Source organism: Piliocolobus tephrosceles, chromosome 6 (assembly GCF_002776525.5).
Source record: "Piliocolobus tephrosceles isolate RC106 chromosome 6, ASM277652v3, whole genome shotgun sequence".
Classification (NCBI taxonomy): domain Eukaryota; kingdom Metazoa; phylum Chordata; class Mammalia; order Primates; family Cercopithecidae; genus Piliocolobus; species Piliocolobus tephrosceles.
The window spans coordinates 76,588,603-76,732,781 of NC_045439.1; the positions used below are offsets into that span (position 1 = coordinate 76,588,603).

Sequence of the window (144,179 nt, forward strand, 5' to 3'; positions counted from 1 at the left end):
AAGAATGCATCTAGGCCCCTAATTCATGCTATATGCAGACTTTAACACAAAATGAATCAAATACTTAAATGTAAGAGTTAAAAAAAAACTCTAACAGAAAATATAGGTGACTAAGGGCTTCAAGAGGAGTGACTACAGGCACCCAGCACTCACCTCCTCCACAAAGAAGAACGAAAATAGCAACAGATAATCACACTTTGAATAGATCATCTAAAAGAGAACACTGGAATTCAACAGAGAAATGACAGGAAACATTTAAAGCAAGGAAGAAGAGAGAAGCAAGGCAGCCTCCTTGACCAGGACCAGCTGGGAGCCTGGAGAGGCTCCCCAAAGTGGGGAAAGGGTGAGAGATCCCCAGCAGTCCACATTCTCACAGCAGACTCCTGCAATCCTAGCCATTGGGGAGCCCATTGACCCTTGTGGGCCACCCTGAGACTAACATAGGAAGCTGCCTGGAGACCACACGACAGTATTGCTCCAGAGAGGAAGCTTATGCTCAGTCCCAAACATTTCCGAAGTCCTAAGCAGATACAGCATGTTGTTATATTGAGAGCCTAGCCCCACCAGCCTGCATCCTGCCTGGGGGCCCAACAGCACCTGCATCTCCAGATCCCTGGATCCCCATTAACATCACCAAGCACAGCCACCACCACAGCTGGCTGCTGCTGCCAAGGCTGAGGCTTAAACCATTGGCAACATCCCCACTGCTCCTGGCAGCAAAGCCATCATGCATTTTCATGAACCCTGAAGACAAACTCCTCTGCCCACAGCCACTAACACTGCAGGCTGCCAGCACGGTGGGGTGGGGGGGAGTGAAGCACAAGCAAAATGTATGCTCCTTAGCTGCCTGCACACAGCTGTTGCCCTTGAAAGCAACCCCACCCTCCCTAGTAGCAGGGCTGCTGACACCGACACCCCCGCCTGAACATTCACTTAGGACCTGGGGATCACCCTGTTTCTGCCTACTATAGTTAGTTCCTGCATGCACCACCAGGGGGCCTGAGGATAAGTCCACCCATCCCAGCTCTGCCACCCACCAATGCCCAAACATGCCAACCAGGGGACCACCCAGACCAGTCTACTAGTTTTGGCCCTTGAGCCTCCTAGGGGCCTGAGGTCAGGCTCACTAAGCCTGCCACTACCACTATAGCAGGAATCCACCAGCATGAGCCACCTATGGGCCTGGTGACCAACCTACCCAGCCCATCACAGCCACCACCAACTCCAGGAAGGACTGCTTGGGAGTCAGAAGGTTGTCTCAACACTACTACTATCATTGCCCACACCACAGTCACTCCTCAAGGGCCTGAAGAACTTGTCCACTATTTCCACAACCAGCACCTGAGTAAGCTGCCTGGAGGCCCAAGAATCAGCCAGCCTGGACCTGCTAACACCAGTGTCAGCATACGCTGCCCTGGGGCCTAAGGACAGGCACACTCTGCCTGCTGCTGCCACCACTGGGGCCCACAGACAGGACTACATGGTGTTCTTGTCCTCAGCAAAATTTCACCACAGATCCCACTAACAACTGCACCCTAAAACCAGTGAGGAAATCACAGACATCACCAGTGCTGTTTATAGCCAAAGAAATAATACAGAGACTACACTACTGCATGCACCCAGAATGAAAGCAAAAGTGCCCTACCCAATCAACACCATAGATACATCTTCAGGAAAAAGTCCTCTCCTATAAAAGCAAATACAAAATATTGGAAGAAGTGACTGTTACACCAGATGCATAGATATCAATGTAAGGACACAGAAACATGAAAAGCAAAGAAATACGACACCTCCAGGAAAAACAGTAATTCTCCAATAACATATTCCAATCAAAAAGAAATTTATGAGATCATAGAAAAAAATGAAAATATTGATGCTAAAGAAGTTCAGTAAGATACAACAAAACACAGAAAAACAGTACAAACAAATCAGAAAAACAATTCAGGAAATAAATGAGAAATTTACTAAAGAGATAGAAATCATTAAAAAGAAACAAATTCAGGCAAGGAGGCAGAGCAATATGGCTAAACAGAACCCTCCAGCAATCATCTCCCCTGCAAGAACTCCAAATTGAACAACAATCCACACAAGAAAGCACCTTCATAAGAACTGAAAATCAGGTGAGTGGTCACAGTACCTGGTTTGAACATTGTATCAAGGAAAGAAGCACTGAAGAAGATAGGAAAGACAGTCTTGAATTGCTGACATCACCCCATCCCTCCCCACAGCACTGGCCATGTGGCATGGAGAGAGAATATGTGCGCTTTGGGGAGAGGGACTGCAGTGATTGTGGGACTTTGCATTGAAACTCAGCACTGCCCTGTCACGTGGAAAGAAACACAGGGCAGAATTTGGCCAGCACCCATGAAGGAACATTTAGACCAGCCTTAGACAGAGGGGAATCATCCATTCCAATGGTTGGAACCTGAGTTCCAGCTAGCCTCCCCACCACAGGCTAAAGCACTCTAGGGTCCTAAATAAACATGAAAGTCAGTCTAGGCCACAAGGATTACAATTTCTGGGCAAGTCTTGGTACTGTTCTGGGCTCAGAACCAGTGGACTTGGGGTGCACACAACTCAGTGAGACACTAGATGGGGCAGCCAAAGAAATGCTTAAATCACCCTTTTCCCAATCCAAGACAGTGTAGCTTACAGGCCCAGGAGAGACTTCTTCCTTTTGCTTGAGGAAAGGAGAGAGGAGACTAAAGAGGACTGTCTTGCAACTTGGATACCAGCTAATCCACAGTAGAAGAGGTCACCAGGCAGTTGTGAGGCCTCCATTCCAGGCTCTACCTCCCAGATGACATTTCTAGACATACCCTGGGCCAGAAGAGAAACTGTTGCCTTGAAGCGAGGGACCCAGTCCTGGCAGGATTCATCACCTGCTGACTAAAGAGCTGCTGAGCCTTGAATAAACATCAGCAGTACTTGGATGAGACCCAGGGCTGTGCTGGCTTCAGATGTGACCCAGCATATTCCCAACTGTGGTGGCCACAGGGAGAGGCTCCTTCTGCTTGAGGAAAGGACAGGAAAGAGTAAAGGGGACTTTGTCATAGAGCTTAGGCATCAGCTCAGCCGCAGTGGCATACAACACTAAGCAGGCTCCTGGGGTTCCCAATTCCAGGGCTTGGCTTCTGGATGGCATTTCTGGACCCACCCTCAGCTAGAGGGGAGCCCACTGCCCTGAAGAGAGAGACTCAGACCTGGCAGCATTCACCAGAAGCTGACTGAAGAGCATGTGAGCCTTGAGTGAACATTGGTACTAGCCAGGCAGTACTCACAGTGGGCCTGGGGCAATGGTGACCATGAGGAGACACTCCTTCTGCATTAGAAAAGGAGAAAGAAGAGTGGAAAGGACTTTATCTTGTAGTTTGGATGCCAGCATAACTACAGTAGAATACAGTACCAAGTAGAATCCTAAGGTTCTGAACTCCAAGCTCTGGCTCCCAGATGGCATTTATGAACCTGCCCTGGGCCAGAGTTGGGAGTTCGCTGCCATGAACAGGATACAAGCCTGGCCGGATATACCACCTGCTGACTAAAGAACCCTTGGACCTTCAGTGATCATCAGCAGTAGCCAGGCAGTGGTCTCCGCAGGTTGGGCAAGACTCAGTGCTATGCTGGCTTTGGCTCTAACACAGTGCAGGCCCAGTGGTGGTGGCCACAGAGCTGTTTGTCACCCCTCAACCAGCTCCAGGTAGCCCAGCATGGAGAGAGAGGGAGATACCCTGTTTAGGGGAAAGTAAGGGCAGAGAAAAAGTGTCTCTGCCTGGTAATCCAGAGAATTACCCATGATCTTTCCCAAGATCACCAAGATGGTACCTCTATAAGTATCCAGGAATCACAGTGTTATCAGACCTGGGGTGCCCCATAACACAGGCAATAAAGACTTTCCCAGACAAACAAAAGCTGAGGGATTTAAACACCAGTGACCAAATATTTAGATTACAATATTCAACTCCTTTTGAATATTTAGGAAGCCTTCCAAAGAAGGATGGGTACAAACAAGCTCAGACAATGCAGACAATAATAAATACCTAACTCTTCAATGTCTAAACACTGATGAACATCCACAAGCACCAAGGCCATCCAGGAAAACATGAACTTACTAAACAAACTAAACAAGGCACCAGTGACCAATCCTGGAGTGACAGCGATATGTGATCTTTCAGACAAAGAATTCAAAACTCATGAGGAAACTCAATGAAATATAAGACAACACAGAGAAAGAATTCAGAATCCTATTAGATAAATTCAACGAAGAGATTGAAATAATTTTTAAAAATCAAGCTGAATTTCTGGAGCTGAAAAATTCAACTGACATATTGAAGACATACAGAGTATCTTAACAGAAGAACTGATCAAGCAGAAGAAAGAATTAGTGAGCTCAAAGATTGCCTATTTGAAAACACACAGTCAAAGGAGACAAAAGAAGAATGAAGCATGCCTACAAGATCTAAAAACAAAATAGCCTCAAAGGGGCAAATCTAAGGGTTATTGGCCTTATAGAGAAGATAGAAAAATTGGGGTAGAAAGTTTATTCAAAGGGATAATAACGGATAACTTTCTAAAACTAGAGAAAGATATCAATACTCAAGTACGAGAAGGATATGGAACACAAAACATCTTTAACCCAAATTAGACTACCACCAAAGCATTTAACAATCAGACTCCCAAAGGTCCAGGAAAAATAAAGGATCCTAAAAGCAGCAAGAGAAAGGAAACAAATAACATACAAAGGAGCTCCAGTACAACTAGCAGCAGACTTCTCAGTGGAAACCTTACAGGCCAGGAGAGAGTGGCATGACATATTTAAAGTGCTGAAGGAAAAAAAAAATTATCCTAGAGTAGTATATCAAGCAAAAGTGTCCTTCAAACAAAAAGGAGAAATAAAGACTTTCCCAAACAAACAGAAGCTGAGGGATTTAAACACCAGACCTGTCCTACAAGAAATGCTAAAGGGAGCTCTTCAATCTGAAAGAAAAGGATGTTCAGGCAGATCACGAGGTCAAGAGATCGAGACCATCCTGGCCAACATGGTGAAACGCTGTCTCTGTTAAAAATACAAAAATTAGCTGGGCGTGGTGGTGCATGCCTGTAGTCCCAGCTACTTGGGAGGCTGAGGCAGGAGAATCGCTTGAACCTGGGAGGTGGAGGTTGCAGCAAGCCAAGATCGTGCCACTGCACTCCAGCCTGGGCAACCAAGTAAGACTCCGTCTCAAAAAAAAAGAAATCATCTGAAGGCACAAAACTCTCACTGGTAATAGTAAGTAAACAGAGAAACACAGTGTTATAACTGAAATTGTGGTGTGTAAACTACTTACATCTTCAATAGAAAGACTAAAAGATGAACCTATCAAAAGTAATAACTATAACAATTTTTAAAGGCATAGACAGTGTGATAAGATATAAATATAAACAACAAAGAGTTAAAAAGTGGGGGAGGGAGGAAAAAGTTAAAATGTAGAGTTTTTATTAGTTTTCTCTGTGCTTGTTTGTAGTTTGTTTTTGCAATCAGTGTTAGGTTGTCATTAGTTTAAAATAATGAGTTTTAACATGTCATTTATAAACCTTATGGCAACTTCAAATCAGAAAACCTACAACAGATACACAAAAAATAAAAAGCAAGATACATACCACTAGAGAAAATCACCTTCACAAAAAGGAAGAAAGAAAAGAAAGAAAGAAAAAAAGACCACAAAACAACCAGAAAACAAATAATAAAATGGCAAGAGTAAATCCTTACTCATCAATACTACCATTGAATGTAAATGGACTAAACTCTCCAATCAAAAGACATACAATGGTTGAATGGATAAACAGGATCCAACTATCTGTTGCCTACAAGAAATACACTTCACCTATAAAGACACACAGACTGAAAATAAAGGGATGAAAAAAGATATTCCATGCCAATGGAAACCAAAAAAGAGTAGGAGTAGCTTACGCTTATATCAGACAAAATAGATTTTAAGACACAAACTATGAAAAGAGACAAAGAAAGTCATTATATGATAATAAAGAGGTCAATTCACCAGGCGTGGTGGCTCATGCCTGTAATTCCAGCACTTTGGGAGGCCAAAGTGGGCAGATCACCTGAGGCCAGGAGTTCAAGACCAGCCTGGCTAACATGGCAAAAACCCAATTCTACTAAAAATACAAAAATTAGTTGGGTGTGATGGCACATGCCTGTAATCCCAGCTACTTGGGAAGCTGAGGCATGAGAATCTCTTGAACCTGGGATGCAGAGGTTGCAATGAGCCAAGATTGTGTGATTGCATTCCAGCCTGGGCAACAGAGTGAGACTCTGTCTCAAAAAAAAAAAAAAAAAAAAGTGAATTCAGCAGAAATTCTGGAACTGAGGACTGAAGAATTCATTACATGAAATACAAAACAACATTCAGGCTGGGCACAGTGGCTCACGCCTGTAATCCCAGCACTTTGGGAGGCCAAAGCAGGTAGATCCCTGTCTCTATTAAAAATACAAAAATTAGCCAAGCATGCTGGTGGGTATTTGTAATCCTAGCTACTTGGAAGGCTGAGACAGGAGAATTGCTTGAACCTGGGAGGCAGAGGTTGCAGTGAGCTGAGATCATGCCACTGCACTCCAGCCAGAGCAACAGAGTGAGACTCCATCTCAAAAAAACAAAAATTATATTTAAAAGCTTCAACAATAGATTAAGTCAAGTGGAAGAAAACATCTCAGAACTTAAAGACAGGTCTTTTAAAATATCCCAGTCAGGCAAAATTGAAGAAAAAAATTAAAAAGAATGAAACAAGTCTACAAGATGTATCAGACACCATAAAGACCAAATATTTAATTTTCCAGTATCCCAGAAGGCAAAGAAAAAATGAAAGGTATAAAAACCTATTTACCTATTTAATGAAATAATATCTGAAAACTGCCTTAGTCTAGCAAGAGATTTAGACATCCAGGAAGCTCAATGACATGCAAATCCATATAATTTTAAAAAGCTGTTCTCCACAGCACATTATAGTCAAACTGTCAAAAGTCAAAGACAAAGACAGAATTCTAAAAACAGCAGGAAAAGAATGTTTTATCACTTCTAAAAGAACCCCCATAAGGCCAGGTGTGGTGGCTCACACCTGTAATCCCAGAACTTTGAGAGGCTGAGGCTGGTGGATCATGAGGTCAGGAGATCAAGACCATCCTGGCTAACATGGTGAAACCCTGTCTCTGCTAAAAATACAAAAACAAAACTAGCCAGGCGTGGTGGCGGGCGCCTGTAGTCCCAGCTACTTGGGAGGCTGAGGTGGGAGAATGGCGTGAACCCGACAGCGGAGCTTGCAGGGAGCCAAGATTGCGCCATTACACTCCAGCCTGGGCAACAGAGCAAGACTCCATCTCAAAAAAAAAAAAAAAAAAAACACCATAAGACTAAGCAGATTTCTCAGCAGAAACCTTACAGACCAGGAGAAAACGGGATGGTATATTCAAACCATTCAAACCAATGATACAAAAGTCAGTAGCATTTCTATATGCCAAGAGTGAACAGTCTAAAAAAGCAATCAGACCAGGTGCAGTGGCTCACACCTGTAATCCCAACACTTTGGGAGGTCGAGGCAGGAGGACCACTTGAGGTCAGGAGTTCAAGACCAGCCTGGCCAACATGGTGAAACCCCATCTCTACTAAAATACAGAAAATTAGCTGGGTGTGGTGGCTCGCGCCTGTAATCAATCCCAGCTACTTGGGAGGCTGAGGCAGGAGAACTGCTTGAACCAAGGAGGCAGAGGTTGCAGTGAGCTGAGATCACGCCACTGCACTCCAGCCTGGGTGACAGAGTGAGACTCTGTCTCAAAAAAAAAAGATTAATGATGAAAGGAAGAAAATAAAGGAAGGAGGGAGGACAGATTACCCTCACTTGTAGGTTCTATGCTGTTCCTGCAATCCCAGTGCTTGGGGCCATGTCTCCTTTGTTCTATAGTATTAGATCCCGGAAGAACTACAGAAAGGCTGGCATGATAACTAGTGCTTGCTCCCCACCTTTGGGCTCTGGGACTAGCGCCCACGCTCCCTGGACCAGACAGTGAAGCTGCATTTCAACCTCAAAACTGGCATCAGACCCAGCCTCAAATAGCTGGCTCTGAACTCCAGGGCTCCTGCCACCCTAGGCTTGCTCCCAGAACTCTGAAGAGGAGCTGGTGGTCTCATTATTCCACATTCTGCTCTGTTGGGAGCAATCACGGCACTTTGGCTGAGAAATGTTATATTCAGACGTTTCAAGTTGATGTGGCTGAAAATTTTAATTTGAAAAGGATATTTCACACATATTAATAATACTTCATAGTTTCAAACATGTTTACTTCAATAAATAATTATGTGTATATGTGGGTGTGGTGTGGTTGAGTGTGTTTGTGTCTGTCTCTATATATGCTGAATTTATCTACTTCTCATTCATTTTTGGTAATGATTATTCTTCTAATACAACACTACAAGAAATACCAGTGAATTATCAATGATTAACTTGTTGAAAATAGTTTTCCTCTGGCTTCATGATTACCTGCTTCAATAAAATAAAATAATCACAGCATTATTTAATTTCCTGACCCAACTACCAAATTAATCTAAAATAAAACAAGCTACTATAATCCCCCAGTTTTCTTTAGACTAGCTGGACTTTTGGCAGTCAGAATCACTTCAAATCTGGAAGAAACAACAACAACAAAAAAGCAAAATGTCTTTCTCTCCAGTAGAAAAAGAAGAACCCTCCCTGTGACAGGCTGTGACTTGTCAATCTGCTCGCAGACGTTATGACACCTCTTATTGGCAGAGCTCCCAAAGGGCCAGCTGCTGCTCACTAAAGCCGAGAGGTGTGGAAGAATGAAAGGGAAAATGAAATAAGAAAAAAGAGGATATTCACGGAAGATCATGAGATCCCAGTGCAAATCCTGATTCTACAGATAGATATCTGTATTAAATCATTTAAGTTCTCTGAGCTTCTGTTTTCTCATCAATAAAATAGGAAAATAATGCCTGTGCTACAGGGGCTTGAGGAGATTAAAATAAAACACATGACAGTGTTTAGAACAGCTTCTGACCCAGCTGCACTCAAAAAATATTTCCTTATTGTTGTGATGACAAATTATTTTTTCTTGTAGGCCTTTTAATTAGAAGTAGAGTGTCATTATAGATAATAGTAAATCATGTAGAAGGTGTGTTTGAACTGTACTTGTAGTCTGCAAGTTGGGAACCCCTTAATGTGAGGAAGGTTGACGTTACAAGCCAATTATATACTTTTTTTTTTTTCTTGAGACTGAGTTTCACTCTTGTTGCTCAGACTGGAGTGCAATGGCACAATCTCAGCTCACTGCATTCTCTGCCTCCCTAGGTTCAAGCGATTCTCCTGCCTCAGCCTCCCAAGTAGCTGGTATTACAGACACCCACCACCATGCCCAGTTAACTTTTGTATTTTTAGTAGAGACGGGTTTTCATCATGTTGGCCAGGCTGGTCTCGAACTGCTGACCTCAGGTGATCAGCCTCAGCCTCCCAAAGTGCTGGGATTCCAGGCATGAGTCATCGTGCCCAGCTTTATGTACTGCTTAAGACAGAAAAAATAGGTTTCACTTTGAGTGACAACTCAGATAAACTAGTAGTGGATGCCTGAAGCACTATGCTGGGAAGGATCCTAAAGCTGAGTTTTAAATCCAGAGCAAGGGAGATGTGATAGATGGCAACACCTACCATGATTGCAGAAGGGGAAGTGATGGCTCATGCCATTCCTGATATTCTACGCACAAAGGATACAACTTCAATGAGTTTTGTAGCCAGCCTCACAAGATAAATTCAGACAAGTAATAATAATTCTTAAACCAAGAAAAAACTTAAGAATCACTTCATTTACAAAAAAATTCAGCACTGCTGCCAGCACTCAGCACTCATGTGGGCCACAGCCCCAAGGACAGGCCTGTGACACCTTCTGCTGCTACCACTGGCACCCACATGTGCCACCCAGGGGCCCCACAGCCAGCCTGCTGCCACTACTGTTACCAGTGGTGCCATGCATGCCAGCCAAGGGCCAAAGGCCTATCTCCCAGCCCACCACTGCTATTCCCAGCACACATGGATGCCATCTGGAAGCTACAGAATGGGCCCATGCAGGGCCCCCACCTCCACCAGCACCCACATATGCTTCCCAGGGGCATGAAGACCAGTATGCCTGCCTGTCTCACCAATACCACCACTGGTGCCTGAACATGGCTCAGTTGGTGTCCCCATCCCCAGCGAAGCCTCACCACAGCCTCCACTAACAAGTTCAGCCTAAGTCATCAAGGAACTCACGGACACCAATGACATTGATTACAGAGAAATAAAATCATATGGAGACTACACTACTGTGCCCACTCAGAATTGAAGCCAAAATACCCAATCCAACCATCACTATAGATACAACTACAGGAAAAATCTTTCCCTACAAAAGCCAATCCATAAAATTAGAAGAAGTGACTATTGCACCAGATGCACAGATGTTAATGTAAGAACACAAGAACCATTTTTTAAAAAGCAAGGAAACATGACACATTCAAAAGACTGCAATAATTCTCCAGTAACAGATCAAAAAAAAAAAAATGTCTACGAAATACCCGAAAAAGAATTCAAAACAATGCTCTTAAGGAAACTCAGGGGATATAAGATAAATTGAAACCCTGAATAGACCAACAGCAAGCTCTGAAACTGAATCTGTTAAAAACAAAGACACAAACAAACAAAAAACCTACCAACCAAAAAAAGCCCTGGACCAGAAGGATTCACAGCCAAATTCTACCAGATATATAAAGAAGAAATGGTACCAATCATACTAAAAGTATTCTAAAAAATTGAGGAGGGACTCCTCCTTAACTCATTCTCTGAAGGCAGTATCAGCCTAATACCAAAATCTGGCAGAGAATGACAAAAAAAAAAAAAAAGAAAACTTCAGGCCAATATTCCTGAAAGCACAGAGGCAAAACTCCTCACAAAATACTAGCAAACTGAATCCAGCAACACATCAAAAAGTTAATTCACCACAATCAAGTAGCCTTTATTCCTGGGATACAAGGATGGTTCAATATAATGCAAATCAATAAATGTGATTCACCACATAAACAGAATTAAAAGTATAGACCATATGATCTTCTCAATAGATGCAGAAAAAGCTTTCTATAAAGTCCAACATCTCTTCATAATAAAAACCCTCAATAGACTAGGCATCAAAGGAACATATCTCAAAATTGTAAGAGCCATCTATGACAAAACCACAGCCAACACCATACTGAGTGAGCAAAAGCTGGAACAATTCCCCCTGAGAACTGGAATAAGACAAGGATGCCCATGTTCACCACTCCTATTCAACAGAGTACTAGAAGTCCTAGCCAGAGCAATCAGGCAAAACAAATAAAAGGTATCCAAATGGGAAAAGAAGTCAAACTATCTCTCTTTGCTAATGATACGATTCTATACTTAGAAAACTCTAAAAACTCCACCAAAAAGAAAACTTTAAAAAATGACTTTAGCAAGGTTATAGGATACAAAATCAATATACGAAAATTAGTGGCATTTCTATACACCAATAACGTCCAGGCTGAGAGTCAAATCAAGAACACAATCCCATTTACAATAGCCACAAAGAAAATGAAATACCTAGGAATACAGCTAACCAAGGAGGTTAAAGATCTCTACAAGGAGAAGTGAAAAAAACACTGCTGGAAGAAATCAGAGATGACACAGATAAATGGAAAAACATTCCATGCTCATGGATTGGAAGAATCAGTATCATTAAAATGGTCATACTGCCCAAAGTAATTTATAGATTCAATGCTATTCCTATCAAACTACCAATGTCATTCTTCACAGAATTAGAAAAACCTATTCTCAAATTCATATGGAGCTAAAAAAAGAGCCCAGATAACCAAAGCAATACTAAACAAAAAGAACTGAGCCAGAGGCATCACACTACCCAACTTCAAACCATACTATAAGGCCATGGTAACTAAACCAGCAAGGTACTGGTATAGAAACAGACATATAGACCAACAGAACAGAACAAATACTCAGTAATAAAGCCTAGCCTAAAAATAGCTAGCCATGTTATCCCAGAAGAAAACAATGAAATTGAACCTCTACCTTTTGCCATATACAAAAATTAACTCAAGAGAGATTAAATATTTAGATGTAAGACCTCAAACTATAAAAATCATAGAAGAAAACCTAGGAAACATCTCCTATAGAATGGGAGAAAATTTTCGCCAACTATGTATCTAACAAAGGTCTAATATCCAAAATCTATATGGAACTTAATGCCACAAGCAAAAAACAAATAGTCCCATTAAAAAGTAGGCAAAGGACATGAACAGACATCTCTCAAAAGAAGACATAAAAGCAGCCAAACACATATGGAAAAAATGCTCATCATCACTAATCATCAGAGAAATGCAAGTCAAAACCACAATGAGGTACCATCTCATACCAGTCAGAATGTCTATTATTAAAAAGTCAAGGGCCAGGCATGGTGGCTCATGCCTGTAATCCCAGCACTTTGGGAGGGCAAGGCGGGAGGATCACCTGAGGTCAGGAGTTTGAGACCAGCCTGGCCAACATGGCAAAACCCTGTCTCTACTAAAAAATACAAAAATTAGCCAGGTGTGGTGGCATGTGCCTGTAATCCCAGCTACTCAGGAGGCTGAGGCAGGAGAATCACTTGAACCAGGGAGGCAGAATTTGCAGTGAGTGGAGATTGCACCACTGCACTTCAGCCTGGGCGACAAAGGAAGACTCCGTCTCGGAAAAAAAAAAAAAAGTCAAAAACCAGGTGCTGGTGAGACGTGAAGAAAAGGAAACACTTATACATTGTTGGTGGGGCTATAAATTAGTTCAGCTACCGTGGAAAACATTTTGGAGATTTCTCAAAGAACTTAAAACATAGCTACCATTAAACCCAGTAATCCCATTTTACTGGGTGTTTACTCAAAGGAAAATAAATCATTATACCAAAAAGATGCACACTCATATATTCATCACCATGCTATTCACAATAGCAAAGACATGGAATTAAGCTAGGTGCCCATCAATGGTGGATTGGATAAAGGAAATGTGGTACATATACACTGTGAAATTCTATGAAGCCATAAAAAAAGAATGAAATCATGTCCTTTGCAACAACATGGATGGAGCTGAAGGCCATTATCCTAAGCAAATTAACACAAGAACAGAAAACCAAATACCACGTGTTCTCACTTATATATGGGAGCTAAACATCAGGTACTCATGGACAAAAAGATTGCAATGACAGACACTGAGGACTACCAAAAGAGGGAGAGTGTGAGAGGGGCGTGGGTTAAAATATTGGGTACTAGGCTCACTACCAGGGTACAATATATTCATGTAACAAGCCTGTACATGGTTTGTTTTATAATATTTTAGATACTCCTGTATCTAAAAGCTGAAATTAACAAAATAAATAAATAAAATGCCCAGGAACTTAACCAAGAAAGTGAAAGACCTCTACAAGGAAAACTACAAAACATCAATGAAAGAAATTCTTGAACACCAAAAGATATTCACTGAAAGATGAAAGAAATTACTTCTTTCATTGGTGTTTTGAACACAACAAATGGACACAAACAAATGGAAACACTTCCCTTGTTCATGGATCAGAAGAATTAATATTGTTAAAATGACCATACTACCCAAAGCAATTTACAGATTCAGTGTAATCCCTACCAAAATACCAATGACATTCTTCATAGAAATAGAAAAAACAATTCTAAAATGTATATGGAACTACAAAAGACACTGAATAGCAACAACAACAAAAAAATCCTGGACAAAAAGAACAAAGTTGGAGGCACCATACTACCAGATTTCAAAATATACTACAAAGCTATAATAACCAAAACAGCATGGTATTGGTATAAAAACAGACACATAGACCAATGGAACAGAATACAGAACTCAGAAATAAATCCACATATTTACAGCCAACTGATATTCAATAAAGGTGCCAACACACATTGAGTAAAGAACATCCTTTTCAATAAATGGTGCTGGAAAAACTGGATATCCATATGCAGAATAATGAAACTAGACTCCTATCTCTCAACACATACAAAAATCAACTCAAAATGGAAAAAAGACTTAAGCCTAAGACCCAAAACTATAAAACTACTAGAAGAAAACACAGAGGAAATGCTTCAGGATACTGATCTAGGCAAAGACTTTATGGCTAAGACTTCAAAAGTATATGCAACAAAAACAAAAATAGACAAATGTGAACTATATTAAATTGAAAAGTTTCTGCACAGCAAAGACACAATCAACACATAAAGACACAACCTGTTGATTGTGACAAAATATCTGCAAACTATTAATCTGACAAGGAGGAACTAATATCCAGAATATACAACGAAGTCAATTCAACTGTAAAAAAAAAAAAACAAAAAAAAAAAAACCCCACAAATAATCCCATTAAAAAGTGGGCAAAGGACATCAATAGACATTTCTCAAAAGAAGACATACTGATGGCCAACAGGTATATAATAAAATGATCAACATCACTAATCATCAGGGAAATGTATATCAAACCACAATGAGATCTCACCCCAGTTAGAATAGCTGTTATCAAAAAGAAAAAAACAAATGCTGGTAAGAATGTGGAGAAAGGGGAACTCATACACTGTTGGTGGGAATGCATATTAGTACAGCCATTATGGAAAATAGTATGGAAGTTTCTCAAAAAATTAAAAATAGAACTTTCATACATTCAGCAATCCTGTTACTGGGTATTTATTCAAAGGAAAGGAAATCAGTATATCAAAGGGATACCTGCACCCCCATGTTTATTGCAGCACTATTCACAATAGCTAAGATCTGGAATCAACCTAAATTTCCATCAACAGATGAATAGATTTTAAAATGAGCACAATGAAATACTATTTAGCCATAAAACCAATGAAATCCTGTCATTCATATCAGTATGAATGAGCCTAGAGGATATTATGTTAAGCAAAGTAAGTCAGGCACAGAAAGTTAAATACTTCATATTCTCACTTATAAGGGGGAGCTAAAACAAATTTTTGAGCTCATGGAAGTAGAGAGTAGAATTGTGGGTATTAAAGGTTGGGAAGGATAAAGGGGAGGGAAGGATGGGGAAAGGCTGGTTAATGGATACAAAATTATGGCTAGACAGAATAATTCATTCTAGTGTAGGGTGAATATGGCTAACAGTAACTTATTTGTATATTTTCAAAAAGCTAGAAGTGAGGATTTTGAATGTTCACAGCACAAAGAAATAATAAATGCTTGAGGTGATGGATTTGCTTTTTACAGCCTGGTTTGATTATTATAAATTGTATATATATATATCAAAATATCACTCTATATCCCATAAATATGTATAATTATTACATGTCAACTAAAAATAAAAGAGAAAAAATTATCAGAGGGAAAAGTACCTTCTGGAATCACAAATAAAAGTCAATGAAGGTTTTTAAATTAAAACAAACAAAAAATTGTTTAACAAAGAATATGCCAGTACTGATAATATCCATGTCATTATAGGGAAAAATCTTTAGAGATATCCTACTTTACTGGCTTATGCCTTGAAAATCTGAGGAAGAGATAGGGAAAGGAGACTACTGGATAGCCCAAGGGCTGACAACAATTTTCAACATTTATAAGTTTGATGTCACTGAAGGGAAACTTTTAAGAAACAGCAAACTTCCCCCAACAAAATAATTTTTTAAAAAAATGCAATTATACAAACAGACAAATTGGTAGTCCTAAGTCCACAGTATTCTCCCACAAAGAACATTCTCAAATACCACTCACAATTTTGGGGAAGAGTTCAGCTCGGACTGGCCTACCACAGTTTTTGCCTTGAGCTGTTCCAGCAAAAGCCTCTGCTCTGTGCACTGTGGCCTGTCCAGAAATATCTGTTGATGCAAGTCTTCAGGGGCCTCATTCTAATGAGAAGATTTAAGAATTTCTCTTCTTCTCTATTTAGCTTTCCTAACTCACCATTTAGCTGTCACAATAAGGGGTTCTTCCTTTTGATGATAATGGTACCCCTAATTGCAGCATCATTATATTTAATAACCTGACCAAACACAAAACAAACATATAGAAGAGTTATTTGTCTACAGAGAGTGAGACAGCTCTCTTCCTTCAAAATTCTGTATTGAATTTGATCAAGTTCCTCAGGAATTTCTAGAATAGGGTAGGAGTATCTCATGAAATTAAAACCTGGTACTACCTGGTTAAGGTACTACGTCTTATGGCCAAGAGTAATAAGGACTGGATTTATCTTCCTGCCTTAAACAACTAGGAAACCAGAGAGACTTATGAAATCATGATTTTCAGACATTGAAAAACAACTAGCACAGAACTCTAACCTCCCAGAGAGAAGGGAAACGAAAACAAGACAAGCCCTGTAATTGTCACAGCTTACTGACTAGATGCAGTTTCCAGGTCACAGCACAGGGAGGAGAAATCCTAGGAGTTAAGGGAGGTCAGGGTGGCCAGAATTTGGGATAGAAATAATTTATATTTCCACCAACCAGACTGCCCTCATGATACAAAGGCTATCTGGTAGAATCCTCAGAAGGGTGTTTCCTAGGGATAAGTTAACCCTAAAGACTGCTCTGGACCCAGCCTAATAAAATTTAAAGGAAGGTCTTTCTTTCCTTTTTTTTTTTTTTTTTTAACTTTTAGGTTTGGGGGTACATGTGCAGGTTTGTTATACAGGTAAACCTGTGCTATGGGGGTTTGTTGTACAGATTATTTCTTCACCCAGGTACTAAGCCTAGTACTCAAGTTATACTTTCTGCTCCTCTCCCTCCTCCCACCCTCCACCCTCAAGGAGCCCCCAGTGTCTACTCTTCCCTTCTTTCTGTTCATGAGTTCTCATTATTTAGTTCCCACTCATAAGTGTGAACATGCAGTATTTCGTTTTCTGTTTCTGCATTAGTTTGCTAAGGATAATGGCCTCCAGCTCCACCCATGTTCCAGCAAAAGACATGTGTTCATTCTTTTTTATGGCTGCATAGTATTCCATGGTGTATATCTACCATATTTTCTTTATCCAATCTGTCACTGATGAGCATTTAGGTTGATTCCATGTCTCTGCCATTATGACTAGTGCTGCAATTAATATTTGAGTGCATGTTAAAGGCATGTTAAAAGTATCCAAGTGATTCCAAGTAACTCGACTGTGTACAAGAACAAAATTCAACACTACATAAATGAATTCAATACAATTCAGCATGCGAAAAAAACATGCTGACATTCAAATGAATACAATACAATACAATTCAGCACACAATATAAAATTCACAATATCTGGCATCTAGTAAAAAACACTTTAGGCATGTCAAAAAACAGAGTAATATGATCAATAACTGGGAGAAACTGCAATCAACAGAAACAGACATAAAAATGACAGAGAGAACAGAATTCTCAAACAAGGACATTAAAACACCTATTAAAAATACATTCTGTAGGCTGGGTACGGTGGCTCACGCCTGTAATCCCAGCACTTTGGGAGCCCGAGGCAGGCGGTTCACGAGGTCAGGAGATCGAGACCATCCTGGCCTGTCTCTACTAAAAATACAAAATAATTAGCCAGGCGTGGTGGCGGGCGCCTGTAGTCCCAGATACTTGGGAAGCTGAGGCAGGAGAATGGTGTGAACCCAGGAGGTGGAGCTTGCAGTGAGCCAAGATCATGCCACTGCACTCCAGCCTGGGCAACAGAGCAGGACTCCGTCTCAAAAAAAAAAAAAAAAAATACACTCCATATGTTTAAGAAAGTAGAAGAAAACGTGAACATGATGAAGAGAGAAACTGAAGATATAAAAGACCCAAATGGAACCTCTAGAGATGAAAAATGTAATATCTGAGATTAAAAACACACCTAGATTAGATTAATCGCCAATTAAACAAAAATAAGTTGGATGTAGGAGGGAGGCAAGAAAGAAAACAAATAGATATCAAACTCCTCCAGAAGTGAAGGGAGTATCTTCCTTTTCAGAAATAATTCTCTCTGACCTGCCCTTAAAATTCAAGTATAGTATACAGATTTAAGGTTAGTTTAGTAGTAAGAAATAGAACAATCACTGATGTTTTTTCTAGATTTAATCTTTGAAGACTATAAACTGAGATCCTGATTGAAAGTCGGATCTGAGACAGCACTTTTCAACACAATATAATGCAAGTCACATATGCAACTTTAAATTTTATAGTGGTCACATCAAAAATAAAGAGAAATGGGTGAAACTAATTTTAATAATATATTTTATCTAATATATCCAAAATATAATTGTAATACCATTAATATAAAATTAACCCTTTACTTTTTGTGTACTAAGTCTTTGAAATCCACTTGTTCTATAGTTAGAGCACATCTCAATTCTGACTAGCCACATTTCAAGTGCTCAGTTCCGACATGTGGCTAGTGGCTAACATATTGAAAATTATGGGTCTAAGCAGATGCATTAGTCAGGGTAGTTCTAGCTGATGTAACAAACCCCCAAATCGCAGTGGCTTAACACAACAAAGACTTGTTTTTAATTCAGGTTACAGTCCAGGGATATCAAGAGGGAAAGGAACTGCTCCATTCAGAGACTCAGGTTTCTTCCAGCCAGTAGCTCCATTGTCTCCTTTTTGGAAACTTTATAACTGGATTCTCTCCATCCAGCAACCTCATAAGCAAAGAGTGAGGGCATGTAAAATGTTTTAGGCCCCATGCCTAGAAGTTTTGTATATCATTTCCACCAACATTCTATTGGAATATAACTGACTGGAACTCAATCACATGAAAATCCAACTCCAAAGGAGCTGGGAAACATAGAAGAGCATGTGGAAACAGTGACGCTACCGCAACTGTAGTGCCCAATGAAAGAGTGGGGAGGCTCTTCTGCAGATCAGAGCTGCCAACACAGTCAACGTTTTCCTGTCTGATTAGACAGAAGGCCAGTTGCCCTGCACAGAAAGCACTGGCCATGAAGAATGCTTCTGTTGAATACTAAGACCCCGTGGGTTATGCTGAAACTTTCTGAGTAAGTTACTGTTCTTCTATGGACTGATATTCTTCCATACTGTTCTAGAGAAATATATAAGAATCTGCTCCCCACTCTACAATAGTGACAAGGGTGATCTCCTTGAGCTAAAAAATTTTAGAAGAGGAAGCCATATAATTTGTGAAAATCACATATGCTCAGAGCAGCCCTGAGACTCTGAACTTCAGAAGTAAGGAGGATTTGAGAGATCTACTCCAGTCCTATCTCTCTCTTCACTTTACAGGGCAAAAAAAACTACAGCCCAGAGAGAAAAGATGACCTGTCCAAGGTTAGAACCAATTTGATCAGAATTATAATTTGATCTTCCTGCAACAAGTAATGTTGACTTTCTGATGTGCATCTCAGCTAATGCTACAACAATGCGGTCTATAAACCACCTGAAAAACTCAGTGGCTAATAGCAACAAGTATTGTTCTCATGATCATGAGTCTGCAGGTCAACTACAGTTTAGCTGATCCAAGCTGGGCTTGGTGGGCATGAAATAGGTCATGAAATCAATCTAATGGGTTGCAACTAGCTTTTCAAAAGAATGAAATAGATCAGAATAGAAGGTATCAAAGTGCATGGGACTATTAGCTAAGTGATTTTTTGTGCAATTTGAAATTTCAATTATATACATGATGCATAAACTAGGTCATGATATACAATGTATTTCTTACTGTGGGTCACAGTCAATATAGTTTGAAAGAAGTCTGGCCATACATAGTGGCTTGTAATCCCAGCACTTTGGGAGGCCAAGGTGGCTGGAATGCTTGAGCCCCAGAGTTCAAGACTAGCCTGGGCAACATAGCAAAACCTCATCTCTACAAAAAATACAAAAATTAGCCAGACATTAATGATGTGTGCCTGTAGTCTCAGCTACTTGGGAGGCTGAGGTGGAAAGATCACTTGACCCCAGGAGGCCAAGGCTGCAGTGAGCTGTGATGGATCCATTACAGTCTACCCTCAGCAACAAAGCAAGACTCTGTCTGAAAAGCATAAATAATTAAAGTCTTCAGAATTGGTCAGGCTAAATATAATCCCATATGTATGTGATAAAATTATCAAAGGTTCACATGATTGAGCCCGCTACAAACATTTTAATGAATCCTTTAATTCAAGTGGATCACTATTCTCTGACCACAAATTCCCAATCTTGCATCTCCCTCCCAAATCATGTTACCTTCTGTCACTCAATCCCTTCTGTTTTGAGCTCATGTCATTTAAAGTTGTTCTAGATGCTGGAGATGTATTAGTGGGTGGAGAAAATGTGTGAACTCATCAATATGACACATCTCAGGCTAAGGAGTATCTCACCAACACTCCTCATGTGCCATCAATATTGTATCTAATTTTGTTCCCACATCTGCTCAGTACACTATTCCTGTCAGGTCCTGTCTTTCCATATAGTTGATAAATGCAACAACAAAGATTTAATGAATCAAAAGAGCTTGATTTAAAAGGTACATCCTTGGCTGGGCACGGTGGCTCACACCCGCAATCCCAGCAATTTGGAAAGCTGAGGCGGGTGATCACCTAAGGTCAGGAGTTCGAGACCAGCCTGGCCAACATAGCGAAACCCCATTTCTACTAATAATGCAAAAATTAGCCGGGTATGGTGGCGGGCGCCTGTAATCCGTTACTTGGGAGGCTGAGGCAGGAGAATTGCTTGAACCCGGGAGGCAGAGGTTGCAATGAGCCCAGACTGCACCATTGCACTCCAGCCTGGGCGACAAGAGCAAAACTCTGTCTCCAAAAAAAAAAAAAAAAAAAAATGTACATCCTTAATGATTCCAATTATATGATGTTCTAGAACAAGTAAAACACACCTATAGTAGAAAAAACAACACACAACAGTAGCTGCCTTGCAGCAGGGTGATGATGGAGCATAGGGACTGACTGAGAAGGGATAAGAGGAGGTTACTGGGGTAATGGAAATGCTTCACAGCTTGATATGGTTGTGGTTTACAAAGGCATATCCACTTGATGAGGTTAAGCAGTTAAGATTTGTGCATTTCAATGTATGCGAATAAAAGACCTATAAAAATAATCTAGTGGGGGCAGGAAGTAAGGAGTATGATAAGAATGGCAGAATGCTGATAGTTGTTGAAGCTGGATAATGGTACATGGGTTCATTATGTCACTGTTTATTTTGTATGTATTTGAAATTTTTGTAATAAACAAGTTTACAAAATTATTGCAGTTCAGGTCTTTCCAATTGTGCCACTTTTATTCATGGTGGCAGCTATCACAGGACATATGAAAGATATTCAATGTTCTAATCATCTTCAACAAAATCTGAATCAATAAAAAGGCAACATTTGAGAAACCAATTAATTATAAATGATGTTTTATCTATAAAAACCTAGGAATTTCTAAGTTCCAAAATAGACATACTCTATGTCTGTAAATGAAGACTGGTCCAGTAACAGAGTACAAAATCATTTTATCTTTCCCATAATTCACAATAACTATTGACCCCTGTAAACCATTAATCATTCAACTAAAATAAGAAAATAAATTCGAATACCTTGGTAACTATCACTAACAGGACCAGCTTGTTCCAGTCACTGGTTTTGTCCTTCCCTTCATTAAATTATTTGGTAGAGATCAAATGCCTCCCCCTGAAAATGTACATGCCTTGCTCTGCTCCTTTCTACTTGTCATATAAGGAGTGGAGGAGATGTGCAATTAAAATATTTCTAAGCACTTTCACTGAAACACAATTAACCTCTGGGCTCTCGTCTCTCCATTTGGCACATAATCTGCCAGATCCTATCAAGGAAAAATTTCCTGAAGTCAGCCATTTAGTGGCATTGGCAATGTAATGTTTTGGGGAAGGAAAAGTACTCATCCACTTAGGAAAAGAGTTTAAAATAACTAACGGAAATTGATTCCCTCCCTTGGAAAAAGGCCCACAATCTGGCTGCAACTGCTTACAAGGACCCACTATTTTTTCAGCATTAAAGATGCTCCAGGAAGCTCATATACTCCACATCATCTGTACTTTCTGCACAACCAGGCCCATCTTCTCTGCATCCGCAATGTTTATAAGTTCTCAGGATTCTCTGGGATTCACCTTTTGGGAGTTTTCCTACCTTGGATCCATGTACCTATCATAAAAATTTTTGTGTGCGATGCATATGAAACACATTTCCTTTTAAGTAATTCCTTTCTGCTGCTTTATCCCAGAGGGCCTGTTCTTCCCCAACTTTCCTGATGTTATTGATCTTACTAACGTGTAGTTGTCCCTCCCTTTATCATAGTGCCTACTTTTTTGAAGAAATAAGTGATGCTGATTTAGCTAGTAAGTCTGCCTTATCATATTCATTAGCTCCCTATTTTTAACAGCCCCAATTAGATGTCTACTGCTTTTTGTCCTAGAACAAGTTTTTAGAACAATGAAACTTTATGAACTATTTAATACAGAAAAGTATCCCTTCTCCAAGTCATAATTTCTATCTGTAATAACATTGCATTTGCAGAGAGATCTCTTAAATGGCATGACATGTTCTTATAAGAGAGTATTCAGGCTGGAAGGGTCTCATGAAGATATCGTGTTTCCTCTCTCCCACCTGGTACAAACTGGCACAGGCTATTTTCACTGGAACCCCTTTCTGTTAACTTGAATATTTGAATTGGATCAGATCACATTTCTTTACTTCTGGGAGGGCCACAGAATTACTAATATAAATCCCTGGATATTATCTGGTCCCAGGTCACTTATTTTGAGTGGACAGGTCTCTTTAGTTATTCATTCAATAGACGAATGGCTGTTATTGAGTGCCTATTGTGTCAGGCAAAAGAGACACAAAAACTTACACATAAGAAAAAGAGAGGACACAAACTACTAATATCATAAATGAAAGAGGGGACATCACTATAGAGCCTATGAACATTAAGAAGATAATCATCCGGGCGCGGTGGCTCAAGCCTGTAATCCCAGCACTTTGGGAGGCTGAGACGGGCGGATCACGAGGTCAGGAGATCGAGACCATCCTGGTTAACACGGTGAAACCCCGTCTCTACTAAAAATACAAAAAATTAGCCGGGCGAGGTGGCAGGCGCCTGTGGTCCCAGCTACTTGGGAGGCTGAGGCAGGAGAATGGCATGAACCCAGGAGGCGGAGGTTGCAATGAGCTGAGATCCGGCCACTGCACTCCAGCCTGGGCGACAGAGCAAGACTCCGTCTCAAAAAAAAAAAAAAAAAAAAAAGATAATCAAGGAACACTATGAATAACTCTATGCCTGCAAATATGATAACCTAGATGAAGTGGACCATTCCTTGAAAGACACAATCTGCCAAAACTCACACACACAAAAAAACTATCTGAATAGGCTTATCTTTATGAAAGAGTTGAATCAATAATTAATAAACTTCCAAAACAGAAAGCACCAGGCCCAAGTGGGTTCACAGATGTTTCTACCAAAAGAAGAAATTATAGTAGCTCTCTTCCAGGAGATAACTACAGATGAAATACTTCTTAACTCATTCTATGAGGTCAGAATTACCTTAATGCCAAAACTAGACAAAGATATTACAAGGAAAAAAATATATAGACTAGTCTCTCATAAATATAGATGTATAAAACCTCAACAAAACATTAGCAAATTAAATCCAACAATATAAAATAAGAATTATACACCATAATCAAGTAGGACTTATCTCAGTTATACAAAGCTGGTTCAACATTCAAAATCAGGCCAGGCACAGTGGCTCATGTCTGTAATCCCAGCACTTTCAAAGGCCAAGGCAGGCATATCGCTTGGGGTCAGGAGTTCAAGAGCAGCCTGGCCAACATGGTAAAACCCCGTCTCTACTAAAAATACAAAAACAAATTAGCAGGGCCTGGTGGCATACACCTGTAGTCCCAGCTACTTGCAATGCTGAGACAGAATTGCTTGAACCTGTAAGGTGGAGGTTGCAGTGAGATGAGATTGTACCACTGCACTCCAGCCTAGATGACAGAGCGAGACTCTGTCTCAAAAAATAATAATAATAATAATAATAACAATTAATGGATGTAATCCATCATGTCAACAGGCTAAGGAAGAATAATCAAATGATCATACTGATACGGAAAAAAAAAGCTGACAGGTCAGACGCAGTGGCTCACACCTGTAATCTCAGCACTTTGGGAGGCCAAGACAGGTGGATCGAGGTCAGGAGTTCAAGACCAGCCTGACCAATATGGTGAAACCTCACCTATATTGAAAATACAAAAATTAGCTGGGCGTGGTGGAGTGTGCCTGAAATCCCAGCTACTCAGGAGGTTGAGGCAGAGAATCACTTGAACCTGGGAGGCAGAGGTTGCAGTGAACCAAGATGATGCCACTGCACTCCAGCCTGGGCGACAGAATGAGACTACGTCTCAAAAAATAAAAATAAAAAAGCAGCTGACAAAATCCAACACCCATTCGTGATTAAAATCTCACTAAATCAGGAATAGAGAGAACTTCCTCACCTTGATAAAGAATCTCTACAAAAATCCTACAGCTAGCATCATACTTAATGGTGAGAAACTAGAAGCTTTCCCACTAAGATCAGGAGGAAGAGAAGAGTATCTCCTCTCACCACTGCTTTTCAACATTATACTAGAAATCTTGGTGAATTTAGTAAGGCAACAAAGGAAATAAAAGGTATACTGATTCGACAGGAAGAAATAAAAGTATCTTTGATTAAAGATGTCTCTTCTACCCAATTTGATCTTTAGATTCAATGCAATCCCAATAAAAAACCCAGCAAGTTATTTTGTACATTATCTATACACTAAATTTAATCTGAAGAAGCAAAAGACCCAGAATAGCCAACGTAATATTGAAGGAGAACAAAGTTGGAAGACCGACACTACCTGACTTAGAGACTTACTATTAAGCTAGAATAACCATGGCAGTGTAACACTGGCAAAAGACAAAAATAGATGAGTGGAAGAGAACAGAGAGCCCAGAAATGGATCCACATAAATACAGTCAACTGATTTGACTGATATGGTTTGGATGCTTATCCCCTCCAAATCTCATGTTGAAATGTGATTCCCAATGTTGGAGGTGGGGCCTGGTGGGAAGTAATTCGATCATGGGGCAGATCCCACATGAATGGCTTAGCACCATCCCCTTGGTGATAAGTCAGTTCTTGCTCAGTTAGTTCACATGAGGTCTGTTTGTTTAAAAGAGTCTGGGACCTCCCTCCTCTCTCTCTTGCTCCCTTCCTCACCATGAGACACCACCTGCTCTCCCTTTGCCTTCCACCATGATTGTAAGCTTCCTGAGGCCTCACCAGAAGCAGATGCTAGCACTGTGCTTCCTGTACAGCCTGCAGAACCACAAGCCAATTAAACATCTTTTCTTTATAAATTACCCAGCCTCAGGTATTTCTTTAGAGTAACATAAAAACAGAGAAACACATTGACAAAGAAGCAGGCAATATAATGGAGAAAAGATGGTCTTTTCAAGAAATGGTGCTGGAACAACTGGATATCCACATGCAAAAAAAAAAAAAAAAAATGAATCTAGACACAGACCTTACACCTTGCACAAAAATTGACTCAAAATGGATCATATACCTAAAAGTAAAATACAAAACTGTAAAACTCCAAGAAGATAACACAGGAGAAAAATCTAGATAACCTTGGGTTTAGCAATGACTTTTAGACATAACATCAAGGCCTAATCCTTAAAAGAAACATTTAATAAGCTGAACTTCACTAAAATTAAAAATCTCTGCTCTGCAAAAGACACTATCAAGAGAGTGAAAAGATAAACCACAGACCAGAAGAAAATATTTGCAAAAGATACATCTGACAAGAGAATGTTACCAAAAACATAGAAAGAACTCAAACAATCAGAAAACTTGATTTAAAAATGGGCTAAAGCCCTTGACAGACATCTCACACACACACACACACACACACACACACAGAAACAGACGGATGGCAACAAAGCATATGAAAAAATGCTCAACACCATATGTCATCAGAGAAATGCAAATTAAAATGAGATATCACTATACACCTATTAGAATGGCCAAAATCCAAAACCCTGACACCACCGAATGCTGGCAAGGATGTGGAGCAAAAGGAATTCTCATTCTTTGCTGGCAGGAATGCAAAATAGTACAGCCACTTTGGAAGACAATTTGGCAGTTTCTCACAGAACTAAACATACTCTTAACATAGGATCCAGCAATCATGCTCCTTGGTATTTGCCCAAAGAAGTTGAAGACATGTCTACACAAAAATCTGTATACAATGTTTATAGCAGTTTTATTCAAAATTGCCACAACTTGGAAGCAACCACGTCTTTCAGTAAGTGAATGGATTAAAAAAGCTGTGGTATACACAATGAATTTTTCAATGCTAAAAAGCCACGAAAAGATATGGAGGAAACTTAAATGCATATTAACTAAGTGAGAACAATCTAAAACTTGTTCTCCTAACAATCTACTACTATATGATTCCAATGATATGATATTCTGGAAATGGCAGAACTATGGAGATAGTAAAAAACATCAGGGGTTACCAGGGGTTGGGGGCAGGAGGGCAGAAGGGATAAGCAGGCAGAGCACAGAGGATTTCTAGTACAGTGAACACGCTCTGTATGATACTACACTGGTGGATTCATGTCATTATACATTTGTCTAAACCCACAGAATGTACATCATGAGTGAACACTAATGTAAAACATTTGGTGATAACAATATGTCAAAGTAGGCTCACGAATTATAACAAATATAACACTTTGGTAGGGGATACTCATGATGGGGCAGTCTATCCACGTATGTGGCAGGATGGAGTATATGGGACACCTCTGTTCTTCTCAATTTTGCTTGAACCTGAAACTGCTCAAAAAAAGTCTTAAAAAATAGTCTATCAAAAAAACAAAAACTATACACACAGAGAGAGTTCCTAAGCACAAAAAGCTCAGTCTCCCATTATGTATACACTAAACCAGTAACTACCGTGCAATCATTAACCCTGGCCCATAGGACTGCAGGCCACCCCTCCCTTCAACAGCTCCCTTCTTTTCAATTACTATAGTGAGTGTGGTGCATTTAAACTTCCTTTTCTGACCTCAGTGCCCCAAAGATGGAGCTTCAAGTCTCAGGGTTTTTTTTTTTCTTCTTATACATTGTAGCCAACAAGAGACACAAATCAGTGAGATTTAAACTCCATTTCTGATCTAGCTTTGTGTTTTAGGATACATGAGGCAGAGATGACCAGCACACTCAGATTCTTTGGTCACTAAATTTCTAATTGATTTGCTGTGTTTCTGGCATCTTCAGACATCTATAAAGGAAGGGTATGATGGTCAGCCTAAGGTGAAAGCAGGGGATATGGACAGGCATCCTGATAATCAATCTATGCCGTAACGTCTGAAGCCCACAAAGTTCTCTCTGACCATCACACAGAAACAGAAATATCAATATCTTTACTTTTAACCAATTAGACAAGATTCTTTGGGGGGTGTAATGAATAAAACACTCTTTTCATCCCATTCCAATTGCTCCTGCTCTTTTTAGCTAATGTCTACCAAATTATTGTTTAAATAATATTACTTATTATTCAGCTACTTAGTTAATAAAGAACATATAGACCAAAAAAAGTACAGATCACTTTGTATTTATTACATTACTGAACTTTTTCAAATGACAGAATTCAACTCCAAAATAAAGTAATAAATGTCTATTAAATAATTATTCGCTTGCATTTTTCTCTCCTAAAATTTTTAACACAGCAAAACATCTTAAAGACATGTGAATAGATTCAGTGCACGCTCAGTGGCTCACAATCATGAGGCAAATACCACATTTATCTGTAAAAATACAAGATAAACAGACCAATATTTTAAAATATTGCTGACATAAAAGGAAAAAATAAAATACTACACTTTTACCACAATTATTTTGGTAGATGATAGAACGTTGTTTAAAATAATGCTCCTCTATAGGACACATGAGTGCTTGGCATACTTGGCACGTTAGCAGTTGGTAACTGCTCAGCTTCCATCTGCAGTTTCTCTAGCAGGACCCTTACTCAGGCCCACTTTCAAACCCTGAGCTCTGATCTGCCTGCCTCCACAGGGACTATTCTGGTACCCTTCCTCCTCCATCTACTCTTAAGGCTTTTCTGTCTTCCCTTCTATTCCCCCAGATTCACACTTGCTGCCATCTCCATTTTCAGCAAAGATGCCTGGCACAAAACTCACAAAGCTGAGCATCTCCTCCATAGCTCTTACCCCCAGATGTTGTCCCTTCACTGACTAAATTATGACTATTAGGTAAAGAGAATGAGCCTACCCACAAAAATAAATTAGGCCAGGCACAGTGGCTCACGCCTGTAATCCCAGCACTTTGGGAGGCTGAGGCGGGCAGATCACCTAAGGTCGGGAGTTCGAGACCAGCCTGACCAACATGGAGAAACCCCATCTCTACTAAAAATACAAAAAAATTAGCTGGGTGTGGTGGCACATGCCTGCAATCCCAGCTACGAGGGAGGCTGAGGCAGGAGAATCACTTGAACCTGGGAGGTGGAGGTTGCACTGAGCCGAGATTGCACCATTGCACTCCAGCCTGGCCAACAAGAGTGAAACTCCGTCTCAAAAACATCAAAACAAAACAAAAAACTCCCTACTTTATATCACATCTCCTGCAATGCAAAAATAAAGGCTGGTGTGATGCCTGATTTACAACTTAAAACATTCAATGAGTTTAGACAGAATATATACTGCTCTGAAGTTCCTTAAAATCTATTCTTCTATTATTGTTGTTTCTAAAATCATAAAAATATAAAAACTGTAAACATTCTACTAAACATTTCAATAGAAACCCTGTTACCCTACTTTTTATTTAGTGGGTCAGAAAGAACAAAAGTGACACCACGTTCCTTTGGGCAGACCCAAAATCATGCTCCCAGCCCTAAATCTACCATTACATGTCTCCCATCCATTAGGCAGCTCTGTATGCCAAGCATGTCTCTCACGACAACTGCAGCTACCACTCATGAATACACCCTGTAACCAAGCAGCAGATCTCCCTGGTAGCTGTCCATGTGCTCTCAGCATCTTACCTATTGCTCCACACTCGACCTAACCTCAGTAACTAGGCAAACATAGGGAAGTAAGGACACAAAAAATTGGAGCACCTTCTTTGTGACATGCTGCATTCCTTTGCAAAGTGAGAAGGCACTTCCTCTCTGTCAGAGTCACAGCAGAATTAGGTAAGGGGCGAGGGATGCTGCTGACAGAGGTAGGAATAAGGAGGGAGCTGATAAGGCTAGCTACCAGTGTCCACCGCACCCCTGGAGTCAGCACACTCCTTCATGACACTGCTGAGAGCCTGGGGATGAATCTGATCTATTCAAAAGGAGGAACCTATTATGCAAGAAATTCCAGTCACTTATTACTCTTGTAGCAAGGTTTCACTGTATGTTTTTAAAAGAATAAAAGTAACAAGATATTATATATTTTTTAATGAATAACTTAAAAATTGAGAAAGAAAATACTGCTTTTATTTTTAGGGAGGAATACTCTTGACACAAATGACTAATGAAATCCATTAGCTCTGGGGAATCCCCTTAGCTTCTTTATCAGCCATGATTAATGAGATAACCTAAAATCAGAATTCCTGACCTGGGTGATTAACAGTACCAATTAACCAGAGTATTAACTGAGTATTAAATGACTTAAAATAGTCTCCATGGTGAAGTGTCAGAAAAGGTGAAATAATATTTTCCACAGCACCATAAGATTTTATAAAATACTATTTCAGTTAATGTACAACCTCAAGATTTTGGTCCATCATTCATATATAGGCTTAATCTCTTTTACTGATAATAGTTCTGACAGAGGCCACACAGGCATAACTATAACATGAAAATGATACATTTTACTGAAAAACCTGTATGTTATACTTAGACAGTCTCTGCTTCAGCTATATCCATTGAGTACTAGTGGATTCAAAGGCCAGGAAAAGATAGGTTTGCCATTTATACTCTAATCACAAATTTTAATTTGCCAAAAGGATCTAAGTGGTAACCGACTAAAATATTTGTCATAACTAAAAAGCCATTTTTGTATCTGTTTGGTTTGTTACTGTGTGCTCTTATGGGTTTTGTTTCTATATGATATTTTGAAAATGGCTCTGAGTTTTCGAAATAAGAATAGAGTGATTTACTTTGAATTTTAAAATAAATGCAAGGGGAAAACAGACAAATTTTATAGCCAAATTATCTGGAATTATGTGTAACAGTTATCTATAATAAAAAATATACCACAGATTGGATCTCCTCAATATCCAGCATGCTCATGGATCTTATACAACTGTGTGTGCTATGCCAACTTAGTTCAACACTGATCTAAGCCAAACATAATCAAAAGTATTGACTTGCCTACCAAAAAACATAACTGCATTCCAAAGCCAAATATGAATTAAGTTTGAGATTATCAATTTCATGTCTCCCTTTCATTTAATGCAGAAAACTGAGACTTGGCTTTATTAAAAATTAGCTAGCACTAGAGTAAACGTGCTATAAAATTATTTATAACAAAATAAATATCTTCAGTCCCTCTACACACTAAGTGATATATAAATCATTAGCAGTTTATAACATTAGCTTAGGTCACTTTTTGAGGGACCTAAACATACTGTACAATCCTGAGTTAAAGGTTAGGGATACAGTTTTGGGGATCTTTCTTGACCAGGAATCAAAGAAAACATATAAACCACACTTGTAATAATCCCCATTTTCATTAGACGTACCATGAGTTCTTTTTACTTTGGTAAATAAGTTTATCTATGTAAACCATTGATCTTGATGGAGTAAAATTTAGCAGAGCTTCTGCTAGGATCCCTCCATCACCTTTTGACACTGATACAGTAAATAGTCAGGAAGAGTAGAGCAGGAAGATCTGAACCACAGGGCTAATACATCTGCATAAACTCGGCAATGTAGTAAGCAGGGGATGGATGGGAGCAGCTGACAGGCCAATAGCCCTTCATTGCCTACAACAAAACAAAAGTGAAAAATGATTTAATGCAAAAGGACTTAAACAGACATTTCTCCAAGAAGATACACAAATGGCTAACAAGCACATGAAAAGATACTCAGTATCACTAATCACCAAGGAAACTGCAAATTGAAACCACAATGAGATACTATGCTTCATACCCATTAGGATGGCTAATATTAAAGAAAAAAAACAGGTAATAACAAGTGTTGATGAAGATGTGGAGAAACTGGAACCCCAGTACAGTGCTAGTGGGAATATAAAATGATGCAGTTGCTGTGAAAATGCTATCGTGGTTTCTCAAAAAATTAAATCTAGGCCAGGCGCAGTAGTTCATGCCTGTAATCCTAGCACTTTGGGAGGCCGAGGCAGGCAGATTACTTAATTAAGCTCAGGAGTTCTAGACCTGGCTGGGCAATATGGTGAAACCCCATCTCTACTAAAAAATACAAAAAATTAGCTGAGCATGGTGCCACACACCAGTAATCCCAGCTACTCGGGAGGCTGAGGCATAAGAATAGCTTGCATGGAAGGTGGAGGTTGCAGTGAGCTCAGATCGCACCACTGCACTAAAGCATGGGCAACAAAGTGAGCCTCTGTCTCGAAAAAAAAAAATTAAATCTATAATTATCATATACATAACCTACTAATTCTACTTCTGGGTATATAACCAAATAAAGAACAGAAAGTAGGGACACAAACAGGTATTTGTATAACCCTGTTCATAGCAGCATTACTCACAATAGCCAAAAGGTGGAAGTAACCCAAGTATCCATTTACAGATGAATGGATAAACAAAATGTATCATATTAAAATTCGGACACATTCTACAACATGGATCAACCTTGAAGATATTATGCTCAGTGAAATAAGCCAGATACAAAAGGACAAGTATTGTATGATTCCACATTATATAAGGTACCTAACACAGTCAAGTTCATAGAGACAAGAGGTAAAACAGTAGTTGCCAAGAGGTGGAGAGGAAGGGGAAAGGCCGAGTTAGTGTTTAATAGGTATAGCATTCCAGCTGAGGAAGATAAAAAAGTTCTGAAGACAGATGATGGTGATAGTTGCACAACAGTGTAAATATACTTAATGCCATTTAACTACGTTTAAAAATTGTTAAAATGGTATATTTTATATATGTGTATTTTCCAATAAAAAATTATTTAATACAGTTTGAAAAGCACATTCATCGGAAAGACAGTCACAATAGGAAATGAAGCTCTAAGAAATCTGATACTTGTAAGAGTTGATTTGTGTTCCAATTATAAGAAAGCTCCTATAAACACAGCCTTTTCGTAACTCTACAAACCTATAATTTCGATAATATGGAGTCTTAGTTTCTGTTGCAGAGTCTTTAGTGCAGAAGGAAGTGCAGCTTGAGATTCTGACATTTTTACATTTTGTTTCACATCATTGGCGAAGGATAACCAGAGTTTCCCAAAGTCTTCACTTGAGATTTTTAACGGTCTGAAAATAATTATTAAAATTAGATATATGTCAAAAACAGTGAAATGATTCTAAATAAACAAATTTCAAATGCCTCATGAGAATAAAACATAATCATTGTAAATTTGGGTGCCGTAAGATTTATGTCTTTAAAGCAAATATGCTAAAAATGGTTAGTATCATCCTCCAACCTGATGAAAATACTGAAAGCAGGTATATTATTAAATTTAAAATATCATTTCAATAAATCACTCAGTTCTCTCTCTTTCTACTAGTCATTCCACTAAGATTTTACCAAGTAATTTCATAAACCATTCAAATATAATACAGAACTTTTCTTTTATGTCTACTTTGATTTTGGGGATAATGGGATACTCCATCAAAGCTATGAAAAAGAGCATGAATACAAAGATCTAGCGCCCTAAGTAAATTAGACCAAAAGAAATAACTTTAACAAATACATTTTTTAAATGGTTCAGGAGACTAAAGATCAAATAGTTAAAACTGGGTATCTCTGGGGATAGGATTACAAAGAACTTTTATATTCTACTTATATTTTTCTGTAGCATTTAAGTTTTATAATAAGTATCTATTGATTTGATAATCAAGAAAGATATCTTAAAAATACAGAGGATTTTATTAATACACACAGAACAATGGTCTGTGTTAAATATACTGTGATTCTTCTGATTACTAAGGTTCGCCACGGGAGACACCTCCACAATCACACAACATAAGTTTTTTGAAGGCTGGATTTTATCCTATCAGCACCACAGGCATACAGTATTCTAATAGACTGACAGTTATGTTATTACTAAAAGACTTTAAAGAATGGGCAAAGCTGGGCATGGTGGTCCTTGCCCCTAATCCCAGCACTTTGGGAGGCCAAGGCAGACAGATTGCTTGAGCCCAACAGTTTCAGACTAGCCTGAGCAACATGGCAAAACTCTGTCTCTACAAAAAACACAAAAATTAGCTGGCATGGTGGCACATTCCTGTAGTCCCAGCTACTCAGGAGCCTGAAGTGGGAGGATCACTTGAGCCTGGGAGGTCGAGGCTGCAGTGAACCATAGTGTGGCAGTGCACTCCAGCCTGGGTGACAGACCAAGACCCTGTCTCAAAAAAAAAAAAAAAAAAAAAGAATGATGAACAAAAGTTAGAGCATTGTATTGTAACAGAAGTGACATGTGGTGGTTAAAAATATATAGAGAGAGATTCATTGGTATTCTGCATTCTGGGTTCAGGCAGCCTTCATATTTTTAATGTTCAAAAACAGTACATTTATAAAACAAAATTAGAGCAGGTAAGATATTGTTTTCCATTATTTTGGTAACACTGCATGGTGCCTAGTACAATGGTAAAAACTGCATGTTTAATAAAAGTTTAATAACTATGTCGAGCAATTTTCTTACATTTCTCTAAAGCTTAACAAACAGATTTTATGAAATAATTGAATAAAATACAAATGAGAGAAACTTTTAAAAGCCATGCAGAATCTTTGGAATTATTTAGTTTAAATAATACTTTTTCTCACAAGTTTTTCCAGGTCACCAACCAACTCCAACCTAAATCAGGTCTCTCATTATAATCCCTCATTGTACCACTTATTTTCTCTTCATAGCACAATTCATAATTACATATGTATGTATGTAATTGCACCACGTCTCCTCCATAGACTAGAAATTCCTCTAAGGTAGGAACTGTGTGTAGTTTTTAACTGTTATATTCCCTAGCACCCAGCATAGTGCCTCCATCCACAGAAGAGGTCTAAAAAATAGTTGGTGAATGAACAACTTGAATTAATATTTCACAAAACATTTATTTACCTAATGAAATCTAATAGTGATAAGTTTACAGAAAATTCCAGCTGAGCAGAATGAGTATCCATCATATGATAACTAATAAAACCAGAAAGAATTCCTTCTGTAAAAGGTTCTTCTATCTGCACACTATATTGAAAGCTTTTGGTGCTTTCTGCTTCCATTATAGGCAAACAGCATCCAGGTTGCTCAGTGACCTGCAAATAAAAGTAACAAAAGTGTTGAAGAAGGAAGGGATCAATACAGACTATTATATGACTACCAATTTTCTATTGAAGTGGTACAAATCATACTAATGTGGGAAGTTAATAACAAACTACATTATGAAGATGACTGACAACTTCACTTGAGAAAAATTCACTAGAACAGATAATGAAATAGTAATTGTACACAGGTCAAAATTATGTTAACAAATGGCATTGCAGTTAAAACTCTGTAAATGTCCTGGCTGGCCCTAGGTTTTTAAAGATAGGAGAGTTTTAAAATAATTTTTAAAAGAATTTAAATACAAATACAGGTGTCATCTATTCTCATTCGCTACCCTCAAGTTAAAGCAACTGGGAAGGGTTTGGTCTGTTTTTTTTAAGTTCCACAGGTTATTTTTTTATTTTTTATTTTTTGAGATGGAGTCTCACTCTGTCACCCAGGCTGGAGTGCAATGGTGCAATCTTGGCTCACTGCAACCTCCACCTCCCAGGTTCAAGCGATTCTCCTGCCTCAGCCTCCTGAGTAGCTAGGATTACAGGTGCACACCACCACGCCCAGCTAATTTTTGTATTTTTAGTAGACATGGGGCTTCATCATGTTGGTCAGGCTGGTCTCAAACTCCTGACCTCGTGATCTGCCCACCTCAGCCTCCCAAAGTGCTGCGATTACAGGCGTCAGCCACCGCGCCCGGCCCCACAGGTGATTGTAAAGCACATCTAGTATCAGGAACTTTTGCTCTGGTCAGTGGCCCAGACAATATCCCATTCAACACATTCTAGCTCATAGAAGAAACTGGGCCAGTTTTGTGGAAGATAAATATACTAGTCAAATCTCATTATAACTCCACCAAGGACATCCATACAATAATGCAATTAAACATACTTCCAGCAATCACAGTGGCAATCTGTCAGAGCTAGGGAAGAAAGAGAACTGATGTCTGGGCACTTAGTATGTAAAAATAAATTGGTGACAGAAAGAAGTAAACAGTATACACATTTATTCTTCAATATCCTTACTCCTTAATCTTCCACTTTGCTAAATAACTTGAGAGTTTCATTTTAGTGTTTATGACAAAAGTGAACGAGACATTTAAAGAGCGCAGGAAAAGAGAACACAAAATACACACTGAAAATAAAACAATAATACCTTTAAATTTTACCTTGAAATTTTCTGCAGGAAAAATTTCTAAGTTAGCACTTTTCAATTCCAAACCACTCTTATTAGTGACTGACCAGACCATCAATAAACAATCATCTTTCCAAATTTTATAAGAAGACACTGATATGGTTTCATTATTACAGACTTCCATAGCATTTGAGTGTATGTATTCAGTAGTTTCTTCCAAAAAAGATGAAGCTAAAGAGCTTTCCTTGGCAACTGAGGCTGCAATAGATTGAGGAGGGTGAAAAATTTCCATGCTGTTATCAGCAAACAATGAAGGTGTAGACAGACTGCAATTTGAGAATTTCTCAACCAAGGGCAGTTCTGTGAGTGACTCAGAATCCAAAAGTTCTGAATTGAGAGAAAATGTCTTTAATTCTTTGTCTCCTCTATCGTGCAAAGCATTCAAGTAATAGTCATCTTCATATGCCACATTTGACAAAGAACTAAAGGAAGAACAGGTCATATTATGAGATGTTTCACCACTTTTAGCTTCCTTGATTTTTGATTTCCTCCTGAATTTGTGAGAGACAGTATCTGCTTTTCCCAGCTGCAAAAATAAAACATCATAATATAAAAAGAAATCATTCTACTAGTCATGAGTTTTAAACATTCATCTATAATTTCAACTCGGCAATATAACAATTTGCTGAGGTTCTAACTACAAAGAATAAATTTGCAAAGAATCAGAGATAAATAAAATGTTAAGCCCTAAAATTCTGACAGCTATATAACTTTGAACTATTAGCTAAATCTTGTTTCTCATAAAAAAACACATGGAATCAGAAAAAGAAATAAGGTCAAAAAGTCAGTCATGAACAAAAAACTTGTTAGATTTCAGAATACTAGAGTATAGAACTGAACAAATTTAAAAAACAGTGAGAAAACTAGCCATTTTTTGAGTTGCCATAGTTGTTCTGTATAAGCCTAAGTTACTCTTGAATGCAGGGATGACCCAACCTCTGTTTTAGTCATCTATAATAATCATGATTTTGTGGCCTGTGAGTTAGTAAGCAGGAAAGAAAAACTGATTTTACCTCAAGAATTAACTGGCAGCAGCTGACTGGAACACTCAGCAGGAAAGAATTCAATAACTGACTAATGATGTTTGCCACACATTCAGGAGACAGAATGGCAAACTTGTCATTGTTGGTCTAAACTTTCTGAAGAATGGTCTGTGAATCTATGTAAGAGGAGTGATGGTTCAAGTGTTCCCTTGCCTCACAAAGTTCTATTTAGAATCAGTGCAGCAGACTGGCACTACTCTCCATCTCCACCCACCGGGGTGCTTTGACACTACACAGCATCCTTTACATAATTCTAGTTGACCAGAATTCTAGTTCCCTTTTCATATCTTCTCTGTCACTCTCCTCAAGTCCCAACACCTTCTTCCAACTCTGAACAGATGATTTTTGTCTCTTACCTCCAAATTCAGAAGTCACCAAACAAGAACTAACATTTTATTAACACAAAAACAAGGGGGCACAAAAACTACTGTAGTTATTTTCAATAGTTACTAATAACTGTTAAATAGTAGTTATTTTCAGTAGTTATGGGACTCAAGTTAGATGTATATTAGAGGGCAGGCATGGTGGCTCACATCTGTAATCCCAGTACTTTGGGAGGCTGAGGCAGGTGGATCACTTGAGGCCAGGAGTTCGAGACCAGCTTGGCCAACATGGTGAAACCCCGTCTCTACCAAAAACAAAAAAAAATTAGCCAGGCGTGGTGGTGCATGCCTATAATCCCAGTTACTCGGGAGACTGAAGTGGGAGAATTGAACCTGGGAGGCAAAGGTTGCAGTGAGCTGAGATCGTGACACTGCACTCCAGCCTGGGCAATACAGCAAGATTGTGTCTTAAAAAAAAAGACGAAAAAAAAAAACACCAGATGTATATTAGACTGCTTGTTACTGTCCCCTGGGTCACCGATGCTCATTTTTTTTTTTTTTTTTTTTTTTTTTGGTCTATGTTTCATTTTGGATAGTTTCTATTACTTTGTTTTCAAGCTTAATGATCTTTTCTTCTGCACTGTCAATCTGCTAGTATTCAGAAGCTATACAGGCCAGAAGACACTGTAGCGACATCTTTGTTTAAATGCTTGAAGAAAAGAAATAGTTTAGCACAGCATACTCAGAAAAAAAATGTCTTAAAAATGAAGGTGAGGCTAGGCATGGTGGCTCACGCCTGTAATCCCAGCACTTTGGGAGGCCAAGGGAGGAGAATCACTTGAAGTCAGGAGTTTGAGACCAGCCTGGCCAACATGGTGAAGCCCTGTCTCTACTAAAAATACAAAAATTAGCTGGACTTGGTGGCACATGCCTGTAATCCCAGCTACTCGGGAGGCTGAGACAGGAGAATTGCTTGAACCTGAGAGGCAGAGGTTGCAGTGAGCCAAGATTATGCCACTGCACTCCAACCTGGGTAACAGAGTAAGACTGTCTCAAAAAAAAAAAAGGTGAAATAAGAAGCCAAAGGTGAAAAAAATAATAATAAACCTTGGCCTTTCTAAAGTGATGTAAAAAATTAATTCAAAATGGATCACAGACCTAAAAATAAAAGCTAGTTAAAATGAAATACATCAATACAGTCTTGATGTATATAACTGAGAATGCTAACGTAAGAAAAATCAGCAGGGAACAGGATTCCTGGAGAAAAACAGTCATCCAAAATGAGGCATGACACAGAAGGAGCACATTCAGTTAGTCCCAATCCTGTCTGCTTTGCCCCAGTATCAGAGGAAGGGTCAGGGCTGAGAAGTGAGAGGATACATGCTAATTTTATGTCATCATTAACTGTTCCTCCTTCTTTATGATGCATCTACATTACAACACAATTCCTCACAGAATTCAGGGTCTCATAAAACAGAGAAATACACTCCTTTTTCTACTCTTCAGTGACAGCTGAGTGAGAATGAGGGGGAAGTATAAGAGGTAAGCCGAAAAGGATTTAGCATCATTAATAGAAAAAACATCTTAATAACATTTCTGATTCCAAACTCGCCACAAAAAAATCTAATATCACCCTGAATGTTCTCCTGAGGAAAAAATCTACCTGAAAGCTATGCACTTGTTAAATAAGCAGCAATGAAGTTCACAAATCAGGGCTCCATGAGCCTGGGTGTAATCTGACTTTGGTGTGTTCCTCCTAGAGCATTCCACTGGTACCCTCTCATCACAGCCTACCAGGACAACTCAAAAACCCAAGATCAGTCACTTTACTGCTGATCTGCAAATGTCAACTCGGAAAATATTAAGAAACATTAATTATTAATATTTTTAGGCTGAATCTGTTTTTTCCTAAGAGAGAATATCAAGTCTGACAGAAACAGGATCTAGACTGGTGAGTCTAGAAAAGAAAGAGACAAAGATAAAGAGTACATAGTATGGTATACCATCTGGCCTGGTACTGACAGGAATGCAGGGGAAATTTCACCATGGGAGGAGGAGGTTGAAAGAGCTGGGATGTCACTCTAATGAAAATTTTGTACAAGGTGGGTTCATTAGCCACCAAAAGGAGGATACATTACATGGTATTCTCAGATGCTCAAAAACAGCACCTGTCCTTCACTCCAACTTGTCATTCTTTTACTATGAAAATAATTTCTCAGTATAAAAAATTTTAAAATCATAATCTTAGTATCTGAATATAATTATCATTTTTGTATAATTCTTTTCAGCCTTAGGTATAAACAAGGCATAAATAAAACTTTATACTCTGTACTTTTTGTTTAATACATCATTTAAGTATTTTTTCATTTTACAAAGCAATATTATTGATCATTCTTAGAGCTGAATAATGTTCTGGGAGAATACAATTTATGTAATACAATTTTGAGGAGTACTTTTTACAAAGATAGACCAACATTGTTGAATGATTATCATCATCCCCCTTCCCTTTGAGAACTGCCCCATCCACCCACAGGGGTGAGAGTGGCCGTGGTCATACCTGTAACTATTTGGAGCCTGACCCTTGTCCACTGACTGGGTTACAGAGAACACCTGACTCAAGTTGAGCCAACTGCATTTTCTCTTTCAAGAATATAAAAGGTACGTCATTAGTGGTTCTGGAGCTGGGACATGATGGTGAGTAAGAACTGGGGAAGCCACTTCTCACCATACAAATAAATAACAGCCAGGAGCTTTTATAGAGCCAGTTTTTTTGTACAAACAGACAACAACGATTCTTAGAGGAATAGAACGGATTACTTACCAGGTTGACTGTACTTTCTGATCCTAGCCCAACAAATAATGATGATGCCAGCAGCTGCTTTTCTTTCTCCTCTTTAGATTGGGTAAGAACTTGAGATTGATCCTTTTTTGTTATAGCTTGATCTACATTCTCCATTATACTCTCTTGAGGAATAGGCAGAGCTCCACTTTCATTACCAGTTTTGCTTTCCTTCTTGGGAAGATAGCCTTCTTTCCCCCACAATTTCTTTATACCTTCTAGCTTCAAGCTATTTGTCCTAAAGAGGTTGATAATAAAATCAAGCCAACTTAAATAACTGCTAATAGTTACTTTCTTGAGGCATTCTTTCAAAACATATCAATGTCCATGGCCTTTTAAAAACAACTGCCACATTATATTCTACACACCAGAAGTAAAACCTCGATCTCTAGATTTTATTTTAGTTATAGCCAACATCCCTCCACCCTCTAGTCAAAGGATTTGATTTAAGGCTGCAGAACTCTAGACTTAGTTAAAAATTTCACAGCATTTAATTTTCGCTTAATTGCTTAAGTCATACAAAAATAGAACTACTGTAAATCAGTTTCTTTCTTCCATTGACTTTTCAAAAATACCTTTAATTCTGATGGGTTAAAGATGAGAAATGATTCAAATTTCTTAGCAATATGAAGGAATTAAACCTATACAAATTCATTAAGTAAAATCCTGTTAAAAGCAAAAACATCATTCAAATGTACTCCTATGTATACATTTACATTGTATTTTTTCTTTAATTTTACAACCCAGGAGACAAAAATTCAAGTTGCCGTGAATACATGCTCCCCATAAATTTACTTTAATCCAAAAGGTTTTTCTCACTATGCATACTAGCGACATTTTCAACTATTAAGTGTACTTTTATCAAAATGCAATGAAGTTTTATCTATAAAAGAAAAAAGTAAGATTTTAGGAAAAAGCCTGAGGCTGACGAATTTTTACACCTAAGTTGAAAAGAATTAAAGTGTTATTTAGGAGCCAGGTGTCCTACCCAAAAAGCCTAAACAAGGCATCTAGGCAGTAAGTCCAGGGCCAAATTTAGAATCCTAATGTTGTCACAAAAGTTGCAGTCGTGAATCTGGAGTGACTAATAAGCGCAGGCTAAAATAGCCAAGGATCATCTCTATTATTCTCATATAAGAGCTATGTGTCCATTAATTAGTTTGATTGCGGTAATCATTTCACAAGGTATATCAAACCATCACATAGCACACCTTAAATACATACCACTGACCCTTGAAAAATGGAGACGGTTGGCGCACTGACTCCTTGCATTGTCAAAAATCCACGTGTAACTTTTGACTCCTCCAAAACTTAACTACTAATAGCCTATTGTTGACTAGAAGCCTTACTAATAACATAAACAGTCGATTAATACATAGACTAGTATCTATATATATTTTATGTATTCCTGACAATCTTATTGTTTCTCAATTTTTTGATATTCCTAGGGTACACGGTTTGTTGGAAAGTTTTCTCAAATTATCTCAAATCTGAAAAACTTTTTCCAGCATATTTACTGAAGAAATCTGTGTACTAAGTGGACCCACACAGTTTAACCCATATTGTTCAAGGGTCAGCTATACAATGTTTATTTAGCAATTATATCTCAATAACACCGGAGTTTAAAAAAAAAAAAAAACCATGTGTCCTTGGCACTTGACTCATTTAAGCATCTCTGTCATGGTCCAAAATGGCATTTAAAAAAAATCATTTTTACTACAAGATGAGCTGATCATGAAATGAACAAAAAGGAAGACTCAGAAATATTTCTACTAATTATTATTAGTATTGAAATTATTGGAATCATGATCAATGTGATTTTGAGCCCAAAACAAAGCAAAAGCAGGTAATTACACTTCATACTGAGTGAAGAATTAATGCTATTAAGAAGTAAGTAGCTAAAGGAAAAATTGAATGTTAATTAAAAATGCCCTAAAGGGAACTGGTTCATTCCTTCTCAATGATTTTTACTGCTGAGTATCCCTTTACAAATATCTTCATTTCCCCCTTTCTTCCTCCAGGTTCTAAAAGAGTTTTCTTAAAAAAAAAAAAAAAAAAGTTATACAATAAACCTCTTAGACAAAAATTGGTTGTAGTTGCCATAAGCAGATCCCAAGTGGTCATGGGAAGCACAAAAATAACCCCTAACATTTCTAGAATAGAATTCTCAAAAGAAGCACCTCTAGGGAATTTGTGAATATCCACAAGAGTATTATAGTATCTGTATACTCCCTTTAACCAAAATATTACCTTTATTCACAAAAAAAAAAGGAGAACAAGTCCCTAAATTTTACTAATAAATGATTTGAATAGTAGTTTAACAACAACAACAACAAAAGGCAGATGTGGAGGACAATGGGCTGCTCCATCCGGATCCCTCTTCAATGAAGGACTGTTGACCAGCTGTTGGGAGTGCTGTCAGCTCTCAGCCTCTTCAGGGATTGCCTGAGCTGCAGAGGGCTACTTCACCCAAGATCACGCCCCTTCCAAGGCAGCCTACATCCAGTGATGGATGAATGGAAGTATAAAGTCCTTGCCATCCATCTTGGTTCAACTCAGGACAACTCTGAAGGGTCTTTCCCGCTCCAGAGCTCCCCACAGTGTCAGCAGAGGTTGTCACTGGCAATGCGTTGCATCTTAACTTCTACCCAAACCTGCTTCTTTTTCCTTCCTTCTATAGATGTTGATCCCAATGAGACTCCTAATTATTCTGCATACTAAATGCCATCACAGAATGTGCTTCCCAGGGAACTCAATCCACAACTGGCAAAAAGGGGCAGGAGGTACAAAAGGAGCCTAAAAAGAGACTCAAACTATTTTAAAGATTTTTCTTATTTATTTCATCTGCATACATAGTTATGATCAACACAAATATTCTGTTACGCATACATACAGATCATCTAAAAAGTGGGAAAATATGGCCAGGTGCAGTAGCTCACACCTGTAATGCCAGCACTGATGCTGAGGCAGGCAGATCACTTGACCCCAGGAGTTCAAAACCAGCCTGGCCAACTTGGCGAAACCCTGCCTGTACTAAAAACATAAAAATTAGCCAGGCGTGGTGGCAGGCGTCTGTAATCCCAGCTACTTGGGAGGCTGAGGCATGAGAACCCAGGAGAACCCACCAGAACCCAGGAGGTGGAGGATGCAGTAAGCCAAGATCACACCACTGCACTCCAGTCTGGGTGACAGAACGAGACTTGTCTCAAATAATAATTAATAAATAAATAAATAAATAGGAAAATACATAAGAAAGCAACATAAGGTCATTTCATACACAAAATATGCTTCTTAATGATATGAAACACTAGAAAAAGAATATTTTTAAACATGAGTCATCTTTGCCCGGATTTTGACAATACTATCATATAATACATGGTTTTCTACAGTGTGTCCTTGTATTATTTTTATTCAGACCATTCAAATACAGATGTAAATTCGGACCAAGTAACTAAGCTTCAAAAGATTAGGGATGTACTTTAACTCAGCTCTAGGAATTCCCATTTGAGATAGGGTGCTCCAGGTAAGAAATTATAAATTAGGTTTGCTACTACCTTATTCTCAGGTTGCCAGGGACTGTAAAAGAGCAACTGTCTTCCCTCTACGATGATTCACCTTGCCAATTACTATGTTCCTCTTCTGAAATAATGCGTGAGCTGAGGTCCACTTTGGAAACAAATTTTAAATTCATCCCTCATCTTCCATTTCACAATAATACAGCATATATTATATAATTGCTTAGCAGTTTTGCCAAATGTCATTTCTCTGAGGGCAGGAGATGTATATGTACAGTATTTACAAGGCCTGCCACAGCCCCCAGATCCTAGTTCAGTACTATAGTAACAGATGCTGTCATCTGTTGTGCAGGTAAAAGTGTGTAAGTTTCTCCCTGGGTTTGAAGGGTTCCTGTCTCTTTCCCTTGTCCCTTTGGTCCCTGTTTGGGACACTTAATTGCTGTCACCTCCATCATCAAATGCCCACAAACAATATCTGCTCCCCATGTTTGGAATACCAAAATTAAATATCTGGGAAAGAAAATAAGGAGGTTAACAGAGCAGGAAAAAAAAAAAGGATAAGAAAAAGAATTTGAATTCATGCCATTTCATTCAACATATTCTACATTCCTCATGATCTATTATTAGTATCTTTCTTCCAATAAATACTTGTAACCATTTCACTGGACAACTGACAAATGTAACGATGAACACAAAATGACTGACTTCTTAATAAATACAGAAGAACTCAAAATTCAAATGTCATCCTTCAAAGTTGTCACTTTTGAGATTTTATCACATTTATTCCAACAATGTGGCCATTACTTAAAACATTTATTATTATTATTATTATTATTATTATTATTATTATTATTATTATACTTTAAGTTCTAGGGTACATGTGCATAATGTGCAGGTTTGTTACATATGTATACTTGTGCCATGTTGGTGTGCTGCACCCATCAACTCGTCAGCACCCATCAACTTGTCATTTACATCAGGTATAACTCCCAATGCAATGATGGTTTCCAGCTGCATGCATGTCCCTACAAAGGACACAAACTCATCCTTTTTTATGGCTGCATAGTATTCCATGGTGTATATGTGCCACATTTTCTTAATCCAGTCTGTCACTGATGGACATTTGGGTTGATTCCAAGTCTTTGCTTTTGTGAATAGTGCCACATTAAACATCCGTGTGCATGTGTCTTTATAGCAGCATGATTTATAATCCTTTGGGTATATACCCAGTAAGGGGATGGCTGGGTCATATGGTACTTCTAGTTCTAGATCCTTGAGGAATCACCATACTGTTTTCCATAATGGTTGAACTAGTTTACAATCCCACCAACAGTGTAAAAGTGTCCCTATTTCTCCACATCCTCTCCAACACCTGTTGTTTCCTGACTTTTGAATGACTGCCATTCTAACTGGTGTGAGATGGTATCTCATTGTAGTTTTGATTTGCATTTCTCTGATGGCCAGTGATGATGAGCATTTTTTCATGTGTCTGTTGGCTGTATAAATGTCTTCTTTTGAGAAATGTCTGTTCATATCCTTTGCCCACTTTTTGATGGGGTTGTTTGTTTTTTTCTTGTAAATTTGTTTGAGTTCTTTGTAGGTTCTGGATATTAGCCCTTTGTCAGATGAGTAGATTGCAAAAATTTTCTCCCATTCTGTAGGTTGCCTGTTCACTCTGATGGTAGTTTCTTTTGCTGTGCAGAAGCTCTTTAGTTTAATTAGATCCCATTTGTCAATTTTGGCTTTTGTTGCCGTTGCTTTTGGTGTTTCAGACATGAAGTCCTTGCCCATGCCTATGTCCTGAATGGTATTACCAAGGTTTTCTTCTAGGGTTTTTATGGCATTAGGTCTAACATTTAAGTCTCTAATCCATCTTGAATTAATTTTCATATAAGGAGTAAGGAAAAGATCCAGTTTCAGCTTTCTACTTATGGTTAGTCAATTTTCCTAGCACCATTTATTAAATAGGGAATCCTTTCCCCATTTCTTGTTTCTCTCAGGTTTGTCAAAGATCAGATGGCTATAGATGTGTGGTATTATTTCTGAGGACTCTGTTCTGTTCCATTGGTCTATATCTCTGTTTTGGTACCAGTACCATGCTGTTTTGGTTACTGTAGCCTTGTGGTATAGTTTGAAGTCAGGTAGCGTGATGCCTCCAGCTTTGTTCTTTTGACTTAGGATTGTCTTGGCAATGTGGGCTCTTTTTTGGTTCCATATGAACTTTAAAGCAGTTTTCTCCAATTCTGTGAAGAAACTCATTGGTAGCTTGATGGGGATGGCACTGAATCTATAAATTACCTTGGGCAGTATGGCCATTTTCACGATATTGATTCTTCCTATCCATGAGCATGGTATGTTCTTCCATTTGTTTGTGTCCTCTTTTATTTCACTGAGCAGTGGTTTGTAGTTCTCCTTGAAGAGGTCCTTTACATCCCTTGTAAGTTGGATTCCTAGGTATTTTATTCTCTTTGAAGCAATTGTGAATGGAAGTTCATTCATGATTTGGCTTTCTGTTTGTCTGTTACTGGTGTATAAGAATGCTTGTTATTTTTGCACATTGATTTTGTATCCTGAGACTTTGCTGAAGTTTCTTATCAGCTTAAGGAGATTTTGGGCTGAGATGATGGGGTTTTCTAAATATACAATCATGTCATCTGCAAACAGAGACAATTTGACTTCTTCTTTTCCTAACTGAATACCCTTTATTTCTTTCTCTTGCCTGATTGCCCTAGCCAGAACTTCCAACACTATGTTGAATAGGAATGGTGAGAGAGGGCATCCCTGTCTTGTGCCAGTTTTCAAAGGGAATTTTTCCAGTTTTTGCTCATTCAGTATGATATTGGCTGTGGGTTTGTCATAAATAGCTCTCATCATTTTGAGACATGTTCCATCAATACCGAATTTATTCAGCATTTTTAGCATGAAGGGCTGTTGAATTTTGTCAAAGGCCTTTTCTGCATAAAACATTTTTAACTCTATTAGATGCAGCTTCTTCCCAAACAAGAAAGCCATTTCCTTACTTTATTGTCACATCAGAATATTGACCAAAATTATTCAGATTGATCACGAATATTATTTGGTAAACTCACCTCTTGGGTAATGAAGACAATGGTGGTAATGACAATCCTTATTAATATCAGCAACTACCATTTATCAATCACTTGCTATGAACTGGGCTGTGCTATGTACTTTACATGTCATCTCATTTTATTCACTCAATTATGTTTCTAAAGGTAACTTAATTATGTTTCCGAAATCAAAATAAACCTTACAATGAAATTCAGCTCCAAATAAAACATTTAAACAAACGCATCATCAATTTTCAAGGTGGCTGGAAAGAAACTCTGCAAGCATTTTGAGCAAAGTATACAGCTTCCTCAGGTGACTACCGATGGTCTCTGACTTCTAATAGTTCAACTTAATGATTTTTTTGGCTTTACAATGGTGTGACAGCAATAGAGTTTAGTAGAAACCATACTTCAAATTTTGAACTTTTATCTTTTCCCAGGCTGGCAATGTGATAGGATATTCTCTTGCAATGCAGAGATAACAATGAGCTAATAAAATAATAAATAGGCTGGGCACGGTGGCTCATGCTTGTAATCCCAGCACTTTGAGAGGCCGAGGTGGGTGGATCACATGAGGCCAGTAGTTTGAGACAGGCCTAGCTAACATGGTGAAATCCCATCTCTACTAAAAACACAAAAAATTAGCTGGGCATGGTGGCGGGAGCCTGTAATCCCAGCTACTGGGGAGGCTGAGGCAGGAGAATCACCTGAGCCCAGAAGGCAGAGGTTGCAGTGAGCCAAGATCGTGCCATTGCACACCAGCCTAGGCAACAAGAGTGAAAATGTGTCTCAAAGTAGTAATAATAATAATAATATAACAAAATAATAAATAATAATGGGCCAATGATCAGCAGAACTGAGTTCTAGACATAGATCTGGTGTTTGGTAGATCTGACTTACAATATTTTCAACTTATAATGGGTTTATCAGAATGTAACTCCATCATAAGTTGAGGGGCATCTGTATATGCCTTCACTGGGTGACTGACTATATGGCTTCCTCAGGTGAAATCAATCACCTTATTTTATGTTCACCTCTATATCTGTCAATGTTCCAATGAGATGGTTACAAGATACATTTCTCAGAAGAATGAGGAATGTAGAATGATATGTTAAATATCAACCTGGATGTATAAATTCTAATATGCCTCTAAAAATATATATATATATATATATATATATATATAAAATATGTAGCAGTAACACATATTATTACTACGTATAAAGCTTGTGTACATTTTATGCTGTCTTGGAAGGTAGGTAAGCTCTTAAAGAACATACTGTACAATATAAATACCTTAAGAGCAATAAATAGAAACCACTGAAACAACAGCCCATACAGAATTTAGCTTTAAAAACCTTTCTAAATCATTATATTAAAACACATTGTCACAAGTGTGCCTCTCCCTTTGAAAATTATGTGAAAACCACTGAAACAATAGACTTCTTGAAAATTATCCTAAAATAAGCAAATAATGACCATGATGATACAAGGCAGGAGCAGAAGGTAAATGAAATGCTAAAAGACATTTAAACACTCCCATAACCTCCATTTTAATAAGAAATGAACTTACTCTTTCAGTCCTGTCTCAGCACTATTCCCAGATATATCTGAACCAAGAGAAATGCCAGCAGGAGACTGTCGTCCAGTGAAGCCAGATGAAGAAAAGGAGAGTCCATACGGTTCAAAATTGAGAACTAGAATTTTAAAACAGTAACAGAGGTTCATATTTAAAACAAAGGAAAAAACTGTGAAAGTTACCATTCACTACCAAAATAATTCAAGACTGGAATCTAATAGCAATTTTTAAACTCTAAGGGACTTTGAGAATGATCTAATCAAATACTTCCAGTAATAAATCAACTACCATTTGGTAAATGTCTACTGTAAGTATTCACACTACTAGGTGATTAAAGACAAACTATCCTTCATTTTTACCTTTTTACCTCCCTTAGAAGCTAAAAAAGACTCAATTAGGAAAGATAGCTGATAAACCAAGTCTACCGAAAACTTGCTGCTCCCATGCAAAAATGTTTAATGAGTTATAATGAAGAGGTGACCATGTTTTGCTGAACAAACTGCTCCTGGGTACATTCTTGTACCAAATGGACTGATGGAGTCCTCAATGTGAAATCTCCCTAAGGTTAACAGAGATTCTGATTCCTTTTAATCTGTATAACCTAATTAATTCAAAAGAGCCAAGAAAATTCATACTGTTACTGTGGTAGAGCAGACGCCAATATCCACTCTCCCTTTCTTTCTATGTAATAAACCTCTCAATTCCACCCAGAGACATTTACAGACACCTTTGCCATATGACTGAAGTCTAGCCTATGAAATTATGCACACATTTTGTTTGCAACTTCTGGAAGGAGTCCTCCTGGAATAAAAGACAATCTTTCTTCTCCCCCTTCCTCTTCTCTGCTGGCTGGACTGCAACATGATTGCTGGGGTGTAAGAAGCCATCTTGGATCATAAAGTGGAACACCAAAGATGCCAGAACAGCAAGAGAGGTGAAACTTGGGTTTTTTAATAATCATGAAGCCATCATCAACCCTACATTGCCTACTTCTGGATTCCTTTAATGGGAGAAAGCAATAACCATCTATCTTGTATGAGGTCCCACTTTGTTTTTTTATTTTTTAATAGGATAATTCACCAAGCCTAATCTTAACTGACAAATTTTGGACAGTCTAGATTATAGAAAAGGGCCCTTTTAAATCATAAAAAGTATCTTAGAAAATATTGTGTCAACTTCTGTAATTACTATTCTCATTTTACAAATGAGGAAACTGTGGAAAACAGTTTGTCTCAAATTACAAAAAATAAAAAATGACAAAGCCAGATATGAACTTAGACATTCTAGCGCCAGAGCTGTACTCTCACCTATTATATTATACAGTCTCCTCCAAAGGAAATATCACCTATTCCAAAGAATACTAAATAAATGCTTGTTAGTTACCTAAATAAATGATACAGAAGAAGAATCAATGTAAAAAAATAATAATGATGGGCTAATGATCAGGAGAACTGTGTTCTGGACATATCTTTGCTGTTAACGAGGTATGTGAACTAGATCTCCATTTCTTCATCTGTAAAGTGAATAATTCAAACTACGTCAACCGTTTCCAAATGCTGATCTGATAATGAGGCTCAGGCTTACTTCACTGAATCTCCCAAGGACCTTTTTATACATACAGCCAAGCTCAGAGAGATTCAGATATAGAAGGAATAGGAGTAGGGCTCAAAATAAGTCTCATTTTTTAAAAACTCTCTGTGATTCTGATTCATAATCATGTTTGGAAACCACTTATCTAAATCTCTTTAAGTCCTTTCCAGCTAAATCTCTTTAAGGTCCTTTCCAACTAAATCTCTTTAAGGTCCTCTCATTTTAAGTTGTTTAATCATCTAACTTAATCATAGTCTGTTTTATGTTGCTATAAGACAATGCAACAGAACGGGTGAATTATGATGAACTGAAATTTACTTGGCTTATAGTTCCAGAAACTGAAAAGTCCAAGAGCATGGCACTGGCATCTGGTGAGGGCCTTCATGCTGCATCATCCCATGGTGGAAGGAAAGCAGAGGGGCAAGACAGGGCAAGAGCAAGAGAGGGCCAAACTAGCCTAGTCTTTTTCTTTTCTTTTCTTTTCTTTTTGAGATGGAGTTTCGCTCTTTTTGCCCAGGCTGGAGTGCAATGGCGCGATCTCGGCTCACCACAACCTCCGCCTCCCGGGTTCAAGTGATTCTCCTGCCTCAGTCTCCTGAGTAGCTGGGATTACAGGCATGTGCCACCATGCCCAGCTAATTTTATATTTTTAGTAGAGACGGGGTTTCTCCATGTTGGTTAGGCTGGTCTTGAACTCCCGACCTCAGGAGATCCGCCCGCCTCAGGCTCCCAAAGTGCTGGGATTACAGGTGCTCACTGCATCTGGCCCAAACTCACTTTTTTAATGACTCACTCCCATGATAATGATATTAATTCATTCGTGAGGGCAGAGCCCTCGTGACCTATCACCTCTTATTAGGTCTCACCTCCCAACACTGTTTCACTGGGGATTGTTTCCAACACATGAACTTTGGAGTACACATTCAAACCACAGCATTCTGCTCCTGCCCCACCAATATCATGTCCTTATGATACAAAATATATTCATTCCATTACAATAGTCTCAAAAGCCTTAACTCATTCCAGTATTAACTCCAAAGTCCAGAGACATCTAAATCAGATATGGGTGAGACTAAAAGCAAATTTCTCTCCAGCTGTGGGTCTGTGAAATTAACAAGTTATATGCTTCCAAAATACAATAGTAGGGCAGGCATAAAGTAGATACTCCCATTCCAAAAGGGAGGAATAGGCCAGAAGAAAGGGGTAAGTGGTCTCAAATAACTCCAAAACCCAACAGAGGAATCAGCATTAAGTCTTAATGCTCCAGAATTATCATCTCGACTCCACGTCCCACCTTTTGGGAACACTGGCGCAGGAGTTGGACACTCAAGACCTTAGGCAGCCCCACACCTATGACAAAGTCCTATGACTTTGGGGCTCAGTCCACCCAGTAGCTCTCAGGGGATTGGAGTCTCACGTCTACAACTCTCCCAAGCTGATGCTGCAAACTAGTAGCATCAGTTCTGGGGTCTCAGGAGTGACCCCACTCCTAAGGGTCCACTAGGCACTGCCCTGGTGGGACTCTCTGTGACGGCTCTGATCCTGTCTTTCTGCTCAGCATTGCCCTAGCAGGGACTTCCTGTGATGGCTTCACACCCATGACAAGTCTCTGCCTAAGCCCCAGGGAGTCCACAACATCTTTTGAAATCGAGGTGGAGAACACCGTGAACCCATGGCTCTTGCACATTGGGCACCTACAGAATTAGCACCACATATGCCACCAAGGTTTATGGCTTGAATCTTCTGGAACAGCAGGTGAAGCCACACCTGGGCCCACATGAATGGCTGGAGCAACCACGGAATGCTGTACCAGAATGCTGGGAGCAGACTTGAGGAAGCTCTGGGCAGCAAGCCCATAAAGGGCACCTGGCCATCCCCTGAAAGCATTCTGCACTCCCAGAGCTTGAGCCTGTGAAGAGAAGGGCAACCTCTGAGATCTCTGAAATGCCTTTAGCGTTACTCTCCCAGTATCTTGATGATCATTTCTATCACTTGACCAGATCCTTGACCTGGTCTCCCAAACATATTTTCTCATTTTTTACATGGCCAGGCTGAAAATTTTCCATCTTTCTATTATGCTTCTGTTTAGTTATAAATTCCATCTTTAAATCATTTATTTCCTCTCATATCTTACTGCACGCAGTTAGAAGTAGCCATACAGCTCCTTCAATATTTTGCATAGAAATTTCTTCCACCAGATATCCTAGTTCATCGCTCTTAAATTCTGTCTTCCATAAACCCTCAGGCATGAAGAGACATAAATTCATCCAAGACTTTTGCCACTTTATAAGAAAGATGGCTTTACTCCAGTTTCCAATAAGATATATTCCTCTTTCCTGTCTCGGATCTCATAAACTTAATGAACCTAGAATTTAAGTACACTTAAGTAACTTAGAGATTAAGAGACAGTGGTGCCCATATTTCTAACAACATTCTGATCATGAACACTTAATCTCTAACTTTCAGATTTTCCCTACAGCTCTCCTCTTCTTCTCCTCAGCCCACATCAGAACTGCCCTTAATATTATGTTTACGGCAATCTAAAATTTTCCTAGCCTGCTCCTTTAAATTTTTCTGCTCTACTCATTACCCAGTTTCAAAGCCATTTCCACATTTTCAGATATCTTTAATAGCAACAGCCTCACTTCTCAGGACCAATTTTCTGTCATAATCCATTTTATGTTGCTATAACAGAATACCACAGAATGGGTAATTTATAATGAACAGAAATTTATGGCTGGGTGGTAATTCCAGCACTTTGGGAGGCCAAGGTGAGTGGATTATTTGAGGTCAGCAGTTCAAGCCCAGCCTGGCCAACACGGTGAAACCTGCCTCTACTAAAAATACAAAATTTAGCCAGGCATGGTGGTAGACACCTCTAATCCCAGCTACTCGGGAGGCTGAGGCAGGAGAATTGCTTGAACCTGCGATGCAGAGGTTGCAGTGAGTTGAGATCATGCCACTGCACTCCAGTTTGGGTGACAGAGTGAGACTCCGTCTCAAAAAAAAAAAGAAAAGAAAAGAAAAGAAAAAGAAATTTATTTGGCTCATTGTTCTTGAGGCTGGGCTATCTAACAGCATGGCATCAGCATTTGGCAAGAGCCTTCACGCTGCATCATGAAGAAGACAGAAAGGCAAGAGAGCATGAGAGCAAGAGAGGGCCAAACTCGCTTTTATAACAACGCAGTCTCATGATAATGACATTAATCAATTCATGAAGGCAGATTCCTCATGGCCTGATCACCTCTTTACAGTCCAACCTCTGAATACCATCCCAATGGCAATTAAATTTAAATATGGGTTTTGACAAACACATTCAAACCTTTGCACTTACCATCCAACAGTGGTATCTCTTTAATAGCATCTGTGACCGTGAGTCATCCAGCCACTGCATTAACACTTGCAGTAACAGTGAATACCTCAAGAAATGTTTTCTATGCACATTGAAGGTAAAGAGTTTAAACCAAAAAGCAGAAAGAAGCTCAAAATTAGAGGTACAAAGTTTGAAAGTAGAGAGGATAAAAAAGACATGGAAAGGAACAGTATTTGGAGAGCAAGCAGAAAAAAATATTAATTCCGAGTCAAAAGCATTAAGATTGTCATCTAAGGAAGGGATGGAAAGGCTCAAGGTTGAATATAAAGTTCAAACCACATTATTTTCATTCTTCAGTGAAAACTCCCCAAGACCCATACAGTGATGAATGCCTAAAAGGACTAAAGATGCTAAAGTGTTAACTACATGTGCAAGAGCTCATGCACATATGTGGAACAGAAGGAGAAAAATGGTATGCAGAAAGAGCCAAGAGAAGGAAGAAGACGGCTGACTTGCAACTTAGTGAATATGTAGAATTTAGCCAGATGAAGAATGAGGGCAATTCACCAGAAGAGAAAACATGAGCTGGAGGCAGAGAGTCCTTGGAGTTGGGAGCCACTGAAGTACTCTAGGTAAGACATAATAAAGTATAAACTATCCTGGGCATAAGTGAATAATTCAACATTTAACCTATTTGTATCCCTTACTATTAATACTTTAGAGGCCTCAATTATATGCACACTCATGTATCATACTTTGTACTACAATTCTTTTATACCTTGACAACTTGGGTATATTTCTCTAACCATTCTCAGCTATTATTAATAATTAAAAAAATTTTTTTAAACAATTAACTTTAATTATCTGATTATTGTTATTTTATTTTTTGAGAGACTAGCAACCTTAATGGCTTTCTAAAAGCCAATTAGTAAATACTGTTTCCCCTTATTATTTCTGGTTATCTAGTGCTGGAGTTATAACACATTTTATTAACATTTTAATAGAATAATCCACACTGATTCTGAAATGCTTTTTTTGATGGGAACTTGTAAGAAAGTTTGTTCCCCACCATCTCACCTATTTTTGCTAATTCTTAGTATCCCATGATATTTTCCTGAAGTTTATTCATTTTTCTAACTAAAAGATCAAAGTATCATTTATTAAAGTAACATTTAACTACTACTCTCCGCAAATAATTATAGAAATCTGAAATAAGATTAGTACCAGAACAGGCTGGTATGGTGGCTTGCGCCTGTAATCCCAGAATTTTGGGAGGTGGAAGAGGGCGGATCACTTAAGGTCAGGAATTTGAGATCAGCCTAGGCAACAGATGAAACGCCATCTCTACTAAAAATACAAAAATAGCTGGGTGTGGTGGCATGCACCAGTTGTCCCAGCTACTTAGTTGAGGCACTAGTTGAAGCACAAGTTGAGGCACAAGAATCACTGGAACCCAAGAGCAATTCCTTTTTCTTTTTGCAGCGAGCCAAAAGATTGCAACACTGCACTCCAGCCTAGGCAACAGAGAGAGACTCTGTCCAAAAAAAAAAAAAAAAAAAAAAGATTAGTACCACAACAGATTGATAATTAAAAGATTCAAGAATTAACTCTTTATGCATAAAATACCTACTTCCCCCTACTCTTTATTTTGTCTTATAGCCAATCCCAATTCTAAGATATATAATTTTATAATTTATTCTACAAGCATTTATTAAATACTTGCTATATCTTGTCTCATAACCAATTTCCTTTTCTTAACAGTCTACTGAAATTTCAATTTTGCTTTAAAGGATTTTTGAAGCATTGATTTGGGAGGAGAGAGGGTGAATCTAGTTTGAGAGTTTAATCCCGTTTATAATGATGGTTCTATGGGAAAAAATGTACTTGGCAAAGGACTGCATAAGCTTGGGGAATTCCAGGGCTCTTGTATTTGTGTCGGCAATTTAGCTTATTTTAAGAAAGAAAATAGGCAGTGCCAGGAGTCTCCCTACTCTATCCTCCCTTCCCTATCCAACCCTTGACTTCAGTAATGGCAACTGGTGGCCCCCAGATACCTGAAAATAAGGAAATATGACAACTGAATCATACTTCCCCCACTGTGGAAACCCAGGAGCTTTTCACTCTAGGCCCCTGGATGTCACAAGGCTTTTATATGCAGTATAGCCACAGGTTAGGCAATTATAATTCAAAAGTTTACTTTTGCCCCCAGTATATTCTATTAATATATAAAGTTAATGAGAGGAAACTAATTACACTTTGAAAGAGAGTTTAATTTTATAGTACATTAGTTATCACTGTGCTAAATAACATATAAAAAGCCTTAAAAGAAAGGGATTGCACGGAATACATGTGCTTTCCAATCCATGAACACAGGATGTGTTTTCATTTATTTGTGCCTTGTTTGATTTCTTTCATTAATGTTCAGTGGTTTTCATTAAACACAACTTTCTCACTTGCTTGAGTTTAGTATTAGGTATTTTGCTCCTTTTGGTGCTGTCATAAATTGGGCTGTCTTCCTAATATCCCTGTCAAATGGTTTGTTGTTAGTGCACAAAAATGCAAATAATTCTTGCATGTTGACTTTGCATCCTGCAACTTTCCAGAATTCACTTATTACTTCTAATAGTTTTTTAATGGAGTCTAATTTAGGGTTTTCTATAAAGAAAACCATATTATCTGCAAAGAGGAACAATTTTCCTTTCCAATCTAAATACCTCTCTTCTTTTTCTTAATTGCTCTGGCTAACATTTCCAGTACTGTGTTGACTACAAAAGAGACGAGTGGGCATCCTTGCTTTGCTCCTGATCTCAGGAAAAGCTTCTGGTTTTTCATCGTACCATGCTATGATGTTAGCTGTGGGTTTATCATATATGGCCTTTATTACATTGAAATATTGCCTGCTATTCTTAGTTTATCGAGTTTCTTTTTAATCATGAAAGGGTGTTCAATTTGTCAAACACTTTTTCTGCTTTTACTGAGAACTGTGTGGTTTTTATCCTTTATTCTGTTAACATGATATCGCATTAATTTATTTTCAGATGTTGAACCATCCTTGGATCCCTGGGATAAATCCCACTTGATCATGGTGTACTATCCTTTTCTTGAGTTCAGTTTCCTAGTATTTTGCCTATATTCATCAGGGATATTGGCCTGCAGTTTTCTTTTCTTTTTTTTTTTTTTTTTTTTTGTGGTGGCTCTGTCTGGCTTTGGTATCAGGGTAAGGCTGGTCTCATAAAATAAGTTTAGAAATATTCTCTCCTCTTTAAATTTTTGGAAGGGGTTGAAAAGAACTCTCTCTGTGTGTGTCTCTTTTGTAAATATGGGGTCAAGCTATGTTGTCCAGGCTGGTCTCAAACTCCTGGCTTCAAGCGATCCTCCCACCATGGCCCCCCACATTGCTGGGACTACAGGCATGAGCCACTGTGCCCAGCCCCAATGTTAATTCATTAAGTGTTTGGTAGAATTCACCAATGAAGAACCACAAAAGACCATGAATACCCAAATTAATCTTGAGAAAAAAGAGCAAAGCTGAAGGCATCACACTTACCGATTTCAAAATATATTACAAACCTATCATAATCAAAACAGCATAGTACTGGCATAAAGACAGACATAGACACAGAACAGAGAGCCCAGAAATAACACCAAGCGTGTATGGCCAACTAATTTTGAACAAGGACACCCAGAATACACAACAGAGAAAGGACAGTCTTCTCAACAAACATTGGGAAAACCAAATATTCACATGCAAAACAATAAAATGGAAACTTTATCTTACACCATACATAAAAATCAACTCAAAATGAATTAAGGACCTAACTCTAAGACCCAAAACTGTAAAACTCATAAGAAAGAAACATAAGGGAAAAGTTGCTTTTTTCTTTTTCTTTTTTTGAGATGAAGTTTCGCTCTTGCTACCCAGGCTGGAGTGCAATGGTACAATCTCAGTTCACCGCAACCTCCACCTCCTCGGTTCAAGCAATTCTCCTGACTCAGCCTCTCAGGTAGCTGGAATTACAGGCATGCACCACCACGCCTGGCTAATTTTGTATTTTCAGTAGAAATGGGGTTTCTCCATGTTGGTCTGGCTGGTCTTGAACTCCTGACCTCAGGTGATCCGCCCACCTCAGCCTCCCAAAGTGCTGGGATTACAGGCGTGAGCCACCGTGCCCAGCTGGGAAAGCTGCTTTATGACACTGGTCTTTACAATAATTTCATGGATATGACACCAAAAGTATAGGTAACAATAACAAAAACAAGCAAGTGGCAATACATCAAATAAAAAAACTTCTGCATAGCAAAGAAAACACTCAACAGAGTGAAAAGACAACCTATGGAATAGGAGAAAGTATTTGCAAACCACATTTCTGGTAAGGGTTAACCTCCAAAATACGTTAATCCTATGACTCAATAGTTTTTTTTTTTTTTTTTTTAAACTAATAACCTGATCACAAATAGGCCAATAACTTAAATAAATATTTCTGTAAAGAAGACATACACATGGCCAACAGGTATATGAAAAAATGTTCAATGTTACTATTAGCAAGAAAATACAAAACTGAAACCATAACAAGGCATCACCTTGTACCTGTCAGGATGGTGATTATCAAAGAAAAGAAAATATACCATGTGTCAGTAAGGATGTGAAGAAGTTAGAACTCTTACCCATTGTTGATGGGAATGTAAAATGGTGCAGCCACTGTGGAAAGCAGTACGGAGATTCCTCAAAAAAATAAAAATACAGGCAGTACACAGTGGTTCATGCCTATAATCCCAGTGCTTTGCAACGTCAAGGTAGGAGGATCACTTGAGCTCAGGAGTTTGAGACCAGCCTAGGCAACATTAGGGAGACTATGTCTCTACAAAAAATTAAAAATTAACCAGGCATGATGGCATGCACCTGGAATCCTAGACACCCAGGAAGCTGAGGCAGTAGGATCACTTGAGCCCAGGAGTTCAAGGCTACAGTGAACTACGATCGTTCTACTGCACTCCAGCGTAGGTGATAGAATGAGACACTGTCTCAAAAAAAATAGTAAAATAAAATAAAATAAAAAATTGGTCGGGCACAGTGGCTCATACCTGTAACCCCAGCGCTTTGGGAGGCCAAGACAGGTGGATCACTTGAAGTCAGGAGTTCGAGACCAGTCTGCCCAACATGGTGAAACCCCATCTTTATGAAAAATATAAAAATTAGCCGGGTGTGGTGGCTCATGCTTGTAGTCCTAGCTACCCAGGATGCTGAGGCAGGAGAATCGCTTGAACCCAGGAGGCAGAGGTTGCAGTGAGCTGAGACTGCACCACTGCACTCCAGCCTAGGTGACAGAGCAAGATTCTGTCTCTAAATAAATAAATAAATAACAATACAACTACTATATGCTCCAACAATCTCACTTCTGGGTGGGTATTTATCCCAAATAAAGCACTCCCATGTTCACTGCAGCACTATTCACAATAGCCAAGTTGTGAAAACAACATAAATGCTCATCAGTAGGTGAATGGATAAAGAAGATGTCATACACATATACAATGGAATTCTGCAATATACAACAACAGGGATGAAACTTAAGAATATTATGCTAAGTGAAATAAGTAAGGCACAGAAAAATATTGCATGGGTCTACTTTTATAAGGTACCTAAAAGTCAAATTCATAGAATTGAGGAATGGAATGGTGGCTGCCAGAGGCTAAGGGGAGAGAGAAATGGGGACTTACCAATCAATGGGCATGAAGTTTTAGTTAAACAAGATGAATAAGTGCTAGAGATCTGCTGTACAACATTGTATCTATAGTCAATCATAACATATTATACACTTAAAAATTCGCTAAGAGGAGAGACCTCAGTTAAGGTTTTTAACCACAATAAACTAAAATAATAAAAAGATTTAAAAAGATAAAAGGCAAAAAAGAGCAAATGCTTCTGGAGAAAGAGAACATCAAGTCTATTAATAATGTTCATAACTTTTTGGTCTCATTCTAGGATCAACAGTTTAGTTGTTGTCTTAACTCAATATGCCTAGCACACAGCCTGGAAAATAAGTACTCAACAAAATCACTAAAGGACAAATAGGAAAAAAAAAGAAAAGTCTTTCAGCACTGAATTTTTCAGTATTGACATTCTGAACTCATAAACAGATAATACATTTATTCACTGATCTCCCTTTATTCATATGCATACTTCCCTTCTACCATCCAAATAACTCAATGATTTCCCCTTTACCAAAATCATGACTGACGTATTTTCGTAACAGGCTGCATTTCTTAAGTACAAAGTTACTCTTTCCTTTATTAACTGTTTCTAACTTAAATCATCAGATATTTTGTTGAATGAAGAATTCTAATACACTTAAGAAATATTAGACTACTCACAGCCATGTAGCTGTGTCCTGTGTGAGAGAAACATCCCCACAGGGCTACCCTCAGAAGACATGCCCCCCATCTCCAAGGCCAGCCAAACAGCCTTGCACCCGCATCACGAGCCTAAGAAAGAGCCCCATAGGCTACTCTTGGCAGACATGTCCCCAGGCTGGCTAGGCAATGACATGCCCATGCTTCCTAGCCAGGGTAACAGCTCCATGGCCCCAACCTCAGTAAGCCAGAACCCAAGTTGGCTGACTCACTGTGTACATGCACATATCCATGACTTGAAAACAGCCTGGGAAGCCTGCCCTTGGCGAAGCCACACCACCATCACCACAAACTCAGCCTGGGCCACGGAGAAACTCACGAATAACCGCTAGAGCAGATTACAGCTAAAGAAACTACATGGCCAGGCACAGTGGCTCACACCTGTAATCCCAGCACTTTCGGAGGCTGAGGCGGGTGGATGACCTGAGGTCAGGAGTTTGAGACTAGCCTGACGAACATGGTGAAATCCCATCTCTACTAAAAATACAAAAATTAGCCAGGCGTGGTGGCGTGTGCCTGTAGTCCCAGCTACTTGGGAAGCTGAGATGGGAGAATTGCTTGAACCTGGGAGGCAGAGGTTGCAGTGAGCCAAGATCGTGCCACTGTACTCCAGCCTAGGTGACGGAGCGAGATTCTGTCTCAAAAGAAAAAAAAAAGAAAAAAGAAAGAAAAAAACTGCATGAAGACTACACTACATGTCCACCACCAAGGCCTTAGTACCCTACTGAACTTATACTCCAAAACCCATTTATACAAATAAGTCTTTCCCTTCAAACTCTACTACATAAACTTGAAATAGTCAACTTTTCCACCAGATTCATACAAATCAACATAGGAACAAATCAACCATGAAAAAAGAAACATGTCACCACCAAAGGAAAATAATAAATTTCTGGTAACAGACCCTCAATCATAAGGAAATATATGAAATTCCAGAAAAGGGATTCAAAAAACAATATTAAGGAAACTCAGTGAGATACAAGAGAATACGGACAGATAATTCAATGAAATCAGGAAACTTACACATTATTTGAACAAGAAATTCAACAAAGAGACAGATATTATAAAAAAGAACCAAACAGAAATCCTAGAGCTGAAGAATTCAATAAATGAAATAAAATATATATGCAAGAGTTTCAACAACACACTAGAAAGCAGAAGAAATAATTTCTGAAGTTGAAGACAGGTCTTTTGAAATAACAGAGGAAGACAAAAAGAAAAGAAAAAAGAATTTTAAAAAAATTAAGAAAGCCTATGGGATTTACGGGACACCATTAAGCAAATAAATGTTTGTATTATGGGCATTTCAGAAGGAGAAGAGAAGGGAAAATGTGAAGAAAATAATTAATGAAATAATAGCAGGAAACTTTCCAAGTCTTGGAAGAGAGAACATCCCAGTCCAGGAAGCTCAAAGAATCCCAAATAGATTCAATCCCAAGCAGGCCCTTTTTGAGGCACATTTTAGTCAAATTGTCAAAAGTCAAAGACAAAGAATTCTGAAAGCAGCAAGAGAAAAGCTTCAAGTCACATATAAGGGAATCCCCATTAGACTAACAGCTGGATTTCTCAGCAGAAACCTTAGAGGCCAGGAGAAAACAGGATGATATATTCAAAGTACTAAAAGAAAAAAGAAAAAGAAAAAACAGCATGAATATCGTACCCAGCAAAGCTATCTTTCAGAAATAAAGGGGAAATAAGATCTTTCACAGACAACCAAAATCAAGAAATTCATTACCAGTAGACCACCCCTTACATGAAAAGCTCAAGGGAGTCTAGAAGTGAAAAGACAGTAACTACTATTATGAAAACATTCAAAACTATGAAACTCACTGGTAGAACTGATACCCAAATAAGAAAAAGAAAGGAATCAAACTTTGTCACTGAAGAAAACCACCCAACTGCAAAAATAAACAATAAGAAAGCAAGTAAGGAACAAAGCATATGTAAAATACCCAGAAAACAATCAACAATATGATAGCAGCAAATCCTCACACATCAATAATAACCTTGAAAGTAAATGGATCAAATTCCCCCACTTAAAAGACATAGAATCACTGCCTGGGTTTTAAAAAAAACAAGACTCAACAACATACTGCCTACAAGAAACTCACCTTACTTCTAAAGACACACAGACTGAAAGTGGGGGGTTGGAAAAAGATATTCTAGACAAACAAAAACCAAAAGTGAGCAGAAGTCACTATACTAATAACAAACAAAACAGATTTTAAGTTAAAAGCTGTAAAAGGAGACAAAGAAAGATACTGTACAATAAAGGGATCAATTCATAAAAAGAATGTAACAATTAAAATATATATGTACCTGACACCAGAGCATCCAAATATATAAAGCAAATACCCCTGATTCAGTAATAGTTGGGGGCTTCAAAACACTGCACTCTCAGCATTGAACGAATTATCTAGCACTTCAATGTTTATTGCAGAGCACTATTCAGAGTAGCCAAGATACGGAATCAACCTAATATGGAATCAGCCTAGGTGTCCAACAACAGATGAATGGATAAAGAAAATGATGTGGTATATATACAAAGTGAAATACTATTCAGCCATAAAAACAAATGAAATCCTGTCATTCATGGCAACATGGATGAAACCGAAGGACATTATATTAAGTGAAATAAGTCAGGAACAGAAAGTTAAATACCACATGCTCCCTCTCATATGTGGAAACTAAAGAAAGTTGATCTCATAGAAGTAAAAATTAGAATACAGTATACTAGGCACTAGGAAGGGTAGGGGGAAAGGGAAGAATAGCGTAAAGGATAAAAAATTACAGCTAGATAGAAGAAATAAGTTCTAGTGTTCTACACCACTACAGAATTACTATAGTTTAACAATAAAGTATTACATAGTCTCAAAAACTAGAAGAAATATATTGAATGTTCCCAACACAAAGAAATGATACATGTTTGAGATGATGGATATGCTAATTACTATTATCTGAACACTATACATGGATTGAAACATCACTATATTCCCCATGAATATGTATATCTGTCAATTAAGAAAATAAAATTTCAAAATAAATAAATAAATATAAGACCGCTCAAAATAAAAACGAAAGTCACTAGTCCATAGTAACCAAGGTTGTTTTCTGAAACCTTTCCACAGATATGCTCAGACTAATATGTGTCAGCCTACCAGCACAGTGAACAACATGATACTCCTACCTTCGAGTTCTTTCATGTAGCCATAAAAAAGAATGAGATCATGTCTTTTGCAGGGACATGGATGGAGCTGGAGACCATCCTTAGCAAATTAATGCAGGAACAGAAACCCAAATATTGCATGTTCTCACTTAAAAGTGGGAGCTAAATGATGAAAACACATGGACACATAGAGGGAAACAACACACGCTGGGACCTTTCAGAGGGTGGAGGGTGAAAGCAGGGTGAGGATCAGGAAAACTAATGGGTACTAGGCTTAATACTTGGGTGATGAAATAAGCTGAACAATAAACCCCCATGATACAAGTTATGTAACAAACCTGCACTTGTACCCCTGAACTAAAAAGTTTAAATTAAAAAAAAAAAAGTTTACCATAAAGATCATTATGTTAATAAATATATTAATCCAAAAGGAAAAGTTCTTCAAAATTTCAGTATAATGGCCAGTTGCAGTGGCTCACACCTGTAATCCCAGCACTTTGGGAGGTCAACAATCACTTGAGGCCAGAAGTTTGAAACCAGCCTGACCAACAGGGTGAAACGCCATCTCTACTAAAAATACAAAAATTAGCTGGGTGTGGTGGCACCCACCTGTAATTCCAGCTACTTGGGAGGCTAAGGCACAAGAATCGCTTAAGCCTGGGAGGCAGAGGTTGCAGTGAGCCCAGATAGTGCCACTGCACTGCAGCCTGGGTGACGGAGCAAGACTTTCGTCTCAAAAAAATAAATAAATAAATTCCAGTATGACTACCATATCTTAGGTATTTGTGGATAGACAGCCTATGTCTTTAGGAATATCTCTTGGCTAACTTTTTTTTTCCTCTGGGTATCTGAAAACCTAGTCAGAGCAAACAAATCACAAGTGAATCATTAAAAGAGGAATAATAGAAAGTAATTATCTTTATTTATTTACTTACATGACTATAATATCAAAAATTACATCCCTACACTCTAGCTTAACACAAATCCATGAAAAATTACCTTTTTCCTGAGACAGCTTTTCCTCCTGGCGTTGATGGTGAGGTTTGTAAGGCGCTGCACCCTGACTGAGTCCTTCAGCCACAAAACCATCCAGAAAAGATAAAGAAGCATCTACCTATATTAAAATTAAGCAAAAATTAGGAATTAAATAAATTTATCCTATGTAGATTATACAGTCACATAAATAATTTTAGCCCATATATATTTTTAAAAACTCTAAATGAGAAATGAAAACTTCAATTCTAAAAATGCTACCACACCCAGGCACGGTGGCTCATAATTATAATTCCAGCACTTTGGGAGGCCAAAATGGGCCGATCACTTGAGGCCAGGAGTTTGAGACCAGCCTCGCCAACATGGCAAAACCCCATCTCTACTAAAAATACAAAAAAATTAGCTGGGCATGGTCACGTACCTGTAGTCCCAGCACAGCCACCACCCGGGAGGCTGCAGCAGAACTGCTTGAACCTGGAAGGCAGAGGTTGCAGTGAGCCGAGACTGTGCCACTGCACTCCAGCCTGGGCGACAGAACAAGACCCCATCTCAAAAAATGAATGAATGAATGAATGGATGGATGAATGAAAATGCTACCCAACTCTCTAGCTTTCTGAAACATCTATAATCAGATCACCTGCCTAGGAATCTAACAATATAAATCATTTGCACTTACTATTAATTTCACTGCAGTGGAGAATATATTTTTGAGCATCAAATATGTTACAGCATCCTACTAGGTTCTATAATTGAGACAAAGGAAGACACAGTTCCTAGTCTGAGCAGAACTGTAGCCCACCAGAAGAAACAGACATATACTATGAGGCATGGTAACTGTAGTGGTTTCCTGCTGCAGGGGCTAAAATCAAGGCTTTGGCAGGGCTGCTTCCTTCTGGATGTACCAGGGGAATCCGTTTCTTGTTTCTTCCAGCTTTCAGAGACTGCCAGCATTCCTTGACTTGTAGCCACATCATTCCAATCTCTGCTTTTGTTGTTTCTTTGCCTTCTCCTCTGCAACCTCTTGTTTCACTTTTATAAGGATCCTTGTGATTATATCATGCCTAGCTACATAATCTAGTATAACTGCCCCATCACAAAATATTTAATTTCATCACATCTACCAAGTTCCCTTTAATGTTTAAGGACAAGCACAAATTCCAGAGATTAAGACATGGACATCTCTGCAAGGGCCATTATTCAGCCTCCCACAGTGCCTTTGATTTAAACATCCTAATATAACTGAAAATTATTTTTCACAAATCTACGGAAAATTACCTAATTTCACCAGGAAAAGTCTTAGGAGAATAATTTTTAATGAATAAATAAGAGATGAAGAAAGAATGACAGGGAAAGGAGAAAAGAAGGAGATGAACAAAAACGATAAACAAGTGGAGAGAGCAGTGATGACCTCAGAAACCAAAGACTTGCCTCTCCTGATTTAAGCAAGTATATACAAATAGCTCGGATAATTTAGAATAGCAAATAATTCTCAAACATAAAAATGGCACCTCACTCTCTGAATCTGGAAAGGTTTCGCTTGAATAAGATTCTTAGGCTGCGCATGGTGGCTCACGCCTGTAATCCCAGCACTCTGGGAGGCTGAGGTGGGCGGATCACCTGAGGTCAGGAGTTCGAGATCAGCCTGACCAACATGATGAAACCCCGTCTCTACTAAAATACAAAAATGAGCCAGGCATGGTGGTGGGTTCCTGTAATCCCAGCTACTCGGGAGGCTGAGACAGGAGAATCACTTGAACCTGGGAGGAGGAAGCTGCAGTGAGCCGAGATCATGCCATTGCATTCCAGCCTGGGTGACAAGAGTGAAACTTCATCTCAAAAAAAAAAAAAGATTCTTGAGATGAGGCTATGTCAACATCATTATCTTTTATTGGAGGAAAAGGGAAGTGTAGTTACTCCCTAGTATAATACTATGTGTAGCATATTCATTCATCATTTCAATAAACATCTCTGGAATGCCCACCAAATACTAAAGCAAGGCCTCTGCCCTTGAGGAACTACTGAAAGAACTAATGAAGAAATGTTCAAAATGAATACAAGCCATGAAAATCTGAGTCAAAATTAGTGGAAATATTACCCTTTTTTCTCTTTCTCAACTAATTTGAATAATTCTAATCACCTTTGAAAGTTTTCTAGACCAGGCACAGTGGCTCACATCTGTAATCCCAGCATTTTGGGAGGCCAAGATGGGTGAATCACTAGGTCAGGAGTTCGAGACCAGCCTGGCCAATATGGTGCCACCCTGTCTCTGCTAAAATTACAGAAAAAATTAGCCAGGCATGGTGGTGCACACCTGCAGTCCCAGCTACTCGGGAGGCTGAGGCAGAAGAATCACCTGAACCCAGGAGGCAGAGGTTGCAGTCAGCTGAGATCGCGCCACTATACTCCAGCCTGGGTGGCAGAGCAAGACTCCATCTCAAAAAAAAAAAAAAAAAAAGAAAAGAAAGTTTTCTAATTTACACCTGAGGGAGATCATGATATGAAATAAAGAGAGTGAGTATTAAGTGAGAACTTTAGGTTAAAAGGGGTGGTGGCAAAAAGTAGGTGGGAAACTAAAAGGTGGGTGATCAGGCTCCAAAATGGTAAAGATTTTAACACATAGATAAGACAAAATAAAAGGGAAAACCACTTCTTTTGGATTCTCAAATAGAGGAGGAATAAAATGACACAGAATTTCAGAGGAGATTAAAAGGAGATAGCCAAACATGTGGAGGTTCCTGAAAAGTGGCATGGCCACGGGGAGTATAAAAGCTCTGAGAACCTTCCTCCATAGCTTGCCCTATGCATCTCCTTCCTCTGTATCCTCTGCAATATAGTTTATAATAAACCAGTATGCTAACACAAATCAAGGAGGAAGTGTGGAATAATGCTGAGATATTGCCCGATTCATGAATCACTACTAAAAATCAATTTGTGTGCACCCCACTGTTGCCACCACCGGCATGTGTGCATGCCACCTCTGGAGGCCCAAGGACTGGCACACCCAATCCTGCCACTGCCAGGACTCATAATACACTGCCCAGGGATCTAACAACCAGTATGCCCAGCCAACCACTGCTACCAGTGGTGCACAAGGATCAATTCACCTAATGTTCTATCCTCAACAAAGCCTTTCTACAGCCTCCACTAACAACCACAGCCTAAGCCATTCTATTAGTCTGTTCTTGCACTGCTATAAAGAAACACTTGAGAGTGGGTAATTTATTAAAAAAAAAAAAAAAAGAAAAGAAAAGGTTTCATTGGCTCACGGATCTGCAGGCTGTACAAGAAGCATGATACTGGCATTGTTCAGCTTCTTGTAAGGCCTCAGGAAGCTTTTACTTATGGAGGAGGGTAAAGCAAAAGCAAGCACATCACATGGTGAAAGCAGGAGCCAAAGGGAGAGTCCGGGGTGTGTGTGTGTGCGTGTGTGTGTGTGTGTGTGTGTGTGTGTGCGTGCGCACGCGCAGCACATGTGTGGTGGGGGGAGGTGCTATACTTTACAATAACCAGATCTCTCGAGAATTCACTCTCTATCAAGAGGATAGCACCAAGCCATGAGGTATCTGCCTTCATGACCCAAACAACTCCCACCAGGCCCTACCTCCAACACTGGGGATTACAATTCAACGTGAGATTTGGGCAGGAGATCCAAACCATATGACCACTGAGGAATTCACAGACATCACTGATTATGATTATAGTTGAAGAAATCATTTGGAAACTAGACTACTATGCCCATCCAGAATCAAAGCCCAAGCACCTTGTTAACCAACATCACAGACACATCTATAGGGAGAGGTCTTTCCCTACTAAAGGGAATCCATAAACTTAGAACCAACTGCTATAATGCCAGATACACATATGTCAATGTGAGGACACAAGAAAAATTAAGCAAAGAAACATAACACCTTCAAAGGAACACAGTAACTCTCCAGTGGCAGATCCCAAAAAAAGGAAATCTATAAAATGCTTGAAAAAAAAATCAAAATAATGATCTTAAGGAAACTCAAAAGATACAAGAGAACACAGAAAAACAAAACAAAAATAAATCAAGAAAACAATTCATGATCTGAATGAGAAATTCAACAAAGAGGTAGGCATCATAAATAAGAAACAAACAGAACTCCTAGCACTGAAGAATTCAATGAATGAAATAAAAAGTATAACCAAGAGGTTCAACAATAGACTAGATTGAGAAGGGAGGATCTCCAAATTTGAAGACATGTCTTTGAAATAAACCAGACAAAAATAAATAAATAAAACAGAATAAAGAAAGCATATGTGACATATGAGACAACATAAAGGAAACAAATATTTGGATTTTGAGAGTTTAAAGACAAAATGGGCGAAGGCACAGAAAACCTAATTGAAAAATAATAGCTAAAGACTTCCCAAGTCTTGCAAGAGATACAGACATCCATACGCAGGAAGCTCAAAAGAGCCTCAAAGAGATTCAACCTGGCCGGGTTGAATCCAGCACTGATTCTAAATAGGAAGAAGAGTGTCTCTTTTGGAGAACTACAGTGAAGATATTTATATCCTGTGACAGTCTCTTAATATAGAATAATTCAGGAATTTCTCTTATTTGTTGATTTTAAGACATACATATCTGGTGTACATATGATACTTTGATACATGCATAGAATGTGTAATACGTAAATCAGAGTATTTAGGATATCCATCACCTCTAACATTTATCATTTGTGTTGGGAACATTTCAAATTTTATCTTTATTTTGAAATATACAAATAATATACAATTATTACTAACTATAATCACCCCACTGTGCTATCAAACACTAGAACTTACTCCTCTTATCTAAGTATTTTACTAACCATTAACCAACCATTCTTCTTCCCTGTCCCCCGACCCTTCCGAGCTTTATTCTCTACCTCCATAAGATGCACATTTTTAACTTCCACCTATGCATAAAAACATGTAATATTTGACTTTCTGTGCCATGCTTATTTTACTTCATAGTGAAATAAGTCCCATCTATGTTGCTAGGATATTATTTAGCTGAATAATATTCCATTGTGTATACATACCACATTTTCTTTATCCATGTGTCCATTGGCAGACACTTAGGTTGATTCCATATTTTGGCTATTGTGAATAGTACGGCAGTGAACATGGGGGTGCAGGTATACCTTTGAAATAATGATTTACTTGCCATTGGATAAATACCCAGGGGTGGGGATTGCTGGGTTTTACGGTAGTTCAATTTTTGTTTTTTGAAAACTCTCCATACTGTTTTCTATAATGGCTATCTTAACTTACATTCCTACTAACAGTGCATGAGTTTCCTTTTTTCTGCATCCTTGGCAACATTTGTTATTTTTTGTCTCCTTGATAACAGGCATTGTAACTGAAATAAGATAATATCTCATGGTGGTTTTGATTTACATCTCCCTGATGATTTGTGATGTTTAGCATTTTTTTGTTTACCTGTTGGCCATGAAATGTCTGTTGATGACCTTTGTCCACCTTTAAATGGGATTTTTTTTTTCTTTTTTGGCTGTTGAATTGAGTTCCTTATATATTCTGGATATTAGTCCCTTGTTTGTAAATATTTTTTCCTAGTCTATAGATTGTTTCTTCACTCTATTGATTGTATCGTTTGCTGTGCATAAGCTTTTGACCTTAATACAGTCCAATTTGTCATTTTTGCCTTTTTTGCCTGTGCTTTTGAAGTCTTAGCCATAAATCTTTACCTCAACCAATGTCCTAAAGCATTTCCTGTAAGTTTTCTTCTAGTAGTTTTATAGTTTTGGATCTTACATTATTTAATTCATTGAGTTGATTTTTTTATATGGTGAGAGATAGGGATCTCATTTCATTATTCCGCATGCTGATATCAAGGCTTTTCAACACTATTTATTGAAGAGGCTGTCATTTCCCCAATATATATTCTTGGCACTTTGACTGAAAATCAGTTAGTCATAAATACACAAATTTTTTTCTGGGTTCTCTCTGTTCCATTGGTTTGTATGTCTTTTTTTCATACCAATACCATGTTGTTTTGGTTACTACAGCTTTGTAGTGTATTTTGAAATTGGGTAGTGTGATGCCTCCAGCTTTGTTCTTTTTGTTTAGTATTGTATTGGCTATTTAGAGTCTCGTGGTTCTCTACAAATTTTAGGGTTGTTTTTTCTATTTCTGAAGATTGTCATTGGTATTTTGATAGTACACTGAATCTGTAGATTGCTTGATTGCTTTGAGTAATATGGGCATTTTAACAATATTCATGTGATCCATGAGCATGGGATGTATTTCCATTTGTTTCTATCCTCTTTAGTTTCTTTTATCAGCATTTTGAGGTTTTCCTTGTACAGGTCTTCCACCTCCCTGGTTAAATTTATTCCAAGTATTGTTTTTTTTTTTTTTTTTTGTAGCTGTTGTAAATGGCATTACTTTTATTTTTTTTTTTCTAGCTAGTTTGTTATTGGTGTATAGAAATGCTACTGATTTTTGTATGTTGATTTTGTATCCTGAATCTTTACTGAATTCTTTTATCGGTTCTAAGAACTTTATGTTGGAGTCTTTAGGTTTTTCTATATCAAGATCATGTCATCTGCAAAAAGGGACAATTTGACTTCCTCTTTTCCAATTTAGATCCCTTTCTTTCTTTCTTTTGCCTGATTGCTCTGGCTAGGTCTTCCAGTACTATGTTGAATAGGAGTGATGAAAATGGGCAGCCTTGCCTTTTTCCAATTCTTAGAGGAAGTGCCTTCAGTTTTTCCTTATTCATTGTGATAAGGGCTTTGGGTTTGTCATATATGGGCTTTATGATGTTGAGTATGTTTTTTCTTTGCTTAATTTCCTGTGAGTTTTTATCATGATGGGATGTTGGATTCTACCAAATGAATTCTCTGCATCTACTGAGATGATCATATGGTTTTTGTCCTTCATTCTGTTGATATGAAGTATTACATTTATTGATTTGTGTATGCTGAACCATCCTTGCATTTCTGGGAAGATTCCACTTGATCATAGTGTATTATCTTTTTGATGTGTTATTGGATTCAGTTTTCCAGTATTTTGTTGAGAATTTTTGCTCCTATGTTCATCTGGGATATTGGCTTATAGTTTGTTGTTGTTGTTGTTGTTGTGTCCTTATCTGGTTTTGGTATCAGGGTAATGCTGGCCACATAAAACGAGTTAGGAAGAATGTCCTCCTCTTCAATTTTTTGGACTAGTTTAAGAAGAGGTGGTGCTAGTTCTTCTTTATAAATTTGCTAGAATTCATTTGTAAAGTCGTCTTGTAAGCTTTTCTCTGTTGGGAGACTTACTATTAGTGATTCAATATCACTATTCATTCAGGTTTTCTATTTCTTCTTTGTGCAATCTTGGTAGATGTGTCCAGGAATTTATTCGTTTCCATCAGGTTTTCCAGTTTGTTAGTGTACAGTTGTTTATAGTCATCTCTAATAATCATTTGTATTTCTGTGGTAGCCATTGCAATGGCTACTTTTTTGTTTCTGGTTTTACTTATTTGAATCTCCTCTCTTTCTTGATTAGTGTAGCCAGCAGTTTATCAATTTTGTTTATTGTTCAAAATAACCAACTTTTTGTCTCATTGATTTTTTTTTTTTTTGTATCTTTTTTAAGTTTCCATTTTTTAATTTCTGGTCTGATCTTTACTATTTATTTCCTTCTACTAATGTTGACTTTGGTTTCTTCTTCCTTTCTAGTTCCTTGAGGTGCATTATAAGGTTGTTTGAAATCCTTCTACTTTTGTGATATATGTGTTTATTGCTATAAACTTGCCTTTTAGCACTGTTTTTGCCATATTACATAGGTTTTGGTAAGTTGTGTTTGAATTTCCATTTTTATTAGATTCAAGAAATGTTTTTATTTCCTTAATTTCTTCACTGACCTAATCGTCCCTCAGAAATATGTTGTTTTGATTTTCATATATTTGTTCAGTTCCAAAGTACCTCTTATTATTGATTTCTAGTTTTATTACATGCAGCTTGAGAAAATACTTGCTATGATTTTAATTTTTTTAAATTGTTGAGACTTTTTTGTGGTCTAACATATGGTCTGTCCTGGAGAATGTTCCATGTGTTGAGAAGAATGTGTATTCTGCAGCTGTTGAATAAAATGTTCTGTAAATATCTGTTAGGTCCATTTGGTCTAGAATGCAAATTAAGTTTGACGCTTCTTTGTTGATTTTCTGTCTAGATGATGTGTCTTAATCTGAAAGTGATGTGTCAAGGCTTCCAGCTATGATTGTATGGGGTTCTACCTCTCTCTTAAGCTTCAATAATATTGGTTTTATATATATTTGCTTCAATGTTGGGTGCATATGTATTTACAAATGTTATATGTCCTTGGTGAATTGATCCCTTCATCATTACATAATGACATTTCTTGTCTCCTTTATATTTTTTTCCAAGTCCATTTTGTCTGATATAACATTAGCTACTCTTACATGCTTTTGGTTTCCGTTTGCATGGTTATTTTTATTCATCCCTTCATCTTTACCGGTGAGTGAGTTTCTTATAGGCAGCATATGGCTGGATCTTGTTTTGTTATCTATTCAGTCAGCCTATATATTTTAATTGGGGACTTTAAATTGTTTTCATTAAAGGTTGTTATGGATAGTTGAGGACTTACTCCTGTCATTTTATTGATTGTTTTATACATTTTTTCCTTTCTTCCTTTTTCACTGTTTACCTGTATGGATTTTGTGGGTGTGATGATAATATTTGATTCCTTTTTCTTTCTCAGTTGTGTATCTGCCTTACCAGTGAGTTTTATACTTTCATGTGTCTTCATGTTGGTAGTTATCTTTTCACTCCCAGATGTAAGACTCCCTCAAACATTTCTTTTAGGGTTGGTCTAGTGGGGATGAATTCCCTCGGTTTTTACCTGTCTGGGAAAGACTTTATTTCTTCTTTATGCTGTGTATAGTATACTTACTTGTCTAGCAGTTTCTGGGTTTTTTTCCCCAATGCTTTGAGCATATCTTCCCATTTTCTCCTTGCCTATAAAATAAGGTTTCTGCTAAGAAATCCACTATTAGTCTGATAGGGATACTCTTATATGTGTGACTTGATACTTCTCTCTTGCTGTTTTTAGATATCTCTCTTTGTAATATGACTGTTGTCAGTTTGACTATAATGTGCTTTGGTGAAGACCTTTTTAAGGCTGAATCTTTTTTTTTTTGAGATAGAGTTTCACTCTTGTTGCCCAGGCTGGAGTGCAATGGTGCAATCTCTGCTCACTGCAACCTTTGCCTCTCAGGTTCAAGGAATTCTCCTGCCTCAGTCTCCCGAGTAGCTGGGATTACAGGCATGCACCACCATGCCCAGCTGATTCTGCATTTTTAGCAGAGATGGGGTTTCTCCATGTTGGTCAGGCTAGTCTCAAACTCCTGATCTCAGGTGATCTGCCCACCTCAGCCTCCCAAAGTGCTGGGAGCTCTCAGATTCCCTGTCATACTAATGTGAGAAAGAACTTCAACATTCACCTTAAATGCTACAGAAACCACATTTTGATATATTCCTGACATGTCACAAATCCAAGAATTACTCTATATTTAATGACAACGCAATTTTTAAAAAGATGGAACACCAATGTCTTACCGCCAAGTCTTCACAACTCCTGTCAACTGGAAGCAAGCTCTTCATAAGTTCCACATTCTCATGCAAATGTTTTAATTCAAATGCATGTTGTCTCATACAAGTATCCAAAGATATGGTAAATTCATGGATTAATCTCTCAACTGTATCAGAAGAGTGTGCCTGAGGTGTCAATTTGGTCACAGCAGCAATTAACCAGGTTTTTGTTTCTGAAGACACAGAGTCATTCATAAGTAACTTGTAGAGCTTAGCTATAACTTCCGCTGGCGTTTCCTTATCTAAGAGGTAGGAATATTCCCCTAATACCTGTAAATAAAACAAAGTGATACTTATATAGAAATATCAAGTTATACAGTAGACTATACTCATATCTAAACAAAGTACCTACTGCTAGAGTGAATTTAAAGTAGATTAAACATCCTCTCATGGTGAAAAAATTATTAAAGATACAACTGTATATTTTAGGTTCAAAATTATACCAATAATTCAAAATGGTTTTCCCCACCATTGTCATTAACAATACATAAAGCAGCATACCTTTACAAGTTTCTGAACTTCTGAAGTTGGTTTTTGGTTTTTATAAGCACTATCACATCCTGTTACTATTTTCCAGTAAGCATTTAAATGATAGTTCTCATGTAATGATGGTTCTTATTGTAATGATTTAGTATGCCTATGGTCCCCAAGGATATACATTGAATATGTATCAGCTGATTCTGATGTAGATAGTTCACAGAAGAGACTTTAAGAAACACTTATTGGCCAGGCACGGTGGCTCACGCCTGTAATCCCAGCACTTTGGGAGGCCGAGGCGGGTGGATCACCTGAGGAGTTCGAAACCAGCCTGGCCAACATGGTGAAACCCTATCTCCAGTAAAAATAAAAAAATTAGCCAGATGTGGTGGCACACGCCTATAGTCTCAGCTACTCGGAAGGCTGAGGCAGGAAAATCGTTTGAACCTGGGAGGCAGAAGTTGCAATGAGCTGGGATCATACCACTGCACTCCAGCCTGGGCAACACAGCAAGACTCCATCTCAAAAAAAAAAAAAGAAAGAAAGAAATGCTTATCTGTATCACACATCTAACTTAGGTGACATACAATGCTGTAAGTAAAAGAACTGATAGGGACAGAAGGCAGAGAAATTCTAGGCAGAAAAGGGTGGGGTCCCTGGTGAAGCCCCACCCGCAAGCCAAAAAGCCTGAAACCATGGCCCAAAGTGAGAACTTATATCCATATCCCTATTTTCCCATTCAAATGTTGCCTTTTCCTAAACCACCCATGACCCTGCCCTGTCCTGCCCCACCCCAGCCTGTGTCTATAAAGACCCCAGACTCAGCCAGCATGGAGGAAGACGCAGCGGGATGTCAGAGAGAAGTGGCTTTACTTCAGAGGGACAGCTTGACAGCGTAACTTCAAAGAAGAATCCAGCCAGAGATGGCTGGACTTCTGGAGAACATTACCTTCACCTCTCCAGTCCCCCTGTCAGCTCCCCTTCCTGCTGAGATCCACTTTCACTGGCAACAAAATCCCCTGCATTTATCATCCTTCAATTCATTCACGTGACCTCATTTTTCCTAGACACCAGACAAGAGCTCAGGAGTGAGTGCAGATACAAAAGGGCCCACTGAGCTGTTAACACTTAAGCTGTCTGCTGATGGCAGAGCTAAAAGAGCAGTGTAACATGCTCACTGGGGCTTCAGAAGTCGCAGGTTCTCCCCACTAGATGCTGCCATGGGGCCCACACAGAGTTTTGCTCCTGCCAGAGCCCAAAAGCACTCACTCTGGCTCCCACACCCACTCACCTGCACGCTCACCCTCCCGCGAGGGGCTGAGAGCTGCAGGATGAGTAAGTGAAGCACCTGTCTCAAAGCCTACAGAGGGGTCAAGGGAAATTTCCTCTTTTAGAATCATTAATAAACTGATAATTCAGGAAGTATGAAATCTTTCTGATATGGTTTGGCTCTGTGCTCCCACCCAAATCTCACCTTGAATGGTAATAATCCCCCACATGTCAAGGGCAGGACCAGGTGGAAATAACTGAATCATGGGGGCAGTTTCCCCTGCTGTTTTTGTGATAGTAAATTCTCACGAGATCTGATGGTTTTATGAGGGGCTTCCCCCTTCACTCGGCCTCATTCTTTCTCCTGCCGCCCTGTAAAGAGGTGGCTTCTGCCATGATTTTAAGTTTCCTGAGGCCTCCCCAGCCATGTGGAACTGTGAGTCAACTAAACCTCTTTTCTTTACAAATTACCCAGTCTCGGATATTTCTTCATAGCAGTGTGAGAATGGACTATTACGCTTTCCTAAATGGTGTTTATGGAATAATTTCATGTCTTTGGTATAATATCGGTACCAGTAAGAAAAGAAGGAGGCTGGGTGATAGGCAAGGGAAAATGTATAGCTAGTAAGAAGGAAGAGAAGAGAAGGAAAAATAAATAGGACTAAATGAGTTCAATCCTTAAACAGTATGATTATTTTTAGGGTGGTTTTAGAAAAAATGGGAGGTAGCTCCAGAAGAACAGGTAAAAAAAAGTCCCAGTTCAAAAATCAATGGTAATGGATGTCTGCTTCTGGGAAGATGGAGAAGACATATTTATCCCTATTCTTCCTACTAAGTATACCTAAAAACCCTTGATATTATATATAAAACATACAGCAGATTATCTGTTGTTTCATTTACCCCAGACTAGATATGGAGAGCCAGAAACTTGGAAATGCAAATGGGCACAGACAAAAAGCCCCAAGAAGAGCCTGCCCTCAGGTCAATAAGCCAAGAGGACAGAAAACTTTCAGACAATAACCCTCCTACTCCAGCCAAATACCACACAGAAAAATCTGCAGCCCCACCCATACTAGCAAAGGCAGAGTGGAGAATCAAGACTTCTGCCCTCACCAGGCTAAAGAGGTACCCCAAACTCCCCAGCAGGGTGGGAACTGAGAAGGCTGAGTGAGGAGTCAGGACTTTCATCCCCACTGAGCTGTAGAGAGGCCTACTCCCCTGCAGTGTCAGTAGAGACTGGGCAGGGAGCCTGCTCTTCACCTCCACCGAGGAGAAATGCAGTGCCCCTGCCTTTCTCTGATGGGAGTGTGTCAGTGGAAACCTGATGGAGTCAGGATTTTCCCCACTGTTCAGCAAGCCACCCCCTCATAGTGTCAGTGTAGGCCACAGAACTGAAAAGGTCAAAGCCTTCCCTCAACAATTAATAGGACTAGACCAAGAATCAGCAAGAATATAGAAAAACTCAACAACACCATCACAACAGACTTTACAGAACACACCACACAGAAAAAGCAAAATAGATACTTTTCAAGCAACCACAGAACATATACCAAGATAGACTGTGCCTTGAGTAAAACAAACCTCAAATATGAAAGAACTGAAATCACACATAGTATTTTCTCTAATCACAATGAAATCAAACTAGAAATCAGTAACAGAAAGATAACAGAAAATTTTCTAAACACTCAGAAACTAAACAATACTTTTCTGAATAATCCATGACTCAAAGATAAGTCCCAAGGGGGAAAAAAAACCAAAAAACAAACAAACAAACAAAAAACACTGAACTATTGAATGAAAATTCAGTCAAGAGATTTTTCTTTAAGAAAACTGAATTTGTAATTTAATAACTCCCCTAAAAATCTACAAGTCCAAATGGTTTCACTGGAAAATTCTATCAACTTTTTAAAGGAAAATTAACAGCTACTTTATGCAAATTCCTCCAGAAAACAGGAGGGCACATTCCCAAGTCATGTTATGAAACTAGTATTTACTTTGATACCAAAATTGGAATACCACAAAAATGAAACCTACAGACCAATAGCCCTCACGACACTAGATAAAATTCTTAACAAAGTCTCAAGAAATCTACAAGAACACTCCTAGAACTATTAAGTTAGTTCAGCAAGACTGTAGATTACAAGCTCAAAATACAAAATCTATTGTATTTGTATATACAGTTGGCCCTCTGCATCTAAAGGGAATTGGTTTCAGGACTCCCTATGGATGCCTGAATCCGAAAATAGTACTGAACCCAACTGCCATCAATTGGAAAATGCTTCTGATCATGTCTTACACTCACAAATTTAATGCCTTTTCCATCTTAACTAAGATCTCACCATGCACTGTGACCATAACTTTTGTAGTGTAAGGTATGACAGCAAAACTAACAGGATTTTTTTTCCTTCTTCACAATTTCACAGAGACAATTTCCCTTCTTACTGTAGAATTTTACAACCTCAGCATATGTTTCTTTCCTCATTAAGTCAAGAACTTTCACCTTTTCACTTAAAGGAACCATTTTTATAGCTTCTCTTTGGCATATCCAAATTGCCAGCATCACAACTCTTGTGCTGTGGGACCATGATTAAGTAAATAAAGGTTACTACAATATAAGCACTGCAATAATGCCACAGTTCATCTGAAAACCTAGACAGCTACTAAGTGACTAACAGGCAGGTAGTGTATACAGCATGGAAACACTGAACAAAGAATGATTCAGGTCCTAGGTGGGGCAGAGCAGGATGAAGTGGGATGGCTCAAGAGCAGGATGAAGTGGGATGGATCATGCTACTCAGGACAACACATAATTTAAAACTTATAAATTGTTGATTTCTGGAATTTTCCATTTAATATTTTCAGACCATGACTGGCCACAGGTAACTAAAACTGCAGAAAGCAAAACAACAGATAAGGGGACCTACTGTACATGACCTGTACGCTGTAGAAAGAAAGAAAAGACAATCTAAATTAAGTGGAGTGACATGCCACATTCATGGACCAAAAAAACGAATGGCCACAAAAACCAATAATCAATTCAGGAAAGATCATCAACACTAAAGCCATTGAAGATAAATGAGGAAAAGATATTTGCACAGCCTGATAGAATCACCTCACAAATTAGTTATAAATTACAAAAAGGAAAAATACCTTTACAATGTAAAGATCTGGAGGTCACCTTCTTTTTTTTCTCCATTTGGTAGAGACTGGGTCTCACTTTGTTGCCCAAGCTGATCTCAAACTCTGGCTTCAAGCAATCCTCCCGCCTCCCAAAGTGCTGGGATCACAGGCATGAGCCACCGCGCCAGGCCACCATCTTAACCCAAACTTATAAACTTACAATCACCAATAAGTGGACAAACTGACATTATATATATCCTGATATGATACAGTAGGAAATACACAACATTGCCTATGCAGTATTCTCACTAAAAATGTTTAACCTGAACAAAAATAATCAGATATCCAGAATGTAGGACCTTCTATAAGTGAACAGCAGTCATCTAAAACAAAAAAATCAGTCATAAAAACCAAAAGAAAGTGGGGTTCATTACAAATTTAAAAAGGCTAAAGAGACATAAGTAAAGGCAATTTGTGATCCTCATTTTTTTTTTTTTTTTTTTTTGAGATGGAGTCTTGCTCTGTCGCCCAGGCTGGAGTGCAGTGGCGCAATCTCAGTTCGCTGCAACCTCCACCTCCTGAGTTCAAGCGATTCTCCTGCCTCAGCCTCTCAAGTAGCTGGGACTACAAGTGCATTCCACCATGCCTGGCTAATTTTTTGTATTTTTAGTAGAGACAGGGTGTTACCACGTTGGCCAGGATGGTCTCGATCTCCTGACCTTGTGATTTGCCCGCCTCAGCCTCCCAAAGTGCTGGGATTACAGGCATGAGTCACCGCACCTGGCCTCTTTACACTTCTTAGGTATGATAACAGTTTTATAGTTATGTCATTCATAGAAGATTCACGTTGAGGTTTTAGGGGTGAAGTGCCACAATGTCTGCAATTCAATTCTAAACAGCTCAGCAAAACAAACTGTATATAGGTAGACCTAGATATACCTATAGATGCAGATATAGTAAAACAAATGTAGTTAAAAATATTTAACTGGGCCGGGTGCAGTGGCTCACACCTGTAATCCCAGCACTTTGGGAAGCTGAGGCGGGTGGATCACCTGAGGTCGAGAGTTCGAGATCAGCCTGGCCAACATGGCAAAACCCCATCTCTGCTAAAAATACAAAAATTAGCCAGGAGTGGTGACGTGCGCCTGTAATCCCAGTGACTCAGGAGGCTGAGACAGGAGAATCGCTTGAACCCAGGGGGCAGAGGTTACAGTGAGCCGAGATCATGCCACTGTACTCCAGCCTGGCGACAGAACAAGACTCTGTTTCAAAAAAAAAATTTTTTTTAACTGAAAAAGCTAAATAAAAAGTATATTTTATTATCTCAGTCTTTGAACTTTTCTGCAGATGAGAAAAGAAAAAATTTAAGTAAAAATCTGGGGAAAATTTAAGCTAACACGCTGACATTTGGCAATTCTATAAAATAGTAAAATGTGCATACCATATCACTTCTCTAAATCTCCCCTAAAGAAACACTCACCTATGTGCACAAGAAAGAATACATAAAGGTGATGAGCTGTATGCAATTACATGTGATTATATTACATAAAATTGTGACCTTTGTCTTGAAAAAAAAAGATCTCCACTACTGGCTTTGATGAAGCAGGTGGCCCTGTTGGTAGGCCACATGGCAAGAAACTGAAAGCAGCTCTAGCAGCTAAGGACAGCTGACAGTTGACAGTATGAAAGTGAAACCCTCAGTCACAAAAACTCAGCCACAAGAAAATGAATTCTGACAACCACACAGAAGCTTGAAAGTGGATTATTTACCAGCCAAGCTTCAGATGATTGCAAGATGCCAACACCTCGACTGCAATTCTGTGAGACCCTAAGCAGAGAATCCAGCTAAGCCATGCATGGACTCCTGACCCACAGAAACTATGAGATAATGAATTTGTATTGTCTTAAGCCACTAAGTTTGTGGTAACATTGTTATGCAGCATAAGAAAACTAATATAGCACAGATAGCCTATCAATGATAGACTAGATAAAGAAAATGTAGTACATATACACCATGGAATACTATACAGCCATAAAAAAGAATAAGATCATGTCCTTTGCAGAGACATGGATGAAGCTGGGAACCCATTATTCTTAGTAAACTAACACAGGAACAGAAAACCACACCACATGTTCTCACTTATAAGTGGGAGCTGAACAATGAGAACACAGGACACAGGGAAAGGAGCAACACAAACCAGGGCCTATCAGGGAGGGTGGTGGGGGTGGAGAGCTTTAGGAAAAAGAGCTAATGTGTGCTAGGCTTAATACCTAGGTGATGTGTTGATAGATGCAGCAAACCACCATGGCACACGTTTACCTATGTAACAAACCTACACATCCTGCACATGTACCCTAGAACTTAAAAAATAAAATAAAAAAGAACAAAAAAAATTAATAATATAAGTATTCAGCACTGTGCCTGGTACCTAGAAAATGCCTCTTAAAGATGAACCTCTTTCTATTTGGTTAAAATAATTTACGGATTATAATTTTTTAAAAAACTAATATAGTAGAGATAAATGAGTATTCAAATATTCAAACACGGATGCACATAAAAAACACAACAAAACACTGTAAACACAAAGAGACAAGTAAAAGACCAGACAAGTGAGATGGCAGAGAGAAAAAACAGAGAATAGTTAAGTGATAGATGGTGGCCATTTGAAAAACTGCCAGCTGAAGGAGTTAGCTGAGTAGAGGTGAATAGTTTCTGAAGGAAATATGTTAACATTTGGTTTGTATAAAAAATGTTTTAAAAATATATGATTTAATGTACTTTGCTCACCCAACTCATAACTTGAAGAAATCTCTGTGGATAGAACACATTTTCCATATCTAGTAAAGTGAGGTAAGACTGAACTGCATAGAGTCTTAATTGCTGATCTTCTGTTTCATCATCAAAACCTACAAAGAAATTGATATACCATTTTAATTTCCACAAACTTATCTAAGGACTCTGTAATAAAAACATTTAACTTTAAAATGTTTACTTTACAGAATGTAATAGTCTACCAACCTTCTGCTAGTAGTCTCAGAAAGTTATTGGGAATATCAGGATGCATTACATCTCCTCCTACTGAAAACACAGCATTCATTGTCTGAATAAACCACGCATTATCAGGAGCATATGTGTCCACAGTGTTAAGAACAAGTACACTTCCAAATGCTACTTATTAAAATTATCCTTCTGTAGCAACCTTTAAAATAATAACCCCAATTCATCCTAGTATGGCATTGTTACCTTTAACCTCTGCCATAAATTGTTCCATACCCCAGTTTTATGTAAAATGGGTACTCAGTAAAAGCTTATTTAATAAACTTAATAAACTGAGTTTGTCACTTTAGCACCACACTTGCACAAAACAGTCCTCCAATAAATAAATGTGAAATAATTGAAAGAAACAAACCAGCTAACTAGATGCAAATAATGGAAAATTATAGTCTTCAAAAAAGAATATAATTCACTTCAAAGAAGCTAAATATTGTGGTATGTCTACTTGAACAAATCGTTTAGCATCTGTTCTTTTCTTTTCCTTTTTTTTTCTTTTTTTGAGACAGAGTCTTGCTCTGTCACCCAGGATGAAGTGCAGCGGTGCGATCTTGGCTCACTGTGACCTCCGCCTCCTGGGTTCAAACAATTCTCCTGCCTCAGCCTCCCGAGTAGCTGGGACTACAGGTGCATGCCACCACACCAGCTAATTTTTTTTGTATGTTAGTAGAGACAGGGTTTCACTGTGTTGCCCAGGCTGGTCGTGAACTCCTGAGCTCAGGCAATCCTCCTGCACCTACCTCCCAAAGTGCTGGGATTACAGGTGCTCAGCCTCTTTTCTAATCTTTTCCTCATCAGTTCTAAAGTTCTATCATTCTACTGGCCAGAGTTATAGTACTGACTAGGACAAAACTAGACTTAAGCAATTTCCAATATAATTTCATTAACAGTATTCACTCACTGTTTTTTATAATTAAACAGTAACTTTTTTTCACTTTTTTTTTTTTTTTTTTTTTTTTTGAGATGGAGTTTTGCTCTTGTTGCCCAGGTTGGAGTGCAATGGTGCAATCTCGGCTCACTGCAACCCAGGTTCAAGTGATTCTTCTGCCTCAACCTCCCTAATAGCTGGGATTATAGGCATGCACCACCACGCCCAGCTGATTTTGTATTTTTAGTAGAGATGGGGCTTCTCCATGTCAGTCAGGCTGGTCTTAAACTCCCAATCTCAGGTGATCTGCCCACCTCGACCTCCCAAAGTGCTGGGGTTACAGGCGTGAGCCACCACGCCCGGCCTAAACAGTAATGTTTTTTAATGAATGGAATATCCTTATGACCTGTAAAGTTCTTCTGACTTTCAAGAAACAAACACGAAGAAGAGTAACATGTTAATAGAGTTCCCAACTACTTAATTGGGACAATTTCCAGCATAAAACAATAAAAGATAAGCTTTAACATCCTGACCACTCCCACACACCCTCCGCTTTCCCCAAAACACAAGAACTTTTACTCAGAAAAGAAATCAAGATAGAAGTAGAGACGAGGCAGGAATGAAAAAGGAATAAAGAGGATAAAGGTTCCTCTATCTTCCTGCTCAAAATACTGACAACATGAATAAAAGAAATCAGCAAAGAAAAAAAAAAAAAGCCATCTCCTAAGAGGTCTACACAAATCCCTTTTTCTGACAAGAGGCTTGAAAATCAGGAATAAAAAGTATTGCTAGGTCTCTGAACTCAACTTCAAGTGACCATATCTATACCGATCATCTTAAAGTCACTGTGTTACTATTTTAAGACTCATGGTCCAAATAAAAGGATATTTCTCAGCCAGCTCTGCTATTTTGCCGACCAAATTGACAATGACATACTCTTCTTTGCTCTGATGTAAATATTCAAGCATTTTCTGGACAATAACTGTTACATTCTGTGCATTAGTAATTCTGTAAAGAAGTTCCAGAGTCTATTTAAAGAAGAGAAATTAAAAACATTATAAAACTATGCATAACACCAATGAGTACAGTAACATAAAGGTTGATCATACAGTTGATTCTTCTACTTTTATGGAGATCTACTGGGTAGCCAGTTAACAGGTAAGAAATGCAAATTTCAATGAAAAGCTTAAGAAAGGTAAAACTATTGTCAAAAAATGACTTATGAGCAATTCCAATGTCTATAAGCTTTCCTTTGAGATAATCACAATCTGGCATCTTTACATGACAGAACACTTAGAGACTTAAAAGTTCAAATACAACAGATATATATTTTCTAAAAACATAACAGCCCTTAAATATACATTACCTACACCTATGGGTGTGTATATATGCAAGTGTATGTATGTGTGTATAAATCTAGTCTTGGAAACTATTTCCCATGCTACAGAAGAAAGCTGACTATTTCCCAAACAACAGAAGACAGGCAAACAGCTTTTGTTTGGATGGACAAAGGCTGGTGGCTCAAATGCTCCAAAGCCTAGCAAAGCCTAGTTCAAAATCTTAGTCATCAAGGAAGAACTGCTTTATAGCTACTTTTTTTTTTTTTTTTTGAGACAAGGTCTTGCTCTGTCACCCAGGCTGGAGTGTAGTGGTACAATCTCAGCTCAATGCAACCTCCACCTCCTGGGCTCAAGCAATCCTCCCACCTCAGCCTTCCAAATATGTGTGACTACAGGCACGTGCCACCATGCCCAGCTAAGTTTTTCGTATTTTGTAGAGATGGGGTTCGACCATGTTGCCCAGGCTGGTCTTGAACTCCTGGGCTCAAGTGATCCTCCCACCTTGGCCTCCCAAAGTGTTGGGATTACAGGCATGAGCCACTGTGCCTGGCCTGTAGCTTTCCTTCTTTTCTTTTCTTTTTTTTTTTTTTTTCTTGAGATGGAGTCTCGCTCTGTAGCCCAGGCTGGAGTACAGTGGCACAATCTCAGCTTGCCACCAAGACTGGCTAATTTTTGCATTTTTAGTAGAGATGGGGTTTCACCATGTTGGCCAGCCTGGTCTCGAACTCCTGACCTCAGGTGATCCGCCCACCTTGGCCTCCCAAAGTGCTGGGATTACAGGTGTGCCACAGTGTCCAGCTGCTATAGCTGCTTTCTAAGTGCTGAGGAATATACCTCTTGCTGCTTCAAATAAGATGAAGGAAGACCAATACCAGAGTAAGTTCCCATTTGGATGGCTTTCCACAGCTCTAGATTAAGGTTTTGAAAATATAACTCTCAGAAATCAGTAAGTCCAAAGGCAATACTGAGAAAGCATCATTTATTGGTGTTTTAGGATCAGCAATATTAGCTGCAAGATAATTTCCACATATTTGTCAAACTTGCTCAGTATATTTAGGGTTCTAATTTTTCAATCCTTATAGCCAGGACTTCAAGCACAAAGGATAACATATTTTCAAAGATTTTTTTTCAATGTGAAAGAAAGTTTTATTATCTTAACACGACCCAAATTATATTATTTATAAAAGTTATATAAATGCAGGCTGATTGTTTTGTAAAAGTCAAAAAGCTAAATATAAGTAAAGCACTAGAAATACATTCAGTTATAAAAAGTTGACATCATTCTTCTAAATGTTATGTGGAATCATAGGAAGAAACATCATTGTAATCATTATTCAAAGTAATATATTGAAGATAACATAAGAGATGTTTGGTCTTAAATGTCAATTTGAATGTGCAGTGTCTACAACAATAGATCAGAGAGAAAGTAAGTATGTCTGTAGTTAAAATAGGAAAAAATGAGTTAGTTGCAAATACTGTATTCTTCAATGAAAGAAGAATGCAGATTAAGGATAAAACAGACAGTCTTATCAACTAGGCCGCCTTTAATGGTCATTTTTCAGGGCAGCTAAAAGGAGCAACAGTAAAGCCGTACACATATAACTAAAATGTGTGCAATTAATCTAGTCCCAGCTCTTTTATTTGTAGAGTTCTCAAATCAAAAGTAACAAATAATTATACATCAGGATTGTTAGGAATACCAATTATTTTACAACTGCCCCTACATGCTTCTTCTTCTCTGACACAATTGGCACAGATCCAGGCTTGCTGTGTTTAATACGATTAACTTCCTTTCTCTGACGAGCTTCTTTCGTGATGCACTGTTCCTGAATCTGGCTGTAGATAGATTTTGGTAGATGTCGATGACGAGCTATACGTTTTATATGAGGATGATGCTGAAATTTCTCCTTCCATTTCTAGTTATAATCCTTGGCTGCTTTTTCTCGTGATGTAAGCATACCGAATTTTTCAGAAGCATTAGCTTTCCACAGGCAAATGTTCATTTCATCAGATCCACACATAATATACTTGCTATCAGAAGTCCATTTTACACAGATAACACATTGCATTCGCTTTGTGTGATATACCTTCCTGCTTCGACTTTTGTCTGTAGGAAAGATTCAAATAGCTTTATTGAAACTAGCAGACAAAAACTCTTTCCCAGTGGGAGAGTACTCCACGTCAAGCACTGCAGATATATGATCCATATGGAATATTAAAGGAGTGCCCAGTGCACATATATCAAAAGTATGTAAGTTATAATCTTCATTTGCTGCTGTAAAAATGAAAGCCTCCATAGGGTTCCAACAGATTGTATTTGTTCTCATATCTAAGATAACTTTTCAAAGGAGCAGCTTGCCTCATATCGTACAGTACTATATTCCTGTCAGATGCACAACTTCCCAAGTCTCAATTGGGTTAAATTTAACACTACTTACACTGTCAAATCCCCAGGTCATTGAAGATATAGAATTAGTTCTTTGTTCATCCTAAACGTCTACTTGCTGTCCACATGTGGCAAAAACAGCTTCTTTCCAGTGATGCTCAATCCCAGTATACACTGTCTTTCCTAATGTTGTATGTAATGGCTCTTCCTCATCTCCATAGCCTGGTCCATTCTTTTTCCACTGTTTCACAGTTTTATCATCACCAATGGTGAAAAAAGAAGTCCCACAAAAGCGAGTACATATTCCTTATACAAAGCCTTCAAGTGCTTGTATTGTACAGATACATTTCTGATGAGTCAGGTTCCAAATTCTAACCTCTCCATCACACGCCCCAGAAAGGACAGTAGCCAGGTTCTTTGGATGCTTTGCCAAGGCAACTGACTCCATCTTGGTGATCATCCAGCAAAGCAAGGAATGGTTTTGCAAATACTCACTCCATTTTGGTAGCATTTAAAGCTCTTACATATTCTTGTGGGACCTCAAAAGGATGTAAGGTAGGATCATAGTTTCTTGGAACTCTCTGGAAGTCCAACTTGGTTTCACGGACATAATTGTCCACATTCTGGCTCGGTATCATCTTCATCTTGGTTGCTCTTCCGGCGGGACTCCATGAGCTCTTTGCTAGGAGTTCTGCCCACTGCTCGACTTTTTTTTTAAACTGTTTCAGTTAATGTGTAACGCCACTTAAATCTAAAAATACATAGGCCACCCCATCAACAGCTTTCAACTTATGGAGCTGCTTCAGACATGCTCCCTGTGGACTCCAAATTATGTTATATAGCTTTAGATAACATACATCAAATTTATCTCCTATTCTAAGACCATGAAATATAGCATTTCCAGAACTGCATGGGGTTTGGTGTTACAAACTGTATTGCCAGAGGTCTTTTCTGTTCAGATTTGGTAGCTCCTTCTCACCTTCTCTCTTCCTGTATATAAGAGAGGTAATAAAACCCGGTAAAAGGGAATCCTACCCCAAGCTACAGATCACCAAACATCCAAGGACCAAAGTTCTCGCGGTATCATTTGATAGAGGTTAGAAGTGACAACAGCACTGAGAAGACAGTACTTTAGTGCCTTCTTTGGGCACCAAGGATACTCAGTATCTCCTCAAAGAATTCAAATCACTCATCTCACTGCAGGTAAGGGATCAAACAGATCAACCTTCATAATTTTAAAAGTCACCTATTTTCCCTGTGACTCTCATTTTTAAGTGCAAGTATAATTATTAAATACAATAATATTACAAACCCCCTATCTGTGGTTTTGCTTCCCATGGTTTCAGTTACCCACAAACAGAGTCCAAAAAATATTAAATGGAAAATTCCAGAAATCAATAATTCATACATTTTAAATTGCATGCCTTTCTAAGCAGCATGATAAAATCTTGCACCATCCTACTCCATCTGGGACATGAATCATCCCTTTGTACCCACACTGTATATGCTACCAGTCCATTAGTTATTAAGTAGCCATCTTGGTTATCAGATTGAAAATATATAAATATATATATGGTTCAATACTATCTGTGGTTTCAGGTATCCACTGGGGGTATTAGAACATATTTCCATAAATAAGTGGGGACTACCATATAGCAATAAGGAAAAAACTGTACCTAAGTCAACTTTGTTCAACTTAGTACTCAACTATACAAAGGAAATGCATGCTCTGTATCTGTTAAAGTAGAAGGACTGTATAACTATTTGTTACAGTCTCTTGGAGCCTTCTTATTTTTCTAGGATGTCTACACACAGAAATTAGTACATCTGCAAACTGCCCAGACCCAAGGCATGTAACAATTTTCAGACTACTAAAAATATGAAATAAATGAATATATATATGAAGGCAAATTTTTTTAAATGTGTTTCAAAAACCCCTTTTAAAATTTAAAATTTGTAATCTTCAAAAATCATAGTTGTTTAATGCAATAGTGTTCTCTCAATAAACTCTCCTATTCTTAGCTCACTGCTTTTAAGATATTTAGATATTTTGTAAATTCTCTTTAAGAATGTAATCATATCCTTTGCAGCAACATGGATGCAGCTGGAAGCCATTATCCTAAGTGAATTAATGCAAAAACAGAAAATCAACTATCACTTGTTCTCACTTATAAGTGGGAGCTAAACAATGGGTACACATGGACATAACGATGAAACAACAGACACTCGGGACTCCAAAAGCAGACAGGGAGGGCAGAAGGGGAAAGGAATGAGTTGAAAAACTACCTACTCAGTACTATGTTCACTATTTGGGTGATGGGTTCAATAGCCGCCCAAATCTCAGCATTACACAAATGTCCATGTAATAAACCCACACATGTATTTCCTAAATCTAAAATTTTTTTAAAAATTTTAAATCTTTGCTATTTTTATAAATAGAAAGAAAATTTTTTACTCTTAACTAGGTCCTATATACCATTTTAAATGACGATATTGAATGATTTCTTCCGTAAGAATCAAAACAAATATTTACATAGACACCCAAGAAGACACTGAAGCAAATTTACAAAAAGAAAAAGTTGGAAAGAAGTATATTATTATAATAAGTGATACATATGATTATATATATAATATACAATATACATATATAAGTAACATATAGTATATGCTATATATATGTTATATATAATATACAGACATATATGATGATGATATTATTATTAAGCCTTTCCTTCCAAGAAGTTCAAATCATTTTATGAATATCTTCATTAATTCTTTCAATATTTCTATCTGTTTGGTAGGGAATTAGTTAATGTTATAGATATAAAAGAGAATAATGAGAAACCACTAATTAACATCAACTGCATCTTAAATTGTACAATAACAGGAGTATATTTTAAATTGTACTAATAGGAAAACCTGGGACCAGAATTCAGGTCTCCTATTGGTACGATGCTCAGACCGAAATTATATTAATGAACCCACACAGATGACTGGACCTAATTCCTTCAACTAATAATTTAAAGACATTCCTGTGGACACTGACATAGTACTTTTTAGAAAAGTTACTTAAACGTTAGTAAAAATAATTAAATAAGCCGGGGGGAAGTGGCTCACACCTGTAATCCCAGCACTTTGGGAGGCCGACGCAGGCAGATCACTTGAGGTCAGGATTTCAGGACCGGCCTGGCCAACATGGTGAAACCCCGTTTCTACTAAAAACACAAAAATTAGCCACATGTGGTGGCACACACCTATAATCCCAGCTACTCAGGAGGCTGAGGCACAAGAATCACCTGAACCCGGGAAGCGGAGGTTACAGTGAGCTGAGATTGTGCCACTGCATTACAGCCTGGGTGACAAAGTGAGATTCTGTCTCAAAACAGAAAACAAAAAAAGAATTGAATACATCCAAAAGTTAAAATATACACACGAGCATACATACACACTGCCCACCACTTTAATCTCTCTACAGAATACCAACAAAATGTTTAAAAATTTTAACACTTCACATATACTATTCAAAATACCAGTTTACCTCTCTTTTAATAATGGGATCAGGATGATCTAAACATTCAATTATTGTCATCTGGTGTTGAAGAGCCAGAGTAGGATCCTGTTGAATAACATAGGTAAGAGCCTTCAGTCCTAGAAACAAAGACACATTATACAAAGTGAATTGAAACAAATACACAGCAAATTTCAAAAGCTATCTCTGTAATATCTGTCAAAAGAACCAATAATCTTACCTAAATATTTTAGATTTATTTTAGGTGACAGAACAAATTTTCCAATGCACTTGGCAGCCTTCTCAAGTAATTCCGATTTAGGATAAATAGAATAAACTGTATGCACGCATTCAAACAAAATAGCTAGAGAAAGAAAAATAAAAATGGCAGAAATGGTAAGTATCATGGTAAGGTATAACAAAAGAATGTATTTCTCTAGAACTTGTAATGAAACTAATTGGAAAGTCCATTTTAGTCAGAGATCTTATTTATGGACTTTTCACAGAAACAAACACTACTGTTTTCAGGCTTACACAGTTATTAGGATTAGGTTACCACAACATAATTTTTTTAAAATTATATTTACTGGTAATAATTATGCATTTATTAACATAAAAAGTATTTACTGAACACCTCCTATGTGCCAGGCATGGCTTCAGTACTATGAATATAGCAGTGAACAAAACAGATGGAAGAAAAGACCCTGCCCTCAAGGAGCTCACATTTTAATGGCAACATGAATAATATATTCATTATTCCTATATAAAAAGATATTTCCCACACTCCTTTAATGCTTTAAAATGGTTTATTCTCAAACAGTTTTGAGGCCGGGCGCGGTGGCTCAAGCCTGTTATCCCAGCACTTTGGGAGGCCGAGACGGGTGGATCACGAGGTCAGGAGATCGAGACCATCCTGGCTAACACGGTGAAACCCCGTCTCTACTAAAACAACACAAAAAACTAGCCGGGCGCGGTGGCAGGCGCCTGTAGTCGCAGCTACTCAGGAGGCTGAGGCAGGAGAATGGCGTGAATCCCGGGAGGCGGAGCTTGCAGTGAGTGGATATCGCGCCACTGCACTCCAGCACTCCAGCCTGGGTGACAGCGTGAGACTCCGTCTCAAAAAAAAAAAACAGTTTTGACCACTTACATGTCAAAATTGTGTATAGGATGATCCAATATTTATTTCAAAGATACAGTCACTACTCATACATCTTCAAACTATTCTTTAAAATAACCTCAAAGCATATAAAATAATGTACTGGACATCTTGACAGCATTCAAATTTGATTTTCTGATACAGTCGAAAGTCTCATCACTATGACAGATGATCAAAGTGAATGATCAAAATGGACACTAAACTTTTTTTCAAATTATTTGAAAAAGCATGAGACAAGCAGTTGGAGCTTTGCCATGGTAAAGAAAAATCACTGAGAGGCCATTAAGTCCTATATGTTCCACGGAATCACAGTAACAGAAGTGTGACACAGTGAAGGTACAGAATCAACACTTAAAAACTGTTCTAGTACAAGCTGAAGCATATCAAGTGTCCTAATACAATCACTCCTTCTCTATTTCTAAAAGCTTAAAACATAACCAGACATTCTCTTTATGTACAAAATATATTCTGAATATTCAGCTAGCTATGTTTTACACTATGTTGCCTATCAATTAATGCACAAATAAGTTTTGTGAAAAAAACCTCTATAAACCTCTTCCTTTTTCTCAAATTTACATGGAAAGAAAAGACAAAAAAAAATTTAAAACCTCTTCCATAACAGAGACAGAAAAAAATAAGAAATCAGAAATATTAATTTTTCTTTAGGAAAAGAACTGCCTTTAAAGGAAAAACTACAGAGTAAGTTAGCTGAACCTGAAGAGACTTTGTATATTCAGATGCTATGCTTTAAAATGTCTTTACTCTGTGCTGTGAAAAAAGTTGTCTTTGTGATTCATGAACTAGACAAACTGAACAAAGAGGAACTTAGTCAATTGACTAATAAGATAAGGCAGGAATGGAGAAATTGCCACTAAATCCAGCCTTCAGCCTATTTTTAAATTGCCACTAAATCCAGCTTTCATCCTATTTTTATAGGCCTGTAAACTAAAGAATGATTTTTACATTTTTAAAAGGCTGTAAAAAACAAAATAAAAAACAAAGGAGAATATGCAACAGAAACCTCCATGACCTGCAAAGCCTAAAATATTTACTATCTGGCCCTCTTTTCAGAAAAAGTTTGCTGAATTGTGAACTACCATGACAGTCCTAAGATTTCAAATGATGATATTCCATTTTCCATCATAACTGACACATTTTTCATTATGGTTTCCTACCAATAAGAACTCTCTTGGGATTAAATTGTTTTAATTCCAAGCCTGCCATTACCCATCCAAAATTTAAACATTTATATTTAGATGCTCATAAAGTTTCTGGGATGCCAATATGGGAAAAAAATAATAGTTCAAAAAGTGCACTTATTATTAGTCTCCTTAGGCGTAATTGAGCTGAAAATTAACTTAATGGATTTTAAAATTATTTTCTCACCCAGATCTAAGTCATTTTATTCTCCAACTCTACAAATATCTGTTCATAAGTTCATAATTGAAAGAGCAGTCTCCTCTCTGTGGTGGTGAAGTAAAATACAACTGAGAATTTCTTTTTTTTTTTTTTTGAGATGTAGTCTGCAACCTCCACCCCTCCAGGTTCAAGTGATTCTCCTGCCTTGGCCTCCCAAGTAGCTGGCAGTACAAGTGTGCACCAACATGCCCAGCTAATTTTTGTATTTTTAGTAGAGACAGGGTTCCACCATGTTGGCCAGGCTGGTTTTGAACTCCTGACCTCAAGTGATCTGCTCAACTCAGCCTCCCAATGTGCTGGGATTACAGGCATGAGCCACCGCGTCCAGCCACAACTGAGGGTTTCTATACCTAAAAATACAACATGAAACTTGGTTACTCTTCAGTACTCTTGGTTACTCTCTTGGTACTAATTAAAATACTACAAAGTATATATTACTAAATTAAAAATTAATAATGTTCTACCATTCATGACACTGCATTTTCATCATAGATATTTTGGGTTGGATTATGTATGCTCAAATAAAATGTGAAGTTCTTCTGACACCATATCCCTCAGAATAGTTTACTCTCACCTTAATTAAGTTAAATAAGTATCTAAAGACATTATTCTGGCAGGAGAGAGGGGTTATCACCCAATGGGAATGGAATCCAGGCTCTCTACTCTGTCTCCTTTGATACCTGGGGATGGAAAGGCTCCTGGTTATTGTTGGAGGAAGTATCAACCGATTCTGCCCTGCCTGGGAGAGAGAGGGGTACCTCATTACTGCTCCCCTTGTGGCCTCCAGTGATACTATGAGGGAGTGGCCTCATTACTGCTGATCAGGGATGGAAGTTCTGACTGTCCACCAGGCTTTCTCTAACACCCACACCTCCGAACCCTGGCCACAAAGAGGGAAAAAGTACCTCATTACTCCCTACTCCCAGATGGGAAAAATCCAGACTTCCCAAGTCACCTCCACTGACAGTGTAAGGAAGGGGCCTTCCTTATCACCTGGCATCAGTGAAATTCCAGCTTCCTCTTGGGCTTCTGTCACCACTCTAGTGGGGGGTCGGGGAGGGTGTGTTGGGGCACCTCATTATACCTGGTGAGGATGGACATCTTGGTTTTTCACTCAGTCTTTGCTGGAGGGGATGGCTCCACAGTTTTCTCCTGTGCTTGGATGGAATAGAGGGGTTATCGTCTAAAAGTTTTCTACTGTGCTAATTTCCCTTTTCTTCTTGGTCCTTTGGTGAGAGAGGGCAGGCTTTTCTTGGGGTGTTTTTGTCTGTGTCTGTTGGTATTTCCAGACTGCTGGCTCTTCAGTACCCAGTCTGGGGTACCTGAGGCAAAAAGAAAACCCAGGGTACGCACCACCCTGTCTGTTTCTTTCCTTGTGTCCTGAGGTCTCTAACCAGCCTGACTTGTTCTCAAGTCTTAGGTTTCTTATACACATTATCCAAGGGTTTTAGGTGAAGTTAGTGAGAAAAAAAAAAAAATGGAAAAGTACTTCTATCTACATACTTTTGATGGTCTTTGTCCCCTGTACTCCATTTTATATAATTCTCTCAATTTATTAATTTACTAAAAATGACATTCTCATGTTATCAGTACCCTACCCAAAACCTTCCATACCTCCAGATTTACAAATCTGGCTATTGTGAGAGGTCCTCCACAATACGGCCTTTCCACTACTCCCCACCATACATCTTCCTTTCTGACTGGTGAGACATTGTGTCTGAAACTATTTTTGAATAGCCCCATGTCTATACCTTCTCTCAAGTTCCCTCCACCTAAAAGCCCCTTCAACCTCCCTTCTGCCTAGCTAAATCTTATCTACCTTTCAGGGTCCTATCAGGTCAATAAATCCCTATCTGTGCCCTCAGGTCCTTAATGATCTCTACTTCCCAGGAACTCCTACAATACTTATTTCCCTGAACTATCCCTTCACATTCTGCCTTACACTGTTATTAAGCTTTCAAGAACAAGTTATCTTTCCACTATATTGTAAATTTCTTAAAGACAAAGGTTACATAGTATACTTCTTCATATCCTATACACCACTTTATACAATGCCTAGCACATAGCAGATATTCAATAAATGTCTTTAATGTAATTTATTTCTTGATTAGACACTAAATTGTAATACAGCTTCCATAAAAATAAGATATAGAAAGTATTAATACTGAAACCCACTTAGATAACTGATAAAGTAAATAACTTTTTCTTCCTTTAATTCAATTAAAGCAAATTACTTATTAACACAGTGCCAGCTACTGAGATATGCTGGTTAATAAGAGAGACACAGTCCCTGCCCTTATAAACTTTACAATTAAAATTAATATTCTTAAGGGGTAAAATATCTATATCAGGATTGCTAGTGAATACTCTACCACTGATATAATCAATATAAGTTGTAAGCTCTATCAATACAGACACAGGGAAAAGCATAACAATGAAAAGCTAAACAAAGGAAATGAAACAACAGGAACTATAAGGTTGCTATAGCAAGATGAAACACTGGATCAAGAGCCCGCAAAGAAACAAACTGTTGGTGTTGGTTCAAGCAATCTTTTTTTTTTTTTTTTTTTTTTTGAGATGGAGTATCACTCTGTAGCACAGGCTAGAGTGCAACGGCACGATCTCGGCTTACTGTAACCTCCGCCTCTTGGTCCCGGTTCAAGCAATTCTCCTGCCTCAGCCTCCTGAGTAGCTGGGATTACAGGAACGCGCCACCATGCCCAGCTAATGTTTGTATTTTTAGTAGAGATGGGGTTTCACCATATTGGCCAGGCTGGTCGTAAACTCCTGACCTCGTGATCTGCCCACCTCAGCCTCCCAAAGTGCCGGGATTACAGGCGTGAGCCACCATGCCTGGCCAAGCAATCTCAATAAAACGGTCGTACTGGAAAATACTAAAAAATATTTCCTCAGGTATACAGTATTCTCCAAATCAAAATGAACAGGTAACTTTACAGTGGTTATCCCCAGTAAAAGGGAACTGGGTAGTGGGTGATAAGGGTGGAAAGGACACTTACTGTTCATTGTACACCCTTTTGTACCTTTTGAATTTTGACCCATGTGCATATATTGCCTATTCAAAAAAATAAAAAAATTAAAGCTGAAATGTAATTTAAAAAAAAAAAGCTTTCTGCAAGGAAAAAAAAAAAAGAAGATTTTTAACTGAATTTTAAGCAGAATTTCTTGAAAGACTTTCAAACCCTTATGCTGGACACTGGTTATATCACAAACAAAACATTTTAACTTACTTTAACTTACTAGAAAAATTCTGACACTTTTCTAGATCTTCTCTCAGAAAATCACCTGCTTCAATAAGGGTCATCCATATCTGTGGCCCCTTATTCTCACTGCATAGCAGGAACCTATATAATATCTACTGTTTACTACACTATATACACATAAGGACAAGGCCTGTGTCTACCTTATTCTTCCCTTTACCTCCCACACTTAACATGGAGAAATACATAAGTCATCAACTCTTTCCTCAATCCACACCTAGTTTAAAACACAATCAAGTTTTTGTTTCACAGGCACGCTATAAATGCTGGTTGAACAAATTAATAAAGCATCCTTATTACCTTAATTATCATTCATACATGCAAAACATAAATCTATCCTTCAAAGTTTACCACCCCAATTCACTACCATATGCATTATTTTTCTTGTATTAATCTCATACACACAATCCTTTTTCCTTATTTGTACTGCATCTTTGTCAAGCAGCTTTTATTTCCATTAAACCAGTTCCATTTCTGTCCTCTGGTCTAACCTACGCTTCTACAACCATTGTTCTTAAAGGTCCACAGGTTACCCTTATCTCAAAGAAAAAGTAATGCTCTTCATCTCCTACTTCATGATATTTTACCAGATTAAGAAATGACTTCTCATTTGAGTTATATCTCTCAGTGCCTCTTCTACTGCTGTCCTCCAGAGCATGCAAAATTCAAACTGTTCTACCTTTTAAATAGCTCCAAATATCTCAATTTCCTCACTGAGCTTTCTCAGGCTGATCAAAAAGAATAGCTTCTCCCTCTGGCTGTTAAAATTGGAAGTTTTCTTGGCTACTTTCTCAGTTTTCTACCCCCTTCCCCCAACTTACTCTTATCTCCTATTACTAATTTTTAAATTGTATGTAACAATTTATTGTCTCTTCACAAAATAGTAAACTATTATTCTACATCTATATATTCCTGTCTATATCCTATTTATCCTTCAGATGTCTTCTTAAATATTACTTTCTCAGGACAACCTTCTTTATTCTTCCCCTCACCTAAGACTAGCTGCCATATTCTCCCACCACGCCCTGCAATTCTCTTTTGTAACATTAACAACACCTATCCCTATCCATCCATCTAGTTTATAAGCCCCATGATAATGTTTTATTCACTGCTGTATTCTAAGTACCTTGCATAAGTCCTGACAACAGAAATTTAATAAAATATCTGACTAGCTGATTGATTTATTTAAGAACTGTCTTCGAATACTGTAAATTTTTACCAAATATGGAACAAATCTATGGAGTTATCTTCACAGTCAATTAGATAATTGAAAAAAAATCAATTAAAAAAATGGATACTTGATATGTGTTTTCAATAGAGACAATTACAATAATAAACTTACGTCAACATTTAGAACATGCCATGAGTTCAAATTACTCTTATCTATCAGTAGTTAAATGCTTACCTTGAAAAAATAATAATCCACAGAACTATCTTAAAAATAAATGTATAAAGTTCTATCGGGATTTATAGCATTCTAACACAGATTTAACTGTAATACTAAAAAACATTATTAGTCATTAGAGTAACATTTACATATATTACCTACCATATGTGACATTGTGATTTAACTCGGCTCTTCGTAAGGATTCATCAAGAACATCATACATTAATTCACTTGTCCTGTTTAAAAGATATTTTATTTGCAGTAGAATTACAGTATTCTAACCCAATAAAACACAGTTTTTCAAACTTCTCTTTAAAACTGAGGATCTACAGAAGAGAAGTGAAAGAAATTCATTTTATGATGAAGTTATGGAAATTTCACTTCTTAAAAGGTTTTTCAGGAGCTGAACTTCCTACTTTATCAAAGTTGACTAGTTAACCAATGAGATATATATGCCAACCAACTCTTTCCTCACTATGCCTAGTTTACAAACCAAGTTTTTATTTGGTTGAACAGAGTATATTTTATAATTTTCTTTCAACAGAGTGTTTCTAAATTACTACGGTAACACTTCATATATTCATATTATTTCAGATAGTATATTAACTGTACTTTAACCAAACACTGTTAAAAAATTTTCAAATACTAGTCTTTCCTTGAGCAGCAACTAGGTTCTTCAGAAAGAAAATTTTTACTTACATTTACATTAAATATAAAAAAAGATATTTTGTGGAATGAATAGGTTTGGACCATTCATATGTCTTTATGGTCACTGATTACAGTAACAATAACTGATGAGGAAGATACTGTGCAAAAAAAAAAAAGTGCGCTAGTGTCCTAGCACTCTGCCTCCACGCTTGTTAGAGAAATGTCCTCTCCAAGAGGCCAATGTGAAAAACTATAGCTTCTCAGCTGGTATTTTGTATGTTTTACGAATTCAAAAAGCACTAATAGGAAAAAAAAACACCAGCAACATAGGATACATACAGTGGTCTTGCAGAGAAACAGTGCCATAAAATAAACGAAAATATCAAATAATTTGGGACTATATAAATTAATTACATCTTTCAGAAAATGTCTTTTTTTCCAAATATACAGCTAGAAAGTTCAATGCTAAGTGCACGTACTTTCATCCTGTCTTGACTGAAGTATAAATATCCAATAATTAGGAATCCAGAACCACATTCTAAAATCCTTCGTTTTACTATATAAGCATTTCTTCCTCAGAAGATAACCATACAGCAGACATTACCAATCCTTCCCTGCCCCCAAAAAAAATTTGGTAATATTATACCTAGATTATAGTCTAGTTCCTCAATTTTAAAAGCCAATGTCTGGCATGAGTCTTAACCACATGAAATAAAGAAACATTTGTGAACAAGATCAAGATAAATCTTAATAATCTAAGAAGCACAAAGCTACAAAACACAAGAAAATATTCAAATAGATATAAAAGACCACAAATACAACAGATTTTTCCAGTAAATGGGTTTTTTCAATTAAATATTTTAGAAACAGTTATAACTTAAATTTTTACTTTGCCACATTGAGCTAATAATGTCTGACAAAACGTAAGATTTATGTTAAAACAAAATCTCATTAGAGTTGATACAGAAAAGGAGAAAACATTCTAATGTTCCATAACATTATAAGAAAGTTCCACTCTATTCATGACTGAGCCTAATTACTAGTCACCTGAGGGCAGTGAAGGTAAGGACTAGCTTACTTATCTTTGTATAAATTATTATACAAATTTATCCATGAAGGCAAGAAAAAGGAAGATAGTGAGTTAATGAATTTAATAAATTCACTAAATTCCTCCCAAGTTACTTCCTGATAACAGTGGATGGCAGTAAGTCTTTTTAGACCAATAAGATCTGATACATTCATATAAAATTCATGATTTTAAAACATAATTCCAGTGACTCCAACTAGAGCTCCACATTAGCATAGGTTGGCATGATACAAAATAAAATATAATTAAGACAATCATTTCTAATGTGTGTGTATGCTCCATCACCTTACATTTTCACTGCAGGTTTCAATCAGGAGTTGAGATTCATAAACACAGAAAAAAGTAACACTGTAATACCAAGAGTGATATAGCCCAATTAATGCTAGTCAGAAGCTCACAGGCAAATGGATTCTGACATTAAGTTGATTTCTAGGAGCAAAAGCCTGGAGAATGGTCCCCTTATAAAGCTAGGCTAAAGAATTACAATACAAAGGTACCCTACTATATAAAAGGGAACAATATTCATAAAATCAGAACACTGATTATTAGCAAATACTTTCTTAAAACAGAAACATATCAGGAACTCTAGCCAAGGTCCTTGCTCTCAAGGGAACTCAAGGGACTTGCTCTCAAGCAAGTTGGAAATAGTTTTTTTAAATAAAAATAATAGGTATGTGCACATGCAAATGCATACACACATGCACACACACAGAGAATCAGAATGATAGAACAAATGAAAATAAATTGATGAATCTAGGTGCAGGATATAAGGGAGATCCCTGTACTGTCCTTGGAAATTTGAAAGTGTCTAAGTTTGAAAAAGTATGGCAAAATTGAGGCCGGGGAGGTGGCTCACACCTGTAATCCCAGCACTTTGGGAGGCTGAGGAGGGCAGATCATCTGAGGTCAGGAGCTCGAGACCAGCCTGGCCAACATGGTGACGCCCATTTCTACTAAAAATACAAAAATCAGCCGGGCATGGTGGCATGCGCCTGTAATCCCAGCTACTTGGGAAACTGAGATGGGAAAATCTCTTGAATCCAGGAGAAGGAAGTTGCAGTGAGCCAAGGTCACACCACTACACTCCGGCCTGGGCAACAGAGCAAGACATAGTCTCAAAAACAAAAAAAAAAAAGGCAAAATTGAAAGTATATATATATATATAGTTGGAAAGATACACATGAAAAGTTTAAGTTATTCGCTAAAAGAATAATTCGGATAAATGAATTAAAAAGGTGAAGGAAGCACTCACACCCAGCTAGAGTAAGGGTTGGCAAACTACAGCCCGCAGGCCTAATCTGGCCAGATGCCTGGTTTTGTATGGCTTCAAGCTAAGAAGAGATTTTACATTTTGAAATAGTTGGAAAAAAAAATTAAAAGAATAATACTTCATGATGTGCTGATCTGAGATTCAAGTTTTAATGTCCATAAAAAGGTTTTTTTTTTGGAATACAGCCTTCTTCATTCATTTATTTTCTATCTGTAGCTGCTTTCATGCTATAATAGCAGAGTCGAATAGATGCAAAAAACAACATATGGCCCACAAAGCCTAAAATATTTATTTATTTATTTATTTATTATTATTTTGAGACAGAGTGTCACTCTGTCGCCCAGGCTGGAATGCAGTGGCACGATCTCAGTTCACTGCAACGTCCACCTCCTGGGTTCAAGTGATTCTCCTGCCTCAGCCTCCTGAGTAGCTAGGACTACAGGCGTGTGCCACTATGTCCAACTACTTTTTGTATTTTTAGTAGAGACAGGGTTTCACCATGTTGGTCAGGCTGGTCTCAAACTCCTGACCTTGTGATCCGCCCGCCTCAGCCTCCCAAAGTGCTGGGATTATAGGCATGAGCCACCACGCCTGGCCGCCTAAAATATTTATCTGGCCCTTTGCAGAGAAAGTTTCCCAACCCCTGAACAAGAACAATTACAAAAGCTTCACAGAGGAGATGGCGCTTCATGGGTACCTTTCATGATAGGTAAAGTTAGGATAAAGAGAGAGCCAGGATTATCCCAGCAACCTGAAAGCATTTATGTGGTTCTTACAATGGCCTATTTTATCACTATTAAGCCAATTAAACATTGGAAGAATCTGGTTTATCATTAAACCTCTAGGTTACTAAAGTCTAAGCTTATCATCTGGTATGGGGTCATTAAGCAAACTTACTGGGAATAGTTTACCTTTGATCATCTTTTCCTAGAAGTCCTAGTATTCTCAAGAGCTGAATTTGTAACCATGGTGCTGGGACACTGTGGTAATTGAAATCTACTGGGAGTTTTCCTCCAACTACTTGCTTCAAAATGGTTACAAAACTCCCAGTCAAGTCTTTATATCCAGACGAATTCTCCTACATCCCCCCCAAAAAAAACTTTCTGTTAATAATAACATCTTATTAAACAGAAATAGACCTGGTTGAAATGTCATATAGAACCTAACTTAATACATGCTTAAGTTTATATTCACATTTAATGAAACCATGCCCTAATATGTGTAATATCTTCCATGATAAAATTCTTCTGGCTAACCAACCCAAAGCTGAATCATCCCAGAAAAGCTTCCACCACTCCCTACTTTTTCCCACATACAGTTTAATCACATTTCAAAATTCTTATAGTTACATCTTAGGTAGAATCCTTAACAGCCAATACCAGCAATTACAACAAAAAGTGAAAAGAACTGGCATACAGCAAAAGGACAGTAATACCTCTGCTTTGGATGAAAATCAAGGCCTGTTTGCAATCTCTGAACTCTGTTTCCAAAAGACTTCACATGTAAATGAGTTAAATTCATTCTGGGGCCAAGCACAGTGGCTCACACCTGTAATCCCAGCACTTCTGGAGGACGAGATCGGTGGATCACCTGAGGTTGGGAGTTTGAAACCAGCCTGACCAACATGGAGAAATCCTCTCTACTAAAAATACGAAATTAGCCAGGCGTGGTGGTGCATGCCTGTAATCCCAACTACTCGGGAGGCTGAGGCAGGAGAACTGCTTGAACCCCAGAGCTGGAGGTTGCGGTAAACCAAGATGATGCCACTGCACTCCAGCCTAGGCAACAAGAGCAAAACTCCACCCAAAAAAAAAAATTTGTTCTGGGTAGAAGAGCACAGCCAAGACTACTTAAACATTAAAAGTCCCCAAAATCGGCTGGACACAGTGGCTCACACCTGGAATCCCAGCACTCTAGGAGGCCGAGGCCGGCAGATCACCTGAGGTCGGGAGTTCGAGACCAGCCTGACCAACATGGTGAAACCCTGACTCTCCCAAAAATACAAAATTAGCTGGGCGTGGTGGCACATGCCTGCAATCCCAGCTACTCGGGAGGCTGAGGCAGGAGAATTGCTTGAACCCGGGAGGTGGAGGTTGTGGTAAGCTGAGATCGTGCCATTGCACTCCAGCCTGGGCAACAAAAGCGAAACTCCATCTCAAAAAAAAAAAAAAAAAGTCCCCAAAATCAGTGTGCCTGCCAATTAAAAATTAATTAGCCACACAGTACCTAAAAATACTTGTTTCTGAAGGAGTGTGCCTTGATTATCTATCTGAGTAATCTCTTGGACTGGGGAAATTAGATCCACACTCCTTAAAAGGAACATTAGATTCTTTATTCTAATTTGTATTATGTATCAAGGGAAAATTTTTGGAAGGGAAATAAAGCTCTTTCAAATTTTAGTAAATATTAGGGAAAAAATAAAATTTAATATTGAACATCTATTTAAACTGTACTATTTGAGAACACAATACATAAGAAACAATATAACTTTAAATGAGTTCAATAGCATATTTTATTTTGTTATAGTAGGTGCCATGAAATCTCTTACAAGTATGTATATTTGAACACAAATGGTTTCAGGCAATATACTAAGGATGAATTAGTATAAACCCATCATCGCCATTTAGAAAACTGTTTTAGCATAACATTCAATCCTCTTTCCTCATATGACACGGTATCAATATATGGCGTCAACACTACAATCTATAGCTTGCACAACCCCCACTGGTTCCCCTCATTTCTATAAAATGGTATGCATCCCATGAAGCTATATAAAAGAGAATTACTGCTTGAAAAACACAAATCTGAAAACTTAAGACAACTTCCATTGCTACCATTTTTCCACACCTGTTTAGTAACATTAAAAATTTTTAGGCATTAAAAAAAAAAATTCCGTAATGTGCCTACAACTCACACTCTCAACAACTTGCAAAATTACTAAATCAAAGGTCAATAATAAAATTATAAAACATTAACTAAGCATTTTACCAAAATATCTGTTTCTTTTTAATCCCGTAATTGTATTTTTCTAATGTTAACTACTCAGTGCTTGCTAAAATTTCCAACTTACCTTAATCATTCTAAGATATATATGCAAGGAGGCAGCCATGACCCCAACATCTCTGTCACAAAGTGCTTTCCGAAACTTAATATGAATATGTTGTACTTGATTAGGAGCAATGAGATGGAATTTGTATAATGCCAGAACAGCTTTTCTTCGTATAATCTCCCTGAAGACAAAAAATGAAATTTAAACAAGACAATCTGAATTTTCGAGTATTTACTTTGAAAGATTATGGGCCAGATGATTTCAAAATACTGGCTCATTACCTTAATTTACAAAGAAAGAGATATTTATACATTGGTTATTAATTTTTTTTTTTTTTTGAGAATCTGAGCATAATTTTATTTTTTCTTCATGTATTCTATTTTTTCCAAAGAAATTATGCATTTAATTTAATAATATCTCAGCACCATTCATATAGGTTATTAATTTATTTATTCTAGTATACCAAATTATAAAAAGTAGTTACCTCTAGGAAGTGAGGTCTCAAAACTTTAACTGCCCATGTTATATATTTATATAGTTAGAGAATTTTTTTTGTAACAAGCATATATTACTTTGAGATTAAAAAAACAAGAAAAACAAAGTTCTTAATTCTCTAATTCCATTTTTAAAAGACATATCTCTAAAAATTGAAAAAAAAAGTCAACAGTAAGTTTAAGTAATAGGTAATTTCAGCTAGTAATATTAAAGTCTTTTTATTAATATGAAAAATCTTTGGCCTGTAATCCCAGCACTTTGGGAGGCTGAGGTAGGTGGATCACTTGAGGCCAGGAGTTCAAAACCAGCCTGGTCAACATGGCGAAACCCTGTCTCTACTAAAAATACAAAAATTAGCCAGGTGTGGTGGTGCACACCTATAGTCCCAGTTACTTGGGTGGCTGAGGTACAAGAATCGCTTGAACCTAGGAGGCAGAAGTTGCAGTGAGCCAAGGTTGTGCCATTGCACTCCAACCTGGGTGACAGAGTGAGATTCTGTCTCAAAAAAAAAAAAAAGAAAAAAGAAAAAAGGAAAGAAAAGAAAAAAAACTCATTAACATTCTTACTCTAAAATAGTAGCTTTCTTTGCTTCTTTTTTTTAATATATCTATCACTGGATAGCAGACTCCAAATACTTCGGAGGACAGAGGGGAGGAATACAAACACACACATGGAATAAAAAGATGTTACTCCTCTCCTTGCCCAGTTCATCTGTTTCAAAACCTCATGATAATAAAAAAGAAAAATATATACTAGTCTTGCACTTCAACTGTAGCAGATAACGTCTAGCACACAGAAACAAAAATAAAGAAATGCCATCCTATGTTCATGATGTAGTTTCCAAGGAAGCTTCTTCCTTGTTTTTCTCTCTCTTGTCTGTATCTACATATCTCTTATTTGCAGACTATGCTGGCAGTGCTCAGAACAGCAGCAAACATCACAAAAGTGAAGTATTTACTTTTAGGGTTCCTTAACAGATATTTCTGTCATAGAATCTCAAGACTGAGATTATTCAATGCAATCCTTTGTGTTCCACTCAAGAACACCTTTTATAAGATTCTTAATAAGTGGTCATACAAATTCTATTAATAAACAACTCTTATCTTCCTAGGCAAGCTACGCCATAATGGAAAACTCTTTTCACAAAAAAAAAAGAAAGAAAGAAAAGCAGATTAACAACAGATTTACTGTTAGTATTAATACTGTGGTGAATGCAAGCCACATCGCAGTGTATTGCCATTGCATGATAACTGATATTAATTCTAGGAGAGAATAGCTAAATGAGGTGAGGAAAAAAAAAAAAAACTCTGAATAGGCCCAGGAATTCATAGGCTTGGCCTCAAGTGGTGGTACTAACATAAGACGAGAGACCTAGATTCAGGCTCTGGGGGTGGTATGATGAAATACAGCCAGGGATTCAAAAGTTGAATTCAAGTCTTGTTTCACATATTCTTTGTGACATCTACTGGCTTACCTATAGCTCTGCCCCATATTCTTCAGCTCTTTACTCCAGCGCATGGGGCTGAGTATGGCCGTAACTGCAGAAGCACAGTTTCACAAAGTCTAAATTCTAGCCCTCTAGCCAGGACTTGAAATTAGACTAAATACAAAGCAATAAAGAAAAAATTGAAAAGGGCCATTTCAATTCTCAGAAAGATTTCATACAACTGGTCAGTAAGTAAGGTCACCACAAAAGTGGTGGTGAGGAAAAGTTAAGCAAAAACATGCTGCTGGTATAATCAGATCACCTTATAAATCTTTAAAAAGCGAGTATTTCCAATAATTAATTGTCCATAATCATCCTCTGTTCTAAACACAGATATGACATACAATATATAAAAAGTCTGAAAGACCTATGAAGTTATTCTGTAATTCTTGGTAAAAGCTATCATTGTAGCTGGAAGATTCATGATCCAATATTTCTTAAAGAATACAAGCTGGCCAGGCGTGGTGGCTCATGCCTGTAATCCCAGCACTTTGGGAGGCCAAGGCAGGTGGATCACGAGGTTAGGAGTTCGAGACCAGCTTGGCCAATATGGTGAAACCCCGTCTCTACTAAAACTACAAAAATTAGCCGGGCATAGGGGCAGGCACCTGTAGTTCCAACTACTCAGGAGGCTAAGGCAGAAGAATCGCTTGAACCCAGGAGGCAGAGGTTGCAGTGAGCCAAGATTGTGCCACTGCACTTTAGCCTGGGCAACAAAGCGAGGCTCCATCTCAAAAAAAAAAAAAAAAAAGAACAAGCTATAAGACAACATTTTGCAATCTTAGAACATTAAAAATACTGATTTAAAGTATATAAAATAAATGTTGTATGAGTAACAAAAAAATCTTTATCAAGAATATATAACTGACATACCATAATCACAATGATTGCAAACCTTTTCCAACTTTAAAAATTATGAGCCAGGCACAGTGACTCACACCTGTAATCTCAGCACTTTGGGAGGTCAAGGCGGGTGGATCACGAGGTCAGGACTTCAAGACCAGCCTGGCCAAGATGGTGAAACCCTGTCTCCACTAAAAATACAAAAAATTAGCTGGGCATGGTGGCGTGTTCCTGTAATTCCAGCTACTTGGGAGGCTGAGGCAGAGAACTGCTTGAACCTGTGAGGTGGAGGTTGCAGTGAGCCAAGATCACTCCACTGCACTACAGCCTGGGCAACAGATGAGACTCCATATCAAAAAAAAATAATTAATTAATTAATTAAAATTATGACATAAAGAGCTTGGTCAAAAACAAAATACTAATAATTCAAATACAGTGAACAAGTAAGTTCAGTCTGATAAGGAGACTATTAAGGAAACTTACAAGAGAAGATTAGGAAAATACTACAAAGTAAATTAAGTTTGTATACATTCTGCTGTAAAACAGGATTAAAATGCTGTGGTTTTGATATAAAAAGCATCTTCCTGGGCCGGGTGTGGTGGCTTCCAGTACTTTGGGAGGCCAAGGCAGGTGGATCACCTGAGGTCAGGAGTTCGAGCCTGGCCAACACAGCAAAACCCAGCCTCTATTAAAAAAAAAAAAAAAAAAAAATTAGCCGGGTGTGGTGGCAGGCGCCTGTAATCCCAGCTACTTGGGAGGCTGAGGCAGAAGAATTGCTTGAACCCAGGAGGCAGAGGTTGCAGTGAGCCGAGATCGTGCCATTGTACTCCAGCCTAGGCGACGGAGTGAGACTGTCTCAAAAAAAAAAAAAACAAAAAGCATCTTCCCACTACACTGAAGCTTTGCATTCACTACACTTGCACAATTTCCATATGTCTTTCATTATTTTACTTTATCCCCAAAACAACTTTGGGAGAACTAAGGAGCTTCCACTAACCCCATATAGCCAAGGAAAAACAAGACCACTGCTCATTAGTGGTAGAATTGGGAGGAAAGCCAAGGATTCCTGGACACTAGGCCTCACTGTCTCTTAGTTTAACTTTAGAAAGCTGTCTAACATTTCCCTAATTTATAAAAATAAAGATGATCCTACTGAAGATTTCTGTATTATTCCTAGCAGTCAAAGAATAATCTCTATCCTGGTAGCATTGAAGTTATAGTAAATTTTCTAGCATAAACTTCTGTTTTGAAATACATGACACAGACACCTATCCCTAAAGAATTTACTTACTTAGAATGTTGAAGTTTATCTTCTATTAATGGAAGAACAGCTGGAATCATTTCTCGGGGGAAAATCTGGCTAACAACAGTCAGTGCCATACACACTTCTACTAGGTTAGTGCTCTGCAGATCCTGGTACAACATTAAGGAAAGAAAACATTCAGTGTAAATACTGAAACTAGGAATGGCAAATTCAACACTGTAATGGTCCTACATACTTAGTAATTTTGTGCTATTTATAATTAACTTGTACATCCAAATTATGGCATATTTTATTGGAATGCTCCTATTTGTTTCATTTGCCTTAATAGAGTCAGTAGATAAATAAAGCCAAAGAGCAACTGATACAAGAGGAAACTGTATCTCTGTTCTGAATCTAGCCAAAGTAGTCTCCTTTATTACAGCCTTTAAAACTTTTCTAAACCAATAATAAAACAATTTTATGAGTTTTTCTTATTAATCAATAATAACATGAATGTAAGTTTAAAAGGAAGTGATTTTGGAATATTCACAATAAAATGCACACATTCATATGTACTTATCTATCCATATGGTTTATAAACCATTCTAATAGAACCTAAAAATATGTTTTTTTAAGTTTGGAAAAAATTTAAGCTACTAGTAACCTTAATACAGTATATGAAAGTTCAGAAAATACTGCTCTCTCTCTCACGTATCAAAAAATTGACACAGGATAAAAAGCTCAACAATTCAATTACATCTCATTATCATTCTGATTTGGAAGTTAAACAGAAAATATTGTGAGTGTGGATTGTTTTTATTATCTCTACATTTCAGTTACTTGATTATATTCTATTCTTTTTTAAATGACTTTTTAAACTTTAAAGACTTCGATTATTCAGTTTATATCTATAGCCCTTTAGAACAGATCCTAGAAAAAAAGATAACAGCACGGAAAATATACCTAAACTAACAGCTTAGAGACCTGGACTTTAGTTCTAACTCTGTGTTTTACAATGAAATTGTAACAAGAAGAGCAGCAGCTACTACTTCACGTGTATTTCATTTAATCCTCACAACTCTGTAAGTTCTATTATTTAACTCCATTTTATAGATGCAGAAACTGATCTAAAAGATTCTTCTAAGGCCATTCCGCAAGCCCACTTTTTTCTAATATCATCTAATTGAATATGATCGAGGAGAAATGTCAGGTGTTGACAAGAATTATGACTTCATATTAACCAACATACAATACCTTTACAACTGTATTCACAAGGAGAAGCAATAATTCATGACTTTCATGTAGAAATAAGGAAACAGCCAAATAACCTATAAAAATTGAGGGAAAAGTCTCATTACTACCTACCAAAAATAGACTTTTCACAAGAAGTTAAAGCAGTCCAGTAAGTATCAAAGATACCAGTAACAAGTAAACATAAAAACAAATTGCAAAATATAAGGTTAAAAACCTTCAGTAAGGAAGATTTCAGGTATTCTTCACCCTGAAGTCTTCCAGAATTATGTATTTCATAGGATATTCCAGAAATGGAATAGACACTATGTGTATCAACTTAAAATCTTATAAATGGCACTGAGAAGACATGCCTTCTATTTTTTGTGCAAATCTTTACATTATCAATCAAAGCATTCTCTATTTTAGAAATGCTATTTTATAGCCAAACATATAATTCAAAAACTAATCACTACAGTAAAAAAAAACAACAAAAACCCAAAAAACCCTAATCACTACAGTTAATACTGAGTTACTAGCTCTTTGTATTGAGTGAGCTAGCCACCTAATGTCCTAATGTCAACCTGCATGATGCAAATCATATATTAAATATATTAAGCCACATACAATACCTTATTTTCTCAATTGAAGGAATAACAATCGGCCAGGCGTGGTGGCTAAAGCCTGTAATCCCAGCACTTTGGGAGGCCGAGACGGGCGGATCACGAGGTCAGGAGATCAAGACCATCCTGGCTAACACGGTGAAACCCCGTCTCTACTAAAAAACACAAAAAACTAGCCAAGCGAGTGGTGGGTGCCTGTAGTCCCAGCTACTCGGAGGCTGAGGCAGGAGAATGACGTGAACCCGGGAGGTGGAGCTTGCAGTGAGCCAAGATAGCGCCACTGTACTCCAGCCTGGGTGACAGAGCAAGACTCCATCTCAAAAAAAAAAAAAAAAAAGAGACCCAAAAAAGGGCAATTTCCTAAAGTCCACACCTATCACATGGTGGAGCCAGGACTCAAACCCAGACAGTTCAAGTCAGTCCATATTTTAAATCCCCGTATTTTACTGCCTCTCCACATATCTTAAGACCTGATTCCCTGACTCCATGCTCATTGTTTTTCATTCTTCTCAATTCTTTCAGCCCTTTCATCAGGGATTCTAATGTTAATTATACCCATCATTACCCAGCATCCATGCTGTCTGTGTCTACTACAGAACAGGAGAAAACAGAAACTTCCTATTCTCACAATCAAGAGGTAGCAGCATGACCAATTCCAACACCTTCACTAGAGGTCAGAGAAGCAGAGCTATTACTTCCACAATCACAAGAGTTGAAACAAATCTGACCCAGGCCAAGAAAGCGATTAGGAAAATCCCAGAAAGCATTTGTTTTGTTTTCTGAGACGGAGTCTCACTCAGGCTGGAAGGCAGTGGCATGATCAAAACTCACTGCAGCCTCTACCTTCCAAACTCAAGCAATCCTTCATCTCAGCCTCCTAAGTAGCTGGGACCACAGGCGTGCACTATCACACAGAGCTTTTTTCTTTTTTTTTAAGTAGAGACAGGGTCTCACTGTTACCCAGGCTGGTCTCAAACTCCCAGACTCAAGTGATTCCTCCCACCTTTGCCTCCCAAAGTGCTGGGATTACAGGAGTGAGCCACCACACCCAGGCCCCCAGGAAGCATTTAAAGTGGAGATTGTCTTATCAGATTGCTGATAAATCACCTGTTTAGCTAAAGTATCACCCACTCCCAAGTCACCAATATCAAGGCCAACAAACGAATCCAAAGACCATCTCAATTAAACCTTAATTCTTTTTTTTTTTTTTTTTTTTTAGACAGAGTCTGGCTCTGTCGCCCAGGCTGGAGTGCAGTGGCGCGATCTCGGCTCACTGCAAGCCCCGCCTCCCGGGTTCACGCCATTCTCCTGCCTCAGCCTCCCGAGTAGCTGGGACTACAGGTGCCCGCCACAACACCTGGCTAATTTTTTGTATTTTTAGTAGAGATGGGATTTCACCATGTTAGCCAGGATGGTCTCGATCTCCTGACCTTTCAGTTGGGATGACAACTGAAAATAGTGAATACGACTGGAAGAGCTTACATTCCATATTTGTATAATGTTTAAAAAAAAAACCAAAGTTTTAAGAAAAGCAAATTACTAATAAAAACTAATTTAAAAGCTCAAAAAAAAAAAATACCTGCCTTTAGGGATCTTAAAATTAGTTCAGGAGCTAAGACATTAATATATGAAAAGATAACAACAAAGGTAACAGATGGTAGGATCCACCTGAGTGATCACAGGAGAAATAAAATTTGATTTGGAATATGGAAAGAGAGAAACAATGCTAGACGACATTCTACTTGAAGGAAAGAATATAAAAAGTTTAAAAGATCGAAGAGTGTTTTGGGCGGAGTGGGGTTCCACAAGTGGAATATTGTGTGCATTCAGTCTCAGAATGTTTACCAAGACATCTGTCACCTCCACCCCATCATCTGATAGCACAGAGCAATATAATTTATGAATAATGCTAGTCCTTAACGACATGACATTATCAACTTCTCTGAATAAAGAACATGTTCTACCCTTTACTATTCTAAAATGCTTCCTTCCTGAGATTCTGATATAAAGCTGAACATTTATGAACAGAGTATTTAATTGCTTAAAAGAATTCTTCCTAATAGCCCTAAAGGTTAACTATAGAAATTTTTTTAAAAGACACTGCTAATCCTCATAGCTAACATTTCAGAAGCTAAGAACAAGATATTTAAAATTACTTTAGTAAATTTCAGTTTTATTCTATAAAGAAACATTTCTGACCATTAAACTAATAAGATTAAACAGACTTCTTAATATCAGCTCTATTGCCCAGGCGCAGTGGCTCACGCCTGTAATCCCAGCACTTTCGGAGGCCAAGGCGGGCGGATCACTTGAGCCCAGGAGTTCAAGACCAGCCTAGGCAACATGGTGAAACCCCATCTCTACAAAAACAAAACACAAAAATTAGCCAAGCATGGTGGCACACAGCTTAGTTCCAGCTACTCAGGAAGCTGAGGTAGGAGGATCACTTGAACCTGGAGACAGAGGTTGCAGTGAGCAGAGATCCCGCCAGTACACTCTAGCCTGGGCAACACAGAGAGAATCTGTCTCAAAAAAAAAAAAAAAAAAAATCAGCTCTTTATAGACATATAATTTATATACAAAAAAAGTCAGCTTTATACACATATAATTCATATACAAAAAGTATTTAAGTGTATGGTTCAATGAGTTCTGACATATATAGTCATCTAACTGCCATCACAAGACCAAGTAATTTTTAGTCTTCTCTTTAATTCCAAAATGCTACGAATCAGGAAAACTGATTTCCTATAAATGGTTTTGAGTTTCTGAAGTGTGATCTTTTAAAGTTTTAGAAATTATAATACAGGATTCTAAAAACATACTATATACCTGCCATCATTCATTTTGCATAATAGTTGGAACTTCAAGGACAACATGAAAGTATGAAAGTCTTAAATACATACATACCTACTCTTTTTTCTAAGAGGTTTCCTTGTTGGGCTAACTTGATTGCATGAATATAGCCAAAGGAAGCATCATATCCAAGCATTTCGCAATATATAAGTCTCACCATACATTCCTTCATCATTTTCTGAAAAGTAAAATATCCAGTAGCCGTATAAATAAATAGAATATTTAGATGGTTTTACTATGTTCTCATAATTTAACAGGAGAATCCTTTAATCCTGGCACTGAAGAAATAACATATATATTACAAATTAATCACCCAATATCAGACTTTATAAATAAAAATTGTTCCCAATCTTACCAATAGTATTACTTTTAGTAAAATTATTTCACTATTTTGTTAGTGGCACTACTATAAAATAAATCAATTGTAGCTATTTCTATGTGCCCCTAGTGAAAAATTTGGTTATAATGTGATACATGGGGTCATCACACAAGATTTCATCATGGTCATCTTACTTGGCTTCTAAAATACAGCACATAATTTTAGTAGACTTTGTCAAACGAAAATATTCATAAAATTCCCACAAGTTGGTAATAATTTCTGTAACAAAAATATTTTTCACATTGGAAAACCAAATTGCACCTAGATTTTCCTCAGAATTATTGTGCTAAGTACAATATGGAATAGTTTGCTTTATAGGCACTCTTTTTTAAAAACTCACAATTATAAACTGAGGGGCATGATTTCATTAATGGCATAGCTATTGTAATAATATTTAGTTTTCTAATGGGGTCTTTTAATATCTTCAATGCAAGCCAAAAATTGTTAAGAGATGCTAAAAAATTTGTTTTATCACTAAGATATTTGCATTATCAATATTTATGGAAAATTTTAATGAGAAATAAAATACATAAATAAAATGTGTTTCAAAATAACAAAAATCTCATAGACTTTTTTTTTTTGAAACAGAGTCTCGCTCTGTTGCCCAGGCTGGAGTACAGTGGCGAGATCTTGGCTCACTGCAGCCTCCACCTCCCGGGTTCAAGTGATTCTCATGCCTCAGCCTCTCGAGTAGCCAGGACCACAGGTGCATTCCACCACGCCCAGCTAATTTTTGTATATTTAGTAGAGATGGGGTTCCACCATGTTGGCCAGGCTGGTCTCAAACTCCTGACCTCAAATGATCCACCCACCTAGGCCCCACAAATTGCTGAGATTACAGGTGTGAGCCACCATACCTGGCGACACAGACTATTTTAATATGTCAAAATTAATTAGGGTTAGCATATTACAGGATTATTAAATCACAAAATGCTTAGGAAACAGTAAAATTGAATATTTGAAAGCAATGATAATAATGTTTAATATAAATATAAAGAGTTTAAAGAGAAACCATAGGAAAATCTTAAGGGAATGAGATTTAATTCAGGTCACTTGTGGTTAAAGCAGAAAAGTTAACTCATTAACACATTAATTAAGACTACAAAATACTAGCAGGGTGCTGTGACTCACTCCTGTAATCCCAGCACTTTGGGAAGCCGAGGAGGGCAGATCACCTGAGGTCAGGAGTTCAAGACCAGCCCGGTCAACATGGTGAAACCCCATCTCTACTAAAAAAATACAAAAATTAGCCAGACATGATGGCCCGCGCCTGTAATCCCAGCTACTCGGGAGGCTGAGGCAGGAGAATCGCTTGAACCCGAGAGGCAGAGGTTGCAGTGAGCCAAGATCACGCCATTGCACTCCAGCCTGGGCAATGGAGCAAGACTCCATCCTCCCACCCCGTCCCCCCCACAGCAGAAAAAGGCTACAGATTACTGAGAAAACAAACAAAAGATAAACAAAAAATAATGGAAGTCCCTCTTCAGACTTCTACATTAATTAGGAGTGAAAGTGTTCATTTAAGCCATTAAGTTTCAACCCTAGATTTGTAACATTTTATCTCAGAGTTTTTCAAAAGTCATTACCAACTTTGTCTAAGTGAGATTATATCTCATGCATTTATTTTTAGAGATGGAAGTGCATTCCCCAATGCAGGAATTCTCTTTACAATTTCTCTGACAGCAAACCTTTACATGAACAGCTCTAGGACAGACTACTCCGTAAGATATACACAGTGTTGGATGGTCATTGTGTTGTAAAATCTTCCTTTCAAACTCTGCCTTCCTAATTTCTACCTATTTAACTTAGTTCTGCCCAACTTCAGGTTTCTGCTTGGGAACAAGGAAAACTATGTACTGATGCCAATCATAAAAAATGGAAATCTAACAAAAACGATTTCTGTTTAACAATTCTATCTAGTACTATAAAGCATAATTATTTTATCCATAGCCACACAGACACACATACATGTATACACACAAACATACATATATATATATACACACACGGATATATCAGATTATGTTTTGAGTCTTATTTGCCACAAACTATTATTATGACCAAAAAAGAAAACATATTCATTCTCTCAGACTTTACAAGTGCTTTTCAAATTCACGATCATGTGCCTATGCAAAATGGTCACCCTGATATTTTTACTGGCAGGGAGGGAAAACATTCCCACAGTAGCTTGTATACTGAAGACACTCACCAAATATTTGCTGAAGAAATGTTGCTTGGAACAAAATTTCATTTTAAAAAAATCAGGCCAGGCACGGTGGCTCACGCCTGTAATCCTAGTACTTTGATTTGGGAGGCCGAGGTAGGTGGATTACTTGAGGTCAGGAGTTTGAGACCAGCCTGGTCAACATGGTGAAAACCCCAACTCTACTAAAAATACAAAAATTAGCCACGCATGGTGGCGGGCACCTGTAGTCCCAGTTACTCAGGAGCCTGAGGCAGGAGAATCGGTTGAATCCAGGAGGCAGAGGTTGCAGTGAGCCGAGATAGTGCCACGCCACTGCACTCCGGCCTGGGCAACAGAGCGAGACTTCGTCTCAAAAAAAAAAAAAAAAAGAAAGAAAGAAAAAAAATCAAACTGGGTTTTAATCTAGCTATGCTGGGACAGCCCCACAGTGGCCTGCATAATAATGAATGACCATTCATTAAACAGTTGCTGAATATTGTTTGAAAGATCAAATTATGTAGAACAAAGTTTAAAAACAACTAGGTCTTACACAATAAAATTAGATATACCTACAATATATCAATGCAGGTCTGAAAATATCATGTTGATATCCCAACCTTTTCCAAATGCGTAACATTCAAAACATCAGATCAGCACTAGGGTCCCAAGAGTGTCTCCACATTTATGTAATCATCATCGCATTAGCCCTGACTTCACATAGGCAAATCTTGTTCTGGTGCAAACCAGTCAACAATAAAAGGCTTAAGTTAACATCTAAGTTGCTACCGTCTATAATTCATTTTGACTATGATAAATCAAACTTTAGCAACCAGTCATCAGTTAGATGCCACTATTGAGTCCATAGTAGACTAGATTTCAAATTCAAATGTGTTCGCACTGACTATGCAAACCTACCAATGTTGTAGTAGGAGCAGAAACAGTTGCTTTCAGACTACTCAGTTCCTGCTGGATTAATTTTTCTTCTTCCTGAGAAAATGAAAATATTTAAATGCTTAATTAACTGTCTTTTAAAACCGTAACAGCATTTATCTAAAGGAAAAAATATAATTTACAATACTTTTAATTTAAAAGAAACATTATTTTAAAGGAGAGTTATAAACATTATGTACTTATGATCTATCTAAAGGCCTGTCTCCAAACCTCAGAACCATCCCTGGAGAGAATAAATATTTTCAGGCTACCCCATCCTTCCTCTTTTCTTTACTCAGTTACTTCCCCTTAATGGTAGAAGAGCTGAAAATGGTTTTTTAAAAACTAAAGGTGGAGGCCAGGAGCAGCAGCTCATGCCTGTAATCCCAGCACTTTGGGAGGCCAAGGCGGGTGAATCACTTGAGGTTAGGAGCTTGAGACCAGCCTGGCCAACATGGCGAAACCCTGTCCCTACTAAAAATACAAACATTAGCTGGACATCCTGTAATCCCAGATACACAGGAGGCTGAGACAGGGGCAGGAGAATCGCTTGAACCCAGGAGGTGAATGTTGCAGTGAGCCAAGATCATACCACTGAACTCCAGCCTGGGCAACAGAGCAAGACTCTATCTCAAAAAAAAAAAAAAAAAATTAAACGTGGAGAGAGAGTAGAAATTCTCCATGTATTGGTCCAAGAAAAGAGTCTCATCTCACATCTTCCCCTTAGAAGTAAAAAGTCTTCATGGAATTAAGAAATAGGGTAAGAAAGCAGAAACAGAAATAGGTCTTTTCCCCTTAAACTACATTCTTCTTCCCTGTCTTTTCCTCATTCCCCAAATCCTTTCCATCACTTCCTATCTCAGACATATACCAATGTGGTCACTTCTATTGTCTGCATTGTATGTTATCTCCCTAAGCACTTAAAAAATTGGCCCAATTTTTTTTGGCTAAAATCATGCTACCTTTAAATTACACAATGAATTACATGTTCATCAGATGGCTATTCAAAAGCCACTAGTGAAGCACTGACACACATGGATGCCTATCTACAGTTTCAAACTACTATTTAAGATCAAAAATAACTTTTTAAAAAATTTTATTGAGCATCCCTTAAAAATTAACAAAGGACAAAAACCTTAAAAAAAACAACATTAAGGCCACAAATGGCCAGGCGTGGTGGCTCACGCCTGTAATCCCAGCACTTTGGGAGGCCAAGGCAGGTGGATCACCTGAGGTCAGGACTTCAAGACCAGCCTGGCCAACATGGCGAAACCCTATCTCTACAAAAAATATAAAAATTAGCCGGGTGTGGTGATGCGTGCCTGTAATCCCAGCGACTAGGGAGGGTGAGGCAGGAGAATCACTTGAACCCAGAAGGCAGAGGTTGCAGTGAGCCAAGATTGCAGCACTGCATTCCAGCCTGGGCGATAGAGCAAGACTCCATCTCAAAAACAAAACTAAACAAAGCCCACAAATAATGATTCTGGAATGTGAAGCAGGTTCTCTCCGCATAGCATCAACTTATTTGAGCTGCCAAAAAACAATTTTTTTAAACCTTCTTTTCTGTCTTTCCTTCTCTTTTAGCATTTATATTGCATTATAGTCATGCTTACACTTGTCTTAAGCCCAAAACGAATGACCAATTCCTTGGGAAAAGGGAATGTGTTTAATTCTATTTTCCTGTGTCTAACACATAACCTTGTTCCCATAAACATCTGTTGAACAAATAACGACATTAACACGTGCTCTTTTTAAGATATAAACTTCTTGTAGCTGTGAATCGGTATACTACACAATCCGTGCAACCATCAAGCACCTGTGGGGGCCCAGCACAGTGGCTCATGCCTGTAATCCCAGCACTTTGGAAGGCCAAAGGGGACGAATCACTTGAGGTCAGGAGTTCCAGACCAGCCAGCCCAACATGGTCAAACATGGTTCCAGACCATACAGCCCAACCCTGTCTCTACTAAAACTACAAAAATTAGCCGGGTGTGGTGGCGTACACTTGTAATCCCAGCTACTTGGGAGGCTGAGGCAGGAGAATCGCTTGAACCTGGGAGGCAGAGACTCCAGTGGGCCGAGATCGCACCATTGCACTCCAGCCTGGGTGACAGAGCAAGACTCCGTCTCAAAAAAAAAATTTTAAGGCCGGGCGCAGTGGCTCACACATGTAATCCCAGCACTTTGGGACGCCGAGGCGGGTGGATCACGAGACCATCCTGGCTAACACGGTGAAACCCCATCTTTACTTAAAAAATACAAAAAAAAATTAGCCGGGCGAGGTGGCGGACGTCTGTAGTCCCAGCTACTCGGGAGGCTGAGGCAGGAGAATGGCGTAAACCCGGGAGGCGGAGCTTGCAGTGAGCCAAGATGGTGCCACTGCACTTCAGCCTGGGCAACAGAGCGAGACCTATCTCAAAAAAAAAAAAAAAATTAAAAAATTGTAAAACCTTAAGGCTCCAGCGAGCCGAGATGGCACCATTGCACTCCAGCCTGGGCGACAAAGCGCGACTCCGTCATTAAAAATTAAAAATTTTTAAAAGCTTAAGAATTTTTATAACTGCTCATTTTCAAAGCCCATTTGAGGCAGAAACTTAGCAAATTTTACATTTTAAGAGAACTATGCTTTTTCTTTGCCCAACACGTTGTTCTAACCCAAGAACCTCAAGCTCCTCAACGATATTCAACATGAGGCTCACAGGATCTGTTCAGGTATGCGACATCTGAACTGTTGTTCAGTTGAAGGACGGGGCGGGGGAGGGAGAGAAGGAAACTGAGTAGGGAAAAAAACTTTGTGGAAGGTAAACAACGTCTGACACCTCCACCGCACTGGGTATTTTCACACGCTTGACATCTCACCCAATCCTCAAAAAAACTATGAATTATGTATCAGTACTTTTCCACGCCAACGTTGAGAAAACACATGGAAGGTCAGAGGTTACAGAGATATGCCCCAGATTAAAGAGTCAGTGTCAGAACCAACTGTGGAAACTCGGCCTCCCTTGCTGTCAGTCCCAGCAGGAAATTGAAGCTTCCAGGCAGACGAAAGGACCAACCGACACAGCAGCCCCTGAGCCCCGCCGGAGGGCTAACCCCGGAGGCCTTGGAGTCTCGCCGCCCGGCCAGGGCCTCCTGGCGCGGGGGCCTCACTCCGATGTCCCTGAGCTCCCGGGCCGGCGGGCACCTACGTGCTTGGAGGTGAGGGCGGTGATGCCACGGACAAGGCTGCCTAGCCTCGAGGAGAAGGACGCCTTGGCGGCCGCGGGCCCACCACCTAGCTGGTTCTGCAGAAAGAGTCCCGGCAGCGCCGTCAACGTCTTCTCCACTATGTCGCTCATCGCCGCCGCAGCCCGCGATGACGCCGCCGCCCGCGATCCGGTAGCCGCCCGGCTTCATGCCCGGCCGCTGCTGCCTGCCCGGCCTCCGTAGGCACTTCCTGTTTTTTGAATAAGAAATCTTTATTGGCGTCCCGCGTGAACCAGTTCAGTGTCGTTCTCGCCAGAGGCCACCAGAGTGCGCAAGAGACCGCGGGGGTGGAAAAAGCCGCTTGCCTGAGATTGCGCGCGGAAGTGGACCTCCTTTCTCGCAACGGGGTAGCGGCTCCGGGATCCCCCAGAACTGTGAGTTCTCCTGAGGAAGCCGCCAGGGGGCTCGCCCTGTTAGGCATTGTCTCCCAGGGTCTCCCTTTCCCACTGGCCGCCTGCGCGTAGCCCGAGACCGCGTCAGGAGGTGCGTCTCTCTGGGCGCGCCTTTTTCGGGAAGTCCCCGCCCGGTCCGCCGCCTCTCAGTGTCCCCGGACCGCGCATCACCCGCCCACTTCCCACAGGCGGTTTCACGGTGGTCCACGGCGCCGCACGCGGCTCCGGCCCTGGCGACTCGGGATACCCAAGGAGTTGCGTGATAGCGGGGCTGTCCTGAGGATTCGGCGTGCCAGGTTTAGAGCCTGTCGCGTGCCAGGGACTGGCGGCCACTGTCGCTTCCCGTCCGCCCCTCTTCTCCTGGTATTTGGGGGGTGGACGCGAAAAAGAAGTCGTTGGCGGCCACCCTTGCCGACTCCTCCTCAGCAGGTCACAGTTGAAAGGTCACCTTCCTGGAGCCCACTCCCCTGTCCCGGCGGACAAGGACAGGTCTCCACGTCCCACCCTCTCACAGCGCTCGGTTCTGTTCCGCTTCAGAACAGGTCGCAGTTGCCACTACGTAAACAGCTCCCCATAGAGAGTATTTTATTCATACCGATTGCTCCAGCTTTTATCTAGAACAGAATCTGGTACAGTGGCTCTCGAAATGTGGTCTGGTGACCCCTGGGTCCTTGATACTCTTCTAGGGAATTCACGAAGTCAGTATTGATAATGTTTCTTACATGTTATTTGCCGTTTTCACCCTCATTCTGTTGGAAGTGTACAGAGTTTTCAAGAGGCTAGATGACGATTGACTAGCTGGTAAAATGTATGCTGGAGTATCCTGGTGTTTTCTAGAATTTTCTAAGGTAGTAGGTTTCGGGCATAAATATGTGCGTTTTCAGAAATTAATGCAGTTTGCCCTCAATACTCCTAGTGTATTTCTAGGAGGTAGGTTAGATAGGTGGTCATAGCCTCCTTTCAAGGGGAACAAACTTGCTAAATAAATAGAACAAACCAGCCCATAGTGTACAAACCACATCCCAGGCTCCTGGTTAGAAAATTTTGCAGCAAAGAGGTAGAAGAGCAAAAGGGAGAATCCCCAAATTCTCACAAGTGCAGAAACCCATCAGTGTCCTTGGGTTGAATTATACTCATTGTAATAGTTAAAAAAAAAAAAAAAACCCTCTGGGTGAAGATTTAAGATACTAAGACATGCAGTGTATATACTAGCATATACAACCACAGCGCACATGGCCCCAGAAAACTAGAGAACATGCTTAATAGCAACACCTGTTCTCCCCCCTTCATGAATGATCCTGTCAGACTTCTATAAAGGGAGTTTCACCAGTGTCAGTGCATGCTTTCTCACCTTTGAGCAGCCGGCTCTGATCAGCTGTCAGGGTGTACTTTCGCTTTGCAATAAACGCTTTTGCTTGCTTTTACTTTGGACTTTAAATTATTTTGCATTACGAAGTCCAGAACCTCAACCGGCCCACCAGCTACAGCTACACTTACAAGCTATCTTCAGTTATACCTGCTCTAATCTCTGTAACCTCCTTGTCACCTAATAAATGAGTTTTTTTGAAATCCTGAAGTTGTTCTAATATCTATATGGAAACATAAGAAAAAAGTTCAGTTTGTTGGCTTGTCTCGCAAGAATATTTTTTAACATATTGAGAACGTTTTAAAATATTTGAACTTTATCTAAAAGGGACACTCATTTAATTTTTTTTTTTTTTTTTTTTTTTAGAGTCTCGCTCTATCACCCAGACTGGAGTGCAGTGGCACAATCTGGGTTCACTGCAGCCTCCTCCTCCTGGGTTCAAGCAATTCTCCTGCCTCAGCCTCCCGAGTAGCTGGGATTACAGGTGCCAGCCACCATGCCTGGCTAATTTTTGTATTTTTAGTAGAGACGGAGTTTCATCATTCTGGCAAGGCTGGTCTTGAACTCCTGACCTCAGGTGATCCGCCCACCTTAGCCTCCCAAAGTGCTGGGATTACAGGCGCAAGCCACTGCGCCCAGCCGGAAAGGGATACTCTTTTAGAATTTAATTATTTTATTTTATTTTATTTTTGAGACGGTGTCTCGCTCTATTGCCCAGGGTGGAGTGCAGTGGTGTGATCTCGGCTCACTGCAACCTCTACCTCCCAGGTTCAAGCAAATTCTCCTGCCTCAGCCTCCCGAGTAGCTGAGATTACAGATATGTGCCACCACGCCTGGCTAATTTTTTGTATTTTTAGTAGTGGTGGGGTTTCACCATGTTGGCCAGAATGGCCTCGATCTCCTGACCTCATGATCTGCCCGCCTCGGCCACCCAAAGTGCTGGGATTACAGGCGTGAGCCACCACGCCCAGCCTAGAATTTAATTTTTTGTCTTCCGGTCACAGTGGTTTATGCCTATAATTCTAGCACTTTGGGAGGCCAAGGCGGGCAGATTGTCAGAGCTCAGGAGTTCCAGACCAACCTGGCCAACATGGTGAAACCTCGTCTCTACTAAAAATGCAAAATATTTAGATGGGCACGGTGGCTCACGCCTATAATCCCAGCACTTTGGGAGGCCACAGTGGGTGGATCACAGGGTCAGGAGTTCAAGACCAGCCTGGCCAACCCATGTCTCTACTAAAAAAGTACAGAAATTAGCCGGGCATGGTGGCGCACACCTGTAATCCCAGCTGCTCAGGAGGCTGAGGCAGGAGACTTGCTTGAACCTGGGAAGCAGAGGTTGCAGTGAGCTGAGATTCCACCACTGCACTCCAGCCTGAGTGACAGAACAAGACTCCATCTCAAAAAAAAAAATACAGAAAATTCAGCTGGCGCATCTGTAGTCCCAACTACTTGGGAGGCTGAGGCAGGGGAATTGCTTGAACCTAGGAGGCGAAGGTTGTAGTGAGCCATGATCACACCACTGTACTCCGGCCTGGGTGACAGAGCAAGACTCTGTCTCCAAAAAAAAAAAAAAAAAGGAATGTAATATTTTATCTTAAAATTAAATTTTGTTTTATGTGTAGTTTTTTAATTTTAGGCTCTTCCATTGGCTTAAAAAGGGGAGACTAGAAGATTCGCTTTCTAACGTTCCCATATGTGAAGATGCTGAAAAAGATGATGCTGACATCAGTATCAGAATTCGCTGAGTCAGGGAAAGGGAGAAATCTGGTTGAAACTATAAATAACAAAGGAAAGTATGACAAAAGCTTCTTTCTTTCCCTTGGCATTAGAGATGTTAATCACTTGCCTTATTTTATCTCATTCAATAGAACATTTTCAAATACTACTGTGGTGCCAATCAAGTTGACACATCGTTTTCAGACCAGTCAGAATTTAAAAGAAAGGGAATTGAATATTTTCAACATAGACATGATGTGCTTTATAAAAGCCAAAGCTTTTGTATTACCATTTTCAAAGTAGAAATGAAAAACCTACTGAAGCATCTTACACATGAACTTATTATATTTCATTCGTTGGAGCAGGACATGCAATAGCTAAAAGACTAATGAATGCCTGCTAGATGATAATCAGTAAAAGAAATCATGGGAGTGCTACTTACCAAAGATGCAGTGACTCACCAAATTAGACATTTAGTTGCAGGCCAGGTGAGGTGGCTCATGCCTGTAATCCCTGTATTTTGGGAGGCCAAGGCAGGCGGATAACTTGAGATCAGGAGTTTGAGACCAACCCGGCCACCATGGTGAAACCCTGTCTCTACTAAAAATACAGAACAATTAGCTGGGCCTGGTGGTGCATGCCTGTAATCCCAGCTATTCGGGAGGCTGAGGCTGGAGAATCACTTGAACCCGGGAGGCAGAGGTTACAGTGAGCTGAGATGGTGCCATGGCACTTCAGCCTGGACAACACAGCAAGACTCTCATAAAAAAGAAAAATTTAGTTGCAAACATAAAAATTGAGTTAATGTCTCGTCTGCAGAATTATAATTCCTTTAAAATGGACACAATTACTCATGTAGTTGGTCTTGTTACTTTGCTTATATCCATACAGTGTCAGCACCAACTAATTCTTGAAGATCTTCTTTTACATAAATCTTGACAAGAAACACAAGTGGTGCTGAAATAATGTATTGACCAACTGATTTGAATCTCATAGTTTATCCTGGAACAATACACTCACATTTTTTTAAAGTCAGTTTTACTTAAGAATATCCTTGATGATGCAGTAAGAATTCTTAATTTTATTAAATCTAGATCTTTAAGTGCACTTTTTTAAAAATTTTTTTTGTGACAAAATGGGGAGTACTCATAAAGTACAACCTCATAAAGTGTAAACTCTTAAATCCTGAGCCTTTTTTTTTTTTGGCCAGGCGTGGTGGCTCAGGCCTGTAATCCCAGCACTTTGGGAGGCTAAGGTGGGCGGATCACCTGAGGTCAGAGGTTCAAAACCAGCCTGGCCAACGTGGTGAAACCCCGTCTCTACTGAAAATACAAAATTAGCTGGGCGTGGTGGCTCACGCCTGTAATCCCAGCACTTTGGGAGGCCGAGGCAGGCGGATCACGAGGTCAGGAGATCGAGACCATCCTGGCGAACATGGTGAAACCCTGTCTCTACTAAAAATACAAAAAAATTAGCCGGGCGTGGTGTTGGGCGCCTGTAGTCCTAGCTTCTCGGGAGGCTGAGGCAGGAGACTGGCGTGAACCCGGGAGGCGGCGGAGCTTGCAATGAGCGGAAATCGCGCCACTGCACTCCAGCCTGGGCGACAGAGCGAGACTCTGTCTCAAAAAAAAAAAAAAAAAGAAAGTGATAAACAGTAGTTTTCTTGAAAATGAACAGTGAGTCTTTCAGTTGTAGGGAAAGAAAAAAATATTTTTCCTCTTACCTTTCTAACTTCTTGGCTGGGGCCCCTGTGAAAAAAACAAGTTTGTTAAAATGTATGGAACATATAACATAGCAATACCTAGAAATGAGTAATTCAAAGAAGAAGGACAGCAGGGGGACAAACTAGTATATTCTCTATAAGACTGTCACCACCAGCCACTTCACAAGTTTTTTTTCTGGCTCACTTTTTTTATTTTCTTTCTGTCTCAATTGGAAATATACAGAAAGAAAGTTTTCTTTCTGTGTCACTTGGAAATATATAGAGGTACAGGAAAAGGTAAGACATGTTTTTCTTCCATGTGTTTCCTCAGCTTTTAGAAAACTTTTATTTTGCATAAACATTACATTTAGGCCGGGCGCAGTGGCTCAAGCCTGTAATCCCAGCACTTTGGGAGGCCGAGGCGGGCGGATCACGAGGTCAGGAGATCGAGACCATCCTGGCTAACACAGTGAAACCCCGTCTCTACTAAAAAAATACAAAAAAAACTAGCCGGGCGAGGTGGCGGGCGCCTGTAGTCCCAGCTACTCGGGAGGCTGAGGCAGGAGAATGGCGTAAACCCAGGAGGCGGAGCTTGCAATGAGCTGAGATCCAGCCACTGCACTCCAGCCTGGGCGACAGAGCAAGACTCCGTCTCAAAAAAAAAAAAAATTACATTTACTTTATTCAAAATTCAATATGTACAAAAGCTTACACTGAGAAAAGTATTCCTCTCTTCCTTTCCTCAGCCTCCTACTTTCCTCCTTGAAAGCAACCACCATGGTCCATTTCTTCAGCAATATTTTCTACAGAAACATTAGCTTTCATTTCGAAAGTCATTTATGCCATCCCATGCCCACAGAGAATTCAGCCCACTTCTTTTTAGAATGTATCTCTAGAGAATCATTCCGTCTTTTAACATTTTACTGAAAATCTCTGCCCACCTGTTAGAGTATTGCAAACAGACAACAGTTGTTCATGCTCACTTACCCCAAGAGTTATCATCCCTGCTCCAGCAGTGCACCTGGGAATCACCTGAAAGGAAAGTTCTAGGATATACACACACATCCAATGGCCCCAGTTCTCCCCTTCTATACTCTCTCCTAGGCTCTCATCCTATTTTCAACCCCCTCAACTACTAAACTGCATTTAACATTCTTTATCCCCAGGCTCTTTGGGTTTGACATTTGGCAATGTTTTTCCAGCAAAGACCTTGACAGCCCTCATCAATAGTTCTGATTTTCCACTCTCACTGTTGCCTTAGTTTACCCCAATAACATCCCCCATTGCTTCATTTCCCCTGCAAACATCTTACTTTAGTACCTCATCTCTCTCCTGAATTATTATAAAAATCTAATTTGTCATTGCCATCACTATCCTCTCCTCTTTTCAGCCAGCCATCTGATTTCTAACTCAGAAATCTTTTATTATTCGCAGTTCAAAATAGTTTGGTAGGCAAAATGGAAGCTCCTTGCCTGGGCATCTGTAGATACTTGTAACTCTTCCATTGCCTGCCTCTCTACCCTCTTCTCATACTACTCTTTTTTTTTTTTTTTTTTTTTTTTTTTTTGAGATGGAGCTGCATTCTTGTTGCCCCAGGCTGGAGTACAATGGTACAATCTTGGCTCACTGCACCCTCCTCCTACTGGGTTCAAGCGATTCTCCTGCCTCAGCCTCCCAAGTAGCTAGGATTACAGGAACTCGCCAGGATGCCCAGCTAATTTTTTTTATGTTTAGTAGAGACAGGGTTTCACCATGTTGGCTATGCTTGTCTTCAGGTGATCCACCTGCCTCGGCCTCCCAAAGTGCTGGGATTATAGACGTGAGCCACCACACCTAGCCCAGTCCTGGAGTTTTTAGTCCCATGGAGAAAACCGGTACTAAATAAATATTGTAGCCCAATAAGCTTTCAGGGACAAACTTATAAACAAGTTGATTGACTCATGGCAATGACAGAGACCACTTACCAGAGGAACTGTGGAGGATCTGACTAGACAAAGGAAAAGATGGAATTATTATAAGATTGTGGGGGAAGAGTAGAGTTTAGGTGAAATTTAAATGAAGCAGTGTTTTGACAAGGTCAAAGCAAAGCAGAGCTGTGTGTAAATGAGTCAACATAAGGCCTGGACTGCTGAGCGGGGCCCAGCAGACCTGCATTAAAAAAATTATTCAAGGGAATTCTTTAGGCTAATAGGAAATAACACCAGATGGTAACTCAAATTATACAAAGAAATACACAACACGGGAAATATTAAACATATGAGTAAATATAAAAGACTGTACCCATATATTTTCTCTTCTAAGAACTTTGAAACAGAATATTATGTGAACTAATAATTACAAAACAATAAATGGCTTTGTCACATATATAGATGTAATGTGTATGACAATAGTAAGACAAAGAAGAAAGTGTAAGTGGAACTATATTGGAGCAAAGTTTCTATATTTAACTACAGTTATTAATCTGAAATAGATTTTGATAAATCAAGATGTATATTGTAATTCTTAGAGTGACCACTTAGAAAATAACTTAAAAAATAATAAAAAATTAACACAGAAGTTAAAATGGGATATAAAAAATATCTATTAAACATAAAAAACAGTAAAGGAAGAACAGAGGAACAAAAAAGACAAGTGGCATATAGAGAACAAATAGCAAAATGGCAGACATGAATTCAATCTTATTGATAAATTGTATTAAATCTGAATGGGGGTTGGGCACAGTAGCTCATGCCTGTAAATCCAGTGCTTTGAGAGGCCAAGACAGGAGGATCACTTTTGGCCAGGAGTTCAAGACCATCCAAGGAAAAATAGCAAGAGCCCGCCTGTCTCTACAAAAATAAAATAAAACATTATCCAGGCATGGAGATGTGTACCTGTAGTCCTAGCTACTTGGGAGGCTGAGGCAGGAGGATTCCTTGAGTCCAGGATGTCAAGGCTGCAGTGAGCTACGATTGTGCCCCTGCACTCCACTCTAGGTGACAATGTGAGACCCTGTCTCTAAAATTTAAACAAAAAAAAATCTGAATGGGTTATTTCCCTCATTCTGTTAATGTGGTACATTACATTGGTTGATTGTCATTTGTTGAACCATCCTTGCATTCCAGAAATAAATCCCACTTAGTCATGGTGTATAACCCTTTTAATGAATTCTATTTGCTAGCAGTATTTTGAGGATTTTCTTAAATCAATCAATATTCATCAGGGATATTGGTCTGTGATTTTCTTTTCTTGTAGTGTCTTTGTCTGATTTTAGTATCAGGGTAATGTTAGCCTCTTAAAATGAGTTTGGAAGTGTTCCTTCTTCTTCACTTTTTGGAGGAGTTTGAGGAGGTTTGAGAGTTTGGTGTTCATTCTTAACTTTTTTTTTTTTTTTTTCTTCAGAGACCAGGTCTCACTACATTGCCCAGGATGGTCTTGAACTCCTGGACTCAAGCAAGCCTCTTGCCTCAGCCTCCTGAAGAGCTGGGATTACAGGCATGAGTCACTGTGCCCAGCCTTCATTCTTCTTTAAATATTTGGTAGAATTCATCAGTGAAGCCATCTCATCCTGGGCTTTTCTTTGTTGACAGATTTTTGATTACTGATTCATTCTCATTCTAACTATAGGTCTGTTCAGATTTTCTTTTACTTTATGATTCAGTCTTGATAAATTGTATTTTTCTAGGAATTTATCCATTTATTCTAGGTTATCCAGTTTGTTAGTGTACAGTTGTTCATAGTATTCTCTTATCCTATTTATTTCTGTGGCTTTGGTTGTAATGTTCTGATTTTGGTTATTTGAGTATTTCTTTTTTTCTTAATTTAGCTACAGGTTGTCAATGCAGTTACTCTTTGAAAAACAAATTTGGTTTCATTGATCTCTCTATTGTGTTTCTATTCTATATTGCACTTATCTCTGCACAAATCTTTAGTTTGCTCTTCTTCTTCTAGTTCCCTAATGTGTACAGTTAGGTTGAAAACTATTCTACCTTTTTTTTTTTTTTTTTGAGACAGAGTCTTGCTGTGTCACCCAGTCTAGAGTGCAGTGACATGATCTCGGCTCACTGCAACCTCCGCCTCCCAAGTTCAAGTGATTTTCCTGCCTCAACCTCCTGAGTAGCTGGGATTACAGGTGCTCACCACTGTGCCTGGCTAACTTTTGTAATTTTTAGTAGAGACGGAGTTTTGCCATCTTGGCCACGCTAGTCTCAAACTCCTGACCTTGTGATCCACTTGCCTCAGCCTCCCAAAATGCTAGGATTACAGGCATGAGCCACACCACCCGGCCTTTTTTTTTTTTTTTTTTTTTTCTTCATTGCCCAGGCTGGAGTGCTGTAGCGCGATCTCGACTTACTGAAACTTCTCCACTTACCAGGTTCAAGCGATTCTTGTGCCTCAGCCACTCGAGCAGCTGGGATTACAGGTGTGCACCACCAATCCTGGCTAACTTTTGTATTTTTGGTAGACATGAGGGTTTCACCCTGTTGGCCAGGCTGGTCTCAAACTCCTGACCTCAAGTGATCTGCCCACCTTGGCCTCCCAAAGTGCTGAGATTACAGGCTTGAGCCACTGCACCTGGCCTATTCCACTTTTTTAATGAATGTGTTTACAGCTATTAATTTCTCTCAGCACTGTTTTGCTGCATCTCATATGTTTTGGTATGCTGTGTCTTATTTTCATAAAGCTTAAGGTATTTTCCAGATTCCCCTTGTATTCCTTCCTATTATTGTTTAGAAGTGTGTGGTTTAATTTCTACATATTTGTGAGTTTTCCAGTTTTCCTTCTATTATTGATTTCTAGTTTCATTCTGTTGTGATCAGAAAATATATTTTGTATTTCAGTCTTTTTAAATGTATTAGTGTTTGTGTTGTGGCCTAACATACAGCCCATCCTGGAAAATGTTCCATGTACACTTGAGAAGAATGTGTGTTCTGCTGCTATTGGGCAGAGTGTGCCTATGTCTGTTAAGTATAATTGATTTATAGTATTGTACAAGTCCTCTTTTACCTGTTAATCTTCTCTCTGGTTTCTAACCATTTTTGAAAGTGTGTATTGAAATCTCCAGCTATTCTTGAATCACTATTTTTCCCTTCAGTTCTGTTTTGGTTTTTAGGGTTTTTGGGGTTTTTTTGTTTTTGTTTTTGTTTTTTTGAGATGGAGTCTCACTGTGTCACCCAGGCTGGAGTGCAGTGTCGTGATCTCAGCTCACTGCAAGCTCCACCTCCCAGGTTCACGCCATTCTCCTGCCCCGGAGGGGCAGTGAGCAGAGATCACCCCACTGCACTCCAGCCTGGGTAACGAGCAAGAATCCATCTCAAAAAAAAAGAAAAAAAAGGCCGGGCGCCGTGGCTCACACCTGTAATCCCAGCACTTTGGGAGGCTGAGGTGGGCGGATCACGAGGTCAGGAGATCGAGACCATCCTAGCTACACGGTGAAACCCTGTCTCTACTGAAAATACAAAAAATTAGCCGGGCGTGGTGGCAGGCACCTGTAGTTCCAGCTACTCGGGAGGCTGAGGCAGGAGAATGGCGTGAACCCGGGAGGTGGAGCTTGCAGTGAGCCGAGATTGTGTCACTGCACTCCAGCCTGGGTGACAGCAAGACTTCGTCTCCAAAAAAAATAAGAAAGAGTTTCATATTAAAAAAGAAAACACAGGAAAAAATCTTTATGACCTTGTGCTAGGCAGAGTTCTTAAATATGACATCAAAAGCACAGTTCACAAAAATAGCTAATTGGATTTTATCAAAATTAAAACTTTTGTGTTTAAAAGACATCCATAATAAATTGAAAAGATGTAGACCAAAATATTTATAACTCATAAATGTGATAAAGGGCTCATATCCAAAATATACAAAGAACTCATAACTTAGTGAATAAGAAGACTAATAATCTAATTTTAAAATGAAGTAAACATTTGAATAGACATTTCACCAAAGAGGATATATAAATGGCTAATAATCACTTGAAAAAAATGTGCAACGTCATTAGTCATGAGGGAAGTGCAAGTCAAAACCACAATAAGATAGCATTAACACACCCACTAAGCTAAAACAAAAAGTCAGACAATACCCAGTGATGGAGGGGTTGTGGGAAAACCTTCATATGTTGCTGGTAAGAATATGAAATAATAAAACAGTCACATTGTGAAACTGTTTGGCAGTTTCTTAAAAAGCTAAATAGATTTGCCATACAACACAGTGATTCTACTAATAAGTATCTACCCAAGAGAAATGAAAACATATATTCATGCAAACACTTGTATAGAAATGTTCATAGCAACATCATTCATAATAGCCAAAAACTGGAGACAGCCCAAGTGTTCATCAACTGATGAATGAATAAACAAAATGTAGTTTATCTATATACAATGGGCTATTATTCAGCCATAAAAAGAAATGAAGTACTGATACATGCTACAACATGGGTGAACTTTGAAAACATTATGCTAAGTGAAAGAAGCCAATCACAAAAAACTATATAGTGTATGATTTCATTTATATGAAATGAACAGGAAAGGATAATATTTAGAAACAGAAAGCAGATCAGTAGTTGTCTGAAACTGAAGGTAAAAACTGAGGATTGACTGCAAATTCTCTTTTTGTTTTGTTTGTTTTGTTTCTTTCTTTTTTTGTTTTTGACTGCAAATTCTCACAAGGATTTTCTGGGTGTTAGAAATGGTCTAAAACTGAATTGTGACAGTGGTTGCAGAAAGCTATCAATTTACTAAAAATTATTCACTGTACACTTATAATGGGTGAAGTCTTATGGTACATAAAATATATTTCAATATAACTAAGAAAAAGTCTCATGAATTTCAGAAATGGTAATTTATTATTGATTGACAGTTTGCTACAGGATCTTTCTGGGACTTAGTGACTAGAGATGCATGCAGAATTAGAAAGATAAAAGAATTTATTTAGAAAAATTAGTAGATTGAGAAGTGTTTGGTGGTGGTCAGAGAAAAACCTTGAGAATGGCAAAAAGTTAGTCAGGAAACTCTCCAGGCTGAGAAAGGCCTAGAAAAAGAGACACTGGATGGAGTTCCCGGGACTGCAGCAGTGGGGATTTAGGCAATCTTGTATACAGTTCCACTCTCATACCCAAGGTGGCGCCAGAACAGCAAGCCTCAGTCGTGATTGTAGACATTTCCACCCCCTAATGCTGGGTCACGGTACTGCGTTCATTGAAAACCTGACCCAGGTTTTTTAGAGACCAGGACTCTCCATTTTGTTTTATTATCTTTCTTGAGAGGCGGAGGGAATTTGCCTGAAGGTGTCTTCCTTTGAAGTCTGAAAATGCAGCAGGAAGAGCCAAGTGGCCCGTGACTCTCTATGGAGAGAGGCAGTGGTTACAGCCCAAAGAAATAGCCCTAAGCAGAGCTTTTTCAGAATGACATATACTAGTTTCTTCCTCTCCTTTCATGACTCAGGTCGACATTTCACATAGACTTTTGCCTGTGTTTTCTTTCCTCTGCCTTGACCGCTAGTCAGCAGACTGTGTCCACAGTGTTTTCCCGCTCCTGCTTCCCGGTCTGAATCAGCCTGGTAAAAACATTAGCTGGAAGAGATCTGTTTACTGGGTAAATTCCTCTACAACAAATACCTTTGCAATGAAAATCTCTATTTAACCAAAAATTCTCCACAGCCCAGCTTGTGTCTAACCTAGTTCAAGCAGTAATCCATGAAATAAAACTCTACTCCATACCACATATTTAGACAGTCAAGTTGAACTACTTGTAAAGAGATTTGACCTATAATACTTTTCTTTTCCCCGAGGAGCTGGAAATACAAGTAGAGGCAAAAACAGAGTCCCTTTTGCACTTGGAGAGTATTTTCCCACATGCACTCATTTTAAAAATCCAGTTCCCAGGAAATCTTTGTAAGGACTTTTCCCAGTAGTCTACCAGATCCAGGACAAGGAAGAAAGATAGGCTCCAGATTGGATAAGCAGAGACCTTCCCAGAAGGAAGCAATGGGAATTTAATATTCAAGCAGGCCCTGATCCAGAGCATTATGGGAACTGATCAAGGGATCAAAAATGAATCAAGTTAAAAAGAAACTAAAAAAACATTCCAAAGAGGTGATAGTACTGTTGAAGCCTGAGGCTGTACTCCACCGCGCCCAGCCCTCTACTAATATACTAATGAGAATCAAGACTTCAAAAACTACAGTACGTAGATCATATGACAGAATTAATTGCATCAGTAGTACTTCTATACTGCTAAGAGCAAGATGTTACATAAAGATGATGCTCCTTAATTTACAATAGGGTTACATCCCAATAAACTCATCATAAGTTGAAAATATCATAAGTGGAAAATGTATTTAATACACCTAGCCTACTGAACATCATAGACTAGCCTACCTTAAAAGTCTCAGATCACTTATGTTAGCCTAGAGTTATTTTATAATAAAGTATTGAATATGATGTAATTTATTGAATACTGTACTGAAAGTGAAACAGAATGGTTGTATAGGTGCTCAAAGTGTGGTTTCTACTGAATGCATATCACTTTGCACCTGGTAGAGTTGAAAATTTTTAAGTTGGGGAACTTCTGTACTGCTAAGAGCAATGTTGTTAGGGGAAGCCATTTTCTCCCTCTCCCAGGTCCACAAAATAGAAACTTCCACTTCAGAAGAATTGTGAAGACAGCATTTACCTTCCTGCTATTTCCCCTCTCAGTTCTCCCCAAGGAAGGAGTGACTCATCTGACTGGACCACTGAAGAAGGAACTGAGCATGCTCAGCCCTTTTGCAACCTTCTTGGACTAGCCTTCCCACTAGACAGGTGCATCCTCCCACCAACCCCACCACTGAAGCATGTGCACCTCCCCACACATACACTCCTGCCTCCCCAAAAAGTTTAGGAGTCAAGTACAGTCATGTATCACTTAAAGACAGGGATACGTTATGAGAAATATGTAATTAGGTCAGTGATTCCCAACCTCTTTGGCACCAGGGAGGGACCAGTTTTGTGGAAGACAATTTTTCCACAGACTGGAAGGGGTGAGGTATGGTTTTGGGATGAAACTTCCACCACAGATCATCAGGTATTAGATTCTCATAAGGATCATGCAACCTAGATCCTTCGCATGTGCAGTTCACGATAGGGTTTGCACTGTTAATCTACTGCTGCTACTGATTTGACAGGAGGTGGAGCTCAGGCAGTAATGCCCGCCTCCTGCTCACCGCCATCTCCTGCTGTGTGACCTGGTTCCTAACAGGCCAGGGACCAGTACCTGGAACTGGGACCTAATGCAGGGTCCTGCATTAGGTGATTTCTTTGTTGTGCAAACATCATAGAGCACACTTAAATAAATCTAGATGCTTAACTACACACCTGGGCTATGTGATATATCTTATCGCTCTTAGGCTACAAGCCTATCCAACACGTTACTGTAATGAATACTCTAGGCAATTGTAACACAATAGTATCTGTGTATATAAATGTATCTAAACATAGAAAAGGTACAGTAAAAATACAGTATTATAATCTTAAGGGACCACTGTCATTTATGTGTTCATCATTAATTAGAGTCCTTATTGCAGTGCATGACTATATTAGGAAGTCTGATTGAGACCTGAGCTGCAGCTTCTCTACTCTGTCCTCACCCTCATTAAAGCTGATGCTTTTATCTCCATCTGTCTGATTTTTGTGTCTATTTCTCAAAAGGAATTCAGTGGGTAACAGCTGTGATTTATTTGTCTCTCCATGGCCCCCAAATCAAGACTTTAAGTAGCCCTGCCACTGAAAAGGTTGAAAAATCAGTGAAAAATGCCAAAAAAAAAAAAAAAAAAAAAAGACTCTAGTAGAAGACTAAATTCATTGTATGCCCTTGAGCAAGGGTTGAGCTACTCAGTTAAAGAAGAGAGCCACCTTTTCCAGAAGAGAATGCAGCTCAAGGGGAATGCAGGTGGGGCACTGAAGGAGAAAGAGACAGCTTCCCGGAAGCCTAGAGTGGGGGAACCAGCATCACTACCAGATTCCCTCATGTCTGTAGTGTGAAGTGGTGGCAGAAGCCCCCCATATTGGAACCCAGAAAACTTGTGATGAAGTCCAAGCTGTTTTCAGATGTGTAGCCTTTACCATTTTGAGTCTCAGTTTTCTTTTTTCTAAATGAGCATAAATATCTTCCTGCCTACCCTATAGGGTTACTGTGAGATTACATTTATATCATGTATATGTTCATGTATATACTGGAAAGCAAAATAAAAATATAAAATAGCCTGAAAAAAGTAATGAGGAGAAGGTACTTGATATTTTGTGATAGAAGTGCTGGATATTTCCCATTTGCTCACCCAACTCTTCTCTCTACTCTGATCCATATCCTAAAGGCTGAATTGTTGGAATTGCATCAATGGGTTCCCTTGCCTTTTGGCTGCTGGTTGAGTTTAAAAAGGAGCAACAGAGGCGGGGCGCGGTGGCTCACTCTTGTAATCCCAGCACTTTGGGAGGCCGAGGCGGGTGGATCACGAGGTCAGGAGATGGAGACCAGGGTGAAACCCCGTCTCTACTAAAAATACAAAAAATTAGCTGGCGCGGTGGCGGGCGCCTGTAGTCCCAGCTACTCAGGAGGCTGGGGCAGGAGAATGGCGTGAACCTGGGAGGCGGAGCTTGCAGTGAGCCAAGGTCGAGATCGCGCCACTGCACTCCAGCCTGGGCTATAGAGCGAGACTCTGTCTCAAAAAAAAAAAAAAAAAGAGCAACAGAAGGAATTGGATAGGGATGGATTTTGATGACTTGATTAGATTTTCTTGGTACATCCCTGCTGGATCTCCCATGTTGGCTGCATCTCTCTGTGGAGGGTATACAGCTTGTGCCAAATTGCCAAAGTGTCGTTTTTTTTGTTTGTTGTTGTTTTGTTTTGTTTTGTTTTTTTGGCAGTCACCCAGGCTGTAGTGCAGTGGCACAATCCTAGCTCACTGCAGCCTTGACCTCGTGGGTTCAAGCAGTCCTCCCACTCTCAGCCTCCCGAGTAGCTGGGACTACAGGCATGTACCACCATGCCCAACTTCTTTAAGTAGAGACAAGGTCTCGCTATGTTACCCAGGATGGTCTTGAACTCCTAAACTCAAACAATCCTCCTGCCTCAGCCTCCCAAAGTGCTGGAACTACAGGCGTGAGCTACACATCTGGCGGCAAATTGCCTCCTCCACACAGTTTTCTCTCCAGACCAGTAGCATTGACATCATCAGGGAATTTATGCAAAATGCAAATATTTTAGTCCTACCCCAGACATACTGAAGCAGAAACTCCAGGGTGGGGCCTAGTAATCTGTGTTGTAATAAGTCCTCCAGGTGATTCCAATGCATACTAAAGCTTGAAAACTGCTTGCTGTTGGAAGGAATTACTCCCTCTCATTTGCTTGAAGTAACTAACCCTGGAATACTGCCCAATTCCCTGCTACTTCCCCAGAACTCTTTTACCTTTGTAAATGGTCCTTTTTATTATACTCTCCTCAAAATACTCATCTTCTTTTTTCTTTTTTTCTTTTTTTTTTTTTTAGTCTCTTTCTTTGAATTATAAAAATTATTCATTTTAAATACGCCATTATTTCCTGCAGGACTTTGATGTTGAGATCTCAGAAATAAGACAAGTAACTGCTTAACACTTTGGCCTGCGTAAAGGACAGGTACACTGATCAAGGTGAAAGAAAAAATGTCTGTCAATGAGATACCTAAATAAGATTTAGTTTGAGATCATTGTGGGCTACACACTCCCAAAATCTTTTAGGCCAAAGCTCACAGTAAGTCTCTGTGTTTCAGGAAATGTCTCCATTTGGTAAACTAAGAAATGATGTAACATCCTTGCAAGACATATGACTAAAATCTGAGGTTTCTGTGTGGGCTTTGGCTGTAATTTTGGTTTCTACCAAGGGCTTTAGTCTGAAGAGGGAAGCACTAAAATAAGTTGCTACTTGCAAAAAGAAGCTGCTGGTATTTCTTTCCTTTGGCGAAGACCAAAGCTCTAGTGAGCTAAATTCATATCATTTATTTTTCATCCAGTATAAAAATTATATGGGCCAAGACATAACATTTGAGCAGCTGTAGAAGATGAGTTCAAAGGGTCAGTGTGACTTCAGTGTATAATGCCCAAGACAAAGAGGGACTGTTTTAGGTGTTTGTTTCCTCAAGTCTCTTGTCATAGAGACTCCTCTTGTTTCCAGGGCATAAATCCAAGGCAGAAATATTCAACAGAGGTTGGGAAGGAAGCCTAGAGTAGAAACTGAGACGCCCTGCCCCAGCAAGTCATTTCCTTTGGAAATGTAAGGGTTAAGCAGCCTGGAGTCAGGCTAAGAAAGAGGCTTTGGGACAATTTAGGCCAAAGTGTTAACTCAGGTTTTTCTCACCTTTCTGGATTGACTCCATTGCTTTTGCCCACAAATGAAGAAACTGGTTTTTTGGTTTTGTTTTTTTAATTTTTTTTTTGAGACGGAGTCTCATGCTGTTGCCCAGGCTGGAGTGCAATGGCACAATCTTAGCTCACTGCAGCTTCCGCCTCCAAGGTTCAAGCGATTCTCCTGCCTCAGCTTCTCGATTAGCTGGGATTACAGGCACCTGCCACCATGCCCGGCTCATTTTTGTATTTTTAGTAGAGACAGGGTTTCACCATGCTGGCCAGGCTGGTTTCAAACTCCTGACTTCAGGCAATCCACCCACCTCGGCCTCCCAAAGTGCTGGGATTATAGGCATGAGCCACCGCACCTGACCAAAGAACTGGTTTTCAAAGCAGTATCTCTTATTTCTGCTCATAATTTATTTATTCACTCAGTAAGAGCTGGACCCTGAAAAATGGTGAAGTTGGCTAAACTTATCTTCAATTTTTTTCCTTAATCCATTAAAAAAAATTTTTTTTAACAATTTCTCTCACTCACCACACCACACACACACCCCGATACCTGGTATTTTCAAGCCGTAACCTGTCTGTTCACAGCTACCACTTGAACAACCTTCCCAGATTTCCCCCTTTGAACTATTGTAGAGTATAGTCAGAATTTAAAGGAATAAGATCCTATCCCTCATGGTCTGTTACAGACATGATTATATAATTAGCCCGGATGGGCCATGGCTTGATGCTAGAAACCCTGTTTCACCTAAGGCAACCCAGTGGAGTGGACCAATCAGGAACCGAAGGCTTTATTAGCTGTGTGACCTTGGGCAAGTTACACAGATTCTTGGGGTTGAAAGGAACCAATGCTTGAATACATAACACCTCACTGAGGTGTAATCCATCTTCTATGTCATTTGCTACTGAAAATAACTTCTACTACTTCTTCAGCACTTCCTATGGGCCAGGGACTAGGCAAAGTATGTGGTATATGTTATCACTAGTCCTGAAAGTAACCCAGTAAGTGGTTAGTACTAGTCACATTTTACAAATGTAGAAAGTGAGACTCGATTGAGTGACATAATTCATCCAAGTAAGTGGCAGAGCCAGGATTCATACCCAATTACCTTTGGTCCCAAAGTTGGAGCTGTGTGATTGCCTAAGAGATCCCATTCTTACCCTACAATTGAATTGTCATTTATAATGAGCTGAATTCTGTCTTCTTCTAACTCTGGCTCACCACCACCTCCAAATCCTGCCCCTTTGGGTATAGCAAGCAAATTTTGCTTCGTCTTCCACATGCCACTCCTTCAGTTGTTTGAAGACTACAAACTATTTTGACCATCCTGAAATTGTTCGACTTTTCCTCCTACAAATGTTTAAAGTCCCTTAACTGTCCTGGTGATTCTCCTTCACTTTGTCTATGTCCCATTAAAAACAAAAAAAAACAAAAAAACTTGAAGCTTTAAGATATATACAGAAAGCTGCACAAATTATAAATACACTGTGCAATTAACTTTTACACAGTGAACACTACTTGGTCAAGAAACAGAAATATTACCAGAACTCTAGAATTTTATGCTACCTTTTTATCTCTTTATCCCGTAGAAGTAACCACCATCCTGACTTTTAACATGTGAACTATGTCAATAGAATCACACAGTATGCACCCTTTTGTATCTGGCTTCTTTTACTCAACATTGTAAGAGTTATGAATGTCATATTGTGTGTAGCTGTAGTTGATTCATTCTCATTGCTTTCTGTGTACTTTTTTAAAAAACTGGTAAAATAGGCATAACATAAAGTGTACCACCTTAACTGTTTTCAAGTGTACAGTTCAGTAGTACTGAGTATATTCACATTGCTCTATTACCATCACCACCATCCATCTCCAGAATTTTTTCATCTTCCCAAAGCAAAACTCGGTACTTTAAACAGTAACCCTCCATTTGCCTCTCCACTGAGCCCCTGGAAACCACATTTTACTTTCTGTCTCTATGAATTTGACTGTTCTAGGTACCTCATATGAATGTAATCATACAGTATTTGCTCTTTTGCAGCTGGCTTATTTTTCACTTAGCATAATGTCCTCAAGATTCCTCCATGTTGTAGCACATGTGAGAATTTCCTCCCTTTGTAAGACTGAATGATATTCCATGATATGGATATACCACATTTTGTTTGATTCTGTGTACTTTTTTTTTTTGAGATGGAGTCTCACTCTGTTGCCCAGGCTGGAGTGCAGTAGTTCTATCTCGGCTCACTGCAACCTCTGCCTCCCAGGTTCAAGTGATTCTCTTGCCTCAGTCTCCCAAGTAGCTGGGACTAACGGCACGCACCACCATGCCTGGCTAATTTTTGTATTTTTTGTACATACAGGGTTTCACCATGTTGGCCAGGCTGGTCTCAAACTCCTGACCTCAAGTAATCCACCCACCTCAGCCTCCCAAAGTGCTGGGATTACAGGTGTGAGCCACTGTGCCCATCCGATTCTGTGTACTTTTTAAAGCATGTTGCCTAAATGGAATTCAGTGTCCCCAGGTCTGGCATAAGCAGGCACTTTGCACAGTTACCACTGCTCTGATATACTTTCAAAAAATTGCTTCCAAGTCTGGCTCCCCTCTAGACAGAGTGCCTCTTATGTGTTATCCACCTTTGTTTCCCCAGCACCCTACTCCAAGTGGAAACTCAGTGAACAATATTGTTAATAAATGAATGAAAGCATAACAACCCCTTGAATTCCTTTCATTTTACCTCTCTGAGCCTCAGTTTCCTCATTCTTCATAAAAAGGGCCTGGACTATTGATTTCTCAAGTCTTGTCTTCTTTAACATCTCTAATTTTGTGACAGACTTGCACTTAACAAGGCTCTTCAATGACCTGTTCCAAAGGGTTTTCTAGCAAAAACAACAGTAATTTTTAAAAATACATTTATGTGTTCTAGTTTATGTAACCTCATCTTATCATCTTGGTATCCCTGTGAGGTAATGTAAGAATGTAAGGCTCTGCACAAGAGATGCCTGCAGAAGGATATAGGAGACAGACTTGCAAAGTAGTTCACTAAGGTATTCTCCGTTAGGAGGAGGCATGCCAACCAAATTTCTCTCATTCCACATCTGCGATGAGGCAGGGTGGTGAATTGGCAGGCTTCCCCAATCTGTAAGGAAGCTGCAATTCCCAGCCGAGTCACTAGATGGCTACATAACTGCATCCAGAGGGGATGCAAGGAAAACAACTCCGTCCCACAACCAGAATCCACCCAGAACCAGAATCGTCCCAAAGTGGCAGTAAACCAAATTAACCTTTTTCTGGGAGCCTTTCTAGATGTAAAATGGTTAGGAGGTGCTGAGTATTCTGAAATACACCGTGAGGGCATTACACTGAAAATGCTACTCATTCTGTTCCTGGATAAGTTAAAAGAATAACCATAATATTTTTATCCTCCATCTTGTGGCTTTTTTTTTTTTAATCTTACTCTTTCCTCTCTCCCTTCTCCCTCATCCATCAGAATTCATAAGAAGAGGCACAAGGGCAAATTCCCTTTTTTTTTTGAGACGGAGTCTCAGTCTGTCGCCCAGGTTGGAGATTGGAGTGCAATGGTGCCATCAGCCTCTCTCTCCCAGGTTCAAGCTATTCTCATGTCTCAGTCTCCTGAGTAGCTGGGATTACAGGCACCGGCCACCACGCTGCGCTAATTTTTGTATTGTTAGTAGAGACAGGGTTTCACCATGTTAGTCAGATTGGCCTCAAACTCCTGACCTGAGGTGATCCACCTGCCTTGGCCTCCCAAAGTGCTGGGATTACAGGCATGTGCCACCGCGCCTGGCCTAAGGGCAAATTTTTTATGGTCCCATTACTGAAATACACTTAAAATGTATCAAGGGATAGTAAGTTTACAAGTTAATCAGTAGCTCTCCAGCTGGAATTTTTAAAGGAGACCAAGTTTACGGTGTTATGAAAGAAAACACTCACACATGTTTCAATAACATCTGGAAACTTCTGTATCCGATCAGATAAAAATCCGTACAAATAGGTATTCTTTCCTTGATAAGTGCTGTAACATCAATGTATATGACCCCAGATGTTTTTTTCTTTTTTCTTGAGACGGAGTCTCACTTTGTCGCCCATGCTGGAGTGCAGTGATGCAATCTTGGCTCACTGCAGGAAATGCATATAAGGGCTGATCACCCAGCTTTTTGAGCCCTCTCAGAGGTGATAGACCTCTGAAGAGAAAAACTGATACACATAAGAGTGTAGAAACAACTCAGTGGTGACACACTGTGGAGTCCTGCCCACAGGCAGCACATAACAATCCACCACACAAAAGCCTTAGGCCACAGGTCAGTTCCCTTTAAAAAAAAAAAAAAAAAGAAAGAAAGATAGATAGGAAATCAATCCAAAAAAGAGGAAAGGCAAGGAGAGTGGCCCCCTAGGGGCACCCCAACTGAGTTTATGTTTAATAATTATGGCCCTTTTACTTGCAAGTATCTATGTAAATGGAAAGATCTTACTAAAGATGACCTAGGTCTAAGGTTTCCAAAGTGAGGAACTTTGATATTCCTCAATTGGTTTTCCTGCACGCTAGATTAGACAAATTAGGCTCCCAAATCAAAGAAAATGAATGGCAATCGTACTTTAGCTGGCATCTAGAATCATCAAAAAGAGGGAAGGATAAGCTTGCCTCCCTCCAGGAAGTTAATTTAGAAAATTTTGAAACTGGTTCAGAATTTTAAAAACCAGTAAAAGCCACTTCTGAAATCAGGAAGGCTCCAGAAACTGTCTCCCCTCGGCTCCTCCTAACCCTCTACTCTCTGAACTTCCTTGTCCGAAAAATTTCGTTTTTACTCCTCCTTTCCCTCCTCCCTTGCCTCAAACCACAGGGGGACCAGAAATAGCTGCAGAAAATAATATAGTAGTTGCTCCTTTTAGAGTAAAATCCATAGGCAGAGGGGATTCTAACATAATATATGCCCCCGGACCAAATCGTAGTTAAGGCCCTGGTATCTGGATTCCCCAATCCGACTGAAGATCCCTTTGGGTTTGGTTAGGAATTCCAATTAAGTCTTAAGATTTATGACCCAGGGTTCTCTGACCTATATCAGCTGATTCAGTTACTGGTCTCCAAAAACAAAGCTGAAGAATGGCTTAGAGTAGCAGATTGGAAATAGCCTTTATTAGATTTTGCCAAAATAGATGCAACTGGAAGAGAGAAATGCAGAGAGCTTTGCAGTCACCTCTGTGAAACTGTACCACAGATATTCCCCAAGGTTATAGATTGAGCAAAGGTGCAACAATGTAAAATACGCCCAAACAAAACCGTGCCTGACTTTTACATCAGGTTTGAAAAGATATTCAAGGAGTTTTCAGGAATACCTCCTGAAAACTTTGAGCATGGTAAAAGTGATACCTTACTTAATTCTGAGTTTATTCAAGGTTTAGATAAAGAGTTAGCAACCCTAATGAAGAGGAATAATGTGACTTGGACTTCCTTTCCCACTAGCCACCTAGTCACCCTAGCTGACCAGTTGTCACAATCATTAAGAAAGAAAAGGGAACAGTCTCTAAAATTATAAGTTTACAACTAAAACAACTTAGTAATCAAGTTGGGAGTTTGCAAGGGTCTCATGGTCCCCAGAGATCTAAGCAACCTCAAGAGGAAGCAATTTGCCACTATTGCAAAAAGAAAGGACATTTTAAAACATAATGTAAAAAACTTAAATGGGTGCTTGCACAAAGTGGGCAAACGGCCCCAAAGGAAGGCACCAGAACAACCCAAAAATCAGAATAATGATTCTCTGAGGGAATAGAGAGAGTTTTCTCCCTACTTCTAACTAATGCTTTAGGAGAAGTAGAAATATCCATAAGTGGAGAAAATATCAAAGCCCTTGTCGACACCAGCACTGTAGGAGAAGTAGAAATATCCATAGGTGGGGAAAATATCAAAGCCCTTGTCGACACCAGCACTACACTGTCAGTCCTCAACCCCGCCTTGATTAAAAACCGTCTCCCTTGGAGTAAAGAAAAAGTACACATGGTAGGGGTTTCAAACTCTCCTATTATAGCCTTTAAATCAAATCCCCTTCAGTTTCAGTTAGGAAAACTAGTGAGGGATCACATTTTTCTTATAGTAGATAGTGTCCGACACACACCTGCTGGAATGGGATTTCCTAGAGACCCATAATGCTCACATCTCATTTTCACAAAAGAGAGAAATTATTCTCAACTTGGGAGACATAGAAGACTTACAAAAGCCCACATGTAGTATTATGCTTGGGAAAGTTAATCAAGATTCTGGACAGGAAGAATTAGAGCCTTTCTTATCTAAGGTACTAGACTCCTTATGGGCAAGCTCTTCCACAAATATTGGGAGAACTAAGTCAGCAGTCCCTCTAGAGATAACCATAAATAAATCCAAACCTCTGCCAAACGTAAGGCAGTAACTCCTTAGACCTGAAGCCTTCCTAGGAATAAAACCAATCATTCAGGACTATTTAGACAAAGGACTCATAATACCCTGCACCAGCCCTTCCAATACACCAGTCCTCCCAGTTAAAAAGCCAAATGAGAAAGGCTGGAGGTTTGTTCAAGACCTAAGAGCTATAAATAATCATAATTCCTAGACACCCTGTTGCTCCTAATCCCCACACCTTACTGTCCAATATTCCTGTCACTGCCAGCCACCTCTCTGGTACTGATTTATGTAGTGCATTTTTCAGCATACCTGTAGAGCAAAATAGCCAGTATCTTTTCACTTCCACTTGGGAAAATTGCCAATACACATAGACAGTCTTACCCCAGGGCTTCTCTGAAAGTCCTGCTTACTTTTCTCAAATACTAAAGGCAGATTTAGATGACATTGAATTTACAAATGAATGTACTCTAACTCAGTATGTGGATGATTTATTGTTCGTACTCCCTACCAAAATGCAGAGAAGATACAGTCCTTAAACAGCTTGCTTTTAAGGGACACAAAGTGTCAAAAAATAAATTACAATTTTGCCTCCCCCAAGTTAAATATTTGGGACATACTATTTCCCCAAGGGGGCTTTTAATAAACCCTGAGAGAATCTCTGCTGTTACGACATTTTCCCTGCCCAAAACTAAAAAGCGATTAAGAGGCTTCTTATGGTTAACAGGCTATTACAGGAGTTGGATTCCATACTATTTCTTAATTGCTCAGCCCCTATATAAGAAACTAAAACAGACCCAGCCAGACTCAATCCACTGGGAAGAGGGGAAAAAACAACACATAGAAGATCTGAAACCGGCTCTCACCCAAGCGCTTGCTTTAGGCCACCCCAATTACAGTCTTCCTTTTTCCCTCTTTGTACGTGAAATACATGGGAATGCTCTAGGAGTATTAACTCAAAAACATGGTGACAATCACAGACCAATTGGTTATTTCAGTCAACAGTTATATTCAGTTGCAAGTGGGCACCCTCCTTGTATGAGGGCTATATCAGCTGCAGCCACATTATGCAAAAACATTGAAGAATTTGTCCTAGGGTCCCCTCTGACCATCTATGTCCCCCACTCTGTGAAATCTATTCTAAGCTCTCACCACACTCAACACTATTCTGTTAGCCACCTCGCCTCTTATGAGGTACTCCTGCTTTCTGCCTTCAACATCATTTTGAAGCGCTGTAACACTCTTAACCCTGCTATCCTGCTCCCCCTTCCAGGTGAACAACAAAAGGAAGAGGAACATGACTGCACTCTACTAACTAATATCCTACTCTCCCCTAGGGAAGAGTAACTCCAATTGGGAACGCTGAATTAATTTGGTTCACAGATGGTTCTTATTTAAGGGATATTACCAGGCAGGATTCGCCATCACTTCCATAACAGACATAATCGAAAATGCCCAACTCCAAGGAGTCAAATCAGCCCAGATGGCTGAATTAATAGCATTAACTAGAGCTTGTAAATTAGATAAGGGAAAAGTGACAAATATATACCGATAGCCAATATGCTTTTGGAGTAACCCATGATTTTGGCATGCTGTGGAAACAGAGAGGCTTTCTTACCTCATCCGGACAGCCCATACAAAATGGGCACCAAGTTTCGGAGTTACTAGAAGCAATTCAGATGCCAAAGCAACTTGCAATCATAAAAATTCCTGGACATTCAAAGAATAACTCTGAAGAAGCAAAAGGAAATAATCTAACTGATGCTGCAGACAAGACTGCTGCCCTAGGAAAGATGGTCTATCCTGTACAGGAATATACCTTTTGTCCTAAAAATACCATCACTAACATTGTTTTACATTATCAGCAAGCGTCTGCCCCTCAAGAGAAATAAACCTGGCAGCAAAAGGGAGGCATGTTTGACCCAAGTAAGAAATTATGGCTAGGGCCTAACAAAAAACCCATAGTTCCCATAGGTGTGCAATTGCCTTTCCTTCAGTTTACTCATGAAATGACTCATTGGGCCCCTGAAAAAATGGTATCATGGGTAAAACAATACTTTTGGAAACCATCGCCCATGGTAGCCCAAAAGATATACGTTCGATGTACTATATGCCCAAAACGTAACCCTGACAAGCCCTTACATGGCTCCCAAGTCATTTTCCTTTGCCAGTAGGACCTTTTGAAGTATGGCAGTTGGATTTTATCTAGATGCCGCCATCCCCAAATTTCAAATATGTGCTGTTCTTAGGTTGTATGTTTTCTCATTGGGTAGAAGCAT

General features: G+C 38.9%; 1 protein-coding gene and 1 pseudogene across 3 annotated transcripts; both read right to left on the reverse strand.

The window, feature by feature from the left end:
* Nucleotides 1-27,651: 27,651 nt before the first annotated feature.
* On the reverse strand, nt 27,652-118,228 carry AP4E1 (adaptor related protein complex 4 subunit epsilon 1). Of its 3 annotated transcripts, XR_002734720.2 has the most exons (22): nt 117,949-118,228; nt 114,746-114,817; nt 111,321-111,444; nt 107,815-107,888; nt 106,609-106,730; nt 102,515-102,674; nt 100,356-100,522; nt 96,602-96,675; nt 89,441-89,563; nt 89,230-89,339; nt 82,854-82,993; nt 81,065-81,177; nt 80,834-80,952; nt 73,147-73,449; nt 63,560-63,674; nt 48,078-48,201; nt 39,904-40,159; nt 35,691-36,242; nt 34,331-34,521; nt 32,368-32,525; nt 30,805-31,047; nt 27,652-27,860 (listed from the first exon to the last, which is right to left on the reverse strand). XR_002734720.2 is itself a non-coding variant. In XM_023227161.2 (21 exons), the coding sequence occupies exons 1-21, from the start codon at nt 118,096-118,098 to the stop codon at nt 30,887-30,889; spliced, it is 3,408 nt and encodes a 1,135-aa protein (XP_023082929.1). In that variant the 5' UTR covers nt 118,099-118,228; the 3' UTR covers nt 27,654-30,886. The 3 variants fall into 3 exon arrangements, 2 of the variants coding, with proteins under 2 accessions (XP_023082929.1, XP_023082931.1); XM_023227161.2 differs by having other exon boundaries at nt 27,654-31,047; XM_023227163.2 differs by lacking the exon at nt 35,691-36,242 and having other exon boundaries at nt 27,654-31,047.
* Nucleotides 83,979-86,634, reverse strand: LOC111552750 (annotated as a pseudogene).
* Nucleotides 118,229-144,179: the final 25,951 nt, after the last annotated feature.

Coding starts and splice junctions, on each gene's coding strand:
- AP4E1 (XM_023227161.2), bottom strand. CDS start 118,098: ATGAGCGACATAGTGGAGAAGACGTTGACGGCGCTGCCGGGACTCTTT. Junction 89,564..96,601: donor AAATCACAATGTCACATATG/GTAGGTAATATA, acceptor TTCTTTCTCTAG/CTATTTTGTTTGAATGCGTG. Junction 36,243..39,903: donor CAGAAAGTACAGTCAACCTG/GTAAGTAATCCG, acceptor TTATTTTTGCAG/CTGGGAAAAGCAGATACTGT.